At 44.6% G+C, this 143,546-nt stretch overlaps 4 protein-coding genes and 1 long non-coding RNA gene across 8 annotated transcripts; 2 read left to right on the top strand and 3 right to left on the bottom strand.

The window, feature by feature from the left end:
• Positions 1-40,178: 40,178 nt before the first annotated feature.
• Positions 40,179-48,945, bottom strand: LOC119806394. Its single transcript, XR_005284210.1, has 4 exons — positions 48,786-48,945; positions 48,397-48,471; positions 43,799-43,871; positions 40,179-40,487 (listed from the first exon to the last, which is right to left on the bottom strand). It is a non-coding gene; the product is annotated as an uncharacterized LOC119806394 (long non-coding RNA).
• Positions 47,852-48,183, bottom strand: LOC119806393 (40S ribosomal protein S21). The gene has a single exon (XM_038318106.1). The coding sequence runs from the start codon at positions 48,156-48,158 to the stop codon at positions 47,907-47,909; it is 252 nt and encodes an 83-aa protein (XP_038174034.1). The 5' UTR covers positions 48,159-48,183; the 3' UTR covers positions 47,852-47,906.
• A 3,210-nt stretch (positions 48,946-52,155) lies between the features above and the next one.
• On the top strand, positions 52,156-112,634 carry Galm (galactose mutarotase). The gene is made up of 7 exons (XM_038318105.2): positions 52,156-52,562; positions 60,075-60,229; positions 68,503-68,709; positions 74,406-74,487; positions 109,407-109,548; positions 111,141-111,315; positions 112,170-112,634. The coding sequence occupies exons 1-7, from the start codon at positions 52,373-52,375 to the stop codon at positions 112,245-112,247; spliced, it is 1,029 nt and encodes a 342-aa protein (XP_038174033.1). The 5' UTR covers positions 52,156-52,372; the 3' UTR covers positions 112,248-112,634.
• Positions 112,635-124,585: 11,951 nt separating this feature from the next.
• Srsf7 (serine and arginine rich splicing factor 7) lies at positions 124,586-131,149 on the bottom strand. Of its 4 annotated transcripts, none has more exons than XM_038320128.1 (8): positions 131,012-131,149; positions 129,722-129,902; positions 129,218-129,394; positions 128,269-128,343; positions 127,956-128,066; positions 126,362-126,415; positions 125,825-125,860; positions 124,586-124,881 (listed from the first exon to the last, which is right to left on the bottom strand). In XM_038320128.1, the coding sequence occupies exons 1-8, from the start codon at positions 131,037-131,039 to the stop codon at positions 124,827-124,829; spliced, it is 717 nt and encodes a 238-aa protein (XP_038176056.1). In that variant the 5' UTR covers positions 131,040-131,149; the 3' UTR covers positions 124,586-124,826. The 4 variants fall into 4 exon arrangements, with proteins under 4 accessions (XP_038176056.1, XP_038176057.1, XP_038176058.1 ...); XM_038320129.1 differs by having other exon boundaries at positions 127,965-128,066; XM_038320130.1 differs by lacking the exon at positions 125,825-125,860.
• Positions 131,150-136,412: 5,263 nt separating this feature from the next.
• On the top strand, positions 136,413-138,230 carry LOC119806220 (tetratricopeptide repeat protein 39B-like). The gene has a single exon (XM_038317819.1). It carries the CDS (start codon positions 136,413-136,415, stop codon positions 138,228-138,230), a length of 1,818 nt encoding a protein of 605 aa, XP_038173747.1.
• Positions 138,231-143,546: the final 5,316 nt, after the last annotated feature.

Here is a 143,546-nt window from a genome sequence, read left to right as displayed (position 1 = left end):
AAATAAAACAAGTGTACTGTGAAATCAAACACACATACTCACAGAGACATAAAGCAATCATACTATGGAAACACACCCCCATACTAACACAGTCATAAAACAAACATACTGTGAAAACACACCCCATACATAGAAATAAAACAAGCATACTGTGGCAACATTAGTCTAACAGACAGACAAATAGAACACTTTTATGAACCCATGTCAACTGACCAACTTAAAAATCCTGGCATAGGTAGGTGGCTGAAGCCAGAGGAGCAATAGGTGGTCCTATGAAGGACCAGATTAGCAGAATCTAAAAGAGGGAACAAGAATGAAAAGACTGAAAAACTATACGGTTTTAGAGTGGAAGGACAGGGGAAAACAACCACTGTAGAGAACAAACAGTGAGAGACGAGCAGTTAGAGAAGCAGGGAGAGGAGTGGGGAATGGGAGCAGGGGTGGGAGCACTGTATCCAGAAACCATGGGCTTTGGAGCCTTGTTTGTTTTTTTTTTTTTTAAGATTTATTTATTTATTATGTATACAGTGTTCTCTCTGCATGTGTGCCTACAGATCAGAAGAGGGCACCAGGTCTCATTGTGAGCCACCATGTGGTTGCTGAGATTTGAACTCAGGACCTCTGGAAGGAAAGTCAGTGCTCTTAACCTCTGAGCCATCTCTCCAGCCCCCACCTTGTTTGTTTTTACATTAGATGTTAGCCCCAATTTAAAAGGATTTTTGTAAAAGACAGCCCAAGGGCATTTGAGGATCCAGCTTCAAATCACAAGAGCCCATTTAGAAGTCTATGCTAAATCTTGGGACTCAAGCCTGTCGCAGTGCGTCCACGGGGACAGGGCTCTTAGGGAAAAAAGGGGACAGACTATTGGAAGAGGGCCCTGTTTGTTCTTTCCAGCTACCCGGCTAGCTTAACCCCCGAAATAATCACACAGAAACTACATTCATTTAAACACTGCCTGGCCCATAATCTCTAGCCTCTTATTAGCTAATTCTTTTTTTTTTTTTTTTTTGGTTTTTCGAGACAGGGTTTCTCTGCAGCTTTAGAGCCTGTCCTGGAGCTAGCTCTTGTAGACCAGGCTGGTCTCGAACTCACAGAGATCCGCCTACCTCTGCCTCCTGAGTGCTGGGATTAAAGGCGTGCGCCACCACCGCCCGGCTTATTAGCTAATTCTTACATCTTGATTTAACCCATTTCTGTTGATCTGTATATATCACCATGAGGTCGTGGCTTACCGGGAAAGATTTAGCATGTCTGACCTGGCGTCTCCATGGCGGTTCTCTGTCTCTGCTTTCTTCCTCCCAGAATTCAGTTCTGTCTTCTCCGCCTACCTAAATTCTGCCCTATCAGGCCAAGCAGCTTCTTTATTGATTAACCAATGAAAGCAACACATAGACAGAAGGACCTCCTACACCAGCAGACGTCTCTGTCCCTCAGTCCCACCTCAGTGAGGCCTGGCTCTTCACTTTAATCATGCATCCAGCACGATCTGACTCCTACAGGAAAGCCCAAAAATCAACAAAAATGAATGCAAATGGGTCCCTGAACTCTAGAGGCATATGTACTAAGAAAAGAAACTCACCGAGATGAAGCCAATCTTAGACTGGCAGAGAGCACTCCCAAAAAGGGCAGTTTCCAACATGGGGTCCTGGGCCTGTGGGAAAAACAGCCCCCCCATGGAACCTCCAAATATTAAGTATTTTCTCTTAGATAAGCCTCTCCACTGACACAAATAATCCCAATCAGACTGAATTAAAGATGCCCGTGTTTAATGAAGTGCTGTCCAGTATCACAACTTGTCATATTTGCTGTTTAAATAAATGCAAACAAAACTTGCTAGCCACAGTTGACGAGACCAAGAGCCACAAAAATGGAGCTAATAGAACTGAGCATAGCCCGAGAAAGCCTGATGTTCATCATCACCTGCTCCTCCACCTGGTACTTTTCTTAGACCAGAACAGAGGCCTTTCTATCTAAATTAGGCCTTTATCTGATCAGGAAGAAGTGTATGAGGGCTGGGGGTGTAATTTACTTGACAGAGTGCTAGTCTAGAATGCCCGAAGCCTGGATTAAATCCCCCTGCACCACAAAGGCCAGGCACTCAGGAGGTAGGGAAATGAATAGCAGGAATCTGAGGTAATCTTTTGTTATGGAGTTTGTGACCCTGAATTCAGTGACCCCAAAGGATCTTTGGGTATCTGCATTACAGAAGCAAACAAAAAGCAGTTAATCACATCTTAACAAGTAGATAGTCACAGCTGTATGTTTTTGGGTGGGAGGAGTCACTGAGTCAGTGACTGGGAATTTATCTGAAAGTTCAAAGACAAAGGGCTGGTAGATACCAAACCATAAAATGGAGTTTCTTTCCTTTCTTTCTTTCTTTCTTTCTTTCTTTCTTTCTTTCTTTCTTTCTTTTCTTCTTCTTTTTCTTTTTTCTTTCTTTTTTCTTTTTTTTTGGTTTTTCGAGACAGGGTTTCTCTGTGGCTTTGGAGCTTGGCTTCAAACTCACAGAGATCTGCCTGCCTCTGCCTCCCGAGTGCTGGGATTAAAGGTGTGCATTAAAATGGAGTTTCTTTAACCATCACACTTTGGCTACTCAGAGACAGCTAGGACTGTTACACAGAGAAACCCTGTCCCAAACACTCCCCCACCACAAAAAAAAAAAAAATACTGCCTAGAGATTGGGCGTGGTGGCACATGACTTTTGTTTTTTTGTTTTTCAAGACAGGGTTTCTCTGTAGCACCACCTGGTACATGAACTTTAACCCCAGCATTCGGGAGGCAGAATAGTCTACTTAGTGAGTTCCAGGACAGCCATTGTTATGTAGAGAGAAACTGTCTAAATAAATGAAACAAAACAAAAACATAAACAGAATAGAACACTGCCAGAATGGCGATTCAGCGCCTTTACTCCCAGCACTTAGAGGCAGAGGCAGGTAAATCTCTGTGAGTTCGAGGTTAGCCAGGTCTACTTAGTGAGTTCCAGGCTTGCAAGGGCTACACAGTAAGGCCTGTTGCAGAACAACAACAAAAGAATTAAGTACACTGATGAGTAGCTCTCAAAACCACACCTATGAACTGGAACAGCAGGGGTGTAAAGAAAGCAAAGCTACAGTCCCTAGAACACTCTGGCTGTAGTCATGGAAGACACCATGATCAGGGATCTGCAGCATCATACCATGAAGCTCAGCAAACACGATGGATACACTGTTCATGCTTCTGATAGTCACACAGCTAGAGACTATTATAGAGAATGAAAAAAGGCAGTCTGCAACCATGCCCATCAGCAGAAGCACAGAAGCACTGATTGTTCCATGAAGAAAATGGAAATCACCAAAGACAAATTTTACTTACATTTCAATTTGATTACTTCAGTCCAGTGTTGTAGTAAAACACAGATTGCCTAATGACATTCAGATTACTAACCTCAGTCTTTAAATTTCAACTTTAAAATAAAGAATATATTCAAGAAATATCTAGAAAATAAACAGACTGAATCCAGGTCTCCATTAACTGCTGTTTACTTACTTCCTGACATTGTGGAGATGCCAGGAACAACAGTTTGTTAGTGAGACAGATTTAATGATTCATAGACCAATTGATATCACTGATGCCTTGTGAAAGAATTATTTTATTTTATTTTAAGACAGGGTCTCATGTAGTCCATGCTGGCCTCCAACTCACAGCCAAGACTGTCTTTGAATCCCTAATCCTTCTGCTTCCCAAATGCTTGGATTATAGGCATGTGCCACTATGCCCCACTATGAATTGATTCTTATTCTTAGACAACCCCACCCCTCAACTGTGAAATCATGTCTCCCATTCTACTGTGGTGCTAGAGTCTTCTAAGGATATGACTTCCTAGCTAGAGACTACATCTGCCAGCCTCCCTTGCAGCTAGATATGTCATATGACAAAGTTCTGGACAATGGAATCTCTGTATTATTTGTTTCTTCTCTCTGCTAGAATACAGATCTGCTCTGAGTCAGCCTCTACTGTACACAGACAGCACTGTAAGAGCTGGATGCCTGAGTAGTAGGACTGAAAGTATCAGTACCTGGATGATTTTTATGAGTAGCCTTATATTTCACTTGGACCGCACACTTCGAGTGTTATATGGGAGCAACAAACTTTATTTTGCCTATGTAGCTTATTTTGAGATATCCTAGTCACAATTTGATTGGAGGCCAACTTTTAACAGCTGCAGCATCTCTCTAGCTGAGTTTTGATAATTTTATCCTCTACTTGATAGTGATCCTAAGGAAAGGGGAATTAAATTGCTTAGAACCATAAGCTGGTTTCTTTGTATACTGCTTGAATGTCTATTATTCGAAAATTTTTTTTTGACTTTTCAAGACAGGGTTTCTCTGTATAGTCCTGGCTGTACTGGAACTAGCTCTGTAGACCAGGCTGGCCTCAAACACATAGATCTACCTGCCTCTACCTTCTGAGCGCTGGGATTGAAGGCATGCACCACCACTGCCTGGCAGTGAATTATTAAAAATATATTAATCCCATTCATTAATTTGTTAGTGCTTTTGTGCCCCTGCAAAACAAAAATCATTTTTTCCAGGCATAATAGCACAGCAATTTTTAAATCCCAGAACCCAGGAGGCAGAGAATCCCTGTTTGTTCAAGACCAGTTTGGCCTACATAGGGAGTTACAGGCCAGCCAGTAGTTAAAACCATGTGTCAAAAAATTTCTTTCTGGCCGGGCGGTGGTGGCGCACGCCTTTAATCCCAGCACTTGGGAGGCAGAGACAGGCGGATCTCTGTGAGTTCGAGACCAGCCTGGTCTATAAGAGCTAGCTCCAGGACAGGCTCTAAAGCTGCAGAGAAACCCTGTCTCGAAAAACCAAAAAAAAAAATTCTTTCTGTTATCTTTATGATGATTTGAGTAGGAATGGCCCCCATAGACTCATGTATTTGAATGCTTGGTCATAAGGAGTAACACTGTTAGGAGCCACAGCCTTGTTGTGGTTGTGGCCTTGTTGGAGGAAGTGGTCACTGGTTCTGGCTTTGAGGTCTCAGATGCTCAAGTAGTCCCTTTCTGGTGCCTACAGATCCAGATGTAGAACTCTCAGCTCTTTCTTCAGCATCATGTCTGCCTGCATGCCACCATGCTTCTCTCCATGATGATAATGAACTAAACCTCTAAAATTGTAAGCCCTAAATAAATGTTTTTCTTTATGAGAGTTGCCATGGTCATGGTGTCTCTTCACAGCAATAGAAACCCTAACTAAGACAGTCTTTTAAAGGAAATGGTTGAAGTGGTTAAAAGCAGTTGTTTCTCTTATAGAGGACCTGATATCCACATGATAATTTTTGTTTATTGCTTTCTTTCTTTCTTTTTTTTTTTTTTTTTTGGTTTTTCGAGACAGGGTTTCTCTGTAGCTTTTTTAGAGCCTGTCCTGGAACTAGCTCTTGTAGACCAGGCTGGCCTCGAACTCACAGAGATCCGCCTGCCTCTGCCTCCCGAGTGCTGGGATTAAAGGCGTGCGCCACCACCGCCCGGCTTCTTTCTTTTTTTTTTTTTTTTTTGAGACAGGATTTCTCTGTGTAGCCCTGGCTGTCCTGGAACTAGCTCTGTAGATCAGGCTGGCCTCGAACTCACAGAGATCTGCCTGTCTCTGCCTCCCAAGTCCTGGGATTAAAGGCATGCACCTTTAATCTTGGCTATTCACATGGTAATTTAACAACTTTGTATAAATCAGGTCAAGGGGATCCTGTGTCCTTTTCTGACCTCTGTGAGCACCAGGTATGTGAGTGGTACACAGAAATACTTACAGGCAAAACACTAAAAATAAAATAAAATAAATAAATCTTGGTGGGTGGTGGTGGCACATACCTTTAATCCTAGCACTCCAGAGGCAGAGACAGGCAGATCCCTGAGTTCGAGGCTGCCTTGATCTACAGAACAAGTTCCAGGACAGCCAGAGCTACACAGAGAAACCCTGTCTTGAAAAACAAACAAAAACAAAGCAAAACAACAACAAAAATAAATATTTAAAAGTTTCTCCTAAGTAAAATTACTTTGATAAAGGATATTATTTTTATGTCTCTTATATTTTATATAGCAGAGACCTAATAAGCATTAACTTTGACAAAATCTGCATTTACTGTAAGTAGTTTCTAAAAGAAAATGTGCCTTTGACTACAGTTTCTAATGCTATGATTTTGTAAGTGGGAAATAATGGTGATGGGGGAAGATTGTGGCTGAGGCATTTGAACTTTTTGAGTAGACAATGGTATTTCAGGGAGATTCCTTTCACCCTCATTTCTGCGACCCACTATGTCTGAGCTATCACGTAAGTGGTGGGAGCACAAACGCATAACCATCGTCTAAGCCTTCTTTACTTAGGAACTGCTCAGCAGGGACAGAGAGGCTGTGTTTTATTCATCTTCACAGCAGTGTCTCCCACAGGCTGGTGCTGGCAGTGGATGACTTAAGCCAGGTAGAGTGGCTCATTCCCATAGTCCCTGCATGTGGGAGGGCGAGGTGAGAGGATTCCATGAATTTAGGGACAAAATGGGCTACATTTTTGCTTTAGAACACACACACACACACACAGAGGGGGGGGAAGAGGGAGAGGGAGGAGAGAGAGAGAGACAGAGAGAGAGAGAGAGAGAGAGAGAGAGAGAGAGGAAAGAGGGGGGGGGGGGGAGGGAGGGAGGGAAGGAGGGAAGGAGAGAGGGAAAGAGGGGAGAGAGAGAAAGAGAGAGAGAGGGAGAGGGAGGGAGGGAAGGAGGGAGGGAGGGATGGAAGGAGGGAGGGAGAGAGGGGAGAGAGAGAAAGAGAGGGAGAGGGAGGAAGGGAGGGAGGGCAGGAGGGAGGGAGAGAGAGGAGAGAGAGAGAGAGAGAGAGAGAGAGAGAGAGAGAGAGAGAGAGAGAGAGAGAGAGAGAGAGAGAGAGAGAGAGAGAGAGAGAGGACAGGGGAGTTCCAGCAGAAGAGCATGAAGTAACTAAAATGAGAGTAACTGACACTATGGTGGCAGATGATGAAATAGGAAGATTTGTGTTGTCATAAAATTATTATACTATAGTTAGGACTTATTTTACTTAGCTATTTAAAGATTTTTCTTTTTGTTATCAGACTGGGCTAAAAATATCTGCGAAAGGGGGTAAAATATCAGTTGCCTAAGGACTCTTAGCTAGAATGAAAAACACTCTTTAGGAAGATATTTTCTTTTAGATTTAGTTATTTTATGTGTATGAGCGTTTGCTGCTGCTGCTGTGTATATTCATTGCTTACATGCCTGGTGCCACAGAGGTCAGAAGAGAGCACTGGATCCCCTGGAACTAGAATTATGGATGCTTGTGAGTTACCATGTGGGTGCTAGGAATCGAACCTGTGTCTTCTGCAAGACCAACAAGTGTTACCAACTTTTGAGCCATCTCTCCATCCCCTACTCAGAAGAATTTAAATTTATGCAAACTGTTAGAAGAACCATAAACATAGGCGTATTCATATTATGGTGACATATAAATGTATAGAAGCCATTAGATCAATTGTCCATATATACAAAAAGGATAAATGTAAGAGCTTTGTGACAATAAAAATGTTATTTAATTAAAAAAATTTAAGTATAATTTAAAGCTAACTTTCTCCTCGTGTGTGTGTGTGTGTGTGTGTGTGTGTGTGTGTGTGTGTGTAGGAAGTGTGTACCAGGGTTTCTCAACCTTAGAACACTGACTTTGGGGGTGAGTTTATTCTTTGCTGTTATGGAGCAGAAATTGTAGAATATTTAGTGGTGTACTTGGTCTCTACCTCTTTCATGCCAGTTGCTTTCACTGCTTCAAAAATGTCTCCAGATATTGCCAACTCTGTCTTAGGGAGCAAAATCAATTACGGTTGAAAACTACAAGTATACATTCCATGATCATAGCTATATAAAATTTATACATAAACGAATAAAAGTGGAAATGATGGGATAGGAGATAGAACTTGGCCAGGTTGGGCAGGGACCCTGTGCTGGTTGGTTGTAGCAACTTGCCCCAGCTATGGATCCCTTCTTGGAAGAGGGGATCTTCATTGAGAAACGTCTCCATAGAATTGGTCTGTAGACAAGTCTGTGGGGCATTTTCTTGACTAATGATTGACGTGGGAGGAGCCAGCCCACTGGGAGCAGTGCCACTTTTGGGCAGATAGTCCTGGGTGGTATAAGAAAATAAACTGAGAGAGCCAGGAGGAGCAAGCCCATAATCAGCATTCCTCATGGTCTTTGTTTTGTTCTAGCTTCCAAAATGCTGCACTGAATTCCTGCCCTGACTTTCCTTGGTGATGGACGGCAAGCTAGAGGTGAATAAATCCTTCCTCCTCAAGTTGCTTTTGGTCATGGTGTTTGTTACAGCAACGGAAGCCCTAAGACTGACTCCAGAACAGTGATTCCAAGAGGCCAGGGACACCAGAAAAGTTCTGGTTCCTGGCTCCTTGTTATCTCTCAAGAAACAAGAAACTGTACTTGTTGCCTTGCCCAGAAACTGTATGTGACTGAAACTGAGAGGCAGCAACTGGAGATAACTCAGGGTTGGGCCAAGTAGACCTATCAGCTCAACCCCTTTCCTGTGCCACCCCCAGCTTCTGCCGTCAGTCCTACTGCCTAGTGCAGAGGAGGAAGTCTCCCTTCTCTCCCATGCTCCCACCTGTGAATTCATAACAAACTCTTGTATGTTGTTGTTTGCTTTGTTTGTTTGTTTTGTGAGACAGGGTTTCTCTACCTTACAGCCTTGGCTGTCCTGGAACTCCCTCTGTAGACCAGGCTGACCTTGAACTCAATGAGATCCCCCTGCCTCTGCCTCCTGCGTGCTACACTTAGAGGCATGCACCACCATCACCTGGCTTAGTATTATATATTTTCACTGCTGTGAGTAGTTTTGGTCTTTCCACCATAATACCAACAAAAGAAACTTGATTTAGAGGATTACAAAATTGTTTTTCCATAAAGCCCAAGTGGTGTGTAACTCAGCTAGAGAAGGGCAGACTGACTCATTTGTACTGAATTCCTCTCTCTGAGCAGCACTTCTTGGAGAATCCCCAAATTTAGAATTGCCAATGATTTCTAAGGAAATTTTGTATAAGAAAAAAAATGAGTCCTGGATTTTTAATCACTGATACCCAACACTGGATTTGAGTAAGTACATAACATATGTTTGGCATCAATTGGAAAGTTACTTAAAATATATTGACAATTTCTAATTTTATTTTTTAAAAAGCTTTAAGGATTGCAGCTTGTAACATTTGCAGAACATGGTGTTCATTTCTCATTTAATAGATGTGAGCCCAAGAAACAAAGCTTCAGTTATGAACAGGGACTGAGTAATATAAGTATATAACTCAGAAATAAGGAATATAGGCTTGGCCGGGCAGTGGTGGTGCATGTCTTTAATCCCAGCACGCAGGAGGCAGAAACAGGCAGGTCTGTGAGTTCAAGGTTCACTCAGTCTACAGAGTGAGTTATAGAACAGTCAAGACTACACAGAGAAAGCCTATCTTGAAAAACCAAAAAAGAAAGAAAGAAAGAACGAAAGAAAGAAAGAAAGAAAGAAAGAAAGAAAGAAAGAAAGAAAGAAAGAAAGAAAGAAAGATGTAGATTCTAATACTATAGGAATAAGAAAGTGCAAATGCACCATCAATATTCATATAGCCGCCGGGCGGTGGTGGCGCACGCCTTTAATCCCAGCACTCGGGAGGCAGAGGCAGGCGGATCTCTGTGAGTTCGAGACCAGCCTGGTCTACAAGAGCTAGTTCCAGGACAGGCTCCAAAGCCACAGAGAAACCCTGTCTCGAAAAACCAAAAAAAAAAAAAAATATTCATATAGCCATTATGTTCCTTGTTCCATTCAAACACATGATTAACCATTTTCCAAGTCTTCATAATGTTATTCTGAGAAGCAGGTACTAGCCTAAATCTTGATAGAGAAAAAGACTGACTAGTTGGCACACCCACTCTATTCTGGGGCATTTTTTGGAATCAATAAACAAGCATATGGCTGTGTGATTCTTGTCATGCCTTGAGGCTTAGGGATTTAGAAGCTGAGGATGAAGGGGTGAGAGAGGCTGTAAACAATCTGGAGGGCTGGGTAGAACATTTCCTTAACATACATAAGGTTTTAGCTTCAATCCTCAGCATTAATTAATCAAATAAACCTGATGAGGGCTAGGGATAAACCTCAGTTGGTATGCTTTTTGTCTAGCTTCAATGAAGCCCTAGGTTCAGCTCCCAGAATGATATAAACTGGATATGATGACACACACTTCATTCCAGCAAGAGGAATGTCAGAAGTTCAAGGTCATGCTCAGCTGCTCAGTGAGTTTGAAGCCAGCCTGTAGTTAGTCTTTCCTTAGTCTGGTGTGTCTGATAAATTCTGGTTCTCCTGATAAGACCATGTGCTCCTACAGTCACGTTTACCCATTTAACCTAAAGGATGGCTCCCTTTATATTCTCAGGGATAAGTCATGTGTCAGTCTGTGCCTGATTGATGGTTTCATTTAAGATGGAGCCTTCTAGGGCAATGAACAGTTTGAAAGACAAACAAAAACCAGCTTTACACGATGTAGAGCAACTGCCTGATCCTCAACAGAGGTTCTGGGAAAACTCCAGTGGGGTGGAGTGGGGTCTGTTTCAGGATTGTGACAGGCAAAGTGATGGGCACGGTGTCTCTGGCATATCTCCAGGAGATTGCTAGCTCAGGGATGTGGGCAGACTTGTTTCCTAGGAACAAGTTACCCGGGAGAGATCCAGGGACGGGACATTAATGAAGGTTTTCAGTAGACATTTCTCCTTATGGGACTCTTTAGGTTCTTATGTGTTGACTAAGTGTGGTAACAGACAGATCACACCTGCCTCACTAAAAAATATCTCACTTATCCTCAACTCTAGATCCCATATGGTTTGTATACTTGAAAAGAATTTTCAGAAAAATTAACTATAAATACAATGTTATTGTAAGTAAACTCTAAGTTGACTCCCTACTTTCTTTTACAATTCACATAGGAAAACATCATTAAATTATTTTCTAGTGGACAAAAGAGTTCCATGAATTGGATTCAAAGATTTTGATAGTGAAGGACATCCAGATGAAGACTGGTTACTACAAGCCAACAAGGACAACTTTTCCTCTTTTCAAATTATCTCTCCAGTAAGCATTGCCAACTCCGAGCTCCCAGAACGTTTGTCATCCCTGGGAACTGAACCAGGGTCTCGCACTTGCTAAGCCAGTGTTCTATCACTGAGCTACATCCATAGCCCTACAGCTATTATACTGTTAAGGTAACGTTTATGAAATATAAAGAGCAAGCCTGTCACAGCACCACCTCTCCAGGAATTATGATCATCACTCCTAATTAAAATTTACATAAAACTACATCGAGTAAATTCATATGTTCATTCTGTAAGTTCAGACTGTCTTGTACTAAATGACACAATCTGTCAGAGACTCCGCTAGCCAGTATTAAGATTTTAGTCCATCCTTGGTAAGTGAATTTATAATTGATAACCCTTTTTCTTTTATTTTTTCTGTTTTTTTTTTAAACAACCTGGTCCTTTTCCCCTAATGAAATCTTCTTTTCTATGAGGAACCCAAATCTCATATCCAATCTGAGGCCAAACTATCCCCTTGGGCCATAAGACAATCTTTACAAGAGTGGGCAAGTGCCCCAATCCATCCAACTACCCCCACTTTCCCTAGCTACATTGATTTCTTTTTTTTTTTTTTTTTTTTTTTTTTTCGAGACAGGGTTTCTCTGCAGCTTTTTTAGAGCCTGTCCTGGAACTAGCTCTTGTAGACCAGGCTGGCCTCGAACTCACAGAGATCCGCCTGCCTCTGCCTCCCGAGTGCTGGGATTAAAGGCGTGCACCACCACCGCCTGGCTCATTGATTTCTTCAGATACACATATGTGAGCTGGCAGAACATATCAGCATCTCCCAGCTGTTCCTTGTCAGCCATTGTGAAGCCTGCAATCTCAGGGCCTGCTAAACTGCAGAGGTAAGCCCCTGATGGAGCTGCAAGAGGCTCCCAGAGCTGCAAGATAAGAACTCCGAAGCTAGCTTCAGTCCCGAGACCCCTTATGTCTGAAACTTAATCCCTATTGATCTTCCAGCCATCGCCCACCCAACAACAGTGGGCTCAGTTGCTCCAGTCTGTACCAGTTTACACAGGTCAGCAGAATTTTTTGAAAGTTTAAAGCCAAAACAAAGCAAAACACCATTATTTCTCCATTTGGTGTTTCTACCAAGCCAGTAGTTGTGCCATTGAAATAATTAGTAAGATAACAAGAACAGGGAAACACATGACTCATTATTTTTGTCCATTTTGATCAAAGTTCAGAAGAACAGCAGCTTGGAGGTACCAACAATCACTCTTAAACCTGAAGCATTTAAACAAATAAAAATTATATATATATATATATATATATATATATATATGTAAATGCATGTTTGTCCACATATTTTACATACATAGGTGTATATGTATATATACATATAAGTATATGTATATCTTGATATAGACATATATTTACATATATATTTATATTGGTTTTTTGAGACAGGGTTTCTCTGTGTAACAGCTCTAGCTGTCCTGGAATTTGCTCTGTAGACCAGGCTGACCTTGAACTCATAGAGATCCACTTGCCTCTGCCTCCAGAGTGCTGAGTGGTGCAGAGGTATGCACCACCATCACCTGGCAATATTTTTATTTATTTTTTGAAAATTTGATACATATGTACAATATATTTTGTTCTTCTCTACCTCTCCTTTCTCTCTCCCTCTAATTCCCCCAAGACCGACTGACGCATCTCCCTCTAGATCTCATGTCCCTTTTATTGCCATCATCATCATCATTATTATTCATAGTACCCTGAGTCCAATTATACTGAATGTACTAATGGGTGTGAGAACATCCACAGGGGTATGAGCAACCTATTCACAGTTCCAGCCCCAAAGAAAAGTGACTTCCCTTCTTTCAGCAGCCATCAGCTGTCAATCAATCCTTAGCTAGGAGTGGAGATTCAGAAGCCCCTCTCCATCCATGCTGGGATTTTGAATGGTTTGATCTTGAATAAGTCATGTGCAGGCAACCCCAGCTGCTGTGCACTAATCTGTACATCAACCATGTCATAACCAGAAAATAGCACTTTGTACCTCTCTTCCCCATTGCTACCTTTCATATTTTTGCCATCCAGACTTCTGCTATGTTCCCTGAGCCTTGGATGGGGAGAAGTGAATACAGATGCCCCACCTATGACTAAACACTCACAGTCATTTATTCTCAGGACTGTGACCAGTTATGTCTCTACACTGACCACTACACACTGCCAAAAGAAACTTCTCTGACAAGGTTGAGAACATTGCAATCTATGGGTATAAAACTAAATGCTAAGAAGGTAATTTGACAACAAGACTGATCTAAATAGTATTTTCCTCATGATATTACATTTTCAGATAACTTTGCCCAATTGGGGGCTAACATGAGCATATATAGTAGAGGGTAGACTACACTATGAGGCTCAGTAGGTTGTTTATTCAATACAGTTGTGTGTGTGCGTGTGTGTGTGTCCATCCATGGAGGCCAGAAGAAGGCATCAAAATCTCTGAACCCGGTTACAGGCAGTTGTGAGCCACTTGATGTGGGTACTGTACAGAACTCGTGTTCTCTCCAAGAACAACAAGTGCTCTTAACTTCTGAGCCATCTCTCCAACCCCTACATTTCCTTTTTGATATTACTTTTTAACAAACTAATAATAAAAATAAGGCAAAATAAAGCTGGACGTAATGTGCACACCTTTAATTCAAGAACTTGGGAGGCAAAGGCAAGTGGATCTCTGTGAGTTTGAGGCCACCCTGGCTTATATAGTGAGTTACAGGTTAGCTTAGTAAACTATAGTGAGATCCTGTCTCAAAAAAATAAAAACTAATAAAAGATATTATTCTTTCAACTATGACACAAATCATTTGCAGAACCCCTCTCCGGGTAATCCCCAGACTGCTAGATAGACCATCTATCATTTTGTCTATAATTGCTGTTTATGTCACTATCTGTGATCTTTATCACTATCATAAAAGAGGAGTTAGTTGCCGGGCGGTGGTGGCGCACGCCTTTAATCCCAGCACTCGGGAGGCAGAGGCAGGCGGATCTCTGTGAGTTCAAGACCAGCCTGGTCTACAAGAGCTAGTTCCAGGACAGGCTCTAAAAAAGCCACAGAGAAACCCTGTCTCGAAAAACCAAAAAAAAAAAAAAAAAGAGGAGTTAGTTCCCTTGCCAGGACCAGAGGGAGAGTGAATCAGCACAGCACAGCTTGGACGAAGCTTAATACACACCTGCTTAAATTTCCACCACCGAAAATTTCCACCATGCTCTCGGTAGCTACTCCTGTTTCTTTCTTTGTTTTATCTCTTTTTCCAAAACTTTCAGATAACATGGTCACTTTGTCCTGGAGTTTTAAATTTCATTTGTTTTATTCCTAATAGCTAACCTAGATAGCTTTTCTTCCTCCTACAATATAGATGGTCTCCCCAAATTTCTCCTTATGACCCAAATTGTCAAAGCAACCCCATGAACCTCCCACTCATCTGGGCAAATAAATTCCCCTTTGGTTAAGTCTATTAGGGTAAGATTCCTTTCACTAAGAAGCTATTTGAGTTCTTGTCATAATCTGTTGAACTATTCAGCTCTTCTCAGGAGTTTTCATTCCCATGGTCAATTATTGGTAGGCTCGCTACCATCAATCCTGGGATTCAAAAATCACACACCAGCCTAACAGAGGTGGTACATACCTTTAAAACCACTAGGGAGGCAGAGGCACGCAGATCTCTGAGTTTAAGACCAGTCTGGTCTACAAAGAGTTCCAAGACAGGCAGAGCTACACACACACACACACACACACACACACACACACACACACACACAGACTCAGACTCACCTGACACATACTCCAGAAACATATCTCCCCACACACTACAGACACACACAAAAAAACAGACTGATGGATAGACACCACAGCACACAGACTTCATAGACATACTCCACTAGCACATACACCAGCAAAATATTCTATTTCCCTGTTATATAGAGAGTTATCAGAAAAAGGGAGGAAAACTGGGTATGATGGCACCAGCTTCTAAACTCAGGAGGCTGAGACAGAAGGATTCAAGATCCAGGATAGTCTGGGTACAAAATGAGATTCTGACTCCAAACAAACAGACAGAGGAGGAAAAGAAACACAGTAGAGGTGTGATATTGTGTGTTCCCTCCCAGTTGTTAGTAAAAACAGTAGGAAGGTGTAGGAGGAGACGCTTGTTCTTCCTGGACACCTGGCTAGCTTAGCCTCAAAATAACCACACAAAAACTGTATTAATTAAATCACTGCTTGGCCCATTAGCTCTAGCTTCTTACTGGCTAACTGTTACACATTAATTTTACCTATTTCTATTAATCTGTATATCACCACGTAGCAGTGGTTTACTTGCAAAGATTTGGCGTGTCAAACTCTGGTGGCTCCATGGCTTCTCTCTGACTCTGCCCTTCTTTCTCCCAGCATTCATCCTAGCTTTCTCTGACTACCTAAATTCTGCCTTGCTATAGGTTCAAAGCAGTTTCTTTATTCATTAATGGTAATTACAACACACAGAGGGGACTCCCACATCAGGAAGGGAACATAATTAAAATGTTTGTCAGAGGTGGTGCATGCCTTTAATCCCAGCACTCAGGAGGCAGAGGCAGGCTAATCTCTGTGAGTATGAGGCCAGCCTGATCTGCAGAGTAAATTCCAGGACAGTAGCCAAGGCTACACAGAGAAACTCTGTCTCAAAAAACAAGATGTGGGGGGGGGGTGTTTGAGGGCCAGCATGATGGCTGAGTAGGTAAAGGCAACATGGACCTGAGTTTGTCCCTGAAATTTACATAGTAGCAGAAAACTGACTTCTTTAACTTCCACATGTATACCATGTGTACCCCCACACACAAATAAACAAAAATAATTTTTGTTGTTGTTTTATTTATGTTTATGGATATTTTGTCTGCACATCAGAAGAGGGCATGGATTTCACGGAACTATAGTAGTAGGTGCTTGTGAGTCACTATGTGGGTGCTGGAAATCAAATTTAGGACCTCTGGAAGAACAGCCAGTGATCCCAACCTTTGAGCCATTTCTCCAGCCCCTGTAGTTTGTTTTTCTTTGAGACAGGGATCACCACAAAACTCTGACTGCCCTGGAACTCACTCTGTAGACCAGACTGGCTTTGAACTCATAGAGATCCTCCTGCTTCTGCCTCCCAAATTCTGGGATTAAAGACTAGCTCCACCACATCTAGTCAGCAAATGCCATTTTAAGAATGTTTTAGCTCTCAAAAAGAAATTATAGATGAAACAGAAACAAAGATCATGTGACAAATTTACAGAAGATATAAGTGAATGTAGAAGCAGTAACTGACTTGACAGAACAGGGAAAGTTGAAATTTAAGCATCACAGAGATTTCAATGGGCCATGAGCAAGGAACTAAAAGTTTCAGAGTTTGTAGAAAGCAAGAATCACAAAAGGGAGGCTGGAGATATGGTTTATTAGTTAAAAAGTACATATTGTTTTTGCAGAGGTTCCAAGTTCCATTTTGTTCCCAACATCCTCACTGGCTGACCCACAACTCTCTCTAACTCTAGTTCTAGGGGGATCTGATGCATCTGGCCTCCTAGGCACCTGAAGTTGTGTATATACTCCCAAATATACATATAATTAAAAATAAGTTAAAAATAAAGGTAGAAGTGAAGGTGTAACTCTAAAATTAAAAAGATGGGTTGATTATGTGTGTGTGTGTGTGTGCGCGCGCATATTCAAAGTATTGTACCTCAGTCTCAGGGCCCAACACCAACTCTGAAGCATCCAGCCAAATATTCTAATCTCTGTTTACCTTCACAAGATAACAGGGATTTGTACTCTGAAAAAAAACAAACATAAATTTCTGGACTTTGGCCTTGGACCACTGGCTGAAAACTGGACTCAGGTTGGGTCTAACTGTTGAATCAGTTAGGCTTAGTGATGTCCCTTTCTGGCTTCCAGAGTTTCAACAAGCAAGCACATCTCCTCCACTCATGTCCTCCTCACCCAATCAAATAGGGATTCCCTTTGATAGATTGTTTGGACAGGGTTTCTCTGTGTAGCCCTGGCTGTCCTGGAACTCGCTCTGTAGACCAGGCTGACCTTGAACTCAGAGATCCACCTGCTTCTGCCTCCCGAATGCTGGGATTAACAGCCACCACACCTGGCTAAAATAGTAATCTTTTTTTGGCGAAACTGGACAGTCTCAGAGACAAGACCCCCAGATTTTGACATCAGAGAATCCTCAATAAGACTGATTCACTGCTCAGTCATCTTACATAAAAGCCTTTTCAGCCACAGTCCTTGTACCCAGATCCGACAAACAGCTTTTACATGAGTCAGTCTTGAAAGTTAATGAAAATCAGATTCCTCGAGAAGAGTGATATTTTTAAATCCGAAAAGTCAAAACATTCTTGCTTCTGTTAAAAAAAAATAACACCTAGTTATAATGTAATTGCTTTGTGTGGTGGTGCTTGGCTTTAATCCCAGCATTGAGACACAGAGGCAGGTGGGTCTCTGAGTTCAAAACCAGGCGTGGTGACATATTAAGTTTCAAGCCAGCCAGGGCTACATAGTGAGATTAAAGACATGCATTGTCATGCTTGTTACTATGACTAGCAAAGATTTGTTGTCTCTCTCTGTGTGTGTGTTCCTGTGTGTTTTATGTGTGCTATGTACATGCAGATACCTTAGAGACAAGAAGGCATTGGACACCCCCCCCAAACTAGAATTATAGGAGTCAGTGAGCCCTGACACAGGTGCCGGGAACCCAGCCTATGCCCTATGCAATAACGGTTAAGTGCTCTTAGCAGCTGAGCATTTCTCCAGACCCCGCCTTATTAGAGTTTTAGAGAAACAAACAGGACAGGCAAGCTGTGGGAGGAAGGAAATGGCGAAGAGAGAGTCATGCCTTTTAAGTTGGGTAAGCAGCTGTAGGCGCAGGGAAGGTTCAGGTCTTGAGAGAAACAGGAAGAAAGCCCAGAATGTCAGGGAAAGCATGATCAGGAAAAGGAAAGAAAAAGAAGAAAAGGGAAACATGATGCTTTTTGAGTCAGAACCGAGAAAACCCAGCAGGCTTAGCACTGAAAAGCGGCAAGCAACTGTGTCAGGGGAGGGGCTTCTGGGAACTTGCACTTTTTGTCTCTTTTGTCCTCCCACCTCCGGAGGTTGTCTTCAGTAAATCAGTCTCCAGAGGGTGGTCTCCAGGTGCCCGAGAGACCCAGATAAAACGATAGTATGTAATGTTGTAACCTTTGGGGTAGGTCAAATGTCATATGTCTACCCAGGACCACAGGGGTAACTCAGATTTTTTCCTTTTTTTTTTTCTGTATATTTCTCTGTATTTTTCTGACTATCCTGGAGCTCACTCTATAGACCAGACTGGCCTCAAACTCAAAGAGAGCCTCCTGCCTCTGTCTCTGTCTCCTGAGTACTGGGATTTAAGAAGGGCATCGCCACATCTAACCCATATTATTATTTTTTTAACCAGAAGGTAAAGCTTCTCCCATAATGGGCTTCAACAAAGCCCTCCTGTCTCCACCTTTTCATATGGTGTCCAATGGTCTCCAAAGCTACTAATTCCGATCTCAAGCCCTAGCAATAACGTCTCGTGAAACTGCTCCGTAGAGCTAGTCCCGTGCTACCCACTACATCGTATCAGTTCAGGTGATGCCTAACTACAGGTAACAAGAATCTAGACTTCTGTGGTTGAAATACCCAGGGGTTTATTTTTGCTACACAGTAAGAGCATGGGAAAAGCAGCTGCAGGGTTCGGTTCGGCGTTCTAATTATGGCAGCACGGCATTCCTGTGAGTTTCTCACTTTCGCCCTCATGGCGCACGATGACTCCTGCATGTTCAGGAGTCACATCCTGTTGGCAGCCCCAGAGGGAAAGAGGAAGCCAGACTGAGAACAGCTATATATGTCCCCAGTGTGTCACTTTATAGCTGCAGACACGTTACACGGCCTGCCATTTGTCTGGGGATCTTTGCCAAGGAAAGCTGCTTTTCCAGTCACAAGGACAGATGCTCAGGAACATCAGGATGGCCCAGGGATAACACGGCACAGCTCTGGGGAAGCAGGGAAAAGATCCAGGTGCTGTTTGAGATTCTTGGCTGCTATCTTAAGAGCAAATGTTCCCTGCTTGCTGGCTCTTTAGAGTACTGTACCACCACTGACAGAGGTGACAGATTTGTCCACTCACTTTTAGTCATGGGGTTTCTATACACAATGCTGTGTCCCCGTGTAAATGTCTGACTGCCCTTTCCAAATCACTATCAAGCAAGTATCTCCAGAGCTTCCCTGAGCCCTGCCTGTCACTCTGATTGTGGCCCCTGTGAGTCCTCCTCAGTCTCTGAACATGCAATAGGCTAAGCCCTCAGATTTTACATCTATGTGCTTCATAGAATCCTTACAGCAACTGTATCCGAAATAGTCTGTCCTGTCCCTTTAAGAGACAAGCCTCGTCCACTCCCTCTCCCATCCACCCCTGAAGCAGGAGGGTCTTCCTTCTGCTGCAGTCTGAGTCTCTCTTTCCTTTTCTGTCTCTCTTCCAAAGAGGGAGCTGCTGCCATGGTTCCTCTCCCCAACCCCATCTGCTCTGCTTCTCCCTCTCTCCCTCTCCCCCACCTCTGCCTCTCTGCTCTTCTCCCTTCTCCCCTTCCCCCCCTTTTCCCCTCCATAACCCACTAAATAAATATCCAACCTCACTCTGCATGGCTTGCCTATCTGTCTTGGTTTCTCATCCACCATGTGGCTCCCTGCCTGGGACTTGCTACTCTTGGTCTCTTACCTACCATGTAGTTCCCTGCCTAGGACTCGCTGCCCCTCTTGGCCCGTGGGCCACTTGGGGAACAGCACCGTACTCGGGTGTTGGGGTCCAGTGCCATCCTGGAACCTAAATTATTTCTCTGGACCAGAGGGGAGGCATGAAATTAATTGAGACAACTCACATGGCTTTATTTGGAGGGAGATTCTCAGTGATCCCATATGAAATCCTGAGTTCACATCCTGAAAATTCCTCTGCATTTATTCTCCAAACAGCCTTTTTACCAAAATGTAAACTGAGGGGGAAATTCATTAGATTCTGTTTCCTAGGTAACAAGGTGAATGGTTGGGGTCATGTCCACATCTACCTATGCCTGCTCTGTCACGTAGGCTGAATTAACATCTCTTTTTAGGCATCCTCCAAATTACAAAGAAGGAGAAGAACAATATCCTGACCCTTTGTTAGGGATGGCGACAGGCTAGGTGACTAACCACCTCCTGTGTGGCAGGTACAAACTGTGGCCTGGGATTCTGGTCACCAAACCATGTTAACCACTCAGGGGTTCCCTACCTGGGACTGGCTGCCTTTGTGGCCACTCGGGGACCTGCAGCGCTTCTGCCACTGCACCCCTCGGGAAACGGCGTCATTTTACTTTTACTATTACATCGGTGCTTGTGTCTCGGCCAGGCGCTTCATGTTCCCTCCTGCCCACAGGCTGGCCTGCTGAGGACACATGGAACCCTGGGCTCGGGAACCTGGTTCCTTTACAACGGTTCTGCATTCTATCTGCCTGAATGCCGACCTCTACACACACCAGCAGCTTTGGTAATATTTCCCACTTTCTCTTCTATAAGGTTCATTGTAGCTGGCTTTATGTTGAGGTCTTTGATCCATTTGGACTTGAGGGTTTTTTTTTTTTTTTTTTGGTTTTTTGGTTTTTTGGTTTTTTGGTTTTTGCAGCTTTTAGAGCCTGTCTTGTAGACCAGGTTGGTCTCAAACTCACAGAGATCTGCCTGCCTCTGCCTCCCCAGTGCTGGGATTAAAGGCATGCGCCACCACCGCCCGGCTTGGACTTGAGTTTTGTGCATGGTGATAGATATGGGTCTATTTTCATTCTTCTACATGTTGATATCCAGTTATGCCAGCACCACTTGCTAAATATGCTTTCTTTCTTCCATTTGATATTTTTTTGCTTCTTTATCAAAGATCAAGTGTTCGAAGATGTGTGAATTGATATCCGGGTCTTCTATTTGGTTCCATTGGTCCTCCTGTCTGTTCTTATGCCAATACCAGGCTGTTTTCAGTACTGTAGCTCTGTAGTAGAATTTGAAGTCAGGAACTGTGATGCCTCCAGAAGTTCTTTTATTGCAAAGGATTGTTTTGGCTTTCCTGGGTTTTTTGCTTTTTCATATGAAGTTGAATACTGTTCTTTCGAGGTCTTTGAAGAATTTTGCTGGGATTTTGATGGGCATTGCGTTGAATAGTTCTACATACTTTAATTATTACATAATTTAAAAAGTGAAAGCATTAGCCGGGGAGACAGAAAAGCAGGGAACCCATGTAGACCCGAAACCACTTGTTTCTCCTCTAGGAGCCCAGTTAAATAGCCTGTGGGAGTGGTCCTGACTCTCCCAGGGAGGGATCAAGACCTGGCATGCTGGGATTTGGAGTCCAGACTAAAGCGACTCCCAGGCCAGGGAGACTGGGTTGGGTACCAGGGGCTGGAGACTATGCTCCTAACTTAATATTCCAGACTCTTTGGATATAGGGGTGACAGGAAATAGAAGTGATAATTATAACAAACAATTTAGACTCCCTTTGGAAAAAGGGCGTAGACTCAAGTCTGGCTACTTCCTGCGGGCATAAAGCGATATGGGGAGGGGAGAGCTGGGTGTTGGTGGATCCACGTCCAGCAGATGGTGTAGCTGGAGAGGCATCCTGTCTGCCGCCATTTTGGAGACACTAGGCATTTGTTTCTTGAGGGAGGTAAGAAGGCAGGTGTCTAGGAGAAAAAAATATTGTTATTACTGAACCTATGAAATGGGGGTAGCCATGGGATGAGACACAATAGCAGGTGAAACCAGATTTTAGTTGGCAGGTGTCCTTGATCCAAAGAGTTGGTGCCAATGGTGAGGTCCCAGGAACTGGTACAGGTGCTTTTGGTGTTGTTCTGGGAGCATTTTGTAGGTTGGTCTTGAGTAGGCAGCAGGAGTAACCTAAAAAATATGCTTAGTTTTATAATTTTTTTTTAAAAAAAATGCTGCAAGATCCCCAGTGGCAGTAGGCCGCAGAAATGCTGTAGGTCCCAAATGGTGGTAGCAGGCCATGTGGCAGCAGACAGTGGGCCCTGGGAGCAGCCAGTCCCAGGCAGAGATGGCTGCTGGTCCCGAGCAGTGGCTGGTCCCAAGCAGGGAGACACATGGCGGGCGGCAGGAGACAGAGACATGGATACACATGACATGCAGAGTGAGGTTGAATATTTATTCAGGGGGTTATGAAGGGGGAAAGGAGAAGAGGAAGAGAGGGGAGAGAGAGAGAGAGAGAGACAGAGAGGAGGAGAGATGGGGGTAAGCGGAGAAGTGGGGAGAGAGGCAGAAGCGAAGCTGCCTCCCCAAGAGGAAGATGGAAAAGAGAGCGAGCTCAGGCGGGAAGCTGAAGATCAGCCTGCCTCAGCAGATGGGGAAGGGTGTGGGCGTGGCTTGTCTCTTAAAGGGACCAGGGACCAAAACCATAACATTCCCAGGTCTTCCTTATAATAAAAAGCAGGAGATTAGACACCACAGTTTGAAGGAATTGGGGCGACAAATTCTCAAAACTGCTTCCTGCTGATTCCACTTAGAACTGGAATTAAAAACCTTGGATTTTACCAGACCTGTAGCAAAAGGCTATTACTTTAGGTTAGAATGCTTTTAGAGTAAATTGGGAACTCTGAATCTCTGAAGGTTGAAACCTGTTAGTGATGCATGCCTTTTATCTCACCATTCCGGAGGCAGAGGCAGGCATATCTCTGAGAGTTCAAGGCCAGCCTGGTCTACAAGAGCTAGTTCCAGGACAGGCTCCAAAGCTCCACAGAGAAATCAAGAGAGAGAGAGAGAGAGAGAGAGAGAGAGAGAGAGAGAGAGAGAGAGAGAGAGAGAGAGAGAGCGAGCTGATTGTTAAAAAATAAATACCATTTAGAAAACAATGAAAAGAATAGAGTGTCTAGAAATCAGGCCAAGGGACACTCTGTGCCAGCTGGAAGCAGAATAGATAAGGAATGATATTGTACTGTAATTATCACAGACTTGGCATTTCCCAGCAGCACAAGCCTATAGCCATGGCACAGTGGAGGTCAGAGTGTGAATGGAGGGTTTTATGGGCTAAAAGCAAATTGGTACAGATGCAGTCCTTCTCAAGACTCAAGAAAAATGCCCTCCCTCCCACTCCCCCTCCTTCCTTCCTCCCTTCCCTTTTTATGCTTTTTCTTTTGTTTGTTTACTTGTTTGTTTTTGAGACAAGGTCTTGATCCCTGGTTGGTCTGGAACTCACTGAACGGCCAGGTTGACCTTGAAGGTGTACTGCCTGCCTCTACCTCCAAAAATGGCTGAATTTGCACCAATCATGATGGATCCTCAGAAACAAAATTTTTGGTCTTTGCCCAAGGTTTTCTGAGTCTGCAGCTTAGAGTGGAAACAAATACATAGCCAGGTTTCTGTGCAAGACGTTGCCTGTTTTAAGGCATTCCTCATTTTATATAAATTGTAATAAACAGTAAATGATGCTTATGGAAAACCAAACACAGTACCCAGTTGTCCTCAAGGTGATCTTCAATTTGGAGAATCTCCTTGGGCACGAAATGATCCAACCAGACAGGAGATAATAGCGTCTTTTGTGGATGGTGAACTTGTGTGGACTAAAGAGCAGTTATGACTTCATTGAGAGGGCTCTGTGTTACTGAAATGTTCCGCTAGTCTCATTGAAGTTAGCAGTGTTTTCATGGTCCTGGACTGGAAGCCATCATATGTATTTCTAGCTGGTGACCCTCCATTTTGTGACCTTGTATTACTCTTGCTGGAGGTAACCTCCATGCAACTGTGCAAGTGTAGGTGATCTCATTTTCATTGCTGTTCCTGAAAGGACACAAACTGAGAAAAGATATGGAATCACAGAGACTGGTAAATCACCCCCTCAGACTCTAGGGAAACACCCTGGGCATACCTGGAGGAATCTAAGTCGACGTATCAGAGACACTTGTACCACCATGTTTATTGCAACATTATTCATAATATCCAAGACATGAGATCAACCCAGATGCTCATCAACAGGTGAACGAATAAAAAAAAAGATAAAGAGAGAGGGGATAGCTTCATTCAGCAATGAAGAAAAATTAAATTATGTCATTTGTAAGAAAATGGATGGTACTGGAGACCATCATGTTAAGTGAAATAAACAAAACTTGGACAAATGTTGAAGGACCTGGATAAATCCAGACCCCTCTAGCAGGAAGAGAAGAGCCAAAAATCTAGGATTAGCCAGTTCAGTGACTCTGTTTCAGGAACTAGCTGAAGATAAAGTTAGATTGTAATCTTGAGAATAATCTTGAGAAACGGGGAGTCACCCCCTTGTGATTATCACTGGTATTTTCAGAATTTCCAATGATCACTGATATTTTCAGAATTTTCCAATAATGCCCTCCCTACCCCCTTTGGATTACTGGGTTGTGGTTTCTTCCCTTAAATACCCCTTCTCCCAGCTACTCGGGGTCGAACTCCTCCCCTGCATGGGCTATGAGTTTCGGCCCAGTGCACTGGTGCCTGTCAATAAACCTCATGTGAATGCAGCAAGGACGGTCTCTCGTGAGTTACTGGAGGCGGGGGTTGTGTTATCCCGAGACTTGAGTGAGAGTCTCCCTACACTGGGGGTCTTTCAATATCTTGTTTTCTCTCATATAAATAACCTTAGATTTAAATATATTACATACATATTCATATATAACATGTATATGATATAAGAGTAGAAAGGGCTATGTAAGGGAATAAATGAGATTAAAATATGAAGTAAGAACAAGAGGGTAATAGAGTTTAAGAAAAATACTACATATTTTCTCTCATATGTGGCTTTAGATTTAAATACATTTTCATATGCATGCACACACACACACACACAGTGGTTTAAATAAGAATGGCCCCCATAGGCATCAGGGAAGCCAGGCCCAGTGGTTTTCTCTCTCTCTCTCTCTCTCTCTCTCTCTCTCCTGCCTGCAGATCTGGATGTAGAACTCTCAGCCACTTCTCCAGCATCCTATCTGCCTGCTTGCCATCTTGCTCCCTGCCGTGAGGATAATGGACTGACAGCTTTGAAACTCTAAGCAAGTCCTAATTAAATATTAAATGTTTTATTTTATAAAAGTTGACATAGTTAGTCATGGTGTCTCTTCACAACAATAGAACACTGACACTGAATTTTATATTCACACCCCACCCCTTCAGCTGACAGGCTCCTGCTGTGGAAGAGCTCACAGATATGGTGAGGAGGACCATGCTAGTGTTATAAATATGCTTATGGTCTTAAAGAGAGAGAGCACAACTCCATTTAAGTGTCTGAATCGAACTTTACTCTGGATCTTGAGGGTGTGCTAGGAGAGCAAACAGACAGGAAGGGCACTATTTTTATTCTTTTAAAAATATATTATTTATATTTCTTTGTTATTATAGTATAATTACATCAACTCCCCCTTTCCTCGCTTCAAACCCTTCCATATTACCTTCCTTGATCTCTTTCAGATTCATGGCCTCCTTTTTTTTTTAGTTGTTGTTTAGGAATATACAAGTATATTCCTAAATACATCAACACAACCTTATCAGTCTGTATATGTTATGTGTATATGTATGTTTTCAGAGCTGATCACTTGGTATTAGTGCCAGGGTCCAGTGCCAGATCTAACATAAACTATCTCTCTGGACCAGAGGGGAGGCGTGGGATAAAGATACAACTCATATGGCTTTATCGGGAGGGAGATTCTCAGTGATCCCTCATGAAATCCTAAGTTCACATCCTGAAAATTCTCCTGTTTATTCTTCAAACAGCCTTATATACCAAAACATAAGCTGAGGGGAAAATTCATTAGCATTCTGTTTCCTAGGCAACCAGGTGAATGTATCTGGTCACGTCCACATCTACGTATGCCTGCTCTGTCACATCTTCCTGCTCTGTATGCTAGCTCTGTCACGTAGGCTAAATTAACATCTCTTTTTAGGCATCCTCCAAATTACAAAGAAGGCACAGAACAACATCCTGACCCTTTGTTAGGGTAGCGACAGCCTGTCTGGAAGGCTATGTGAACACCTCAGGTGCAGCGGGTGCAAACTATGGCCTGAGATTCTGGCCACAATACCGTGTAGAAATATGGGCCTACATATTAGAAAAATCAATTGATATGCTCCTCCCTGGGTAAAAGACTATTTCTCCTGTTCTCGGCATTCCTTAGTTGCCTCTAGTTTTTGTGCAGAATTGAGGCCTCATAGGCTTTCCTTGGTCCTCTCTGTCATGTCTATTTAGGTCATCCTGTTGGTAAGACTTTATGGGTGCAGCTTCTGATATTCCTAAGAGAGACAGTCTCACAACAAACTCCCCAATCCTCTGGATCCTATAATCTTTCTGCCCACTCTTTCAAAATTACTCCTGAGCCATAGGTGCAGGATCTGTATTGTAGATGTTTCTCTTGGGACTGGGTTGGTTTTTGTTTTTTAGTACTATATCAGGTGGTGACTGTCTTTCCACCATTGTCTGGTGTTTGACCTCACGGTCTTAGTCCCTTGGCTAGTCTCAAAAGAAGTGGTATATAGGATATGAAGGAAGAAAGGGAAAAGGGCCACTGTTCCAAGGGGAAAAGGTCAGTATTGCAGGCCATCAAATTCCTGGAATGCAACAGATGGCTTTGTATGAACAAAGGTCACCTCATGTGGGGTAATTACAGTGTTTGCATAAAAGTTTTACAAGGCGGGGAAGAGAAAAAGGTATGAATTCCTTGTCATGAACACAAATGTTATAGTTGTGCCCAGTCCGTGAGGACCCCAAAAGACCACCAGGGAGACCAGTTCACCAAAATGCAAAAGCGAGGTTTATTGTGTGCACAATACCAACTGGCAGGGACCTCGTCAAAGCAACTGGCGCAGCAGTGGCAAGAGGAGGTGCCCGCCCTTCTGTAGGGCATTATTTAAAGGCAAAAGCCAGAAAAGTTACATTAGCGGGGTGTGGGGTGACAATTTCAATCCTGATTGGCTCGTATCTAGGAACTTTTCAGAAATTTTATTTTCGAACCTTGCCTGTTGCTTGTCAAGTTTTCTTATTGGCTTACTTTCAGGAGGGGATATTCTGCAGTTATCCGTACTTTCCAGATGGCTACCTTGGTACTTTTGCCCCTGGCCATTTTTGAGAACTAAAATGTTTTACAGGAAATAGCTTACACAAGACACAAAGTGGAGGCAGAGGACAAAATGGAGGAACCTTGGTTCTTCAGTAGTGGTGGTCTTAGTCAGGGTTCTATTCCTGTGACAAAACACCATGGCCAAAAAGCAAGCTGGGGTGGAAAGGGTTTGTGTGGTTTTTACTTCAGCATTACTTTTCATCATTGAAGGGAGACAGGACAGAAACTCAAACAGGACAGGAACCTGGAGGCAGGAGCTGGTACAGAAGCCATGGAGGGGCCCTGCTTACTGACTTCCTTCTCCTGGCTGGCTCAACCTGCCTTCTTATAGAACTGAGGACCACCAGCCCAGGGATGGCACCACCCACAATGGATTGAGCCCTCCTGCATTGGTCACTAATTAAAAAAAGGACTTACAGCTGGATCTCATGGAGGCATTTCCTCAACTGAGGCTCCTTCCTCTCTGATGACTGTAGCTTGTGTCAAGTTGACACAAAATGCTGGGTAGTGGCAGCACACACCTTCAATACCAGCACCCAGGAGGCAGAGGCAGGTGGATCTCTGTGAGTTCAAGGCCAACCTGGTCTACAGTGTGAGTTCCAGGACAAACTCCAAAAAAGGCTACACAGAGAAACCTTGTCTCGAAAAACCGAAAGAAAAAAAAAAGTTAACACAAAACCAGTCAGTACAGTATTTGATGAAAAAACTCATATTTGGCCGGGCGGTGGTGGCGCACGCTTTTAATCCCAGCACTTGGGAGGCAGAGGCAGGCAGATCTCTGTGAGTTCGAGACCAGCCTGGTCTACAAGAGCTAGCTCCAGGACAGGCTCTAAAGCTGCAGAGAAACCCTGTCTCGGAAAACCAAAAAAAAAAACAAAAAAAAAACAAAAAAAAAACAACTCATATTTAATAGTTCTTGCAGTAGCAAGGCTCTGGTACGCTCTCCTAATAAAGCTACTTGTTGGTCTCACCTGCATTTCCATTGAAACTGTCAGTTTCTCGCCATCTGTTTGTTATAGTCATTAATTAGTTTGGCTTTGGTTTTTTTTCTTTTTGAGAAAGGGTTTCTCTGTGTATCCCCTGGCTGTCCTGGAACTTACTTGTAGACCAGGTTGTCCTTGAACTCAGAGATTCATCTGCACCTGCCTCCTAAGTACTGGGACTAGAGGTATATGCCACCACTGCCTGACTTTGAGTAACTTTTAAAATGAGGCCACCATAATGTGGGAAGTCTTTCTGTTTCTGTGTGATTATTCAGATCTGGGCAGGAAACGAAAGTATGGTTTCAGTTTATACCACCATATCCCAATAAGCATGTCTCTGTGCCGGGCGGTGGTGGCACACGCCATTAATCCCAGCACTCGGGAGGCAGAGGCAGGCGGATCTCTGTGAGTTCGAGACCAGCCTGGTCTACAAGAGCTAGCTCCAGGACAGGCTCCAAAGCCACAGAGAAGCCCTGTCTCTAGAAAGCACTGAACATTGCCAGGCCTGTCCTGACTAAACTGAACACAGATGGGGTTGCCTGACCTCAGTCCTAGCACGTCTTCACTGCCCATGTTCAGAACTGATGTCTAACTGGTAAAATGAAAAACCTTGTTATAATGATCTGTCCTGTCCCTTTAAGAGACAAGCCACGCCCCTAACCCCCACTCCCCCCCCCATCTGCTGAGGCAGGCAGATAGATCTTCCTTCCTGCTTGCAGCCAGAGTCTCTTCCTTTTCCATCTCCCTTTCAAAGTTGCAGCTTCTGTCTCTCCCTTCTCCCCACTTTCCCCCTTCCCCCTCCTTCCCTCCCTCTCACTCTGCTCTTCCCCCTTCTCCCCTTCCCTTCCATAACCCACTAAATAAATGTCCAACCTCATTCTGCATGGCATGCCTATCCATCTGTCTCTTTCCCGTTGCGTGGCTCCCTGCCCAGAACCAGCCTCTTTTGGAGACCTGTGGCATGGTCTCATGGTGTACCCATCCCTCTGTCTCTCCTCATGGGACTCGCTGCCCCATCGAGGTCTCTCACCCACCATATGGCTCCCTGCCTGGGACTCGTGGCCCACTGCAGCCACTCGGGAAACTGTGCCATCCCTGCCTGGGACTGGCTGCTCTTGGGACTCGCTGCCTGCCGTAACTCAGGAACCTGGTGGCATGGTCTCGCAACCCACTGCCCACTGAAGCCACTTGGGGATCCACAGCATTTTATTTTTACCATAGCATTTGTCTTAAGGCTTTGTCTTGGCAAACTGTCCCAATCGTATAACCAACAACTCTAAAGCAATGAGTACAACAGAAATCTTCCAAGATAGAAAAGTCAGGAAAGACAGAAAGCAAGATGAGCAGGGACACATGGGCTTCTGGAACCCTATAAGGAAGCACAAAACTTCAAATTCTTCAAAGAAAAAAATTTAATTTCAGAATAATCAATATCTTTTCAAAGCAATATGATTTAGCATTAATTTATCATTAATAAAGCAGCATAAATATAGGAAAGGTGGGTCAGAGGATTAGACACTTGAAAATAATATTGTAAAGAGTCCAGAGATCGCAAATGACCCCTTTGATTTGCATGCTGCATCGTGTGACAACCTCATGAAAAACACCAAAAAAGCTGTGTCCTTGCTTTGAGTTTGACCTTTCTCAAAGCAGAGTGTGGTTCAGCTAAAATAAGAAAAGGATCTTCCAAGGTCATGCTGTAGCTTATGGCTTACAAAATCTGGAAGAGGTTTTGCCCTAAGCTTCTCAGCAATGCTGACAAATCCATGGAATAATTCACCTAAGGTGGTGCCACTGATGAGGAACAATCTCATTGTTTGGGGGTTGAAACACAGTTTAGAGACATGTCATTTAATTTTTATAACACAATTTGTTTCTGAAGGGAAAAGAAATCCAATACAGTGATTCACTAAATTAAATTTTTATTGAAAAAACATCCTGTTAGGGAAAACTTCTTTTCTTTTTTTTTTTCAGTTTATAAAATAAAGTTTATGGGCATTGGTGTTTTACCTGTTTGTATGTCTGTGTAAGTGTGTCAGAAACCCTGGACTTGGGGCTACAGACAGATGTGGGTGCTGGGAATTGGGGTCCCCAGATATGAGAAGCATTTTAAGCAATGAGTTATTACATGTTTAGTGGCTTCCCAGTTTGTGTGGTGGTCATCAAGAATCCTAAATATGTATCAATTGTTACATGCATATATCTTAATTTGCCAAACTCTGCAATATGATCAACATCCATTTGCCATAAATTATTAGAAAATAGTCCTTGGTGATTTACTCCCAGATGAGGTACAGGCAAATACTGTGGGCATAAATCACATTGCTTAAGAATTGGAGAGCAGCTTCTCTTGTTAATCCAAATTGTTTTCTTAAGCTTATACTATTGTGATGATGAAGAGCATGTGATCACTGAGCAAGCTCAATCTGAGATAAAGCAATTCTTTTTGTAAGCTAAAGCATTACCTTCAGTGAAAGGACTAGGAAGATTTGAATGTGCTCCGATATGCCCTACAAAGCATGGCAAGCTTTTTGTTGTATGGCATTTTTAATTTTCCGGAACATCTTAATTCACTTATTGCTGGTCCCAATACATGGGACAGTTTCTAGGGCTTGAAGAGCATTAAATATATATTGGCTGTCAGTATATAGACTAAATGCCTTATTTGCAAAAGGCTGAAACACTATAGCAACAACTCATAGTTCAGCTATTTGAGCAGAGGCCAGTTCTGTTTGCACTACATGTCCTTCACCATTAACCACATACACAGCTCTTCCATTGGGAAGAACCATCTGTAAAAATTAATATATCATCCTTTAAGGGATCTTTTACTACAACTTTAGGAAATAATAAAGGAATATAGTTGTGCAAATTGCAGCAATGGATCAGCTGGGAAAAATTATTAGTCTGGCCTTCAAATTTAGCAAACACAATTGCCCAAGAATCAGTATTTTGAAATAACAATCAATCTGTTGCTTAGTATAAGGAACATTGATCACAGCTGGTTCTCTGCCAAAATATCTCCTAGATTCCATTCTGCTCTTTCGTGCTAAGCAAGCTACTGCTTCAAAATAAGGGTTTAATATCCTAACTGGTGAAACAGGAAGGTGCAGCCATAAAAACAGACCATCTTGCCATAATACTGCTATAGGAGTAAGTTTTGTAGGTAATCTACATGCTTGCCAAGGCTGATTATAATCAATATACTTATGTTTCTGTATAGCATACTCTACCTGCCTGGCAGCTTCTGTAAGCTGTCTAGTGGAATTTGAATCACTGCTCCCTTTAAGAATTTCTCTTACTCCAGGACAGGCTCCAAAGCTACACAGAAACCCTGAACAACAACAACAAAAAAAAGTTTCAGCCATTGGATGTTTTCTTAAAAGTTTGTAATCTCTCTTTCTAATTCAAGTTGCAAATCTGCCTAGCCAACAGACTTAACACTCCTTTACATTTTCACAGACACCTGGCTGGGCCTGGAGCTGCAGTTCCCTGAGGCTCTTTTTTTTTTTTTGCAGCTTGGCTGTCAGGCTGGAAATCAGGATCTTGGCTTGCAGCTGAAGCTGGACCTCACAGTGGGGCGCAAGTCATGCTCTCTCTGCTGTTTGGCTGTCCCGCCTGGGTACTTGGGACCAGGAGGCTGATACCTTATTGCCTGCTCTGCCTGAGCTGGGTACAGGCCAGTTCAGTGGTCCTGCCACAGGCCAGCATTAGAGGCAGCTGACAAATTTTGCTCAGATTCTCAGGTGTCAGCCATTGCAGCGACTTTGAGATTGATGCATCTATAAGCTTAGTAAAAATCGGCATGGCAATACACAGATTAATAGAAATGGGTTAAATTAAGATGTAAGAGTTAGCCAATAAGAAGCTAGAGCTAATGGGCCAAGCAATTATTTAAATACTATGGTTTTTATGTGATTATTTCAGTTCTGGATGGCTGGGACAAACAAGTGGTCTCCCTACTACATTTGGGGTCTGGCGTATTTTAAGCAGTTGGAAATTAGACACTGGTGAATTTTCAGACTCATGGAAATTCCCTCCCAATACTATCCTATATGTTTCTCTATTTTATCATTTTCATTTGCGTCTTCATCTTCTTTACTATATTTCTAAATTCCCACACCCTGGCAGAGGTGTTTTTGTCGAGGCTGGTCCCCGACACCCTCTTCTGTTAAAAGTCATAGATTTATCATATAGGCTCCTTGGCTAGTCGGTCAATTAGTCTCTAGAAATTTCCATTGATGGACTCCAAGTGCTGACTGGGGGAGGTATAGCCCTTCAAACTTTCTTGTCTCCTGTGTTTCCTGGCTGCACTGCGCAGTGTGGGTCAGACTCAGCTGGCTACAGCACTTGTGCATGGAGTGCCACGATCTCAGCGGTAACCCAGGCCATAGCAAAACCAAACGCCACATTCCCTTCATTCTTCCCACCAGCTCAGTAGCAACAAAGGCTGCAACTAGGTGACCAGATCACTGCTGCTTGCAAGGGGGAAGGCGCACTTTGACCTCTCTGAGTCCTGGAGCAGCTGGACGCTGCCAGCGCAGGGACAGGAATATAATATTTACAAAAGCCCTTAAAATAGCCTAAAAATATCTTTGTTTCTGCTCCATGTCAGCTCCTCTGACTATCAAAATACATCCCAACAACTGTACAGACAGTTGAATACTATTTCCTTATCCCATATTTACAAATATTTACAGTTTTACTCCCCATTTTTGCCCCTCCTTTCTCTTTCCTTTTTTATTATCTAGTATTTATTTCTGAGCACTCATTAGTCACCTCTACATTTGCAGTGCAATTTCTTTATGCGAGGCCCCTCACGTACTTCCCTTTACACCTGGCCACACGTCTGTGCATTTCGGGGTTCACCAGTCACCCCACATTGTGGCACTATATGTTGGGGATCTGCCTCTACAAAAATACCACTAGTCAGAGTAGGGGCATGGGAATTAGAAATATAAGTACAGAGTTCAAAAATGTGGAAATAATAAAACAGAAAACATAGGATAGTACCGGAAGGGAGTTCCAGTGAATACTGAAATCACCCACATTTAATTTCCAATTGCTTAAAATGCTCTGACCCCAAGAGGTAGGAATAAAATTTTTAAAAAAGCTACATTAACATGATACAAGGAAATGAACAGACCAGTTGAAGGTTGCAGGCCACATCCATAGTTAAATATTCTGTTGCTAGAACAAAACAAGTCACACTCACACCCTAGACAAAACATTCTGTAGGCAAACCTCTCCCTGGGTGGAGTCCAAAGTTATCTCCTTAAGGGAACTGGAACCTTAGTTGGATCCTTAGACTTTTGTTTGAGGTAGAAACATATCTACTTCTCTATTCTTGAAATACAAGGTCTAGATATTAGCCACACCTGTTGACAATAACCGTGAGTAAGCAGAACTCTCTGATCTAAATCTAGATGGGACCTTTGAGGTAGGAATGCAATTACTTTGAAGGAATAAAGGTAAGTTCCAACTCTCTGACCTTTGGTCAATGTGGAAATGGGCTCAGATTTTTGGGCCTCCACAGGAATGGTGTAAATATGATTAAGAGGGGGACAGAATTGGGTGGGGACAAGATGGTTCAGCCAGTAAAAAGTTGCTTGCCACTAAGCCTGGTAGCCTGAATTCAATCTCTTGAACACATATGTCTTCGGGTTTCTATTGTTGAGATGAAACACCAGGACCAAAAGCAAGTTGAAGAGGAAGAGGTTTATTTGACTTTTATTTCCACATCAAAGGAAGTTAGGACAGGAACTTTAACTGGGTAGGAACCTGGGGGTGAGAGCTGCAGAGGCCATGGAGGAACAGTGCTTACTGGTTTGCTCCCCATGGCTTGCTCAGCCTGCTTTCTTATAGAATCAAGGACTACCAGCCCACATGAGTTACTAATTAAGACAACATCTTACAGGCTTGCCCACAGCCCAATCTTATGAACACACTTTCTCAACTAAGGCTCCCTCCTCTCAGATGACTATAGCTTGTGTCAAATTGACATAAAACTAGCCAGCACCCCACACAAATTTGGAGAAAATAAATCAAGTCCACAAAGTTGTCATCTGACCTCACAAATTCACACATCATACTTACACACATCTCTCTCTCATACACACACACATACAAATATTCAAAAATAAAATAAATTTAGCTGGGTGGTGGCGGCACACACCTTTAATGCCAGTACTCGGCAAGCAGAGACAGGTGGATCTCTGAAAGTCTGAGGCCAGCCTAGTCTACAAGAGCTAGTTCCAGGACAGGCTCCAAAGGCTACAGAGAAATAAAACCAAATAAATATGGTGTAGGAGGTTCTTCTGTTTGTGTGTTGCTTTCATTGGTTGAATAAAGAGACTGCCTTGGCCTTTGGATAGGGCAGAATTTGGGTGGGTGGAGTAGACAGAACAGAATGCTGGGAAGAAGGCAATGTTGCAGATGCCATGATTCTCCTGCCCGAGGCGGATGTAGGTTAGAATCTTGCCGGTAAGCCACAGTCACGTGGTGATACACAGATTTAATAGAAATGAGTTAATCAAGATGTGAGAGTTAGCCAATAAGAGGCAAGAGCTAATGGGCCAGGCAGAAATTCAATTAATACAGTTTTCTGTGTGTTTATTTCAGGGTTAAGCTAGCCCAGTGGCAGGACTCAGCCCGCTCCTTCTACTACATAAATAAATAAATAAAATAAATTTAAAAAAGACAGGAAAGCACTAGAAGGAGAAAGAGAAAGAATGAGAGGGAGGGCTGGGAAGATGTCTCAGTGGATTCTTATACTCTTGTACTGACTGTTCTTACAGAGGTCCTGAATTCGGTTCCCAGCATCAATATGACAGTTCACAACTGTCTATCACTGTAGCCCCATAGGAGTCAACACCTTCTTCTGGTTGTGCAAAATCTGCTTGTGCAAGTATATATACATATAAGCACCCATATACATATGTAAATATCTTTGGAGAAAAAGAGTATGGGAAAGAAAAGGGAAGGACGTATGTGAAGTGAGTGGGGGCAACCTTGGTAACAGGTACAACCATGCATTCTAGAAAAGGAAAAAACCCATGATCACCTTAGAAAATGTTGGGTTGTATATTTCTTATTACTTTAAATTAATTAACTAATTAATATTGGTTTTTGAGACAGGGTTTCTCTGTAGCTTTGGTGCTTGTCCTGGAACTAGCTCTATAGACCAGACTGGCCTTGAACACACAGAGATCTGCCTGTCTCTGCCTGTCTCTGCCTGTCTCTAGGATTAAAGGCGTGCGCTGGGTATTTTTACAAAGTTGTGGCTTGAGCACACTCAAGTTTGTCAGTGCAGATTGTATATCCTTACTTCTCAATGTTAGTTTTGTGTCAAAGTCTCTTTTCTTTTCAACGGTACTGTGGTGGTTTCAAAGAAAATGGCCTCCAAAGGGAGTGGCAGTATTAGGAGGTGTGGCCTTATTGGAGTAGGTGTGGTGTTGGAAGAAGTGTGTGACTGCAGAGGCAGGCTTTGAGGTCTCATATATGCTCAAAACAATGTTCATTTCCTGTTGCCTGCAAGATGTAGAAGTATAAGCTACCTCTCCAGCACCATGTCTGTCTACATGCCGACATGTTCTACTATGATGATAATGGACTGAACCTCTGAAACTATAAGTTGCCATCTCAATGAAATGTTTTCCTTCATAAGAGTTACCGTGGTCATGGTGTTTCTTCATAGCAACAGAAACCCTAACTAAGACAAGTCCTTAACTATCTTCGGACCTATGGCTATCACAAGTCCACAGGCAGCAGAACCAAAGATGCTTTTGCCACAGCTTCAGAACTCATTGTTGCTATAAAAACACATTTAATTTTTGTCATGTATTCAAGAAAGACAGTGCATTTGGGAGGTGGAGGCAGAAAAATCAGAACTTTCAGACTAGACTAACTCTGTTTCAAAAACAAAGAAACAATAATAATGATAAATAATTTTTATCTTTTAGCGTTTGCCTGACAGATGATTCTAATAGAAAATTACTGACTACAGATGTAATGGGACCATTTACAAAGACTCCCTGCATAACACCCCCCCCCTTTCCAGATGAACTCCGAAGACTGAGGTCTCTCACCTGCTTTAAAAACGGCCTTTGACGTGAGATCACAGTCAGCTGCTTTTAGGATGCGCAGGCCAAAATATAAAATTACAGTAACTATTTTCTTTGAGGAGAAAAATGCACATGATTTCACCATCACTGCTGAATCCCATTCTGCAATGAGGCACATTTTCCCCAGAGATTAAAAAGGTAAAAAATAGAAACTCTGAAGCTGATAAAATGTTTAAATGGAAGAAGGAAATAAAAGCATTCATGTCCTTCTAAAATGAAATAAATAGCAAATTATAACAGCTCTCAATAGTTACTTTGCTCTGAGGAAAAGGATTTACCATGGCAACTAATGTATCACTTTGTTCTTCAACAGTCTCCAAGCCACACATACACATGCATGCGCGCGCGCGCACACACAAACACACACACACACACACACGGGTGAGAGAGAAAAATGCACCTCTTAGACCTATATTTGTTCAAACTGTGGTCAAAAAGCTAGCTAGTGGCAGTGTGATAACACAAATACAGGTATCACATATGCTGCATGCTAGTACAGTTCTTTCTTTAAAAGAAAACATATTATCCTTTGTCTTTGCTTTATGTGTGTGACCATTTGGCATTCCCACATCTATGCACCACATGTGTACAGTGCCTGCAAAGGTCAGACTCCTGGGAGTGGACTTAGAAATGGTTGTGAAATAACATGTGTGTGCTGGGAATTGAACCCTGGTACTCTGAAGAATAGTCAGTGCTCTTCTTAACCGCTGAGTCATCTCTCCGTCTCCTTTTAAAAAGAAGATACATACATACATACATATATACATATATATGTGTATATATATGCATGTGTGCATATGTGTGCATTTGTATTTGTGTGTCTGTACCCTCAGAGACCAGAAGAGGTCAGATTCTCTGGAGCTAGAGTCGCAGGCATTGCGACTTTCAGTGTCAGTACTGGGAACTGTACTTAGGTGGTTGGAAGAATAGTCCATCTCACTGGACGGTGGTGGCGCACGCCTTTAATCCCAGTACTCAGGAGGCAGAGGCAAGCAGATCGCTGTGAGTTCGAGGACAGCCTGGACTACAAGAGCTACTGCCAAGGCAGGCTCCAAAAGTACAGTGTAACCTTGTCTTGAGAAAACAAAAACCAACCCCCCGCCTCCAAAAAAAAAAAAAAAAGAGTAGTCCATCTTTTGACCACAGAATCATTTCTGCAGCCCTAATGACTTACTTTCTAGACAACGCCGTCCACCATGTGTTTTTAGATATGTTCTCGATGGAAGAATTAGCTTAAGTATCTTGGTCTCCTTCCTAACAGTTCAGAACTTCTGGTTATTTAAGTATGGAAAAGACCTTTGGTAAATAGTGTGACAAGTCTGTCCTTTCATGGGATTTCTGAACTTTGAACTAGTGCTGTATTCTTGTTTTGCTTTGTTTTTTGAGACAGGGTTTCTCTGTGGAACAGTCCTGGCTGTCCTGGAACATGCTTTGTAAACCAGACTGGCCTCAAACTCACAAAGATCCCCCTGCCTCTGCCTTCTGAGTGCTGGGATTAAAGACGTGTGCCACCACCTCCCGGCCTATTGAGTTCGGCTTAGAAAATCCACAGATTTTTCTGGCCCACATCATTATTAAACCTTAAAATCTCAACTAAAGCAGGATTTTTGACAGAGGTAAGTCATTTGCTAACTATAATCTTTTAATTTTTTTTGTAATTTGTAAATCACTCCTAAGATAATTTCAGATAATATCCCCATCCAGGAATTTAAAAACATTTTTGTTTCTATTAAATGGAATTCTAAGAGAGGTATATGATCTACCTAAGACATATACATTCTTAGCCCTGGCTACTATCATTTTGATAATTTATATTATATCTTTAAATAAATGGTTAGATAACAGAGTCAAGAATGAGAAACTTTAAGAAATGATACAGTCTTTACAAACTGGTAATGAGAAGTTAGCAGAAAGGATTCATACCATTGAAAATAATAGCCTTAATTTGACAGGCAAAATTCAATCCATGCCAATGGGTTATAAAACCTTACAAAATGGTACTGAGAGATTATCTAAAAAGATTCATACTGTTGAAATTGGCACTCAAAATCTGTTAAAATGTTATGATGAGCTAGCAGATAGAACATCACTCCTGGAGGGCAATCTACACACCATCCAAATAATCTTTAAGGATGAGAAGGTATATTTATGGAAAAAATTAAAAACTTAGAATCACATGTGCAGAATGAGAACCAGAAATTAACTGATTTGATGATATGATTAGAAATATTCACAGGTCAAGAGATTCAGATTTTATATAAGACAGTGATAGAAAGATTTGGATCAATTGAGGAACTTGTCAGAACTGATAAGCAAGGAGAGGAGGTGCAAGCAAAGGACAATAGTAAAGATTTAGCATCGCCAGTACCAGTACATGGTCAGAGATGACTTACCGTGTTTTAGTTATTTATCCTGATATTTCCTCTGAAAAGCCAGAAAATGTTCAATACCCAAAAGGATATACCAAATATAAATGGGAGCCTATATGTATGAAAAATTTTAAAGATATTAAGCAAGCAGTGGTATCTTATGACAGCAGTATCCTTTTTATCTTTTAAAAATATTTTATTTATTTATTTATTTATTATGTATACAATATTCTGTCTGTGTGTATGTCTGCAGGCCAGAAGAGGGCACCAGACCCCATTACAGATGGTTGGGAGCCACCATGTGGTTGCTGTGAACTGAACTCAGGACCTTTGGAAGAGCAGGCAATGCTCTTAACCTCTGAGCCATCTCTCCAGCCCCATGGCAGTAGTATCTTATGTGAGGGAGTTGGTAAAGACATGGGCTTCAAGAAATAAGGTTGCTCCACACTATTGGCTTCACTAGTTTCAGCTCTGATAGACCATGGTCCAGCACTTCAGCAGGAGAATTATTAGAGAAAGTTAAGGCCCTTGAACATCAAGGTAGAGTCAGAAGTTTTAAAGCCTCCCAGTGGGTGAGGGCTGTTATGCTGATCCAGATAGTCAAGCTATATGCAATGAACACATCTTGTCCCTATGCCATAGTGCAGCCTTGAATGCTGGGGCAAGATTCAAGAACTAAGAGAAAGGTTATATAATGCCCAAGCTAACCCTTTAGTGAATTTTTAGCAAAGATTAACTAAAGCTGCACAAAGAGGGTAGGAGATCCAGAAGCTAGAGAGTACTCAGTGAATCTCTGGCTTTGGAAAATGTTAATTTAGAATGCAAAAAGATACTTGGGCCCTTAAAAGTTAGATCAGCACGAATGAACAAATGGATATGGTACAGAAGAAAAGCACACATCTTAATCCCAGTATCCACACTAGTTTGCCATAGAAACTAGGCAGTAGTGGTGCACACCCTTAATCCCAGTCCTAGAGAGGAATGAATAGGAGGAGACAGCACTCAGGCACAGTCTCATTCTGAGATTCTTGGAGGCAGGGTCATCATTTCGGACTGAGGCAGAGGTAAGAGCCAGTGGCTGGCTGTTTTTTTTTTTTTCCGACCTTCAGGTTGAACCCAATTTCTGTCTCTGAGTTTTTATTAACTGTGCTTCAACACTCTGTGGCTGTGAGAAGAGAGGTTAGAGGAAGCCACAGCCAAGAGGGTATGGAGAGGCCACTACAGCATATACACCTAAGGAGAAAGGATAAGGGTCCCCACAGAACGGCCCCACAGCAGAGGCTGTGGTGGACCAATAGGGAACAGTGGAGAACAAAGCACAAACTCAGGGTCCACAGTCATAGATGAGGACAAAGTAAGTGACAGGAATCCATGTCCCAAGAAAATACAAGAGATGCTGAAGGCAGCACTACACTCAGAAACAGAACTGATGGAACAATGAGTCTCTGTGTATGTGTAATTTATTAGAGTGGATTACAAGTTATGGTCCAATTATTCCAACAATGCTGTCTCCCATTGGAAAGTCCAAGAACCCAGTAGCTGTTCGGTCTACAGTGCTGGATGTCTCAGCCAGTCTTCCATCTATGCTGGAATGCTGAAGAAGTAGACGCTACTACCAGTGGAGGGTGGACCTGCCAACGAGAGGAAGGGCAAGCAGGCAAGAGCGAAATTTCTCCTTCCAGGTCCATTATATAAGCCGCCACCAGAAGGTAAGGCCCAGATTGAAGATGGATCTTCCCACCTCAAAAGATCTGGAATTAAGGTGAGTTTTCATGCTTCAAATGACTTAACTTTTTTTTTTTTATTTAAACACTACCTAGCCCATTAGCTCTAGCCTCTTACTGACTAACTCTCACATCTTGCTTAACCCACTTCTAATAATCTGTGTAGCACCACAAGGTGGTGGTTACCGGGAAAGATTCAGCATGTCTGACCTGGTGGCTGGCTTCATGGCGACTGCCTGAGGCATCTGCCTCACTGCCTTCTTCCCAGCATTCTGTTCTGTCTTCCCCACCTACCTATTTCTGACTTATCAGGCCAAGCAGTTTTCTTTATTAATTAACCAATGAAATCAACACAAAACAGAAGACCCACCTACATCATTTTCCCTTTTTCTGTTTAAATAAAACAAAAAATTACATATAACAAAACAGTTATAACAAAAGCAAGAATTACAGTTACAATTTTTATATCTACTTTATCTTTTATCATAACTAAGGAAAACTATAACTATCTATCCATTAATCTTTAAAAAAAATATTTATTTATTTATTTATTATGTATACAATATTCTATCTGCATGTTTGCCTGCAGGCCAGAAGAAGACACCAGATCTCATTACAGATGGTTGTGAGCCACCATGCGGTTCCTGGGAATTGAACTCAGGACCTTTGGAAGAGCAGGCAATGCTCTTAACTGCTGAGCCATCTCTCCAGCCCTCAAATGGTTTAATTAATAATAATTAAAAAAAATCCTCCACAGGTGTAACCATTCACTTGGGTTTTAGTTAACTCCAGATGTAGTCAAGTTGTCAGCCAAGAATAATCATCAGGGCTGGGCGGTGGTGGCACATGCCTTTAATCCCAGCACTAGTGGATCTTGGTGAGTTCAAGGCCAGCGTGGTCTACAAGACCTAGTTTAGCTAGTTTCAGGACAGGGTCCAAAGCTACAGAGAAATTCTGTCTCGAAAAACCAAAAAAAAAAAAAAAAAAAAAAAAAAAAAAAGTCATCAGGGGTAGGCAGGGGAACCTTTCCTTTCTTTCGTTCATTTCCCCACTGTTCATGTAGCAGATCACAGATGGTCGTGGCCTGCATGTGTGTGGGTGCTGGAAACTGAACCCAGGTAAAGATGTAAAGATGTTTGTGCTGAGCTCCCCTCGCCCCCCGCAGGAGCCTGAGGCCAGCACTCTGAGCCAAAGACACTGGGAAGGACTTGCTATCCTGGGGGAGGCTCTGGGGAAGCAGCTGCTTAGGGCAGTAGACTTTGGGAGAAGGTGCTTCTCCTGCTTAGCAGCGCACAGTGGCCCCATCAGCGCCACCACTTCTGTCCCAGAGATTCTGGGAGGATTCACACTGCATGGTGGCTGTAGAGACACAGCTCAAAAGCAAGCCATCCCAGCTAGATGTGTTTCCTTCTCATAGTACTGTTTGGAGGACCATATTGGAGCCATGCCTTTGACCCCAGTCTTCTCTGTCTGTTTTCTTAGTCACAAAATAACAACATTGCCTTCAGAGAAAAGCCAATGTAAACTCTGATTGTTTTTCTGAATGTCAGAATCCTGAGACAGAATCTTTAGGTTCTAAAGGTGTGCTTCTAGCAACTTCAGTTTTCTGCCATGATTCTGCCCACTTTTTAATAAGGAAAAGATCAGAACCTGCAGTCAGAGTTGGGGCTTCCCCTGCAGATATGGCTGGGAGGCTTCTAGGAAGAAATGATTCTTTGGGGTGAGGAAAAGGTGGGGACTCAGAGCTGTGTTTCCTCTGTCCTCAGGCTTCAGTGGCGATGGGACTTAGTTGGCAAAGTTATTAAAGATAAATGCTCCAGCACATCCCGGCCTTACTGCTAAGAATCACCGAGTTAGATCCAATAATCTATACTTTGAATAAGCTTCCTGGAAGATTCTAAATGCACCAAAGTGTGGGAACCCGTGCCTTTCCTGGAAGTCCCTCCCTTTCCCCTGTAACCTGATCACCTCTGGAAGGACTGCCTGCTCACAATTAGCTGGGGGTTGTCCCTCCCTTTTCCCCTGTAACCTGATCTCCTCTGGAAGGAGCTACCCTGCTCTCAGGGTAGCTGGGGGCTGCAGGACAGTAACACACATTGGGTCTTTGTCCCTTGTTCCTAGCACAGATCCTAAAGCCTTTGGGATCTCCTGAGTGATGAGTCTTTTTTTGTGATAATAAAGATGGGGGTGTGCTCAAAAGGTTCAGGATGAGGCCTGATTACCAGAACAATCAGTCAAGAGTTTAAAGGACTAGAAATCTCAGTCCCTGTCTTAGTCAGTGTTCCACCGCTGTGAAAAGCACAATAACCATGGCATCTCTTATAGAAGAAAGCATTTAACTGGGGCTCCCTTATAGTTCTGCAGTTTAGTTCCCTTTTGTCCTGTGGGAAGCATGGTGGCATGCAGCAGACATGGTGCTGGAGAGGTAGCTGGGAAGTCTGCCTTTGGATTCACAGGTAGCAGGAGAACACTAGGTCTGGCTTGAGCATCTGAAACTCCAAAGCCTACCCCAGTGACACACTTCCTCTAGCAAGGCTACACCTCCTAATCCTTCTCCAGTAATGCCACTCCTTAAGGGTCAAGCATTCAAATATGTGAGCCTGTGGGGGCCATTCTTTTTCTTTTTCTTTTTCTTTCTGGTTTTTTGAGACAGGGTTTCAAGACAGAGTTTCCTAGTAGCTAAAGAGTCAGTCCTAAGCCGGGCAGTGGTGGTGCACGCCTTTAATCCCAGCATTTGGGAGGCAGAGGCAGGCGGATCTCTGTGAGTTTGAGACCAGCCTGGTCTACAAGAGCTAGTTCCAGGACAGGCTCCGAAGCTACAGAGAAACCCTGTCTCAGAGAGAGAAAGAGAGAGAGAGAGAGAGAGAGAGAGAGAGAGAGAGAGAGAGAGAGAGAGAGAGAGAGAGTCCTAGAACTCACTCTGTAGACCAGGCTGGTCTCAAAACTCACAGAAATCCACCTGCCTTTGCCTCCTGAGTGCTGGAATTAAAGGCAGGCCCACCAATGCCCGGGAGTGGGGGGCATTCTTATTCAAAGTTGAGTCCAGTCATCAGTGGCCAATGATTTAATGAATCTTACCTAATGACACTTTGTCAAGACCTTGAAGAAATGAGGCTTTGGTATGTTTCAATACTGGTGAACACTGGTGTTTTCAGAAAGTGGCTGTGGTGGTAGATGTTCATTGTCAGTTTGGCAGCACTAAGAATCACCTAGGAGACAGGGGCATGTTTCCAGAGAGGAAAATCTATTCTGAATGTGGGCAGCACCATCCCACAGGTTGGGGCTCTGGGTTGGGCGAAAAGGAAGAAAGGAGGAAGGGAGCTAACACCAGCACTTACCTCTTGGTGCTTCTTGACTTGTTGCCTTAGGCAGGTTTCTATCGCTGCGCTGAAACACCGTGACCACAGAAACCTGGGGAGGAAAAGGTTTGCTTCCTTACACTTCCACATCACTGTCCGTCTTTGAAGGAGGTGAGGGCAGGAAGCTGGAGGCAGGAGTTGATGCAGAGGCCCTGAAGGAGTGTTGTTTACCACTTTGTTCCTCATGGCTCACTCAGGCTGCTTTCTTATAGAACTCAGGACCACCAGCCCAGGGATGGTCCACACCAATCAATAATTAAGAAAACGCCCCCATGGGCTTGCCTATATCCTGATCTTTTTTAGGCCAGAAGAGAGTGCTAGATCTCATTACAGATGGTTGTGAGCCACCTTGTAGTTGCTGGGAATTGAACTCAGGACCTTTGGAAGAGCAGCCAGGGCTCTTAACCTCTGGATCATCTCTCCAGCCCCTATCCTAATCTTATGTGGAGACATTTTCTCAATTGAGGCTCCCTCCTCTATGATAACTCTAACTTGTGTCAAATGACATAAAACTAAACAGAAAAACTGTGTATCTTAGTCGTTGCCCCCACCCCCAGGTGACTGTCTGTGTCTTCTGAACTGTGAGCCAAAACAGATCCTCCTTCCTTAAATTGCCTTTGTCGGGTGTTTGTCACAGCCTTGAGAAAAGTAACCAATGAACTGGCATTCCCAGAGAGAGCCTGAATTCTTTAACCTGTAGACCTAACTTGAACTCCAGGTAAAGAGGGTCAGAATTTAACTGAATTCACAGGGGAAGGTAAGAGAGGCATCTGTTTAAGATGGAGAGATGGCTCATCAGACAAGAGCACTCGTTGCTCTGGCAGAGAATCACGCTTCAGCTGGTTTCTAGGACCACATGGCAGATCACAACCATCTGTAACTCTAGTTCCAGGGGATTTGACACCCTCTTCTGACCTCCATGGGTAGACATACATGCAAGCAAGATACTCATGCCCATAAAATAAAATCATTAAATCTATAAAAGAGTGATACAATCCTATTGACCATAGGGTCACACCTGTGGTATTCTGAAATGAGAATATGCCCCATAGACTCATTGATTTGAACACTTGTTCCCCAGTCAGTGGTACTGTTTGGGGAAGCTTAGATGGAGTGCCTAGCTGGGGGAAATCTGCCACTGCAGGTCAGGCTACAGTTTGTTCTTTCTGCTTCTTGCTGGAGGCTGGAATAGGAGCTCTCAGCTCCCTGCTCTGTTTACCATACTGCTTGCTGCCATGCCTCCGTGCCACAACGGACGCTTACCTCTCTGGACCCAGAAACCCAAATAAATGCTTTCTTCTATAGTTGCCTTGGTCATAATATTTTATCAAGATAAAAGAAAAGTAATTAGTACATGGCCCATCTCTAACAAAAGACAGGTAGGTTAGAAAAAAGAGAAAAGACTAAAAAATTATTTAATCAAAGTTTATGTGCAGCGGATATGGTGGCATACATTAGTAATCCCAGCTCTCAGAAGATGGAGGCAGGAGGACCAGGAGTTCGAGCTCAACCTTGAGTAAGATCAAGTTTGAGAGGCCAGACTGGGTCATGTGAGACATTTGGAATGAAGTTCCAGTTATGCAGAGAAGGCTCCCAATTTTTTATTTTATTTATTTATTTATTTATTTGGTTTTTCGAGACAGGGTTTCTCTGTAGCTTTGGAGACTGTCCTGGAACTTACTCTGTAGACTAGGTTGGCCTCAAACTCACTGTCTTTGCCTCCCAAATTCTGGGATTAAAGGCGTGCACCACCACCACCTGTCAAGGCTCCCAATTTTTTCAAAAGATTTTTATGGTTTATTTAACTTTATTTTATGTGCATTGGTGCAAAGGTGTCAGATCCCCTGCAACTGAATCTCCAGATAGTTGTGAGTTGCCATGTGGGTGCTGGGAATTGAACCTGGGTCCTCTGGAAGAGCTGTCAGTGCTCTTAACCACTGAACCATCTCTCCAGCCCCAAGGCTCCCGAATTTTTTTTATACTTAGACTCAGGGAAGCATGACTGTGTTTGGACAGAGAAGTTGTGGTAGTTTGAATGTAATTGGCTCCTATAATCTGGCCTTGTTGGAGGAACTGTGTTTCTGTGGAAGTGGGCTTTGAGGTTTCCTATACTCAGAATACCGCCCAGTGACTCAGTTGACTTCCTGTTACTTGCAAGATGTAGGACTCTCAGCTACTTCTCCAGCTCCACATCTGCCCACATGCCGCCTATCTCCCTGGCATGATGATAACAGACTGAACCTCTGAAACTGTAAGTGAGCCACCGCAATTACATGTTTTCCTTATAAGAGTTGCCATGGCCATAGTGTCTTCTCACAGCAGAAATCCTAAGGCAGAAGGTGTGAGCCGAGTGGAACCCAGTAAGGCCTGAGTGTCTGTAGATCCCTCCCGACTTTTCGATACAGCATTAGTTCTTCCCAGGAATAGGCAGAACCCGTTATGAAATAAGGGTTATATGGTCTGGTATCACACAAGGGAGATGAATGACAAAGAAGCAAGGGGAAATTCAGGCAATATTCTCAGGTATTGTGGCTTACTTTTGGAAAAAGGAATCTAGTTTCTATGAACCTCCCTTATAAAAAAGTAGCTCTGCTATTTCTGTATCTATGTTTGTGTAAGTGTGTTCCACATGTGTGCCAGTGCCCAAGGAGGACAGAAGAGAGCTTCGCACACCCTGTAGCTGGAGTCACAGGCAGTTGGGAGCAGAATGCAGAGGTGCCAGTGCTCCTGACCACTGAGCCACCTCTCCAATTTCATCTATGAATATCCTTAGCAGAAGAGATTCTAATTTCTGGTTCTAACTTCGGAAGGAAAAGGGAGAGCAAGACACAAAAGGACAGAGGTAAGTGAGAGAGAGTTTGCTTTTTGAAGCCTCGCTTCTGAGGCCCCGAGTGTCATACCCTGCGTTATTCTCTTCGGAGACCCAACCATCCTAGGGCACATAGCTGGTGCCACAGAAGTGGTTGTTCTGTGGAGAAATGATATGCAGTTGGTGTCAAAACAGCAACAACACGCTACACAGGGATTCTGTCCTAGTTCACTCCTCCTTACCTCAGGTGACCTTTGAAGCACATTTCTTGTGGTTAAGCCAGAAGTGGCAGCCACTCTGGTGCAATTCTCTGACCTACATTCAGAGGAAGAGCAGTGGGGCTTACATTGCTCTCGTAAAGCCTGCACCAGGGAGGGCCTGATTCCCTGCAGGCCTCTGTGCCAGGCTTCTGTTAGACTTTACACCACACTCTGTGGGCATTCAGCCGGTGAGGAGCACTGGAATTAGGTTCGGCCCTACCCGATGGTATCAGTCGTCTAAGAGACAGAATATCCTGCTTATCACTGAACTTCGAGCTGCTGGTTGACCTTTGAGTTTATGGAGATGTTAGGTCTCTCAGACTCCTCCTCCTTACTTAGCTAGACCTTTTACACTAGCTATGCTTGGCTGTCTATGGACAATCAAGCTTTTCCTAGGACTCTAGAGTTGCCACAAGCAGCTGGCCCAGCTGCTTCCCCTCCAGTCCGACTCAGGAACCCAGACAAAGGTCCTGGGGAAAACTTCCTATTCTCATCCTGCGCCTGATGCCCAGATATATGGCTATCCCAGTGTTTGCTGCTTAATTCTAGCTTTCTCCGTCTTTTCCTTCCCTCTCTGTCCTAAAGAGATTTCCAGTTTCATCTCAGTGCCACCTGTTTTTGTCATTAGAGATGCTACAACAAGACTGCAACAAAAACCATACCCAGGAGTGATGACGCACGCCCTTAATCCCAGCGCACAGCAGGCGGAGGCAGGTGGATCTCTGAATTCAAGGCTAGCCTGGTCTACAGAGTGGGTTCCACGATAGCCGGGAGACATAAAGATGCCTTGTTTCAATTTTTTTTTCATTTTGCTTTTAAGACACGGTTTTTGTGTGCTCACCTTGTAGACCGGGCTGGCTTTGTCTGGCTAGACTTGGAGATCCACCTGACTCTGCCTCCTGAGTGCTGGGATTAAAGGTATAAACTACCATGTCTGGGTCTCAAAACACTTTTTTTTTTTTTTTTTTTTACTTTTTCTCACTTTTATTTATGACAGATTTTCCCCCATCTCTTCTGGTCAAAAATTCTTGGAGACAATCCCATCAGCTTTAGCCAATCGGAGAATAGAATCATCTGACTCGCCCATCCTGCGAATGGCCCCGCAGATAGCGTAGGTTTTAAACTGGCCATTAAACCGACCTGTGACCCTGTCAACCTCGGCCACGTTCATCTGAATGGACGCGTGGTCCTTGGCACCAATGATGCGGTTGCTCGCGGAGCATTTCCGCGGCACATACAGGTCCACGAACTCGCCGGCGTCGTTCTGCATGTTGAGGTCCTGCCTGCTCGCTAGGCCGAGGGAGCGCAGAAAGGCTCAAAACACTTTTTTAAAAAAATCATAACACTTAGTTTTCACAGTTTTAGAGACTAGAGCGTCCAAGATCAAGATATCCATAGGAGTGATGTCTGGTGAGAACCCGGTCTCTATAGTCAGCAGGCTATTCTGCTAAACTCTACTGACTGGTGAGAAGCACCCTAGGGACTTTAGATAAAACTTAAGACAGTACCTCAGGTAGCTTCGGTCAAAGAACATTTCTTTTCGTAGTTGTGCTGACACTTGGAAATTCTTCCTTCCCGTCTTCCTGGAGGGGTGGGAATAACATAAATATAATACTCAAAACAAGTTAAAAAATTGACTCTTAGAACCAATAATTGAGTGGAACAACTACAAAAACCATTTTTTATTTCTTAGAAAGAAAGGAATAATCTCAGATAGTGCCGCCCGAGTGCCGGGAAGAGTACTGACGATAAACAGCACAGGAGGTCAGACGATGAGAAAGGACAGGATGCAGAACCAGGTGAACCTGATGGAAAAGAGCCTCCTCCAGGCCTTGCCAAACAGGCTGAGAGTTTCCTATTGCAGCAGCCTGTCAATAGCTTAAGGTTTCAGAGTCACCTTTATGAATCCTGGAGCTGAGTCCTGGAAGCAGCTCATAGCCTGCAGTTTCTGTGTGGCATGTGGAGCACAGGGTCTATGGCCTCACATCTCTCAGGCCACGGGTCCGTTTGAGGACTGAGAAACAAGCCTTCTCCTATTGTCTAGTCTGGCACCTCTGCCTCTGGTTGAAGAAGAAGATAAGTAATTCTTACAAAAATGTTGTCACAATCTCTACTCCTCTACCATATAACTTAACCCCCAGGCTTTCTCTGAAAAGTAAAAGCAAATGCCTCATAGAATTTAACAATGGTTCATTCTCCATTACTGCTTTGATGCTGACCTCCCTACGGACAGTGCACATTGCTGGAGACTTAGACTTTGAATGTAGGGTAGTACTGCAAGATTAAGAAAACTGGGTATTTGAATAAAGAAAGTTAAGGTTTGTAGCTCACATAAGGTAGTCCGGCTTAATGCACTGAACACTTCAAAGCCACAGGAAAAGGAAATGAAGACATGTACCCTTCACATCTTAGGGAAATGCAATGTTTCATACCAAGCCAAGCAATAAGAACTTCCCTGGTGACTGAAAAGTTTCTGCACCCCATAAGCCTCTCCGCCGACGCAGCAAGCCAATCAGACCAAAATCAAACCGAATTAGAAAGAGTCCGGGTTTAAATTTAATTTAATTAATAAATCCCGGATGATTTTCCAGGCTCCCAGAGAGGAGATGGGAAAGGAAGACTGGAAAGCCACGTGTCTGTTTTGGGGGGGCAGTTTAGTACCCTGAGGAAGTGGTCTTGAGGATCTCTGGGGGAGGGGTCATCAGTTGGCAGGCTTTCTGAGATGCAGCAGGCTTTGGAGAGAGATGGAAGAGAGGGCTTGGAATGGAGCTTCCCCCGAACATTCCAGACTCTTTGGGTATGTGGATGCCGGGGGCTGGAGTGAAGTTTGGTGCTAGCCACCCAGGGTGCATTTCCTTTTGTTCTGTGGAAGCATGAGCTTGGCAGAACACTGAGAACTGGAGGCCGAGAAATGAAAACTGTCGTCTTCCTGCTCACAGAAGAGGCTCTCAGGCATCTTTGCGAACACGGCATCGCTGAAAGGGCTTCTGTATGAGTCAGACACACATGTTAAGTGGGCTGATGAGACTTGCAGATTCTGTAAGGGTTTCTGATGAAGCAGCCTACAGAGTGCCTGTGGGTTATTGTGTGAGTGTGTCACAGTCTATAATTTTACTTGTTTGGATCTTTTTGTTATTATATGTCCGTACTTCACCGAAGCCTGCTGCAGGCTCTTCTTCTTTTGCTGACAGAATTCCCCTAATTTCTTGATAGAGAATGCAGGCTTTGTAGCAAGAATGCTAACTACTCTTTCAAATTCCACAGACAGAAACGAGTGAGACAGTTATAGTGTTTATTAGCATTTGATTACAGGAACATGAGCTCCGTTCACCTAATTTCCTAATCACAGATGCGCGTCTGCACTCACCAAGGCTAAGTAAAGAGCAGGAATGGAGATGTACTGTGGGACAATGGACTTGTATTGGTTTAATAAAACACTGATTGGCCAGTAGCCAGGCAGGAAGTAGAGGTGGGGCGAGGAGAACAGGAGAATTTGGGGAAGAGGAAAGACTCAGTCTGCAGTTGTCATCCAAACATCTCACTGATAAAGGTACCACGTCATATGGCTAACACAGACAAGGATTATGGGCTAATGTATGTCAGATGGAGTGGGTTCTAGGCTACCAGACCTCTCCTCCTTGGGGAACCAGCCACCTTCTAGAGACGCAGATTCATCACTGAAAGACAGAGGTGTCTGTATTTTATCTCATGGTTCTGTTGAGGCTCCTAATAGCATGCTAGGCTATCAAAGCCTAATTTGGGAAAAGCGAGTTAGTCACCGAAAGTTCAAACAGTATGTCTTTAAATTTAGTCCCAGATAATCGACATCAGAACGACCTGAGAGGTGAGGAAAAGTGAAGATTCCAAGTGGAGAGATGGCTCGGTATCTAAGAGCTAACCAGTAACGCTCCTGCAGAGTGCATAGTTTGATCTCCAGCACTCTGTCAAGCACTTCAACGGCAGTGCCAAGGGATGAGATGCCCTCTTCTGGTCTCCATGGACACTTCATGCACGAGCATAAACCCACACTCAGACACACATCTACACATAACAAAAAAATTAAAATTAAAAATTTTAGGGGACTAAGGAGATGGCCCAGCAAAGAAGAGCATTTCTCACTCTTGCAAAGCATCGGGGTCCAGTTCCTAGCATCCACATGGCGGCTCAAAACCATTTAAACTCCAATTCCAGGGCATTCAGCGCCCACTTCTGACCTCTCTTGGCACCCAGCACAAATGAGTTGCACATACATACATACACGCAGGCAAAACACTCAACACATCATAAATAAATGTAAAAATTGAAGATTGTGATTATTACCTTAGGTTCCCAGAGTCAGAAATTGCAGGCAAGTAATTATGAGGCACACTAAAGCAAGATAATAATTTAAGGACCTCAGAGTCTTCAAACTATACACACCGAAGTATGTCTTCTTACTTGCAAAGAAAAAAAAAAACAGTACCCTACATTTACCTGGTAGCTGAACTTCAATAAATACATGCTTCCTTAATTCCTTTTTAAAAAATATATGTTCTTCTGAAACAAGCACCATTAATCCCTTCTTGAAGGAGCTTTGAACATTGGGAGCAAAAGGGGGTAGATATCTACACAATCTGAGACTATCGGATTACATGTATAAGGAGGGCCTTGCCTCAATTGGAGAATGAAAGTCAGGTGACCCAATCTCATGAGCTCTTAATCCTTTGAGACAAAGAAAAAAAGAAAGAAAGAAAGAAAGAAAGAAAGAAAGAAAGAAAGAAAGAAAGAAAGAAAGAAAGAAAGAAAGAAAAGGAAAACCAAGACAGATTATCAGCCAGCAGAGGAGTCTGCAACGACTTTCTCCATCTCTGAATCACTACTGCACCACGCTACTTCGTGCACCCCGAACAACGAGTTACCAGAATTCCCTCGGTATCTGTCTTATTGTCCCAATATTAATAAACAGCATTAACAGTCAACCAGCTCAGCTCAGAGCATCTTATAAAGGTGTGCAGATGTACAGGGATATTGGGGTTTAGAAAGACTACGTGCGGATGGGCAGCATGGCTTAGTGAGTAAAGGAGCGGCCCCCGAGCCTGCCCACCTGAGGTGATTCGTCGGAGCCTTCTAGGGAAAGAAGAGACCGCGAGCCTACGCAAAATAAATAGTTGCTTTAGTGTAAACTACACGCCCCAAGATGCAATTGCAAATTTCTTAAAGACTACCTTTCCCGACATGCACTGCAGCTAGGATTAGCGAAGGAAAAGACCTGCAAGCGTGACTGGAAAAGTTTACTTCTCAGGTACCTCAGGCAAAGGAAAGTTTTTAAAAGTCTTCAGGCATTTCCCCTCCCACCCCCGAGGGGTGCTCGGCTAAAATCCAGGCAATAAGGGGTGGAGTTAAACTGGATCCCTCCCCTTCTCCTGGGAAGTTTTTATCATCCCAAACGCGTTCAAGGCTAGAGTTTGAACAGCAGGGAGTAGCTGCGCGCCCCGAACTTTCCCCATGGTTTCGGTGACCAGAGCCGTGTTTGGAGAGCTGCCCTCGGGGGGAGGGACAGTGGAGAAGTTCCAGCTTCGGTCAGACCAGCTGAGTGTGGACATCATCTCCTGGGGCTGCACGATCACAGCTCTGCATGTCAAAGACAGGCAGGGGAAAGCCTCAGACGTGGTGCTCGGCTTTGCCGAGTTGGAAGGTGGGTCGCGTCTTGCCCAGGGCTGCCAAACGGCCCCAAGCCCGCACACGCTCCTAATTGTGTGCCCCGGGTCCGGGACTTGAGGTCCCCAAGCTTGGGGCAGTCTAAGTTGGAAGCGCGTGAATGGACTAATGGTAGCGGCTAACAGGATTGTGTGGTTGGAAAAAAATCGGATCGAATTCAAATAACTGTAGGACTTGGCCTCCCCTAGACAGTCGGACTAGTCCCGGTTCTCGAGGAAGTCAGCTGAAGGAGACCGAGCTCCTTAGAGCGATCTTCGAACTATGGGCCACAGGGTGTGTGCAGCCTTTAACTTCCTTGTGTTTTTTTTGAGGAAGCAAAATCCAAGCGTCTGCTACTACTACACCCCCCTCACCCATCGGATTTTCTTTGAGACCTGCTTGGGCAGAAATGCCTCAGAATACAGATTTTCTGTACATTCATCCGAGCGCTTGGCTACTGTGGTCAGTCCTCCATTTGCTCAGGAACATATTCTTAATGGAAGGGATAAAGCCAATAGTCTAAGGCCTTCTAAGACATGGACATAATCATTCGGATCTGTTGGGCAATTCGAATCATGTCTTTTTATGTTTTGGACAGGGTCTCATGCTGCCCTAGCTGGCCCCTAACTCACTATGTAGCCAAGGCTTCCACTTCTCAAGTGTTGGGATCACAGGCAAGAGCCAGCAGTTTTATCTTAATCCATGCACGAGTTTTAATTTAACTCATGCAGTTAAAACTGTTAATGCAATGGACGCACCCAACAAGATAGACAAGGGTCACCCTCAACTTGCAGTTTAGCTGGGAGTAGATTTTAGCCCAACGATTACGATGTGAAGTCAGGTTGATTGCAGCAGGCAAGTGTACATCTTGCCCTGCCTTAGCATTGCACATAACCAGACAGAAAACAAAGTAAAATTGGCAGATGCAAAGAGAATGAATCTACTCTGCTAGGTGGTGGGTGTAGACAGAGTTTGTACCGCAAGAGGAGGTCTGAGGTTTTCCTTTCGGCTCGTCTTTCTACCCACTTGGTTCTTCAGATGTTTAATTTGGCTCTTGGTTTGGGGTCAACAGGAAAACCCTGTTTTATTTATGTATTTTTTATTTGCCCCTTAAGCAAAATTAGATGTGTTCCCCATCTTTCTGCTAAAATGCCTTGTCAGAGTATTGCTGGGGCTCCTGTTGGATCACCTCTGGCTGTCTTTATGTCTTTATTGCCCTGGAACCTCCATAACAGGTTTTTGTTTGGTTGTTTCCCCAACCAGAATTTCCTTGATAATTTAGTTGAGGCTGTTGCAAGGGACAGACTGGTGGGAAGGGTGCGGAGACTTGGAGAAGGTGGGCCCCGATTCCTCATTCTGTGTCCAGACAGACATCTTCAAAGTAGGAAGGCCAGAGGTCCAGCGATGGATGGGAGGAGGCCTTAGAGCCGGTTTGCTGAGTCACTCCTTTCTGTGGTAGCACAGCCTTTTCCTGAGCTGAAATAAAATCACAGAGATCACAGGAGAGTGAAGGGCGGATCTGATATGTAGAATTCCAGAGCCAGTCTGAGCATTAGAGGTGGAGGGAGGTACCTACTGGTATATCTGTCTCTGCCACATCACCATGTGGGGGGGGGCACCCACCACCCCATAGAGACACACAACCACCCTCGCTCCTTACTTCTGAGGTGACAGTCTTTGGACCCAAAATAAGACCACAAGATTTCTTGGGAATCCATGTGAAATGTGAGCCGAGATGACATCCCACCCAGGGGCACCAGTCTCTTTACAGGCCTGGAAGTACCAGTCGTGAGGCTATTCATCTTAGTTTGGGGTGCCTATTGGAGGCTCAGTGAAAGAATTATCCTCACCTATTCAGAAAAGCTCTAGACAAAGGGCATTAGAGTTACCCAGTCTCTTGTTGGGCTCTGCGGTGCTTGAGAAAGCTCTAAAGCGGTGGTTCTCAGCATGAGGCTCACCACCCCTTTGGGTCGAATATCAGATATTTGCATTAGGATTTATAACAGTAGCAAAATTACAGTTATGAAGTAGCAACGAAATAATTTTTTTGCTTGGGGGTCACCATAACATGAGGAACTGTATTAAAGGGCCAGGAAGGCTGAGCACCGTGGTCTATAGCACTTTCTTATCAAAATGCATCACAGCTTCAGCAAACCAGAACTTTTAAAATATTCTTGGCGCTGTATCTGTCAAGATGGACACTTTCATTCCTGTGCTATAAAATACTGAATTATTTTAAAAATGAAAGGAAAGCTATTTTCAAAAGAGAAATTGAAAGGAAAACATTTGTAGATTATTAAGCAATGCTTTCTGAGATGTTAGCCGTCTTCAAGATTATGGCAAAGGAAACCTAGTTCCCCTTGTAAAGTCCTGTTGTTCAGGTTTTCATAGAATCTTTTTTTGTGTTGTTGAAGATGGGCATTAGCTCATGTCACAATAGGAAGTGTATTATCTCAATTGTGAAAGTATAAAATGCCTCAAGAGGCAGAGTCAGGTGGGTCTCTGTGAGTTTGAGACTAGCCTGGTCAGCGAGTCCCAGGACAACTACGGCTGTTACACGGAGAAACCATATGTCAAAACAAAACAAAACAAAGAACATTTAGAGTGGGTTTGGTGGCATCTGATCTACATAGCAAATTCTAGGAGAGCCAGTGCTACCTAGTAAGACCCTGATAATGGGACCAATGGCTCATTGGGTAAAGGTGCTTGCTGCCAAGCCTGACAATCTGAAACTGATTCCCAGGACCCACATGGTAGAAGGAGAGAACTGACTTGGCCTCTGACCTTCACAGGTGTACATGCAGTCCCTGAAAACACACACACAAATAAGTAAATGAATAATTGTAATTTAATTTTCTAAATTTGAGTGTATAAATTTACATGAACAAGCTGAGCAAGTAATCTGAAGTGAAAGAATTTGCCTTGTCTCAGAACTGTTTTGAGCTATGAGGAAGGCCAAACATTGGTAATTCTGTGAACCATGTCCCTTTTGTAACTGCCTGTCTCCCAGATAGATTGTTACATAAACTGCTTGGCTGGCAGCTATGACCAGAGGTCAGAATGGCTCAATTTCTCTCTGGGAAAATGAGACATTTCTTCTGTAGAATTCTAAAGAGGGAAATTGTATATGATCTTTTAGTTGTAGCCTGAAAAATAAAATCAGGAATGTCTCCTGTGGGTTTTTGCTCCGCTTTCTTATCATCTTGTGTGACCCACCATAGTCATTATGACTTCTGTCGAAGCCTGTGATAAGAATATTTGCTGATAAGCCACGGGTATAAACATCCTACCCATACATGCAATCAGTGAGACGCCTTCCCTCTCGTTGCCCCCCCACCTCAGTTACTACCAAATAACCAGCTGTTACTGCTGTGAGAGCCACTATGAAAGAATAAAAAAAAAAAAATACCCTTGATGCTTTGAAGTCTGGGGATGTAGTTCAATAGCAGAGCACGTGACTGGCAATAAACAGACAGTGCCGGGGTCCAAGGGCTGGGAATGTAGCCCAGTTGCTAAAATGCTTGCCCAACATGCATGTAGCTTTAAAGACTTGAATTCCATGGTGGCACACGACTTTAATCCCAGCATTTGGGAGGCAGAAGCAGGCAAATAACTGATTTTTGAGGCAAACCTGTTCTACAGAGAGCTAGTTCCGGGACAGCCAAGTTACACAGAGGAACCCCGACTTAAACATAACAAAACCAACTTGAACGTCATCTCTGCTGCTGCATAAAAACAGGCATGGTGGTGTTTGCCAGGTCATCGTCATCGAGGTTAATTTGGGATACCTGAGACCCTTTTTCAAGACGGAAACAGCAAAAACCTAGGTTTTGAATAGGGAGTGGAGACAAAAGAGTCCTGGTTAAAGATAGATACTGCAAGTGCCCGAGGCTGCCCTTGTTGGAACACTGAGGACTCCTGATTTAAATCAATGCTTTGTTAAAGCTGTGTGATCTTTGGCAAGTTGTTTAACGTCTCCAGATCTGTAGTGTATGTATCTGCCTGTGTCCAACCATGTGAGCAAAGTCTCTAACTAGAGAACTGTTAGTCATTGTCATCTCTTGTCCTTCTTTTGTCCCTAAGTAGCTTCTTTCACTCTGCTAGACTTTTTATTTATTTAATTTTCATTATCCTGATAATATGTCATGGAGATATCTGTCATCTTTTTTTTTTTTTTTTTTTGAATCTCTATTTCGAGACAGGGTTTCTCTGTTTAACAGCGCTAGCTGTCCTGGAACTCCCATGTAGACCAGGCTGGCCTCGAACTCACAGATCCACCTCCCTCTGCCTCCCAAGTGCTGAGATAAAAGGCGTGCGCCGCCACCACCACAGGGCAGTGTGTGGCATAATTAAAGTGACTGTCAATTCAAGTTGTTTTCTTACAGCCTAAAGACAGGAGTTCAGTAGGGGGAGCTTTTGGGAGGAAGCAGGGAGTAATTTTCCTTCTGACTGGCAAAGTCGTAGGCTGTCTGATTGGGTAGCATGGGGGTAGAAAGGCTGTGTCCCACCGTTATAACTGGAGGTCTCTTGTTCCTCCGGGTCCCACAGCCGGTTTTAAAACAACCACTCAGAGGCTTAATAATAATTACATACTGTTAGGCCTATTAGCTCATGCTTATTATGAATTAGTTCTTATAACTTAAATTAATCCATTTCTATTAGTTTATATTTTACCATGAGGCTTGTGGCTGTTACCTTACATCTTGCTTCTCCAGTGGCTGCTTGCATCTCCCTCGACTCCACCTTCTTTCTCCCTATATTCAGTTTGGCTTTTTCATCTGGCTGTATTCTGCCATCATAGGCCAGAGCAGTTTCTTTGTTAACCAATAGTAATAAAACATATTCACAGCATACAGAAGGGTGTCCCACACCACACCATTAAGTATTTAGTAATTTATTCTGATTCCAGAACCAGGACAAACTTGCAACCTGGCAGTTGGGTTCCCTAAGCATTCTTAGCTATACCGCAGAACTTTGACCTTTTGATGATAAACAATATTTTCTGCAATTCAAAACCCTTTCAGTCATGCCCTCTTCAGGATCTGAGCTTGTCATTTTTCACGGTCCTGATTTGATGGGAAGGCTTCATGGCACTTGATGTGTTTGTTCTATAAAAGGTTTCCCAGAGACAGCCCAGGAAGAATGTTTTCTTGGTCCTTATGCTTTAGTCCTTAGAAACTACAGATTCATCCAAACTAAGGAACTGGTAAGTGTGTCTCTTTTCAGGGCCCGAGCCACTGTTGTCAGAAGAGGCCCCAGTGCAGGGACTCTTAAAAACTCACGAGCAGGGCCTTGCTTTCTCACACATGGCTCTAACACCTGGCACAGCGTGGAGTGGGACTCCATGTGCGTATGTTAGGTTTCTCTGAAAAACAGATACAGCCAAACAATTTCAGACCAAGAAAAGGTCTTCCAAATATAGTCTTCCCTTGGTACCTATTGATTCCACCAACCATGTATTAAAAACATTTGGGAGAGATAGTCCCAGTGTCCCATCTCTATAATGCCAGCACTTGGGAGCCTAGTGCAGGACTTGTACCATGTACAGAGTAAGGTCCTGCCAAGGAAGGGAGGGAGGAAAGAAGGAAGGAAGGAAGGAGGGAAGGAAGGAAGGAAGGAAGAAGAAAGGAAGGAAGAAGGAAGGAAGGGCAGGATTGAGAGATGGCTCAGCAGCTGGGAACATTTGTTTTTCTTCAAAGGACGCAAGTTCAATTTCCAGAGCAACATTGATGGCTCATAATTGCCTGTGACTAGCTCCAGGCAGTTGTAAGGTCCTCTTTTGGCTTCCTTGGACACACACACACACACACACACACACACACACACACACACACACACACGTAAAATAATAATAATAATAAAGCAAGAAAAGAAAGACTATTGGGGGAGGGGATTGCATTTGTACTAAAGGTGTTTAGACTTTTCTAGTTGTTGCCTAGTAATTGTTCATGTAATATTTACAAGTTTAAGTATTATATGTAATTTGTGAATTAAAGTATGTGGGAGAGGAGCTGGACAGATGGCTCACAGTGGTTAAGAGTACTGGCTGCTCTTCCAGAGAACCCGGGTTCAATTCCCAGCACCCCCCCAAAAAAAAGTATTCAGGAGAATATGCATAGATTATATGCAAATGCCTCACTGTTCTCGATGAGGATGTGAACATCTGTGGATTCTGATGTCTTACGAGGGTGTGTCCTGAGTGGAGCTGCCTCCGCTGGGATACTGGTCGGCAATGCTATGCTTAAGAGTAGGGAGCCTGTGGTGGCCCATACAATAATCCCAGCAATTGGGAGGTAGAAAAAGAAGAATCACAAGGCCCAATTAGGCTGTATAACATGATCCTGCCTGAAAAAGAGAGAAACAGAAACACAAACTCTGGAACCAGACTTTCAAGATCAAGTCTGGGTTTTATTGCTCTGTGGTGTTGGGGGCAAATCCTTTAACTTCTCTGTAAAATGGGGTTAGTAAGCATATCTCCACCTGCACAACATTCTGAGGATGACAGAGTGAGACACAGGGCACCCAGCAGGTGTCCAGGACTTAGAAATTGCTAGGTGACTGTTAACAGAATCTTTGGGGTGGAACTCAGAAGCATCATGAGTTAGCAAGGAAGGAAACAGGACAGTGAGCTTGCAAAATGGTTAATGTTTAGCTCGTGCCAGGCCAGGTGAGCAGTGGGAACCTGGAACTGGCCTAATCTGCTCAGGGTCTGTACCCTGAGAGTCTCCTACAGCTGTGGAAAAAGAATGTACAAGATTGAACCCCATCTCTCTTGATCAGAAGTGGTGGTGGTGGTTGTATAAAGCCTTGGGGAAGGAGACCAGTATTCTTCTTGTTAAAACGAAAAACAAAAAATTGTCAGCAAAAAATCCGTAATATTTTCTGTTGTAAACCAAGAACAGAGGAACATAAAGAAGTGGAAAACGCTACAATATACTTATGTTCAAAGTCATAATTGCAACAATGCTACTTTGCTTTTGATAGTACTTGCCCAAAAGTCAATAATAGTTTATTCTCATCAGGATACCTTATAGCTATCAAGAGAAATATGGTAGATAGCTATGTTAGGGATGGGCAGATCTCAAAACTTAGGATAAGCAGTTGGTGGTGACGTATACCTTTAATCCCAGCATCCAGGATTCTGAGTTTGAGATTAGCCAGGGCTACACAGAAAAACCCTGTCTCAAAAAAAAAAAAAAAAATCAAAACTCTCTTTTTTTAAAAAAAAATCACTTTGAATTCATTTGTATAAAATCTTCTTCTATTTGCTAATTGTGTGGTATTCTTGAGGTAAAAAAAAAAAAAATGTGTATGTAGCCGGGCGGTGGTGGCGCTTGCCTTTAATCCCAGCACTTGGGAGGCAGAGGCAGGTGGATCTCTGTGAGTTCGAGGCCAGCCTGGTCTACAAGAGCTAGTTCCAGAACAGCTATGGCTGTTATACAAAGAAACCCTATCTCAAAAACCAAACAAAAACAAAAATGATGGTTTTATGCACTGTCTGTCTGTACAGGTTACCTGCAGAAGCAGCCCTACTTTGGAGCAGTGGTTGGGAGGGTAGCCAACCGAATTGCCAAAGGAAGGTTCACGGTGGATGGGAAGGAGTACCACCTGCCCATCAACAGAGAGCCCAACAGTCTCCATGGAGGATTCAGAGGGTTTGACAAGGTGAGTTGAGCATGTGACAGGGCCCCCTCATGGCACACTTCAAAGTCCCTGCAAGCCTATATTTGACAGACATAATCCCAGGCTCTGGAACACTCATGTGGTAGAGGGATCCAGGAAGAGGTTGTGGGTTCCAGCCTTTGACAGCCTGGGACGAAAGGAGTGTGGCTTACACAGTGTTAGCCTCAGGGAGCTGGGTTTCAGAAACATAAGGGTTAATGATTATTCCTATGACTTATTGCACAGGCATTTGCACCTATTTTCTCTAGTACTGTAAAAACCATGTATGATTACCAAATGTGACCTCTGAGGCCCCAAAAAGTTACACATCTCTTAGTAGGATACCCAGGCCTGCCTTTCTAAATCAGGACTCCCAAATCCCTGGGAAACACGGTCAGGAAGGCAAGTGGATCAAGCAGCTTCCCGGTGATAGAGAAATCCTTGCCTTGTGCTTCCCAGCGCCTCTGTGGCCAGTGACTCTAGCCAGTCTTGTTCTGGGCTGTGAGGGAGAAAGCCTCCGAGGTAACTTTCCTTTGGGTCACACAGCTTAGGTTACTTTCTAGACGTTAGCGGGAGAAGATGAGAACGTGGGTGGCGGTTCAAAGCCGCCGTTCCTTCTCTGCTGGAGGAAGTTGGTTGCCCTCTGTTTCCCCCACTTCTGTCAGCAGCTTCCTGTCCTAGAACCAGACTACCTCGTTGGTTCCCTTTCCTTGGCGAGGTGCTGCTCACACTGGGAAGAGCAGACCATAGAGGGAAGTGTCAGTTCCCCCACTGTTAGGGCTGAGGATTGCCAGAAGATGCCAGGTCTGTGAGCAAACCTCAACCCAGAGGAAGCTGGACCCAGCCTTGGTTGGGACAGGGATCTTCAGAGGGGCCTCAAAACAGCAACTTGTTCTAGCTTATTCCTCCTTCTATTCCTTTGTATTTTCTGTGTTATTCATTGACACAAACACATATTCCCTTTACAAACACAAATAGTAAGTGCATATCTGTCTGCCTCCCTACATTTTCATTTCTTTCTTTCTTTTCTTTTTTTTTCCTGACAGGATCTCATGTATCCCATGCTGGCCTTGAACTGGCTGTGTGGCTGAGAATAATCTTGAATTCATGATCCTCCTTTCTCTAGTTCCCATTTCTGGAATCGCTAATTTGTTTTTTTTTTAAAGATTTATTTTATTATCTATTTTTGTGCAAATGTGCATGTGTGTGTGAATGTGCATTTGAGAGTGTGCATGTGTGTGTGAGTGTGCATGTGCATGTGTGAGTGTACATGTACGTGTGTGTGTGTGTGTGTGCATGCGCATGTGTGTGCGTGCTTGTGCCTAAGGGCTACAGTTACTGGCAGTTGTGAGCTGCAAGATGCGGGACCTAGGAAACAAACTTGGGTACGGTGCAAGAGCACCCAACAGTCTTAGCTTCTGAGCTGTCTCTGCAGCCCAGGAATCACCAGTTTTATGTGGTGATGGGGACTGAACCCAGAGCCTCATGCATGCCAGGTAGTCACTCTGCCAGCTGAAATACATCCCCTTAATCCTGCCTCTGAACATTTATATGGGTACAACTGAGTATACCAACCAGGAAGTTTGTTAAGAGAGGTCTAAATTAGCTCATGTTCCTGGCAACTGGGAGTTCAAGAGAATGGCAGCAGCCTTTGGTTTTTGTCTCAGATGCCGGCTCTCGGGAGCATGGCACCAGCCTTTGGCTTTGTCTCAGATGCCGGCTCTCGGGAGCATGGCACCAGCCTTTGGCTTTGTCTCAGATGCCGGCTCTCGGGAGCATGGCAGCAGCCTTTGGCTTTGTTTCAGATGTCGGCTCTTTCTCCCTTTGCTTCGTCCTGACATGGAAGAGGCCTCTCAGAATAATCGTGACAGCTCAGGTCTTTCTTCCTCTTATTCTAAAGCCACTGAAACCAGCCTGGGGCGGGGGCTGTGCTCACTATCATGACGTCACCTCGTCCTAACCACCCATCAGGTGCTCTACCTCAAATACCAAGTCTCCAACAGACAAAACTTCTGAGCGACACATTCCAATAACAGCAATGTCCTTTAGTGGAGGAGGGAGTCCCTTTTGGGCACCAGGGAACCTAAGGGGCTTAGATTCCTGAGGTTTCAAGGACGGCCCGCCCCTTCCGGATCTGTTATAGGATCCTGCAGTGCAGCAGGTAGAGCAGAATGCCGGAAGTGAACAGGTGCATAGGATGGGGGTGGTGGGATTTGAACTGCCCTCGAGGAGCAGATAGCATCCATCCATCTGTGGATGTCTAGAGAGTGATTGTGAAGGGAGAAAAGGCTTTTTGGAGCCACTGAAGTTTGGGGCGGGAAGTTTTAATACAGTAGTAACATGAGCAGCGCTGTTGAACTTGATGCTTTATTCTTTATTTGATCTCAACAGTAAATGAATAATTTAGTTCGGAGATAATGTGCTTTTTCTATTTATATCTCACTTTTCTTTTAATGAATGTTGCGTCCTGACAGGACTAGAAATAGTACAAGAAATACTAAGGATGTGAGGTTTCTAGACTGTGGAAACTCAGGGTCAGGAAGCCCTTCCCTGGACAGGAATCGCACTTAGCTGCGGATAATAAAAATATTTCCATTGTGCACTTTCTCTAAAGGTCAAAAATCTAGGTGGCCAGGCAAAAACATTCTATTTCAAACATTTAATTCCTAAAACTTTCCATTTGGGGATTTTTTTTTTCTTACAGTTTTTTTTTTTTTTTTTTTTTGAGACAGGGTTTCTCAGAAGCTATGGAGCCTGTCCTAGAACTCACTCTGTAGCTCAGGCTAGCCTCAAATTCACAGAGATCCGCCTCCCAAGTGCTGAGACTAAAGGCATGTGCCACACACCACCACCGGACCTTTTTTTTTTGTATACAGTTTTCTGTCTGCATGTATGCCTGCAGGCCAGAAGAGGGCACCAGATCTCATTACAGATAGTTGTGAACCTCCGTGTGCTTGCTGGGAATTGAACTCAGGACCTCTGGAGGAGCAGTCAGCGCTTTTAACCTCTGAGCCCTCTCTCCAGCCCTTTTTTCTTAAAGTTACACATGTATAGGCTTCCTTAATTTTTTTAAAATTTTCATTTGCTTTGTGTGCTTATGTGTGTGTATATATCTTTGTGTGTGTGTCTTTGTGTGTGTCTGTCTGTGCTCATGGATGCTTGAGTGTATGTACGTGTGTGTGTGTGTGTGTGTGTGTGTGTGTGTGTGCGTGCGTGCTGTGCATGTGAAGGTCATAGGACAACTTTTAGAAATCCATTCTCACCAGGCAGTGGTGGCCATGACTTTGATTCCAGCACTCGGGAGGCAGAGGCAGGCGGATCTCTGTGAGTTCGAGGCCAGCCTTGTCTACAAGCGCTAGTTCCAGGACAGACTCCAAAAAGCTACAGAGAAACCCTGCCTCGAAAAACCAAAAAAAAAAAAAAAAGAAAAAGAAAAAGAGAAAGAAAGAAAGAAAGAACGAACAAAGAAATCCATTCTTCCCTTACACTGTGGGTTCTAGGAGTGGAGCTCAGGTTGTCAGGCTTACATGCAAGTGCTATTGCTCACAGTGCCACCTTGCCATGCAAATGCTGTTGCCCACAGATCTGTCTTATCACCCCTAGGATTCCTTGTTTAGTTTTATGCCTGTGCCCTGAATGCCTGGAAAGGGGTATCGGGTCCTCTGGGACTTGAATTATGGATGGTTGTGAGCCATAATGTGGGTGCTGGGAATTGAACTTGGGTTCTCTGCAGGAGCAACAACTGCTCTTAACTACTGAGCCAACTCTCCAGCCCCTAGGCGGTCTATTTAGAATACCTTGAAAGTTCTCCATTTCTGGGAGTTAGGGTGTCATCCGATCTCAGTGAATTTGTTCTCAATGTTGCTGCTTTCACTGTGGGGAATACAGAGGCCTTCACCCCTGCTGGGCTCCCGGTCCTGTCAAATGCACATTGGATAAGAGCAGACCCTGCTGGAAGCTGAACAGACAAGACCTGGCCTCGTGGGCTATTCCTCTGGTCTACAGGTTATTAACTTTGAACTCTATTTGGAATGACAGGTTTCATTTAACTGTTCTGTTAAAAATGGAGATATGGCCAGTTATGTATGCCAGTAGGAAATGATGAAGAGGGAGAGGCAAGAGGTCACATGTTCAAGGCCATTCTAAACCTAAACCTACTACACCTGTTCCTTCAAAGAAAGTCGTTCCTCAGCAGTCGGGCTGCTGAGGTGGCTCAGTGGTTAAGAGCACTTGCTGCAGCTGGCGGGGCATAGTGACGCACGCCTTTAATCCAAGCACTCAGGAGGCAGAGGCAGGCGGATCTCTGTGTGTTTGAGGCCAGCCTGAGTTCCAAGGTAGCCAGAACTGCATAGAAAGACCCTGTTTTAAAAGAGAGAGAGAGAGAGAGAGAGAGAGACAGAGAGAGAGAGAGAGAGAAAGAGAGAGAGAGAAAGAGAGAGAGAAAAGAGAGTACTTGTTGCTCTTCAAGAGAATCCAAGTTTAGTTCCCATACTACGTCAGGTGGCTCAACTGCCTTTGACTCCAGCTCCAGGAGGTCTGACACCCTCTTCTGGGTTCCACAGGCATATTATTCATATACCACACAGAAACACGTACATTTTTAAAAATTAAATTTGTTTGCGGTTTTTTGTTTTGTTTTGTTTTTGTTTTTTGAGACAGGGTTTCTCTGTGTAGCCCCTATCCATCCTGGAACTCACTCTATAGGCCAGGCTGGCCTCTAACTCAGATTTGCCTGCCTCTGCCTCCCAAGTGCTGGGATTAAAAGCATGCACCACCACTGCCTGGCAATAAATATTTCTTAAATGTAAATTTAAACAGCACATTTACTGAAACCAAAATGTGGACTCGCATAGGCAGCTAGACTGGCGTTTGAAGCCCAGCTCTAGCACTCATGACATGTTGGATTTTAAGCAAGATTGCACCCTCACCTCCTTTAAATCATGAAGTATTCTAGGGCTCTTCTCTGTCCTGCAATGTGGGAGGTAGAAACAGGCAACCTGACTCCACTGAACTCAATACTGAGATAACAAAATTAGTTGGGACTATAAGAAATGGCCAGGGCTCATGGTTGACTTCCACCTGGTGAAACTAAATCCTTTACTTAGGGTGGCTTATGCAAAACAGATGAGCAGCCAGGAGCACTCAGCACACTTCAGCCCTTTAGGAGCCACCCCAAACTCCATAGGAATGACTCTGGCCAGTTAATTCTGATATTTGTAGGACAGGGAGCAGGCACACGTTCTGGATCCAGTTCACTGTTGCTGTCCAGGTAACCTGCAGGGAACAGTTTATCAATTTGGGGAATTTCTTTTTCTTTTTAAAAAAATGACACATGTAACAGGCTTCCTTTTTTTTGTTCTGAACTTTAGTTCTCTGGCTGTTGGATGACAGTGTCTCCTGCAAGTCTCCTTTGAGATGGTGAGACAGCCCCTGTGAAGTAGCTAGCCAGGGGGGCTCATAATGGGCACATGGTAAATGTTGGGTTTCCCTTTACTAGATGTGTGAGCTTAGGACTCCTGGACAAAGCTGAGAGGCTCCACTGTGAACCCAGGATTCCTGTTTCTGTTTGCAAAAGCAAACTTTCAGGGAACTTCTCCGTAGTTATTACTGCTCTTAGAATCGTGGTTGCTAGAATAAGAAGACCTCTTCAAGATAACTTTTTCAGTACCTCTGTTTTAAGGAAAGGTTGTTGTCCAAAGCCATACACTGAGTAAGGGACACACTGGTTCCTAAATTGGGACCCCTGTCTTGTGGATTGTAACTCTTCAAAACAGAATAAGCACGCTAGCTATTTGCTTTAAACTCTTCTCAGGGAGCATAGCCAACCTCAGAGTATTTAGAATAAATATTGATGGAGCTGTTGAGGGTGTCACTCAGTAGGAGAGCATTTGCCTAGCATGTGCAAGGCCCCGGGTTCCAACACCAAAATAATAATAATAATAATAATAATAATAATAATAATATAATAATAATAATAATAATAGCCGGGCGGTGGTGACGCATGCCTTTAATCCCAGCACTCGGGAGGCAGAGGCAGGCGGATCTCTGTGAGTTCAAGACCAGCCTGGTCTACAAGAGCTAGCTCCAGGACAGGCTCTAAAAAAGCTGCAGAGAAACCCTGTCTCGAAAAAAATCAAAATAATAATAATAATAATAATAATAATAAAAACAACCTTAGTAGAAAAGGGTTAAGTTCTTGTTTTTGAACATAGTATCTCATACAGCCCAGGCTGGTCACAAACTTTCTAAGAGCTGAGGATTACATTGAACTCTTGATCCTCTTGCTTCTGCCTACCAAATGTTGAGATCATAGTCATGCATTATCATGTCAGGATTTGTGTGGGTCTAGAAATTGAACCCAGGGTTTTATGCATGCTAGGCAAGCACTCTGCCAACTGAGCTATATTCCTGGTCCCAAGATTATCTTTATCTAGTTAGTTAGTTATTTTATAAAGAAAAACATTTAATTGGGGCTGGCTTACAGTTTCAGAGGCGTGGTCCATTATCACCATGGCAGGTGTCGTGCAGGCAGACATGGTGCTGGAGAAGGAGCTGAGAGTTTTACATCTTGGTTCACAGGCAGCAGAAGCAACTCTGTGTCACACTGAGTATAGCCTGAGCAATGGAGACCTCAAAGAACACTCCCACAGTGACACACTTCACCCAACAATGCGACAGCTACTCAAACAAAGCCAAACACCATAATGCCACTTCCTACGGTGGCCACTGCTTTCAAACTACCACATCCACTCCCTGAGCCCCACAGACTTGTAGCCATATCATAACGCAAAAATGAATTCAGCCCGAATCAAAAGTCCCCTCCCCATAGTCTATAACAGTTTCATACTTATTTAAAAGTCTTAAATTCAAAGTCTCTTCTGAGATTTGTGCAATCTCTTAACTCTAATCCCCTATAAAGTCAAAATTGAAAAAAAGATAACATAAAATGGCACAGTAAATCCATTACCATTCCAAAACGGAGGGAAGGGAGAATAGTGAGGAAATACTGGACAAAAGCAAGACCAAAAACTAGCTGGGCAAACTCCAAATTCTGCATCTCCATGTCTGATATCAAAATGCTCTTCAGATCTTCAATTCCTTTCATCTTTGCTGACTTCAACACACTTCCGTCTCTTGAGCTGGTTCCATGCCCTGGTAGCAACTTTCCTTGGCAGGTATACCACGACTCTAGCATCTTCAGCATCTTGGAGTCTCCAAGGCAATCCAGGCATCACCATCACAGCTTCGAACAATGATGGCCTCTCTAGGCCTCCATTGTGGAGGACACATTCTGGGACACACCCCTCACACTTTCCTGGCATCTGTGGCTTTCCTTATTTGAGGAGAAAGATTCCATAACTCCTTTCTTCCATCCTTGACTCCAAAGCCAGAGCCATGTGGCCGAAGCTTCAAAGTTCCGCTACATACTGGGGCTGGAACCTGGCCCCTCCTCAGCTCCATCTTCACCAGCTTCCAGTTCTCCACTATTTCCTTTACCTCCTAAGCTGGACCTGTAGACCTAGTGACTCAAACTTAGAGATCCTCTATCTTTAAATATTATAAGTAGGTTTTAATGTCTTCTGTTTGTCAGATTAAAATACTTGTCAAACCAGGCGATGGTGGAACACACCTTTAATCGCAGCAGTCAGGAGGCAGAGGCAGGCGAGTGTCTGAGTTTGAGGCCAGCCCGGTCTACAGAGTGAGTTCCATGACAGCCAGGACTTGGGGATGGGGGCTGTGAATCTAAAGAAGAGCAGAGAATGTGAGGGTGATCTGGCTGCAACATCTGTCACCCCGTTGATCTCCAGGGTTGATTTGGCTGATCTGGCTGGCTAGGCGGGTGTCCCCTTCCTCCCTCACCGCTCCATGTGCGTCCCTCCCAAACCTGTGCGCTCAGTCGAAGAGGACGACCTTCCCCCAATAGAGGAGGACCGGTCTTCGGTCAAGGGTATACGAGTAGCTTCGCGCCCCTGCTAGAACCTCCAAACAAGCTCTCAAAAGAAGAACAAAGAAAAACAGACACATAAATACATAATATACAGTTAGGAGAAGAACATATAGGAAATGCAAGTGGATAAAGGAGAAAATGTTCTCTCCCAAAAGCCACCTTCTTCCTGTTTAAAGCAGTGTTAGGTGGGCAAAGCTCCAGACTATTATCCAAAAGCCTTTATCTCTGCCTAACAGGCTCCCTTTCTAGACTCTGCTCTTTAAATATTGAAATGTGGCATTTCGGCGGGGACTGGAGTGACTAAGCAGCTTTAAACACTTCTTCCTAGGTCCTGTGGACCCCTCAGGTGTTGTCCAATGGTGTCCAGTTCTCTCGAGTCAGTCCAGATGGTGAGGAAGGCTACCCTGGAGAGCTGAAAGTCTGGGTGACATACACCCTGAATGGTGGGGAGCTTGAAATCAACTACAGAGCACAGGCCAGCCAGACCACACCGGTTAATCTGACCAACCATTCTTACTTCAACCTAGCAGGCCAGGTAAGTGAACTTACTTCTTTCTCTCCTGCTGTACCAGAGTGCTGGAGGGATGACCAAGGGATGTGGCTGGAGAGACTAGCCCATCATGGAGATGAATTCACGCCCTTGTTGATGAAAGTGGCCCTACCAGAGTATCTGGCTTTAAATAGATGCTCAGTAAAATAGAAATCACAGAAGAAGAGCAAGTGACTATGTCATTCTGCCAATGGAAGTAGCCATTTCCCTGTGGTGCAGACAAGTAACTGGTTATGTCAGGAATTCCCTTTCATCTGGTTTCATAAATGTACGTGTGCTTCCTTGTACTTCTCCCCCCCCCCCCGCCCCCACCACTCCCATCTAAGACGCCTTCCTTAAACGCTGGAAGTGGGCGTGTTTACCCCAGCTCCTTTAAATGTGCCACAGGCAGTGTGTGCTCCAGCCGTGTGGTCCTACAGCTCTCCCCGGCTGCTGGTGGTCATTCTTGCCCTGTAGAGTCCCGTGATGGGGCACTGGACTTGAATTTAGAAGACCTGGCTTTTCGGATTACTAAACATGTTCTCAGTTTCATAACAGTAGCTAACCTTGTTTTATCAGCCACCTTCGAAGCACTTTATGAAGTGATTGGTGAAAAGATTGAAACCAACCTAATAGTAGGACACTTAATCACCTGGCAGAAGGCAGGCGGATCTCTGTGAGGGCGGGGCCAGCCTGGTTGACAAAGCGAGTTCCAGGATAGCCAGGACTAAGCAGAGAAACCTTATCTCAGAAAGCAAAACAAACAAATAAAGAAGATGATTTGAGTAGGAGAATTGTGTAGAATTGCTGACGGCCCCTTCCCTCATTAGCAGTCCCCTGTAAACCAAGTCACCCTCCCCCAGATAATAATTTAAACCTGTTGAAGAGGCTGTCCCGGATCGAGTGAGGCAGCAAACTGTAGATTCTGTCTCTATGACTTCCTCTTCTGAAGAACACAGCTTATCTAACCATCGGGATCTCTTTGGCGTGGTCTACAAGCTGGGAGCCCTGACCAACTGGCGACGTCGTCCATGTTTACCCTTTATTAGATTTTGCTGCTGATTTTGCTGGTGGTCACTTCCTGCAATAGCAGCTAGCTGGTTCTTACAGAGACCCCAACGTTCAGAATAGTGAAGGTGATTCTTCCTCGCTTGTTCTTGTTTTGATTTCAGGAAGAGTTTCATTCTTTATTCCAGGCTGGTCTGGAACTCACAGCCATCTTCCTGCCTCAGTCTCTCCAGTGCTGGGGGCGAAGGTGTGAGCTGCCACCCCCATCTTCTACATTTGGTAAACAGAATTTTCTAGTTTGGGGCCCGAGCTTCAGGTTACCAGCTTTAAGTTTCAATGTTGGGGTCCTCAGGTGAGAGTGTGGAATCGTGTTTTTTCAAAGAATGGGAAAGGTATGTAGGTTACAGGTGTCTTTTGCTTTTTATCTTTCTGTCCTAGCCTGTGCTTTCTGCAAAACTTGGGGAACATGGTTTTTTGTTATTGTTGTTGTTGGTTTGTTTTTCTTTTTCTGAGACAGGGTTTCTCTGTATAGCCCTGGCTGTCCTGGAACTCACTCTGTAGACCAGGCTGGCCTTGAACTTCAAGAGATCCGCCTGCCTCTGCCTCCCGAGTGCTGGGGTTAAAGGGGAGCCCCACGGCCTGGCTAGGAACATGCTTTTTATTGAAACTTTATCTGTGGAACTGTGAAAGCACACTGGGGAGGTTTGAGGTGGAAAGGAAGCAGTGTGCTTCTGGCTGTGCCTAGACACTTGTGCCTTCAGGGATCCATCTTCTTCCATTTATCCATTTTCCTTCTGTCTTAGTTACTTTTTTAAAAAATATTTATTTTTTTATTTATTATGTATACAATATTCTGTCTGCATGTATGCCGGCAGGCCAGAAGAGGGCACCAGACCTCATTACAGATGGTTGTGAGCCACCATGTGGTTGCTGGGATTTGAACTCAGGACCTTTGGAAGAGCAGGCAATGCTCTTAACCACTGAGCCATCTCTCCAGCCCCAAATTTTTATTGCTGTGATAAGACCCATGACCAAGGCAACTTCTAGAAGAGTTTATTTGGGGTGCCAGTTTCAGAAGGTTAGTCCATGACCATCATGACTGGGAACACGGGAACAGACGGACATGGTGCTGACCCATCTTCATGAAGCAGAGAGAGAGAACTACCTGGGAATGGCTTGGGCTTTGGAAACCTCAGAGCCCACCCCTAGTGATATGCCTCCTCTAACAATGCCACACCTCCTAATCCTTCCCAAACAGTTCCACCAATTGGGGACCAAGTTGAGCCTAGGGGGACCATTGTCATTCAAACCACACCTTCCTTGGTCTTGGGGCTTTTGTCTTCAAACTTGTCCCCCTCATAGTCATGGAATGGCTTCTATTGCTCTGAGTCTCGTTCTCATACACTCGTCTCCAGAGAGAAAACAGGACTTCTTCCTTTCCTAAGAACAATGAGGACAGCGTTCAGAAACAGCTTTGTCTCATGTTTCATCAGCCAAAAGTATGAGCCATGCTCTACCTAACCTAATCCAAGGAGATTATAACAGAATTATTGCCTTTGGAGGCTGCAGCGGGGTTCTCTTCCCTCTACATCAGCCAGCAAGTCTAATTCCTTCCAGGGGAAAGGGAGCTAATGGCAGCGGAGTTGCTGCAGCTTTTGAGTAGACCTGTCCTTCACCTCCTGCAAGGCAGTAGTCATGGCAACGCACAAGCAGGTCTTTACGACCTGTGCTGCTCATAACCGACTGTGCGTCAAAACAGTGTGGTTACAACAAGCAGCAGTCAAGGGAAATTATCAGAAGAAAACACTGAACTCGGAGAGGGGCCTCAAGGTCTGTGTGGGAACCAGTGTTTCGTGCCAAGTTTTCATCGGTCTGGAAAGGAAGTGCATCTGACAGTAATCTTCCACCAATGTAGCCCACTGCATTTTCCAGACCAGAAGATACGGAAAATACATTTGCTTCTTCATTACAGAAATGCCTGAGCTGTTCAGAGCACGGGCTCCCAATACACATTGCTTCTCCTCGTCCTTCCTAATACCTCATACACTTCCATGTATTTGTCGTTTGGTTTTCATGTTTTATTTTCTTCCTGCCTTAGTGCTTAAAACATTTTTGTTTGTTTTTTGAGACAGGGTTTCTCTGTGTAACAGTCCTAGCTGTTGTGGAACAAGCTCTTGTAGACCAGGCTGGCCTCAAAGATTCACCTGCCTCTGCCTCCTGAGTGCTAGGAGTAAAGGTGTGTTGCCACCACCACCCAGCTCCTTTAAAAAAAAAAAAAGAAATAAAGAAAAGAAAAAGAAAAAGAAAAAGAAAAAACAGCCAAGGAAATTCCTTAGCAGCCTTGTTCCTATTGTGAAAGCACTGAAGCAAGCCACGTGTTTATCTCCAGGAGGGTTGTATAAAGTCCAACAATACTAGACCAGCAGTACAATGGACCAAATCTCTGGTCCAATGACTTGGACACATCCAAGAGCATTGTGTGGTGAAGCAGATGGGAGACACTGAATGATACTGTGGGGTCATGTATGTAAAATTCCAGAACAGAAGAAATCAGTCAGTAGCCATAGAAACCAGAACAGCACTCTGGTTCTAAGTAGGTATTTATCCTTTACAGAGGAAGGGCAGCAAGAAGGCAGACTCCTGGGGAAGGAGAGTGAGACCTGGACGCAGGCTGGGCCTGGAGGGTAGGGAATGGTCGTCGCCACCAGGCTTCCCTCTCTGGATGATGGTAGCAGAGTTGTGTCTTTCAAGACTTCTGTGCAGAGGAAAGTGGAGTAGGCATGGGCCTGGCTCTTGAGCCTTAGGACTCTGCTGCTCTCAAGATAGACCGTCGCTCCTGACCAAGGGCCACTCAGGCTTCCGTCCAACCTCCCACACTAATTCAGAGCAGAGCCTCCAGGCTGTGAAATGAGCCCTTTCCTGCTGTATTTAGACGTGGATTCACATGTCTCTAACTTTGACCTCTTCTCAGAATGACTCCTTTGATCATGTAGCCTGAGTCTTTCTAACTATAAAGACCAATGTCCAAGCTGGGCGGCGGTGGTGGCACACGCCTTTAATCCCAGCACTCGAGAGACAAGGGCAGGCAATCTCTCTGAGTTCGAGGCCAGCCTGGTCTACAAAGCAAGTTCCAGGACAGCCAGGGCTACACAGAGAAACCCTGTCTTGGAAAACAAAAAAGATCAGTGTTCACCCAGCTCCTACTCCTCCCCGGAGCCTGGCTTCTGTGCAGCTTCACCAGGGTTTCTCAAAACTGGCACTGACGTTTTGGGTGAGGCAATTCTCGGTGGCAGTGGGGGCTTCTCTGCAGTTAGGATGTTTGGCAGTGTCCTTGACCCCTTCCAGTTTAGAAGGCAGCAGCTCTACATGTCCAGACATTGCAGATGTCCCTCTGAGGGCAAAAATCACCCCTAGCTAAGCAACCTCACTTCGGTTGATTTCTGAGCAACCATAGGCAGAAGCCCCACCACCACCTCTCTTCCCCATTTTCTGTGGTGTGGCTTTAAGATACTGAAAATAAGAAACAGTGCTTAAATGTTTCCATACGAATAAAAATGACTTCCAATCCTCAAGCAGCATATCCCCTAACTAGCCTGTACTTCACAAGGGCCCTGGGAAAAGTGTATCCCAGTTTTCTCCTAAAACAAATAATGTTCCAGAAGACTTTGCAACTTCCCTGAGGACACCGAGCGAGAGGCAGAACTGGGTGAACCTGGGACTTCTGACCACTGACGGGGCTTCCTAGACCAGCCTTTGTCTCTCCCCCAGAGAACTTATTCTCAGAAGCAGGGGCTGTGGTTCTGACTTCTGTTGCGTGACAGGGAACATGTCCTGTGGGTAGGAGCTAAGCCAGAGAAGAGTGACAGGTGACCTTCTCTGGGAACCTGAAAGTGGTCCCCGGCTATCAAGACGTATGTGTTATAGGTCAGCCCCACCCGCTTCTTTTTATCTTATATGTCAGAGAGTTGCATGCTAGGGCCATTTTTTTTTTAAAATTGTATTTATGCATGCACATATACACACATGCTTACTGTGAATTATTTATGGAAGTCCAAGGACAGCTTATAGGAGTTATCTTCTCTACCCTGTGGGGACTTGTATAAACAAGTGCCTTTACACACTGAGCCACCTTGCCCACCCTGCAATCACATTTGATAGTTTCTTCCAAACTTTCGGTGACTATATGGTAGACCATCTACCTATTCTTAAGTGATCTTATTAATCATAGTCATCAGTTAACTGTCAATGCTGGTAGACATTTTTTAATAATTTATTTATTTGTATTTTATGTTCATTGGTGTTTTGCCTACATAGCTATCTGTGTGAGTGTGTCAGATCCCCTGGAATGGGAGTTTTAGACAGCCGTGAGCTACCAGTGGGTGCTGGGACTTGAACCTGGGTCCATCCTTTGGAAGAGTCAGTGCTCTTAACCACTGAGCTATCTCTCTAGGCCCACTTGTAGACATTTTTGCAGACATTAAAAAGTGAATACCTAAAATAAAACCCTGTAGCCGGATGTGGTATCTAAAACTTTTAATCCCAGCACTCGGGAGGCAGAGGCAGGTGGATCTCTGTGAGTTTGAGGCCACTGTAGTCTACATAGCAAGTTCCCGGACTACACAGAGACACCCTGTCTCAACCCCCACTCTCCCCCAAAAGACCCAGACAGTACATTTCTCTCTCTTCCTTCCCAGGGCTCCCCAGACATATATGACCACGAAGTCACCATCGCAGCAGAGGCGTATTTGCCCGTGGATGAAACGCTGATTCCTACAGGTCAGTGACTATAAACTATGATGTCATTTAGACCACGGTTCACAGCCAGAGGAAGGTCGTTACCGTGTGAACCGTTACCGTGTGAACCATTACCGTGTGAACTGTTACTGTGCTCACCTTACCAGGTGAGCCGCAGCAGAAGTGCTGGCGGAGTTAACTAGCGTACTGATGTCAGACTTTTCATCTGGATGTGTGCATAGCGCTCATACAAGACGGCAACACTGAGGGAAGTGGGTGAAAAGGATAGCACAGATGTCCTGCTTTTACCCACAGTTCTGTAAATCTGAAATTACCTCAAAAATTCAAAGTGAAAAAATTATATGAGCAATGACTTCATTTTTCCCCAGCACCTGTCTTAGTGTTTGGTCTCTTTAACACAGAGGGTTTGTGTTTACTGCTGAAAATTTAAAGTTTTTACAGAGTACTGGGTTTGATCCAGGCTGTCTTAGTTACCATTCTGTTGCTATGAGGAGGCACCATGACCAAGGCAACTTATAAAAGAAAGCATTTAGGGCTGGAGAGATGGCTCAGAGGTTAGGAGCACTGGCTGCTCTTCTAGAGGTTGGAAGTTCAATTCCCACATGGTGACTCACAACCACCTGTAATGAGATCTGGTGCTTTTTGCTATCCTGTAGGTATACATGCAGGCAGAACACTGTACAAAGTAAATAAATAAGTCTTAAAACAAAAATGCAAAGATAACCACAGAATGATCCAAAATATGAAAAAATTATAACCAAAATATATTATGAACCCATTAAGAAAAAGGCAAATCATTTTTTTTAAAGCATTTAATTGGGAACTTGTTTACAGTTCAGAGGGTTAATCCATGATCACCATGATGGGGTGGTGGGGAGTATGGCAGCAGGTAGGCATGGTGCCAGAGCAGTAGCTGAGAGCTTACACGTGATCACCCAGAGCAGGTGTCCACACACATACATATATATGAAGCATAAATCTCATTAATCTTATCAATAAAAATCAGGAGTCAGATGTCGGGATAAAATCCTGAAGGATCAGAGTAGCAGTGGAGCAGCCGCCATTGCCTTCCTACCTCTCCCGTTCCTCCATCCAGAAGGGCAGACTCCTGTCTCAGCCCCGCCTTGCCACTTCCTGTCCTCTTTCTACAGTCCTCCAAACCTCTATGGTTAACTAGTGGCTAGCTCTGCCCTCTGACTCCAAGCAAACTTTGTCAGAACACAAAATAGAGGGGAGAGAGAGAGAGAGAGAGAGAGAGAGAGAGAGAGAGAGAGAGAGAGAGAGAGAGAGAGAGAGAGAGAGAGAGAGAGAGAGAGAGAGAGAGAGAGATTGGATCTGGCATGGGCTTTTGGAACCTCAAAGCCCACCCCTTGTGACACACCTTCTCCAATAAAGCCACACCTACTCCAACAAGGCCACAGCTCCTAATCCTTCCTAACCAGTTCTACTGACTGGGAATCAAGGCTTCAGAAATATGAACTTATGGGGACCGTTCTTGTTCAACCCATTACAGGGAGGGGAGAGACCAGTGAGATGGCTTGGTGGGTAAAGGCACCTACTGTGCAGGCTTGACCTGCGGGGACTCATATAAACATAGAAGGAGAGATCTGATTCCACGAAGTTATTCTCTGCCCTTCACACACAGGCTCATCTGTACAAATGTCATACACACATAAACAATAGTAAAGTCAAACTACTTCACAAAGAAAAACAGGAAAGTATCTGGGCCTGCACACTGAACAGCATTAACAGCAGGAATTAGAAACTTTCATAAATGTAGTGGCTATGAAATTCATTGGAGATGGTATATGGGGCACACACATTTGATCTCAGCACTCAGAAGGCAGAGGCAGATAGATAGATCTCTGTGTGTTGCAGGCCAGCTAGGAGTCTATTTGTTTGTCTCTCTGTCTGTCTGTCTGTCTCTCCCTCTCTGTCTCCCCAGATACTGGTCAAAGCCTATACATGATTTCTTTGGCACTCCGGGCATTCTCACACTTTTCCTAAAGCTGCATGTGCTGCCATGCAGCTGTGTGCCATGCAGCTATGTGCCATGCAGCTGTGCACCATGCAGCTGTGTGCCATGCAGCTATGTGCCATGCAGCTGTGCACCGTGCAGCTGTGCACCGTGCAGCTGTGCACCGTGCAGCTGTGCGCTACGCAGCTGTGCGCCGTGCAGGTGTGCGCCGTGCAGCTGTGTGCCGTGCAGCTGTGCGCCATGCAGCTGTGTGCCATGCAGCTGTGCTAGCCTCCATGGAGAAGGATATGGCTTTCTCTAACCCTTTCCTCCATCTCCCTCTTCCTGGCAGCTGCCAAGAGTTACAGCTTGCCTGCCCTGTTTTTCTCTCAAACTTGAATAAAACAGTCCCCAAGTTTTTTTTAATAGAATAATAATGAGAAGTTGAAATAAATGGACTAAAAATTTCATTACCTCAGCTTTGAATATTTTCCTGGTTGCTGAGCTGGATTTAAAGGCTTTTCTGTCTCACTAACATGTGTCGACTCCTGATATTTATGTGACTCAACAGATGAGCAGGAATAAGCCGGCCCATCTTGCTCTAGATGCAGAATTATTGCATTACAACATTATAGTAGTGGCTTCTGCCTGTGGCTGATAAGGGAGAAGGTAAGCTTATAAATGAAATAACGTGTTTACCTGTATGCATTTATGAATCATCTTACACCGTGCCGTTGGGTTTTAATCTAATGAAAATCACGAGGGTGCACACCTGGCATTTGAAGTGTGTCATTTGAAGTGAAGTGTGTCATGTAAGGGCCGAGCACAGTGGAGCCTAATCTGGGGTGTAGTGAAATACAGAAAAGGCTCCTTCGCCTCAGTTCTGCACCACAAATGCCTTTAGGGTGAGGGTCTGCACCTTGTTAATATTGAGAACTTGGTGAAAGAGAGCTAAGAGTTTCGAACTCTGGTAGCAGGAGACCTGTCCTAGTCTTCACATGGTTCTGTTTGCTTCATTGTGTAACCTGGACTGGCCTGGGACTGAGTGCTGGCATCTGGGATCACAGGTGTGCACACCACCACGCCCAGCTCTCGCTTGTTCTTACTCAGGATAAAGGCCATTCGTGTTTGAGTATGCTCTAACATTTAACTGCACAGGTTCCCATTTCCTCTTTTACAAATAGACAAGAAATAGGAAGTTTAATAAGCTTGGCCTACTTCAAGACAGTATCTCAAAAAAGAGGGCGGGGTGGGGGTGGGCTGGAGAGATGGTTCAGCAGCTAAGAGTCCATACTGTTATTCCAGAGGACTGGAGTTCAATTCCCAGCACTCACACTGGGTGGCTCACAACTGCTAAAACACCAGCTCCAGAGAATTCGAAACCTCTGGCCTCCACTGGCACCCACACTCATGTGCACTTACCCCCAACCCACGCACATAAGTAACAATAAGATAAAAATATTTTTAAGAAAATTAGTAGCCAGGTGGTGGTGGCACACACCTTTAATTCCAGCACTTGGGAGGCAGAAGCAGGTGGATCTCTGAGTTCGAGCTCAGCCTGACCTACAGAGTTCCAGGATAGCCGGGGCTACACAGAGAAGCCCTGTCTTGATACCCCCCAAAAAATGAATTGGGGATGTATATGTTAAGCAGTTGTCCGTGTGTGACCTTGGGGCTCTCTTCTGGAACCCTCTATGGATATTAAAATCCTCATCTACTTAAATCCCTTATATAAAATGGCATAGTATTTGCAAATACATACCTACATCCTCCCTTATATCTTGTTTTTATTTGTTTGGTTTGAGATAGAATATTACATTTTAGTCCTGGCTGGGCTGGAACTCACAATGTTGCTCACACTAGCCTTGAATTCACAATCCTCCTGCATCAGCTTCCTGGGTACTGGGACCAGGTGTTTATCAGTATGTCGAGCCTCCCTTCCTGGTTGTGGACATCATCTCTAGATTATGAGATACACATAGGTGTATTCCTAGCTTATTTCAGGTGCTGTGTGAACAGCTGTTGTACTGTGCTCTTTAAGAAGAATTAAAAGAGAAGTCGGTACAAAATGTCCAGGACAGATCAATCCACAACTGTGGTGTTTATAGATATAAGGACCAACTGTATCTTAATGAAAACATTTTTAAAAACTAATTTGAATAATAATGAACAGAGATAAATACATTTTTCAAAACAAGAAAATACCTAGCTACTATTTATAATCACCATTCCTTCATATAAGATTGTATGTGTGTGTGTGTATTCAAAAGACCTCATGCAAACTCAGCCAACATAATCTCCTACTGACCTACATCTCCAAACAAAGAAAAAAAATATTTTAATACCACAGAAGTGGGAAATCTTTAATTTCAAAATGAAGAACATTTAGCTTTAAATTTTTTTATTGTGTTTTATTTACTTATTGTGGAGTGCATGGAGGGGTGCACGGGTGCCGTGGTGGGAGTGTGGAGGTCAGAGGATAATTTTCAGGTTTGTCCTTCCACCATGTCAGTCCTGGGGATTGAACTCAGGTTGTCAGGCATGGCGAGAGGTTCTTGTACCGGCGAGCTAACTCACTAGCCCAACAGTTCACTTTGTAAAGAACTGTGATAGCAGATTATCCCAGCAAATCTCAGTTTTCTGTGTACCAAGGAGACAGCCATTGTAAGCTAGTAACAGGTCATCAGTAACGGGTCTGGAAGGCCACTTGAAGCCCTTCCTTCCTGTGGCTCTGTGAAGATGCAAGCGTGCAACCACTGTCCACACTCGTGAGATCTATTAGGACACCAGCAGAACTCATAAGAAATTCATGATTCTCTTCCATCTGCCCATTTGTTCACCAGTCCTAGATGCTGCCACTGTTCTACATAACGTTCAAGCAAAAGCTGTATCATTCTTTTGGAAGTTAGTTTTTCCAAAAGCGGGTGCTAACCACTGCTGCTTTGTATCTCAGAGGTAGAAAAATCCATTTGCCTAGCCCAGCTTCTATCAAGAACATCTGTAGGAGCCCTGGACTTCCTCTGACTTTTATAGACTTGTTTATGTGTACCTGTGTTTACCTATATCTGTGTTTGTGCACCATGAGTGTGCCTGGTGCCGGAGGAGGTCAGAAGAGGGCATTGGATTTTGAGCCACCATGTGGACGCTGGGAACTGAACCGGGGTCCTTTGTAAGAGCAGTAAGTGCTCTTAACTGCTAAGCCATCTCTCCAGTCTCCATGGCTCTTAACATTACCAAGGCTCCATAGCAGATGACTTAATTCTAAAACCAGCCCAGAGGGCCCAACCATCATTCCATCATCTAGAAATGCCCCACATCCCCAGTATTGCAAGGCATTCCAGGAGTTAGTTAGCCATCTCAAAGAAGAGGCAGCAAAACAATTTGTTCACGAATATGGACAACGTCAGGATGGCACACACATGTGGAGGGAGAGAGAGAACTAGGACCAGGAGAGTTGATACAGAGAGAAAGCACAGCCTGGAGGTTCTCAAGTAAAGGAAATGAGGTTAAATGGAACTGCAAAGACAAGCGAAAGTTTGTTAGGTGGAAGGGTAGGTGGATGAAACCGGGCATCCTGAATAGAACCTGAAGCATCAGGACCAGCCCCAGGGAAGTGCTGTGTTCTAGAAGCTCCAAGATTGTGGCCTGGAGAAGTTAGATGGGTCGTGTCAGATTTGCGCTGAGCTCAGTGTAATGTCAAGCCCTGGATTCGCCCTGGAGGAGCTCAAGGCAAATCCAACCAGAGCAGACTCACAGGTGCACCTGAGTCCAGCTTCAAATTGCTAGCTATTCCACTGTAACTGGAGGTTTTTCTCCCACCCACCAGTTCCCAATATCCACTCCAAGGCTTAATATTAATTACAAACTGTTTGGCCTGTTAGCTCAGGCTTATTACTAACTGGCTTTCACATCTTAAATTAACCCATTTCTATCATTCTATATTTTACCATAGGCTCATGGCTTGTTACCTCATATCTTGCATCCCCGGTGGCTGGTGGTGTCTCTCTGATTCTGCCTTCTTTTCCTGTCTCTCTACTTAAATTTCCCACCTAGCTATATTCTGCCTGGCTATTTGCCAAATCAACTTCTTTATTAATCAATGATAGTAAAATATATTCACATCATTCAGCTAGAAGTGGCCTGAACCACTTCCCTTCATCATGTTCTAAGAAACTTGTAGACGGGCCACAATCCATTGAGACCTGGGGGGATTGATGTGCAGTAACTAGAGATTGTAGTGTTGTTGTTTGATCAAGCTGTAAGATGAGGTGAAAGTTTATAACAGAAATAGTCTTTCAAAGGAAACTATGGATAATCCACACTGTAACCACCGGAAGGTAGATTCTCTTAATAGTTTCTTATTTAACAGACGTAGAAACCATACACAAGTTTGAGGAACTTGTTTGGATATGATTTGTGTCCCCTGGACACATATGTTGGAAACTTGGTTACCGGGTGGCAGGATTTAAGAGGTGGGGCCTAGTACAAGACCATGGTACATTACACTTAGAAGGAATTTATGCCAGTCTCAGGGTAAGTTCCCATGGAAATGGGCTGTCCAGGGGCTGGAGAGATGGCTCAGTGGTTAAGAGCACTGACTGCTCTTCCAGAGGACCCGGGTTCAATTCCCAGCACCCACATGGCAGCTCACAACTGTCTGAAGATCCAGTTGCAGGGGATCTGACACCTTCACACCAGTGCACATAAAATAAGGTTAAGTAAACCATAAAAATATTTTTTTTAAAAAAAGAAATGGGCTGTCCAAAGGGGGACCACCTCATGTGTGTGGTCTCTTGCACATGTGACCCTTCCGTTTCTTCTCTTTGCTGTGATACAGCTGAGGATCACTCACCAGGAGCCAACCAAACATGGCCACATCATTGGACTTCCTTTTTTTCAATTTTTAAATATTTTGCATATGGGTGTTTTACCTGTGTGTTTGTGCACTATTTGCATGAAGTGCCCATAGAAGCCAGAAGAGGGTATTAGATCCCCTGGTATAAATGGTTGTGAGCTACCATTTGGGTGCTAGAAACCAAATCCTGATCCTCTGGAGGAGCAGCTGGTGCTCTAATGGCCGAGTCATGTCTCCAGCCTAAGAAAAATTTGAATGTATGTGTCCTAGTTAGGGTTTCTGTTGCTGTGAAGAGACACCATGACCATAGCAATTCTCACAAAGGAAAAAGTTTAATTGAGTGTCTTACAGTTCAGAGGATAACACCATTATCTTCATGGTGGCACATGGCAGCATGCAGGCAGACATGGTGCTGGAGAAGGAGCTGAGAATTCTACATCTTGATTCCCTGGCAACAGGAAGTAAACTGAGATACTGGGTGTGGCTTGAGCATATATGATACCTCAAAGCCTGCCTCCACAGGGACACTTCCAACAAGACCACACCTATGCCAAGGTTACACATCCTAATAGTGCCACTCCCTTTGGGGACCATTTTCTTTCAAACCACCACATCTAGGGAGAGCTCTATTTCCATCATTGTAGAGGAAATAAGCCAAGCACCAGGAGCCTTTTAGCTGATAACCAAGCATGTCTGAAAAAGTGGCTCATGCAGAAGAATCTGTAAGTGGACTAGGCATTGGGGAGATGCTAAGGCAACATTTTAACCAAGTTTTTATCTGATCATATGCATTCCTTGAATTTTGTGGGTTTGTCCGAGGTGTTTAGTTATAATTTCCTTTTTTTAAAAAAAAGACTTTTAAGTGTGTGTGTGTGTGTGTGTGTGTGTGTGTGTGTGTGTGTATGCACACGTGTGCTCTCAGAAGCCAGAAGAATATGTTAGATCCCCTGGAGCTAGAGTCACAGGTGGTTGGAGTTGCCTGATGTTGGTGCTGGGAATCAACTGTGGGTCTTCTGGAAGGGCAAGCAAGTTCTCTTAACCTGGAGCCATCTCTGCAGCCTCTAATTATGTCTACAGTCTCAACAGTTTCAATTGCTCAACCTCAGGCCGACTCTCGGTGGGTTCTAGGGTCCTGTCTAACGTGCAGTATTTCCGAGGCAGTCCCACCACAGTCCTTCCCTTTTGTGGCTAGTAGTTTATTTACGTTTGAACTTCTGACCTGTAATCTGAGCTGTTTTAATTAGGGAGATGCTGAGGGTGATGCAGATCTAAAGTTGGGGTATCTTTCACTTTGGTTAGACATAGTAAACAGCTTTTCAGGTGATGGGAAAACTTACACCTGAGACAGTAGCTGTATTTTACTGTAGGTGTATTTTACTGTAAGTACAACATAGTGACTGGCTATGCCGTTTCCCTGTGTGTTCGGGGCGGAGCCACGTCCTGTCCTCCATTTGCTTGTCTTCTGTTTCTTCACTGACTGCCCTTGGATACCAAGGGGCTGGTGCACAGGGCATCAGATGAAATGACTCCCGTTAGACGTCAAGCTCCCGTGATCTTTACCCCAGGCACCCTTGGGACATTTTACACTTGGGCTATTTCACTCCCTCTGGTAATTATAGGGGACATAAAAAAATGTCTTCAGCCCTTTGGTCCAGTGAAGAATAGACGACAACAGCCTATGGGATCTGGCTTCTCCATTTCCTCCTTTGTCCTTTGAAGAGGCGGTTCTTCTTCCCAAGTCTCTGCACAGTAGGGGCACATGCAGCCTTCACAGGGGCCCAATCAAATGGGCATGTCACCTTGCTCTCTCCATAGAAATTCCTTCTTACCAGCCTGGAGGTTTATAACACAACCAAGCAATATCCCTTCTGGTTCACTGTTCAGTTCGAAGACTGCCATCTATGCCTTTCCACCTGAAAACAAACAAAAAGCCAGGTACAGTGGTGTACCCTGGAGTTCCAGCTTCTTGAGGCTGAAGCAGGAGAATCACTTGAACCCAAGAGTTCAAGATCAACCAAGGGAAACCTAGACCCCATGTCAAAAGGAAATAAGACAAAAGAAGGAAAAGAACATACATTAAATAAGACAAATATTTTGTATAAAATCCATTGCTTAGCTGCCAAAGCTACTCCTCGGGATGACGTTTTTGGCACTTCTGAGGTCACTGGGACCTCTCTTGCACCTTGGCAGGCTGCCCTTGCAGAAGGCCTCTGTGAGGCTGAGAGCTCCCTGTGAACCTACGGCTCAGGTTTGAGCTGAGCCTTGAGCTGCGATCGATCGCATGTTGGCAGTGAGCTTTGTTTCTCCAGAGCCATCGTTTCTAGCTACTTAAACCAGCCCCAAGCCCTTGCTGCTCATGAAACATTTACTCTCAGTACGATGTAGGGAGCCTGCTTTCATCTCGCGTCTTGGGTCCCCTTGAGTGAGTGCGCTTCCTTCCTGTATTGGAGTCAGGTCGAGCCCTGAAATGAAACTCCTAGAGGCCATTTACAAAAAGGGCAGATAGTATAACAATGTCAGGAATAGAGAGAACTCCAGCTTTCTTTTTCTTTTTCCATGTTTATGTGTGTGTGATGTGTGTATTGGTGTCTGTGTTTGTGTGTCTATGCATGGGGAAGCCTTAAATGGGTGCCTGGAATCTTCCTCAATCTCTCTTCTACCTTATTCTTTGAGGCACAGTTGCTCAGTCAAAGCCAGAGCTCACAGATTAGGCCAGTCTCCCTAGCCACCTCTCTCAGAGGCACTTCTAGCTCCTCCTTCCAAGGCTTACAGAGAAGCCACCTCCTCTGCCCAGCATTTTCATGGGCCTGAGGGTCCAAACCTGGGTCCTCACGCTTGTCTACAAGCACTTTGACTACTGAGCCACCTCCCTGACTCCAGTATCGTCAGAATCTTGTTAGCAGGTTGACTTCAGGGCCTGACTTTAGTGCCCCGTCCTCCAACAGTAGGAGAAAGCTGGGACCCTACTCAGGTAGCACAAGAGAGTCTGACCCAGCGATAATTCACCCCCAGACTTGTAACCCTAAATTCTACCTCTGCCCAGAATGGAGGGACTAGGAGGCAAGCTACCCAGCCAAGACGTCACCATGTGCAGCTGCGTTTGTCTGTGCTGTGCTGTATCTGTTTGTTTGTGCTGTGCTGTATCTGTGGTAGTGTATAAGGAATAAGAAACCAGAAAGGGATGCTCTCGCCCACTCACCTGCTTCTTACAGTAACATTAGCTTCAAAAAAATGTTTAAAAAAAAAAACTCTAATTTTTAAAAAGTTTTACTCAGCCTGCTCTGTCCCCCACCCCATATGCATTCACTTGCTGTTCTTGCTGCCCTTTGTTTTTGAAAACTCTTTGTAAAATCACATGATAGCAGCCCCATTTTGATCAAATTAACGTTCTGGTCGGAAAGGCTTACCACAAGGCTGTCCAGGGAGGCCCAGCAAGACGTTTCTATTTTCTTTCCACCTCTCTCTGTTCAACCTACAATCCCGTGGATGATCTAATTACTTCTCTAGGGCGGATCTGCTTATCCTCCAAAGAAATAACAAGTTCCAAGGTTGCCTGTTGTTTCCAAGCCGCTGCAGGTGACAATTGACGTTCGAGTGCAGGCACATGGGTGTTGGAGTGCCAATGTGTGGGCGTTGGAGTGCCAATGCGTGGGCGTTGGAGTGCCAATGCGTGGGCGTTGGAGTGCCAATGTGTGGGCGGTCGAATGCTGGCACGTGGGCTTTAATCTTTCTAGAGCTTCTCACAGAAAGTTCCTCAGGTCTCCACATATTCCTAAAATAATGCCTGAGGTATTTATTTCCATCATCCACAGAGATGTGTCTCTTTCCTGCCTCCCCCATGTCCCTAGTCACTGGGTCCTGCTGAATTTTAGCTGCTGGTGTGCCTCGAGTCTGTCCCTTTAGTCTTTCACATTAGTTCACAGCTCTATCTTCGTCAGTGCTCTCCTGGTTTAGGAGACTTCTCTTTCCATCTAATCAGTTCCTGCCTTACATTATGGGCAAATAAATTTTGATCAATAAATGAATGGACAAATGAATCTAGATGATTACTCTCTAACTGAAAATAAAACCTTAATTTTTTTTCTCCATCGGTTCCTAAATGCACCTAAAATACAAATCTTCTCTAATTCCTTCTTTGTAATACCTTTGTAAGGTCTCGGCATGTAGCTCAGTTGGCAGATTACTTGGCTAGGATGTGTGAAAGTTCTGAGTTCTTCCCCAGCACTGTATGAACTGGGTACACGCCTCTCATCCTAGCACTCAGGAGATGTAGGTAGGGTAATTATAAGTTCTAGGTCACACTTGACTACATAGGAAATCTGAGGTTAGCCTGGGCTACATGACACTTCATCTCAAAACAAAAAACACCCCCACACCCTTTTTACAGTGCTACCCAGCCAGATGCTGGCTGCTTCCCAGGATGCTCTTGCCATGCCTCGCACACACCTTGCGGGTCTCTGAACATCCCCCACCCCCGTCCTTCGGGGCCTGTAAATGCTCGCTTTGCCTCACAGACCCTTTCTCACCCTTCAAGGTTCTCATTTTCTTCTTGCCTGTCCTTCCTGATCTTCTCCAAAGCAACTTTGTTTCCTGTACATGGTTTTGGTAAAACCTCCTGAAGAGTTTATCTGTCCAAACCCTTCTCTCTGTCCGTCCACAGCCGAGGGTGTTACACAGACATCTATCTTTCAGGATAGTTGTAAAGCCTCAGAAGGGCTTGATGTCTGTGGTTTAAAGCTGGAAGACTAATGTAGGGCTGGTGGGATGGTGCTGTAGGACACCCACCACCTGAGTCCAGTCCCTGGGTTTCACGTGGTGAAAGGAGAAAACCAGCTCTCACAATTGTCCTCTGACCTCCACATGTAGGCTGTGGCACGTGTGTGCACATGTGCACTCACATATGTGCATGAATATACAAAGGCACATACAAAATAAAATGTTAAATCAATGTAATAAAATTGATATATACATTTAATATAGGGGCTCACTATGCAGCCCTCACTATTATAGATCCAGCTGGCCTCAAACTTTGAGAGATCTTCCTGCTTCTGCCTCCTGAGTGCTGGGATCAAAGGTGTGTGTGCCACCATCCCCAGTATTGAAAAAAAGAATCTAGGGCTGGAGACATGGCTCAGAGGTTAAGAGCACTGGCTACTCTTCCAGAGGTTTGAAGTTCAATTCCCAGCAACCATGGTGGCTCAGAACCATCTGTAATAAGATCTGGTGCCCTCTTCTGATGTGTAGGCATACATGTAGGCAGAATAATGTAAATGTAATAAATAAATAAATCTTAAGGAAAAACCTAAAAAATCTAATCAATGCTAAATACAAAAAAATGAAACCAACTAAGAAATTATCTGTATGTAATAGGAACAGCTGCTTTTCCCCCCCACGACTCTCCACTGTAACCTCCCTAAAAACCCGTGTTTGTCTGTTTGCTTGTTTGCTGGCTGGCTGGCTTGTTTTGAGCCAGGGTCTCACTATGTAGCCCTGGCTGTCCTAGTACTCACCATATAGACCAGGCTGACATTGAACTCACAGAGATCTCCCTGCTTCTGCCTCCCAAGTGCTGGAATTAAAGGCATGCGCCACTACACCCCAATCCTTGCAGTGTTGTAAACAGTTTTTTAAGCAGTATGGTGTGAGAACTGGGATTCAGAAAACCAGGTTCTAGCCCCACGAGCCACGCCCTCAAGTCAGCCAAGAGAACTCTGGTCTTTACGAACCAAATATGGAAAATCTGAAGCGTTGAACTCTGACATCCTGTCCCAGGTCTAAAACTCTGCTCCAAAGACCACGTGTTAGCCGAGATGTTCCTGACTGATGACCTTGTGTCTAGAAATCTGATGAAAGAACTCATGGGGATCCGGAAGCACCTGAGAGCCTGTGGCAGATCTCGCGTGAGCAGGCCAAGCAATCTGGGTCTGCACAGGGCTCTTTTTAACCTTCTCCTCTCTCGGTAATAACAGTCTATGGCTGCCTTACTGGGTAGCTGGGCACCACCACGTCAGAGAAGAAGAGCAGTGTTTTCCTGCTGAGGAGTTTCAGGCAGGGTTGGTGTTTTGTTTCCCCTTGCCCAGTTCATCACGGCTGCACTTCCTGAAGGGAACCAGAAGGTGAGCTAAAGGAGGGAGGTGGCACACCAAGCAAAGCCATGACCCCAAGTTCCACCAGAGAAGCAACCGCAGCGAAGGGCTTGAAACAGCCGGCTGCTGTTTCTGCTTGAGCTGATGCCCATCAGCTCATGTCAGGATTCAGGCCTGGACCCTCGGGCACAAAGGATAGAGCCGGAAAACACACTGCATGGAGAAACAGAACCATGTGTCAGGCCTGTGGGTCTAGAGGCAAAGCCCCTCCAGTCCCGCGTCTCCCTCCCACTCCTTCTTTCCCCAGTTTCTCTCTCCAGTGTCGACTGTGTGCCAGGCACCGTGTCAGTCCCGGTGGGGTAATACTGGGTAAGCTCTGCCTACGCTAGGAGCATACAGCAGTGCCCACAGCACAGGTTCTGTCCGCAGTGAAGGAAGGCTGTAGTTAAAGAAGTACAGGAGATGCTGGGGAGATGGTTCAGAGGCTAAGAGTTCTGCCTGTTCTTCCAAAGGACTCGGGTTCGATCCTCAACACCAAGCAGCAGCTAACAACCAGCAGTAACTCCAGTCTCAGGGGATTGATTGCCCCTTTGTGGGCCCTGAAGACACTGCACAGATATGGTTCACAGACATGCAAGCAGGCAAAAAACAAAACAAAACAAAACAAAACAAAAAACCATACACACAAAATAAAAAAATAAAGTACGCGGGCTGGAGAGTTGGCTCAGTGGTTAAGAGCACTGCTTGCTCTTCCAGAGGTCCTGAGCTCAATTCCCAGCAGCCACATGGTCACTTACAACCATCTGTAATAAGATTTGGCACCCTCTCCTGACCAGCAGGCATACATGTAGACAGAACACTATATACATAATAAATAAATATTTTTAAAAAATAAATAAAGTACAGGTGAAACTGGCACTAAAGCCAGGCTTGGTGGTACACATCTATAACCTCAGCACTCTGAAGGCTGAGGCAGGAGGATTGTTGCAAGTTTGATATATAATGAGTTCAAGGGCAGCTCCAGATACATGGCAAAACCCTGTATCTAAGATAGATAGATAGATAGATAGATAGATAGATAGATGATAGATAGATAGATAGATAGATAGATAGATAGATAGATAGATAGAGGCGGCTAGCAAGATGGGTAAAGACACTCATTGCCAAGCCTGATGACCTGAGTTCAAGCCCTGGAACCCACATGGTAGGAGAGACTTGACTCTTGAAAGTTATCCTCTGAATTCCACATGCTCACTGTGCCACACGTGTCCACACTTATACACACACATCATACACACACGTGCAAAAGGAAGGAAGGAAGGAAGGAAGGAAGGAAGGAAGGAAGGAAGGAAGGAAGAAGTAGCACTAAAAGATTAGGCCTGTGGCATTAAGCTGCTTGTTCTAGAAGAGGTCCTGCCTAAACAGCATACAAGATCACTGCTGGCTCCCCAGGGACTCTCCTGATGGCACTGATGCTTCCCAAGGGACACATTTCTGAGGACCTCTCCACCAAATGATCCCAAGAGCAGCTTTGCAAGCCTCCAGAACTACTTTGTGAGCTTCCCTGAGCTGCTTGTGTTTCCTGCTAGGAAACACATCACCCACTGCTACAAGAATGACAAACATGAGCCTTCCTGCTGGAGATTTAGCAGGAAGATAGCTCAGGAGTGAGCACTCGGCCAGGCTCCGTGGAATGCCTGTGAAAACTGTGGGCTCACGTCAAGTGAATTTGTCATAGTGGAAGTCATTTGCCAGCGTTCTGATCACTGCCCTTAGAGATCTGATTTATCGCTCATACCTTCCCCCTCCTGCAGGTCCAACAAGGGTGCGTAGAACTTCTTAGGGCCCTTCTATCCCAAAGAGGCTGAAGGTTAATGGGGCTTTGAATAATGCATCAGAGGCTGACTTGAGTGAGTTCCCAGAGCAACATCCATACAGAGTCCACTGACTTCCACACTATGTAAAGCTTGACCATACCTAGAGAGAGAGTAGAACACTAGAAAAGCCATGGAGAAGCTCCCAGGGATGGGGAGAATCTGACATAGCTTGAGTAGTCATAGAGATATTTAGGAGATAAAATCAGGAGGCTGGAGCTGGGGAAGACAGCTCAGTGAGTGCTTGCAAACTTGAGTTCCAGCCCCAGAACCCATATAAAAAAAGCTAAGTGTCTTAGAACATGCCTATAATCCCAGATCTGACAAAGAGGTAGAGACAAGAGGATCCCTGGCGCTCTCTGGCCAGCCATCCTCTCCAAATCTGTAAGTTCCAGGCCAGGGAGAGACCCTGTCTTAAAAACCAAGATGGGTGACTCCCGAGGAACGACCCCCCGGGACTGTTTCTCCAGTGGCCCCTAGGCAGCAGAAATGAAGATATTAAACAGTGATGAGGGGCGGGGCTTACAGTGCAGAGGGCAACCTTTGCGAGCAGCTAAAAGCCTGATGGATTTTAGCCTTGGAAGCTGTGAGATGCAGGTGCCTGCAGGGATCCAGGCAGAGCAAGTCCTGTCGTGTGCAGGACTGAGCAGATGAGTGTGCTATTAGAGAGAAAGAAGGCTTGGAGACAGTATTTGCACATGCACTTTGTAGAGCAAACCTTGTGCGGTCCCAGGAGGAAACAAACTGAGGAGAGCAGCTTTGTGAGACCCAAACCCAAGGGGGCCCAAGGAAACCACCACTAAGATTTTAGGTATGAGAAAGACCCATGCAAAGGGTGCCGGGAAGGTGGCCAGGTAGAGAGCAGAGGGAACAAAGGGTGTCCCTGCTAACCCCACAGAACAGCATGATGGGGCTGGTTTGTGATATGGAGGAAAGACAGGAAGTGAAGAGTCAGAGACTGGGGGCCTGTGAGTAGCTCTCAACTAAGGTGACTTGAAAGCAGAGCCCTGGGCCTCCTCCCCGAATTTTTGCTTTGTTCTGCTGCAAGCCTAGGGGGTCTGTCTGTCCTCAACAGCCTGCGTGAGAAATGGAAGAGGCAAGGAAGAGTGAGGGCAACTCCAAGAGGCATGGGTACCAGTGAAGTTAGGGGTTTTTTTGTTTTGTTTTTGTTTTTAAATATTTATTATTTATTATGTGTACAATATTCTGTCTGTGTGTGTGTGCCTGCAGGCCAGAAGAGGGCACCAGACCCCATTACAGATGGTTGTGAGCCACTATGCTATGTGGTTGCTGGGAATTGAACTCAGGACCTTTGGAAGAGCAGGCAATGCTCTTAACCTCTGAGCCATCTCTCCAGCCCCTGAAGTTAGGTTTTAATCAAGTAAAATGGTTGTGAGAGAACTCGGGGAATCCAGCTACTGAAGACTGAGACCCCATATTTGTGTAGCCTCAGTCAGGACTTCTGTGAATTTTCTCCTGGTTCTTTTAGAAGTCAGGCCAGAGAGGGTGGATTGGCCCACAGATGGGCCTTCGTCAGATGAAAGGGCTGGAGGTCAGCGTGCAAGACAGGTCCATGAATGTCACTGAGCCCTTAGTTCAGGCCGTAGACAAAGGCTGTTTCAAAAGGATTGAAGCGTGCGAAGGATGGAGGATGCACAGTCAGAAAACATGGTGACGCCAGGGACCTGGCAGTCCCTGGAGAAGATCAGACCTGTCAGGAACCTCATGCTTGTGGCAGAGCCGGAAGGCCTGGACGGCACAGCTGGGCAGAGGGCGCCTGCAGGATAAACATTTTACTTAAGGCAAATCCACGTGTGCAGAGTCAACATGGACCTAAGATGGGAAAAGACTGTCATGTAAATGCCTCATGTGAGCTTAACCATGAGAAATTGCCTTCTCACCCGCAGTTCAGCTTGGCTTTTCCTGCTGTGGATGTCACGTCATATCTGGAAGCCGTACCCTCCCCCACTGCAAGTCATAGATAATTCAGAAAGTACTCAGGGGAATGGAAAGGGGTGGGAGAGGGTGGGAGGGGAGGGCGGGAGGGGTGGGCCCCACCCACACAGTGGCAGAATGAAGCCACAGACACAACTAGACAGCACAGTGCAGGCAGGCTTTGAGGTTACTTGACCTGTAAAGATGTATCCAAATGCTGGTAGAGGAAAAGCCCAAGGTGTTTTATTTGCCAAGTGCTGGAACAAAGTAAAAATTCCCACCCAGGGTGTTACTTTTCATTATCATTCTCTTTATGTTGTTACCTAAAATAACAACTGCCTTTCTGGAGATGATTTACCAAGATAGCTTAATTAGGTAACAGACCAGTACCTGTGCCCACGAGCCCGCCCGTTACTGCAGGCCTCCTCATGCAAATCTCTCTGACTGTCCCCAGCCTGTAGCTAAAGAGATAAACATAATTGGAGCAGCCGGGCTGCAGGCACAGCTGGGCCGTCCCCATGGCGACCATACTCCAGCGCGGAGCGCTTCCTGTTGCTCCAGCTTTCTTCCTCGCTCTTTTTTCAAAGATCGTGCAGCAGCCCATCTGAGCCCAGACCTGTGCTTTTCAGCTTCAGCGTGCGTACCAGTCGCTGGGGGAGTGACCTAAAAACTACAGGTCCTGCCTCCGTGGTCTCCAGTTGAGCGAGTGGGTCCATGATTTCCACAAGCCCCTAGGGGATGCAGTACTGGTGTTGGTTGTCCTTGTGTCTCACTCCAAGCAGGGCCTCTACAAAGCTCCAGCAAGCCTGCGGGAGCCCGTGTTGCTTTTCTCATATCGGCACCATTTCTCCGCTTTCGTTGCCCTACCTAGCTCCGTGATGGTCTCCAGCGACCCTTATCCCTCTATCCTCCTCTCCTTCCTCTGGCCCTCCATTCCTGGACTCTGGGCTCTCTGTCATAAAATTTGCATTTTTCAGCTCGCTCTTCAGCAAGTTGCATTCAGCCAGTGGTCTCCTTGGATAAGACAAGGTGAAGAGTTTATTTAAGAAAAAATAAATGACTGAGAGGCAGGTGGATATCTGTGAGTTCGAAGCCAACCTGGTCCACAGAGTAGGTTCCAGGACAGCCGGGGCTACACAAACCCTGTCTCAGAAAAACCAAAAAAGAAAAAAAAAATGACTGGGGATGAGGCCCACTTGCCAGAGTGCCTGTCTTGCGTGTATGAGGTCTGGGGTTCGTTCTCAGTATAAAACTGTGTGGGAGCCACGCCTGTAATCTCGGCACTGGAGCCGTAGTGGCAGGAAAATCAGAAGTCCAAAGTCATCTCAGCTGCGCAAGTTCAAGACCCCTGGGCTGTGGGAGGCTCTGTCTCAAGTGTCATGGAGTGTTCCCACAATTAACAACCACCTTCGCTGCTTTTGTCTCATGAGTGTGACAAAAATCTTGTGGTGTTGTAACCGGAAATCATCAATGTGTCCCGCATCTGGGTCCCAGAGCTAGACAGCAGCAGGGTGCCTCTGGGTTAGAATGCTGTTCATTACCCACTGGGGTCACACATTGGAAAGGCTTTTCTTTCCTTTCTCTCCTTCCTTCCTTTCTTTTTTTCTTTTTCTTTTCTCTCTCTCTCTTTTTTTTTTTTTTTTGAGATGCGATTTCTCTGTGTAGCCTTGGCTGTCTTGGAACTCTCTTTGTAAACCAGGCTGGCCTCAAACTCACAGAGATCCATCTGCCTCTGCCTCCCAATGTTGGGAATAAAGGCGTGCGCCGCCACCACCCAGCTGGTGGTCATATTGTTAAAGATGAACGCCTTTAATAACTGGAGAGGCATACATGTGATGACAGACAAACACACAGACAAAATATCTGTACACATAAAAATAAAATTGAAGCTGGGCGGTGGTGGCGCATGCCTTTAATCCCAGCACTCGGGAGGCAGAGGCAGGTGGATCTCTGTGAGTTCGAGGCCAGCCTGGTCTACAAGAGCTAGTTCCAGGGCAGGCTCTAAAACTACAGCAAAACCCTGTCTCGAAAAACCAAAACCAACCAAACAACAACAACAAAAATCAAGGTTGTAGTGAGATGGCCCAGTGATTAAGAGTACTTGTTGCTCTTGCGGAAGACCCGGGTTTGATTTTCAGTACCCACATGATGGTTTAGAGCTATCTATAACTCCAATCCCTCTTTTTACCTCCATTGGTACCAGGCACACATGTGGTACACACATATTTGTACAAGGAAAGCACTCATAAAATAAAGTAAATAAAAATGTTTTTTTTTTTAATTTGTAAACCAATCATTCTATGGAGTCGATTGCCAAACAGGTGAGCAGGATGCTCCAGGGAAGTGACATAATGCATATTGGTGGTCATGACTTTTGATACCCACCGAAATCCTGGGTAGACACTTGATCTCTGCAGCTGCATTTTGGAGGTTGCCATAGGAACGAGTCCTGCCTTCTTCAATGCTTCCTTTCCCTACTATTTCTGAAAGCTCTTGATTTGCTCACACTGAGTCACGCATCTCTGCCTTCCTGGGTTTGTTGTATGTGCTGCAAGGAAATAGAGGGAAGCCGGGTGATGGTGACGGTGACGCACGCCTTTAATCCCAGCACTGAGGAGGCAGAGGCAGGCGGATCTCTGTGCGTTCGAGGCCAGTCTGGTCTACAAAGCAAGTTCCAGGACAGCTAGGACTATTTCACAGAGAAACCCTGTCTCGAAAAACCAGAGAGAGAGAGAGAGAGAGAGAGAGAGAGAGAGGGAGGGAGGGAGGGAGGGAGGGAGGGAGGGAGGGAGGGAGGGAGGGAGAGAGAGAGAGAGAGAGAGAGAGAGAGAGGAAAGGGAAGAGATTATAAAAGCTGCAGGGGAGGCCCTTTGTGTTACCTGGAGTCTGTGCTCATTGCTGTAAGTGGCTATCAGCCAGTAGATGCCTGACTGACTCACTGACTAAACGCCTGGAGATGTCACTGCAGCATTGCACCTGTGGATTTTGGCATGCAGGCAGGGAAGACAGCATGCTCTGTAATTCTTACAGTATAGGCATGACTGAACTAGGAAGTTCTAGGAACCTTCTGTGTGTACATATGTACTTTTCCTCGAGAGAGGGAGAGAAAGTCTATAACTTTCAGGATTCTCGAGGGAACTCATGGCTCCACACAAAGTTTTAAACCCATTGTTCTAAATCTTTAAATAATTAACAGTGGAAAGTGAAACACAAAACAGAAATATCCTGTTCTTAAATGGAACTGGCCGCGCTCCAACGCTTTCTTACCACACACACGTGTGTGTGCATGTGTGTAACAATCAAAACAAGCTAATTGTGTGCCAAGCAGATGTCAGTATTAGTATTAAAAAGCAGGGAAATTAAATCCTACAAAGACACAGAACTTATCCAAGATTGGTTAGGAAATTCATCTGAATCTGAAGATATTTTACATAGTTTTACAAAGCAAAATACAAACAAAACAGAACCTTTTTTCTTTTTTTAATATTTATTTTTTTATTATGTATACAATATTCTGTCTGCGTATATGCCTGCAGGCCAGAAGTGGGCACCGGACCTCATCACAGATGGTTGTGAGCACCATGTGGTTGCTGGGAATTGGACCTTTGGAATAGTAGGCAATGCTCTTGAGCCATCTCTCCAGCCCAACAGAACCTTTTTTTCTAAAAAAGCCTGTAATCCCAGATGCTTAAGAGGCCGAGGAAGGAGAATTTCAAATCAAGGTGTGTTTGGGCAACTTCGTGAAACCCTACCTTAAAATAAAAAGCAGAAAGAATCCTTGGTATATGGTTTAGTGGTAGAATGGTTGCCTAAGGCCCCAGGTTTAATCCCTGGGACCACACACACACACGCACACACGAAACAGGACCTTGTGTTTTCTAGACTGTCCTGAGACTCTAGTCAAAGGATAACCTTTAATTTCTGGCTGTCCTGCTTCCACTGAGCAAGTGCCGGGGTTGTAGATGAGCAGCATCCAGTTTATGCAGTTGCTGTGTGTGTGCACGGTGCTGGGGATTGAACCCAGGGCCTTGTGTATGCTAGGAGAGTGCCTTCCACTGTGGCACATCCCCAGCAGGCCAGGCTGGCCTCAAACTCACAGAAATCTGCCTGCCCCTACTCCTGATCCTTTTGTTTTTTAAATTTTATTATTAAATTAAAATACAGTGTTCTGCCTGCATATATGCCTGCATGGTCAGAAGAGGGCACCAGATCTCATTATAGATGGTTGTGAACTGCCTAGTGGTTGCTGGGAATTGAACTCAGGAACTACCTCTGGAAGGTCAAACAGTGCTCTTCACCCCTGAGCCCTCTCTCCAGCCCTGGTCCTCTCCTTGTGTAGGTCCTAAGGATCAAACTTAGGTCATAGGCTTTTTGACAAGTGCCATCTTGCTGGCCCTATTTTTTCTCCTCCTTTAAAAAATGTTAATATTTAGTATTATTCATGTGTGCCGCAGTATCTGTATGGAAGGGGGTGTTGGAGGTGTTAAATGCCACAGCACATATGTAGAGGACAATGCTATTTTTAAAAAGCAGCACACGGCTGAACTGTGGTGGTACACACCTTTAGTCCCAGCACTTGGGAGGCAGAAGCAGGCAGATCTCCGTGAGTTCGAGGCCAGCTTGATCTACAAAGGGAGCTCCAGGACAGCCAGCCAGGACTGTTACACCAAGAAACCTGTCTCGAAAATAAAAAAAAAAGCAACACATACACTATACATATATATATGTATATATATGTGTGTGTGTGTGTGTGTGTGTGTGTGTGTGTGTGTATATATATATTGGTTTTTTGAGACAGGGTTTCTCTGTGTTGCTTTGGAGCCTTGTCCTGGAACTAACTCTTGTAGACCTGGCTGGTCTCAAACTCACAGAGATCCGGCTGCCTATGGCTCCCGATTGCCGGGATTAAAGGTGTGCCCCACCACCGCCTGGCTCACACACTATTTTTGATCAAGGGTTCATAAGCAGCAGCTCACTGAGCTCACCATCTACCCCGTTTCTTACATCTTTTAGCCACATGCCCTAACTGTCAGAGCTCAGAACCCATAGTATCTGTGTAATGTTGTACAACTGTGTGCAGCTTGTGTCCCAAGCAAAAGTTCACCGGAAGCAGAAGTCTATTTCCGTGTTGCCATCTCCCACCCCCTCATCACATTAGCCAATCCTGACTCATAAAACTAGGCTCTGGTCATTGAAAAACCGCTGCCGGCCCACCTGCATCCCCCAGCCGTGGCGTTTTCACAACCCTGTAGAAGTTTCTGTTCTAAGTCTGTGTCTGCCATGTTGTTTTTGGCTTCCTGGGGTCAGTTTAACCATTGACATAGATAATACTTTTTAAAAAATTGAACTCACAAACTCCTGTTTGTGTGTGCACAGGACAACCTCAGTTGTGGTTCCCTGGGCGCCGTCCAGCCTGTCCTTTGAGATCTCTCGCTGGCCTAGAGCTTAACAAGTAGGCTCGGCTTGCTGGCCAGTGAGCCCCAAGCAGCTGCCTTCTGCAGCTGCCTGGAGCTGGGATTACATGCCATTATGTCTGGCCTTTTAAAGTTTAAAATCATTTTTTAATGTAGGTTTTGTGGAATAAACTCAGCTCTTCGAGAACTCCCCAATACCTATGTTTGGTTTTCTCCCCATCCAAAAGTAATTTAAGGGTCTGTGCTCTTGATGTAGGCTCTCCTGAAGGCAGTTAAAAACTGCGTGCAAAGGGGAGGAGGATGGAGAGTGGCCTCCCGTAGCGACTTGTCAGTAAGTTCTGAGAGGCAGAAACATCCTGAGCTGCTACCTTGGAGCTGTTGCTACAAACCCCTCGAGCCCAGTGGTTCAGGGTCTCTCATTGTTTTCATCAGGGCAAATCATCCTCCAGGGCCTCCAGCAAAGACCAGAGCAACTGCTGGGACATCTGCAGAGTCCTCTTCCATGTTTAGCTGTCAACTCTAACTGCACACACTCCTCCTTGTAACATAGGCTTCCTGGTGGTATGGGGGCCAGGCGTGCAGCGCACATGTCCTGATAGAGCAGCCCAGGCTGAAGCCACTTTATATTTCCTAACTTCATCTCAGGAATCACACCTAGCACCCCTGTTGTCTGAGGCAGTTGTTGAGGTGCATCTAAGTTCAAGGGGGAAAGGAAGATGTCAGCTGCCAGTGAGGGAGTGTCTGTACCAGGTCAGAAAGGGGACATGGGGCATGGATGTAGACTAGGGTGCAGTCTGCCACAGGCCTGAAGAAAAGCCACAGTCCTCGTGATAAAATGTGGCAGTAAGACCCTCGGCGAGAGAAGAGAAGTCAAGGCAGGGGGGTTGCTAAAGGCAGGGGCTGGGAGTTCTCACTTTCAGAGCGTAAGTACCACTCTGTCAAGGACAGAGAACGACACAGACTCACCCCTGGTGACAGAGGTCTGGTGTTAGAAAGTTCTGTCTTCAGGGACCAGATCCACTTCATCTGGCAGATGAAGGGATGCAGCTGTTACAGCTAGCACGACGTGCTTGTGCACCTCTGTTGTCCTGTGCACGCACCCTTCTCCTGCCGTTCCCTCTCTTCCAGGCCACTGTCCCTCCAGCACCGCTCCTGTCCTAATGCTTAGCCTTCTTGGTGGTGCCCTGACCTCCTAGTCCCTTAGTCGCGCTGTCTTCGGATGCCTGTCCTTCTTGTGTCCTTACCTGCTCAGGGCTACTGTCTCGGGTTTGGCTGTTTCCCTCCATTGCAGCCTGCCGTGAGCACGCCTCGGGATGTCTGTCTTTGAGATCCCATCCCTCTTCAGGACCACAGGAACCTGTAACTGCTCTCCCCACCCACCCGTGACCTCACTTTCCACTCTACCCCACCCCAGCTTAGGTCAGGAGCCCATCACGGAAAAAACGCCTCTGCGAATCTTAACTTTCTTGCCTCTCTCCCTCCTCTTGGAGTCTGCAAGCAAGCCCCACGCTGTTAACTCCAGCCCACGCTCACCACAGCTGCTTCCCAGATGCTTCCCCGCGGCTTTAGGTCATGGCTGTGGCCGTGTGAACAGCATGCAAAGGATCGTTACTGCTGTGTGTCCCTAGGCTTTGCTGGAATGAGGAAGCAGGCTCAGTCAAGTCACTCCTGAGCCCTTGAGCTGTTCGGCCACATCTTCATCTTCCGGTCAGAGGTTACCAACTGCAGGCTTTACGTTTTGCTGCACACGTGAGGGATGGATGGATGGACAGGTGGATAGACGGACAGGGAGGGAAGTAGGGAGGGATGCCGTGGCTTCTAAACTAGAACCATGATGTGGCACCCTCTCTGTGGACACACTTTCCATTTCCTTCTCATTGTCTGTACACTCAGCCTTCAAAGCATGATTGACGTCTCTTTTCTATTCTTAGCACAAAGCAGAAACTCGTATATGCAGATTAGCAAGTTAAAAGAACTCGTTCATTTTCCAGAGTCTCAGAAAAGCCAAGAGGACTTGGGGGCTTAGGGTGGAAGGTGCTGCCACCAAAGCAGACATATCATAGCGAGTCAGAGAGAGCCTTCAAGGACTTTTGGAGCCCCTGAGGCTCTGGAGATGTCCCTTTGCACCTGGGACAGTGTCTCTCTCTGCAAAGTGAGGGACCTGGATGAAGCAGCTCACACGGGCCTTTCTGGACTCGTGTTCTGACTGTCACTGAACGCTGCCACCTCCATAAGGGCTCCTGTTTTCCTGCATTGGTTCAGGCATCCTTAGCTTTGCCATGAAGCAAAGACTCTAGTTCGTGCCGGCAGCTATGGAGGACAGGGCTCTTTCAGAACCGACCTTCGTCAGAGGTGGACAGCTCGCCATACTGCACTAGTTAGGCCAGTGTGGTGAGCGGTTGAAAGTCTGTTCCTCGTCTGATGGCAACAAAGTAGAGAAGGAATTAGTCCAACCGTGAAAGTTCTCCCCAGGAAAAAGCTACTAGACAGGCTAGAGAATACTCTGACTTTGGGTTTTATTTATTTATTTATTTTTATTAGTTTCTGCTTTTTTGAGACAGGCTCTCTCTGTTATGTAGCTCTAATTGTCCTGGCCTCGAACTCACAGAGACCCACTACTCAGCTTTTCATTTTTCATAGGGTTTCACTATGTCTCTCAGGCTGATCTCAAACTTGAGATATTTCTGCCCAGCATTACATGCAGCACCATGCTTGGCTATAGGTTACACTTTTTTCTGTTGTGTATATGGGCATTTATTTTTCCTGCGTGTATTCTGTGCACTGTATGCAAGCCTCGTGCCTGCAGAGGCCAGAAGAGGACATCAGATCCCCTGGAATTCACATTAGCAAGCACATTTGTGAGCTACCGTATGGGTGCTGGGATTGAACCTGGGCCCTCTAGATGAGCAGCCAGTTTGCTCCTAACTGCTGAGCCATTCCTCTAGCCCTTAGAGACTATTCTTAAGTAATCAGTTGGACTTTCCCAGAGTGTTGCGGGAGTCACAGAAAAGGACATTCCACTTATTAGAAAAAGCCCAGACATGGTAAATCTGGGGTGCAGATTTCATAGTTTCCACATACCTGCCTGTGAAGCACATGAGGGCATACGAATTAAAAAAAAAAGAAAGAAACAAAGGAAGGGAGGGAGGGAGGGAAGGAGGGAGGGAGGGAGGGAGGGAGGGAAAGAAAGAGAAAAGAAAGAAAGAAAAAGAAAGATGAAAGAAAGAAAGAAAGAAAGAAAGAAAGAAAGAAAGAAAGAAAGAAAAGAAAAAAGAGAAAAGAAAAGAAAAGAAAAACTTACTTTGGAACTATACTGAATTCCTTTGTTTGTTTGGTTGGTTGGTTTGGTTGGTTGTTTGGCTATTTGGTTGGTTTGTTTGTGGCACGGTATCTCTATTTAGTGCTGGCTGTCCTGGAAATCACTATGTTACTAGGCTGGCCCTCAACTCACAGATCCTATGGCCTCCACCTTTTTTGTTTTTGTTTTTTTAAAAAGATTTATTTATTATGTATACAACATTCTGCCTCTATGTATGCCCGCATGCCAGAGGAGGGCGCCAGATCTCATTACAGATGGTTGTGAGCCACCATGTGGTTGCTGGGAATTGAACTCAGGACCTCTGGAAGAGCAGCCAGTGCTCTTAACCACTGAGCCATCTCTCCAGCCCCCTTTTGGTTTGTTTTTTAAGGCAGGGTTTCTCTATAGTTTGGAAACCTGTCCTGGAACTCGCTCTGTAGACCAGGCTGGTCTCAAACTCACAGAGATCTGCCTGCCTTTGCCTTCTGAGTACTGGGATTAAAGGTGTTTTAATTCTTCATCAAGGCATAATTTTTAAGAATTAACCCTCTGGAGGAGGGGCATGGTTGGAGAGATGATTCAGTGATTAAAAGCACTCGACTTCTCTTGCAGAGGTACTGAGTTCAAATCCCAGCAACCACATGGTAGCTCACAGCCATCTGTAATGGGATCTGATGCCCTCTTCTGGTGTGCATGAAGACAGAAACTCATACCTAAAATACACAAATAAATATAGCTTGAAATTTTAAAAAAAAATAATTAACCCTTTTCAACCTCGCTTGATGCCGCATGTATTATGCGTATGTATTATGATGCATGCATGTGTGCTATGCTCAAGCATATCATCTGTCAAACATGTGCATGTAGTATGTGAAGCAGCCCACAGCAGCAGCTTACTACAGGAAGGGATAAGCAGGCGCTGACTCACAGTTTACTCATTATGGACGAAACAGGCCTACAGTGTGCCCTATGCCATCATGATGAAATTTCATAGTTCTTTTATTTCTAATAGTCTTCTGTGTGTACCTTGTGGGGAAGTATTCATAACCCTTAGGACAGTCACAAAGTTTAGGCAGTGAGCCAAGTGTGACTTTAAGAAAGATCTAAGTGGCCAGACCATGGTGGCGCACGCCTTTTATCCGAGCACTCGGGAGGGAGAGGCAGGTGAATATCTGCAAGTTCGAGGCCAGTCCGGTCCACAAAGTGAGTTCTGTGATAGTCAGAGCAACACAGAGAAACCCTGTCTGGAAAAAAAAAAAAAACAAATCAAAACAAATATGTGTATGTCTGTACATATATGCATTTATAATAAAGGACTTCCAAAACCAAAATTACATTTGAAAAATTGTATAGTGGACAACTTTGATAACCATTTTGCAAGAGGAACGAAATACAGAAACTTTAGATTGACCACATGTGTCTCCTATTTTTTTTTTTTTTTTTTTTTTTTTTTTTTTTTTGGTTTTTCGAGACAGGGTTTCCCTGTAGTTTCTAGAGCCTGTCCTGGAACTAGCTCTTGTAGACCAGGCTCCTATTTTTATGTATCTTTGTCAGCTTCTCCACAAACAGACTTTATTATATTTATTAAAGTCTACAGTTTTAATTGTTAAAAACAAAATGTACCCAGGAGATTCCCCACCATCTAGGATTTGCCTTCGAGAGCCAAAATTAGCTACTAATTCTCCCAGATAACAGTATAGTGGTATATTATTTGTGTTTTAATAAAGCTTGCCTGAAGGTCAGTGCAAAAGAGCCTCACTAGTCAGCCATAGGCCAGGCAGTGTTGGCTCACACCTTTAATCCCAGGAGCCACACTAGGTAGCCACAGAGCCTGGGCGGGGGTGGTGAGGCATGTCTCTTGTCCCAGCACTAGAGAGGAATATAAGGCAGAATGAGACAGGAACTTTCTCTTTTTCAGTCTGAAGATTTCAAAGAGGTAAGAGTCTCTCTAGTGGCTGACTGCTTTTGCTTTTCTGATCTTCAAGTTGAACCCGATATCTGTCTCTGGGTTTTTATTATTTGTGCTACGTAACAGTGCAGTGGGCTGACTGGCGCAGACAGTGCCTGCTCTTGCGCACGTGTTTATAGCGCCACCTCCTGGGGAGTAGTGTCTCTGCAGGGGAAATAACAGTCTTTGTACAGTGTGTGCGCTACAACCATAAGGATCTGAGTTCAATCCCCACAACATACAGAAAAAAGCCAGACATGGTAGCACAGACTGGGGAGGCAGAGACGGGTAGAACCTTGGGGCTCACTGGGCTAGCCAGCCTAGAGTAATAAAGTTCCAGGCCAGTGAGAGACATTGCTTCAAAAAAATAATGTGGTTGGGGAGGGCATGGTGGTCACACCTTTAGTCCCAGCATGAGAAGCAGAGGCAGAGGCCAGCCTGGTGTGGTGAGGCCGTCTCAAAAACAAAAAACAAAACAAGCCAAAAATTTTACCATGAAAAGGCCTCAGGAGTTTCCTAAGATAGAAGAAACATAGCCAGCATGGATCAGGAAGTGTTTGTAGGTCTCTTAATACCTCTACTGTCTACTAAATTGCTTCGCATTATAATCACACATAACAAAATCTTACAGTACATTGGAGCATAAAACAATGTAAATGTATTGCAGTTTTTTTTTTTTTTACAATGAGAAATCTTCACATCTGCCATAGCTGAAGTGCTGCTCAGAAGGAAAACGGGCCCTACTTATTTATACGATCCAAGGAAGCACAAAAGAGGAGTGACTTAGGGTCTGGTACGAGCAGTAGAGACGGCTCCGTGGATAGAGTGCATACTGTTTGTGCAGAGGACGTGAGTTTGCTCACCAGCACCCTTGGCCATGTGGTTTGTATCCACCTGTATCCCAGAGGTGGCCCCAGGGAATCTGCCTTCTGATGTCCTTGGGCCTCTGCACTCACGTGCACATACCCCAACCAACACAGGCACAGACAAACACACAGAGGGGGAAAAAGAGAGAGAGAGAGAGAGAGAGAGAGAGAGAGAGAGAGAGAGAGAATAAAATTTTTTTAAAGAGTAAAAATAACAAAATGAGCATATAGCCAGGCAGCGGTAATGCACACCTTTAATCCCAGCACTCTAGAGGCAGAGGTAGTTAGAGGTCAGCCTGGTCTTCAAAGTGAGTTCCAGGACAGCTAGGACTGTTACACAGAAAAACCTCGTCTTGGGGAGTAGGGGAAGCGTGGGAAATAAAAAATAATAATAAAGACCCAGACACAGTGATGCACATCTGTAATCACAACACTCGTTAAGCTTAGGCGGGAAAATGGTGAATTTGAAACCAGTATTGACTACATAACCAGTTCCAGACCTTCTGGGGCTAAACAGACGGCTGTCTCTAAACAGAAAGAAGACTGTCTCTAAACAGCAACAATGGCAGCAGATATTGTGGTTTTTTAAAAGAGGAGCTACGTCATTGGAGAGAAGGATAAATAGTAGACAAACCAGGGCTAGGAGTGTAGTTCAGTGTTAGATTGCCTGGTATTTGTGAGGTTCCCACTTCAATCTCTGGCCCTGGGGGGGTGGGGGGAATAAAGCATTAACAGCTCCTTGTATTCTTGTTCAATACACAAAACAAGAAACAAATACTGAGAAATCACAGAAAGATAAAATCAAAAGGATTATAACGATCCCTTTGAACATGTGTGTCTGTGTATGCATGCAGCCATGTGCACATTCAGAAGCCAGAGGAGGATGTCGGATATCAGTCTCTGCTCTATTCCCGATTTCACCCCTGCAGTGCCTTAGGCTCTTGTGTGCACAGCCACACCTGGCTTTTTATGTGGCTGCTGAGGATTTGAACTCAGGTCCCCACGCTTGCTCAGCAAGTTGCCTTACCGACTGGGCCATCTCCCCAGCGCAAGAAATCTTAAATAGACCAATTACCATAGAGAAAAAAAAAAAACGAATCCAGTGCAGAGAGTTATCTTTTAAAATGCCTAGGGATGAATTTAGAAACATCCACTAAGACACATTGAGTGCAAAGATGGTACAGAAGACTCCCCATCTGAGGGTGCCGCGTGCACGCCCCGCCTCGTGAAGAGCTTGTGATGGCTCCTGAAGGGAGCGTGAGCGACAGAGACTGCTGTGGAAGGAAATGGCTGTGTGAGGAATCATGACGTTCTTTCATCACACGGTGTTTTGTGCCATCTACATCCATCACCGCGGAGGTTCATCACGTGGGCAGTTACCTTGTCAGAGTTCTTTTTTAAAGAAAGACGTAGGTGGTTTTGCAGTTCCCCAGCCGCTGCCTTTCTAAGACTGACTGTGGTAGCTCTTCGTGCTTCCCTGATTCCCAGGTGGAGAACCCAGTACCAGGCTGGTCTTGCCTGGGTGACAGTATCTTGCTCCAGCATCAGGAACAACAATTCTAGAATTTAAAAAGGGACGCTCTCTTTTATCCAAAGGTTCCATTTTCTCTCAGCATGTCGGAACCCACAAAAGCAGAACTAAAGACGTTAATAACCAAGCTGGTTCTCTTTTTTTTTTTCTTTCTTTTTTTTTTGGTTTTTCAAGACAGGGTTTCCCTGTATTTTCTAGAGGCTGTCCTGGAACTAGCTCTTGTAGACCAGGCTGGCCTCGAACTCAGAGATCCGCCTGCCTCTGCCTCCCGAGTGCTGGGATTAAAGGCATGCGCCACCACCGCCCGGTTTGGTTCTCTTTTCTCAATGGTTATGTTTTATATTTGTTTTGTTTTTGAAATAGTATCATGAAGCCCTGACTGGCCTGGATCTTGCCATGGAGACCAACCTGGCCTTGAACCCACAGGAATCCTCCTACTTCTGAGTGTTGAAATTAAAGGTGTATACCACCTGCCCAGCTTTAATTATTTTAATACTCTCCTGACTTCTATAAGGCTGAGCTTGGGATGTTCTGGACTTGGCGTTGGTTGTATGATGACCACCATATCTCTTCTCTGCTTTGCTCTTGGTCCCCACACAGTGGTGTCCCTGGTTGGGACTGGCTGCTCATCTGTGGCTTTGTGATGAGGCTGAGGGAGCTGGCTTGCATACAGGGAAGCTATGCTCACCAGAGCCTAACTCCCTGAGCGGCAGACCTTAGAATGGCCATATTTCCCAGCTTTCTCTCGACTAAACCAGTCAGCTCATTTGTTCCAGTGACATTAACTGTTTTCAACATCACTTGGAAAGTGTCTACAGGCTGATGGGGATGTACCCGGAACAGGGTGATTGCTGGTGTTCTTTTATCTAATACTGGCCCACAGTGGTTTAAGAATCTCATCCAAGAGGTAGTGGCACATGTCTTTAATGCCCAGAACTCAGGAGGCAGAGGCAGGAGGATTTCTGTGAGTTTGAGGCCAGCCTGGTCTACAGTGAGCTCCAGGACTCTCAGGGCTGCACAGAGAAACCCTGTCTGGGGCAGAGGGTGGGGGATCACTACTCTCAGAATTTATATTAGTGTCTGGTCATCGTTATGAGCTCTAGCAGAGAACAACAGTCACCCTTTATCCTACTGAACCCTTCCAGCCATTGTTCTCCTCTTCACTGTAACAAATCCTGGCAGAAAACAGCCTAAGGGGAGAGGCTCTGTTTGGGCTCATGGTTTAAGAGGATAGGTTAATTACCGTGGGGCTCCAGGTTGTGGCAGCTGGAGCCTGAGGCAGTGTTCCTCACATCCAGATGATTACAGTGCTCAGCACCTGCCTCCCTTCCCCCTTTTTATTCAGTCTGAGACTCCTGCCAGTGAGATGGGCACCCATATGCAGGGGCTTTCCTCTTTGAACTCTCTGGAAAGGGCTTGACAGACGTGCCAGGTGTCTCCTAGAGGATTCTAAATCCTATGGTGTTGGCAAGATGGGCTAACCATCACAATTTTTTTTATTTGCTTGTTTTTTTTCGTGTGTGTGTGTGTGTGTGTGTATTGTTGTTGTTGTTGTTGTTGTGTTTTTCAAGATAGGCTTTCTCTGTGTAACACCCCTGACTGTCCTGGAACTTACTTTGTAGACCAGACTAGCCTTGAACTCATAGAGATCTGCCAGCCTCTGCTTCCCAGTGCTGGGATTAAAGGTGTGGGTCACCACCACCCAGCGACCATCACAATTATTAATGAAAAGTGTGTGTTTCCTTGATATTTTTTCTTTTCTTGCACTTAAAAAAAAATTCAGGTTGGGCGGTGGTGGCGCACGCCTTTAATCCTAGCACTAAGGGAGGCAGAGGCCGGCGGATCTCCATGAGTTTGAGGGGAGCTAGTTTCAGGAAAGGCACCAAAAACTACAGAGAAACCCTGTCTCAAAAAAAAAAAAAAAAAAAATCAGGGGCTGCAGGATGGCTCAGCAGAGGACTTAATAAGTTTGGTTCCCAGCATCTGTGTCAGGTGGCTCCTAACCACCTGTAACTCGAGCTCCAGGAGATCTAACACTGTCTGACACCTTCTTCTGAACTTCAGACATCTGCACTCATGTGCACATACAAGCTCTCCAAAAAATATGTGTGTATATATAAACAGGTGTGCATTTATGTGTGTAAGTGCAGTGCATGCCTGCCACAGTATATGCGTGTGTGGAATGTGTGGACATGTGACATGACTTCGTATGTCAGCCCTCACCTGTTTACTCCTCTGGAGTTGGTGGGACCTGGGAGAATGGAGCCAATAAATGCGGCATAAAGTCTCAACCAATCACCAACTTTATTCAGAAGTACTGCTGTGTGGGGGGCAAGCCTCCAGCAGCGCAGGGCTTTGAAAGGAATCCAACAGAGGCGGCGTAAACTAGACTCTTCTATCTGAAGGCGTTATAAGAAAATAAACACACACTCTCTTGATGGCTTCCTTCTTTATCCTCTTGTCTCTCGTGTATTTTTCTACAGCTTTTATTCCCCAACAGAGTCTTCCAGGCAGTACAAGAGTCAGAAATATTGCATCCCATTTCTCCAGTGAATGATTACAGGTAAAAGCATGGTTTTCATCCCCCTTAGATGATGAAAAACAGAGCTGTCCCAGTGACCCCCGCACAGCATATCTAGATCATGAGTGAGCAAGAGGCTTTGTTCTCAGTCCGCTCTTGCATTGCCGGCTGCAAACTGCGGTTACAAAGAAAGTCACTCACTTCAAGATGAAAGGGAGTCACAAACCTAAACTTTTATACATCAAGAAACAGTCAGTCAGCGGAAGTTTTAGTCCTCAGGATGCACACCCATTCATCAACAACAAAAAATTGAGGTCAGGCATTGGTGAAAGAAATTAATCATCTTGCAGGCAAATGGATGGAGCTAGAAAATATCATGAGGGAGGTGATCCAGACCTAGAAAGACAATTATCACATGTACTCACTTATAAGTGGTTTTTAAACATAAAGCAAAGAAAACCAGCCCACAAGTCACAATCCCAGAGAACTTAGACAACAATGAGGACCCTAAGAGAGACTTACCACTCGGGAGGCAGAGGCAGGCGGATCTCTGTGAGTTCGAGACCAGCCTGGTCTACAAGAGCTAGTTCCAGAACAGGCTCCAAAGCCACAGAGAAACCCTGTCTCGAAAAGCCAAAAAGAAAAAAAAAAAAAAAAAAAAGAGAGAGACTTACATGGATCTAATCTACATGGGAAGTAGAAAAAGACAAGATCTCCTGAGCAAATTGGGAGCATGGGGACCTTGGGAGAGGGTTGAAGAGGAGGGGAGAGGAAGGGAGGGGAACAGAGAAAACTGTATAGCTCAATAAAATCGATTAAAAAAACTGAAAATAAAAAGAAATTAATCATCACCTTTGATTATTAACCAGACCTCGCAAGGGCAGCTAGCAACAATCAGGCCATTTTGTATTTTCGACCCTAGCCTAATGAGTCAAACAGCTCAGCTATGTGTCCTTGTGAACTCTAGCTTGTTTTCTGGGGTTATTTATCTTAAAACTATTAGCAAGGCATCTGCTCTAACCTGAAGTTATTTGGAGCTTTGTTTTAGCTAATGGTACACGACTTCCTATTTTCAGCATTAAGAGAGTTAGAGCCAGCCTGGCTCCTGGACTCGGGTGCTGTCCTTTTAATCATTAACCTGAGCTGCTCCTAAGGTGGAACTCATAGGCCTTAGCTGTGAATCATATCCTTATACTTCTTTTTTAGTCATCAAAACTCTGAATAGGCTGTCATTATTATCAAATTAATACTGCTTAGGGAGGGGTCATCTTGAGAATCCACAGGTAAAAATGCCCAGTAGAATGGGCTGTTTCCAAGAGATAAACACACTGGATTACAGCAGTGGAGATCTCCCCACGTCCACTTGCACCATGCTAGATACCAGAGGAAGAGAGCTGCAGCAAACACAGAAAGGCACAGCAGAAACAAAAGACACTCGGGGACTTGTAGTCCCTCCCGTGGCCTTGCCTAAACGGGATCGGCCCTTCAGAGGATTCCCTTCTGCTGTGCTGACACCTGGAACTTCAGTTACCCCCCCCCCCCCCCCCCGCTGCTCCTCTGGCACCAACAGCAAGAGCATCGGGCAGTTTACACACTGAGGGTTAAGAGGAGTCACAGGGGTAAAGGTACAATCACAAAGGCACATGGCAGTCAGACTGCACATGGCAAATCATGTTTTCCATAGAGGCACATAAATACACAACAATAGCCGGTTGTGAGTAAATTTGCTCCTATCTGCTACACCTGGGAGGGGCGTAAAAACACATTCCAAACACAGTTTTGTGTTTTTGAAGAACGGAGGTCCCAAGACTCTTATTTTCTTGGAGTTTTCTCACGCGTACTCGGAGTTTCTTCTTAGATGCACTCCTCATCCAACTGGGTTCTTGGACCGTGTTCTGCCCCTCGCTTTTCCCCTTGTTTGAGTTTTAGTCTCTCTTGTCCCCTTGTCCCCACTGCATATACTAGGAGAGCTGGCCCACAAGCTTCCCAGAATTCTCCCGTCTCTGTGTCCCATCCTGTCACAGGAAAGATTGGTTTACAAACGAGTGCTGTTAGTCCAGCTTTTACACGGGTTCTGAGCATCTGGACGCGGGTCCTCAAGCTTGCAGGGCAAATGCTTTACCCACTGTTCCATCTCCCGAACCAAAATTTTTTGTGTATGTACTTTTTATTTGGGTTTTTGCTTGTTTGTTTGTTTTGTTTTTTATTTTATTTGTTTGTTTGTTTGTTTGTTTATTGGTTTTCCAAGACAAGGTTTCTCTGTAGCTTTTGGAGCCTGTCCTGGAACTAGCTCTTGTAGACCAGGCTGGCCTCGAACTCACAGAGATCCGCCTGCCTCTGCCTCCCGAGTGCTGGGATTAAAGGCATGCACGCCACCACTGCCCGGCTGAATGCAGGATTTCTTGCACGCTCTGGAAGCCCTCTACAGCTGCACCCCACCTTTGTCCCCTTTACATTGTTTTAGACTCTGCATTTGGCAATCAGTTGCATATTCTGATGCCGGGAACCCAGCAACTCATTCTCCTCCTTGGGATCCAGGTTCCCTTCTCCTCCACACATTGACATGAAGGCTGAGAGACTAGAAGCCGTAGGTCTTTAGGACTGTGTCTGTAAGCTTTGTCTTAATCACCTCTGTTGTCTCCTCTCTCTTCCCAGGAGTCATTGCTCCGGTGGAAGGAACTGCATTCGACCTGAGAAAGCCAGTGGAGCTTGGAAAACACCTGCAGGATTTTCACATCCCTGGTTTCGACCACAACTTCTGTCTGAAGGGATCCAAAGAAAAGCATTTTTGTGCCAGGTTTGTCCTTTTCGCCTCTGCAGAGAAGAAACAGCAGGTTCTTATGAGGAGCATTCCCTATGACACTTTTGACAGCACCTCATAGGAGCAGGGGTCAAACGCCACCTGCCATAGCTTTGTAAAGTCCTCTACCACGAGTGAATTCTCTAGAATGTAGCCTCCCCAACTGCAAATCCTCCCTGACCCCCTACCCAGCATCCTCTCTGGCCCTCCACCCCTGCCTGTCTATAAGCCCCTTTTCTCTCTGATGCCCTGATTCTCCTGTTTTGGTCACCCGTGCCTTCACTAACCGTCCTAGTCTGTGGACAGAGCTGGAGGCCCGGCTTCTCTTGCAGCTCCCGCCTTGCCCACCTCCAGTTTGATAGACAAGTGAGGGCACATGCTCTGTCAACGTAAATCCTGTTCCTAGGGTCATTTTGCTTGGGAATCCTGATCTAATACCTAATAATATGCTTGGCACAAACAACTAGTCAGCTCATGATTGTGGACTCAAAGGAGTCTAGGGGGGAAGGTGACTCAGACCCCAGATAGAGACAAAAAGGACTTCCCAAATCTCTAGGAACCAGGGCCTCTTGGGTTCCGCCTGCTCAGGACACCTTCCTACTACATACCTATTATGTTCCTCTCCTCAGTGCCTTTACCCAAAGAGCCCCTCCTGCCTTCTCCCCATTGATTCAAATCCTGGACCCTTCTTGCCAAACATTTTTCCAGCCTCTTGGTTGACATATTTGTTTTTTGCATTTAAATTATTTTTTGACCAACTTTGTCCTGATGCATTTAAATTTTGGGGCAGGGGACGGGGGAAGGAGGGAGTATCTTTCTGAAGTTGACTCTCAGGGTCAAGCTTGTACAACAAGCACCAGCACACCAGCATTCTTTGTTTGAGTGAGTTCTTATATGATTTGCCTCCTGGCAAGTCTGTGTGACACAGGCCTTTCCTTGTTTCCCCTTGGCAAGAAGTACAGACCCAGGCCAGGTGGTGGGAGGCAGAGACAAGCAGGTCCGTGTGAGTTCGAAGCCAGCCTGGTCTACAGAGTGAGTTCCAGGACAGCCAGGGCATTTACACTGAAAAACTCTGTCTCAAAAAAATAAATAAATAATAAACAAACAAACAAATCTTTCAGAGCCCCATGGCCGGACATGGGAGCACATACCTTTAATCCCAGCACTCCAGAAGGAGAGGCAGGTGGAGTTCATGAGTTCCGTGCACCCCTGGCAACACCCTTGGGAGTATATCTCAGAAGTGTGGCAGAGTGCTCACCAGCAAGGTCCTGGGTGCTGTCTCCGGCATCACAACAGACTCTCAGGACCCTAGAATTACCTCTCTCCAGCCTCATTGCTCCTCCCTGACTCCCATGATGCTGCCGTCATCCTGTTACTATGCCCCAGAGAGGCCAAGATCATCTGAGAAGCTGTTTCTGAAGGTCCTTAAAGCCAACAGCTCATGCCTCCCCTGTGACGCTTCCAGAATCTTCGCTCTTCTCTCCCACATCCTCCTTGCTCCCGTTGTGTAGCCATGTCTGATTCCCATCCCAAAGCTAGTTCTTGGCCTTTTCCTTCCCCACTGAAATATGGCCTGTCTTTATCCCCAGGGTGCGTCATGCCAGAAGCGGGCGGATCCTGGAAGTATACACCACCCAGCCTGGCGTCCAGTTTTACACTGCCAACTTCCTGGATGGCACTCTGAGGGGCAAGAATGGAGCGGTCTACCCCAAGCACTCTGGCTTCTGCCTGGAGACCCAGAACTGGCCTGATGCGGTCAATCAGGTAAAGCCGCAGGCTGGTTTGTCAGGGTTGTGCTGATCTGGTGTCACACAGTGTGGCAGATCCCAGCTGTCAAGTCCGTGTTTCTGATTTTCATTTTATACAACCACAAAAAAAAAAACAAAAAAACAAAACAAACAAACAAAAAAAAACCCACAGCCAAGGAACTGTTGTTAAAAGCTCAATTTTTAGCTGGGCAGTGATGGTGTTCACCTTTAATCCCAGCACTAGGGGAGGCAGAGGCAGATGAATCTCTGTGAGTTTAAGGCCAGCCTGGTCTATAGATCTAGTTCCTGGACAGAGAAACCCTGTCTCGAAAAACTAAAAACAAAAACAAACAAACAAACAAACAAAAATCTGCACTTTCTGTGGGACGAGTATTTGGACAGGGACGTGCCATGGTGGTCAGAGGACGACTTTTAGGGGTCAGTTCTCTTCCTCCGTGTGGGTTCCAGGGGTAAGACTCAGGCTGTCAGCCTTGGCCTCAAGCTCCTCTACCCGCTGAACCATCTTGCCAACCCCACACTATCTACGAGACCTCCAAAGCCTTTCTTCTCATTTCCCCTCTACTTGCTACTTAGAGCATTGCTGCTCAAACTGTCAGCCATGGGAAGGAGCTTGTGTCTTACTCCAGAATATGTCAAGGCATTGCTTCCTGTAGCCACATCTTGCTTTGACAGAGTAGACGTGGTGCTGTGGTAGATCTTCGTTCATTTCACTGCAGATCAGCAACACTCTGTCCCCGCTGGCACCAGTCCGCAAACGTGGCTTCAGAGCTTAGTGCAGGGGCACACCCCATGTGACTGTTGGTGCAGCCCTGATGGCTGGCCAGGTCTAAGCGCTGATTTCCTCCACAGCCCCAGTTCCCGCCTGTGCTGCTGCGGCCTGGGGAGGAGTACAACCACACCACCTGCTTCAAGTTCTCTGTTGCTTAAAGAAGGCTGAAGATGCAACCCGGTCCCTCCCATCCCGGTGAAGATAGAGAAGCATTAAAAGTGATCCTGCGTGTGAAGTCGCTACCATAATAGTCAGCTTGAATACTGATTTCCTTTCCCAACAGCTGGCTTCAGGCCATGTCTCGTGACCAGCTGTGTTCTCTGTCTAGGTCAGAGGGCAAATTAACTCTGCTGCCAGTGTCTTCCTCTAAGGCCTGAGCCTAGTGGACAAGTGGCCTCTACACTCTAATGCTAGTATAGGCTCCATCTCTCCACCCTGACTCCGTCTTGTCTCTTTTCTTTAAGCCTTCCTTTCTTTGATGGAACTCTTTGTTTTTCTGTCTCCTCTTTTACCTCCAGAAGTTAGTAAACCAGTTTTAACCCCAACTTGAGTTCAAGCTATGAGAATTCATCTCCTATGTGCCTCTCTCTACCTCAGTCTGCCTAAACATGCCTAGGGTCACCGAAAGGCAAGGAGGGGTTTGGAGCCTGCTCTGTCACAGCCTTTCGTCTCAGACTTACTTTAGGGGCGGTAGGGGTGACTCAGCAGTGAAGAACAAACACTGCTCCTGCAGAGGACCAGGTTAGCCCCCAGCACCCAGATCAGGCTCACAACTGCCTCAAATTCTAGCTCCAGGGGATCGGGTGCCCTCTTCCAGCCTGCACGAGTACCCACACTCATGTGTACACACACCCCCCCACACACACACACAATTCAAAGTGAGTTTTTTTTTTCTTCTTAAGTGAGTAGGGTAAAGGGGAGGGAAGAGAGAAAGAAATGCAGAGAGGAAGAGGAGGAAGGGCCAGCCTGCCTCTTCAGAAGATCCTGGAGAAAAGAGTAAAAGTCCATCTCAGAGATTAAAAAAGATTCACTTTAGAACCACTAGAGCGAGTTGAGCTATCTTTTTATGGTGTGACTGAAATCGTAAGATCCAAATATCCGGAAGGATTTAGATTTTCTGCCTTTGAGGTTAACTAGAAGCCCAGCTAGTGTGTGAGAAGATACACAGGCCTAGAGGGCAGCAGATGAGGGAGAACACCTCACACTAACAGTGCCTGGAGGATTAAACTTAGCACGAGGAACAGAGGCCACGTAGAGATGAAATGGCTGGAGGCTCCCCTTTTCCTCAATGATTGCATCATTGGTGATGGGCTTAGGAGCGCTGATTCTGAAAAAACATATAGTTTATGTTATTATCTGCTACAGGCAGTTGAAATAAAACCAGAATTTCACCTTCAGGAGACTCTTATTCATTTGTGTGTGTGTGTGTGTGTGTGTGCGCGCGCGCGCGCGCACGCGTGCGTATGCACATGTTTGTACACTCCAGTGTGGAGGCTAAGGAGGATTTGGAACATCTTCGTGTTTCTTCTCCATCCATTCCCTTGAGTCAGTCCTCTCCCTGACCCTGAGCTCACTGTTTTTCAGCTAGGCTGGCTGCCAGGAAGCCTTGTCTGTCCTTACAGGGTTACAGGTGTGCACGACCGCGCCCAGCCTCGTTATGTGGGTGCTTGTGGTCCACTCGGGTGCCCATGCAGGCACCGCAAGCACGGTTACTCGCTGAGCCATGTTCCCAGCCTTCATCCTCTTACCTGCGGTACAAAGGGACAAGATGAATACATGTCTGCAGGGAAGACCTAAAGTCGAGAGAGGAATCAAGTTCTTTTTCTTCCGGCCTGGGACCCTCCAATGATGGTGGAGCATGAGGAAAGGGTGGACAGCAACTGCTCAAGCTGACCAGAGCCCTAAGGAACAAAAACTTGGAGCCCAGAGCTGTGGCCTTGTTCCTCTTCTGCACTGCACTTGAGCATACACAAGCCCAGCACATCATTGCTCAGAGCTCCTACTCCAGATTAAGCAAAACTGCCTCCCAGGTGTGCCCCCATATTCCACGTAGAGTTGTGTTGCCAGCTGAGGGCAGCCATCACAGGCAGTAAAGAATCCCTGGAGAGAGGAGACTCCTGCCGGTTGAGCTGCCCGAGAGATGCCTTGCATCTGCAATTTGAATATATTTTGATCACCAGAATAAGGGTGGGTATGGGGCTCCATTGGTAGAGTGCTTGCTCAACACACACGAGGACCGGAGTGGGGCTTTAATAGCTTTGCTGAGCCCCACAGTGGGACATAAGCTTTAAAAGGTAGGAGGTTCTTGTGAACCTAGGTGACTCAGAGTGGCATATAGATCAGATTCATACAGTGCTAGAGCAATCACAAGGAGAGCAGGGGAGAAAAGAAGCAAGCCATGTCAAGGTCACCTGAACTCAAAATGTGGCAAAATTTGTGTAGGGCAACAGAAGAAAAAAGATTGCCAGAAAGCTCAGTTCAATGAAAGCCTGAGAACCGTTCATGCAGGAGACAAATCACAAATGAAAAAGGCAAAGTTTATCCCAGGGATGGGATGGGCGGTTACCCATCCCTCCAGAGTAACCTGTGCACTTTTCTCTCCGGCAAGAGCGTGTACCGAAGATGGAAATAATTATACATTGAGGCCAAGGCATGTCTGATAGAGGCAGCAGACCTAGCCACCAGCTAAGAGCCCATCAGTGCTGGGGAGCCACATTGAACAGCAAACAGGGCTTGCGTCTGTGCCAGCCCCCACTGAGTCTTCTGGAGGCGAGAAGCTGCGTGACGGCCCCATGGCAGTTCCCAGGATGAGGCAGGCAGCTCATGGAGCATGAATAGATAGTATAGTGCCAAACAAGGTGGGGCTTCCCATTTTTACCCCTGTACCCCACATTCACCTCTTGAGGAAAAAACTGCTACATCCATAAAATCTTTTCGTGAAGTATTGGGCCTCGCTAGCACTTTTTAAAGTATCGACTTAGCTACTTAGTCTCAAGACCAGTTGTCGCTTGCTTGGATTGGCCAAGTGTAGACCTTTGGAAATCTAGCCCACTCTTTGTAGGCTCTCATGCATTAACTTCCAAGTATTTTACAGTCTTAGGAAAGCACCTGGGAGGCATGTAAGTATGTCTAAAGGAACGCAGGTGGTCAACCAGGCCACATCGGATACAAGGACCAAGCAAAACTGGAAATCCTGGGACTCCTGTTGGTGACACCCAGTAAAGTGGACAAGAAAAATCTTAGAAAGCAAAGAAGGATCAGATACACCACAGAGTATTGTTGCAGCTGACTTTGTTCAGTGAGGGTCTTTTTTTTTTTTCTTTCCTTGGTTTTTCAAGACAGGGTTTCTCTGTGTTGCTTGGGAGCCTGTCCTGGAACTAGCTCTTGTAGACCAGGCTGGCCTCAAACTCACAGAGATCTGTCTGCTTCTACCTCCTGAGTGCTGGGATTAAAGGTGTGCGCCACCACCGCCTGGCCAGTGAGGTTCTTTCTGCTGTGTTAAAGGTGATGATGGCAGTTCCCATGGCTCGATGACTGCTCAAAGTGCTGAGTGCTCATAAATGGGTCATCTCTTGTTGGTCCATCCATATCTCAGAAGAGAAGGCCAGAGGATGGAAGGAATAGAATGTGTCATACATAATACTGTCCTCCAGCCAGGAGGCTGAGGCACAAGGCTGGATGGGAGAGAAAGTGGGTGAGGTCCCATTCCTCTTAATAATACAAAAGTAAGCCAGCTGGTGATGGCACCGGTGATGGATCTCTGTGAGTTTGAGGCCAGCCTGGTCTACAGAGCAAGTTCCAGGACAGGCTCCAAAGCTACACAGAGAAACCATGTCTTGAAAAACCAAATAAATAAATGAATGAATGAATAAATAAATAAATGAATAAATAAATTTCTGGCAGTGATGACTCACACCTTTAATCCCTGCCTTCAGGAGGGGAGATAGAGGCAGGTGGATCTCTGTGAGTTGGAGGCCAGCCTAGTCTCAGAACAGTCAAGGTTACATAGTGAAATCCTGTATCAAACCCCATTCACCCTTCCAAAAAATGCAAAAGTAGTTAACAGTTGCTTGGGGTGGGAGATGACACATTTTCCTTGGTAATATAGTCACCCATAAGCTGTCCACGATCTTACAGGTAGCCCTTCACCCACGCTCCCATAAGTAGCTCTGACTAAATTTTCTGACTCACTGCATTACTCTGATAGAGTAAGTCCTTTGATCTGTCACTGATGCCCAGTCTGGGGTCAACAGACATTAGTCCACATCTTCCCAGGAGCAGTCCATAAAACACACACCATTTTCCAAAGGGCCTGCTTCACTCCATGCTGTAGGCAGTAAGTGACAAAATGTTAGTTACGGTGACATGATGCTCATGATCTCAGCAACCTGAGAGGACTGTGAACTGGAGCATGCCTGATCTACCATAGTGCGTCCTTGTCTATAAATAAACAAAGCAAACAAGATCCAACAGATGTCGTTCATGGAGTTTTCCCCTTAGATCCTCAGACAATTCAAAATAAATGGATGAAAGATATACCATACAAAAAAATGCTCCTAAGATTGTCTCAAACAAGGCCAAAGGAGAGCTGCCCTGGGATCCCCACGTGTGCTTGTACACACACACACACACACACACACACATTAGCATAACAATCATAAAAATCTGTGGTACCTAGCAACAAAGCCTTTGGATGCTTTGATTCAATAATCATGGCTAGAGGCGTGAGTACTGGGTCTAACTTAACAGGTTTCCTGTGATACACTGCTTCAGAGTTCCTGAAAGAGAACCGTTAGATTTTTTCCAGTTTGCTATTTCTTTTAGCATAGTGACCTCTACTGGTCCAGATGTAAATTAACACATAGTTTCTGCTGTTTCATAGACTGGTGCTTGGGCTAGAAGAATCTAAGTCAGCCCCTTAGCTTCTCTGTGTTCCACCAGGCTAATCTGGGCTCCCAGTTAGGATATAGAGGAGAGGCCCAGTGCAGTAGTTCTCGGTTATTAATATAACTGACAGACTTTTGCACTAACCCATTGGGTTTTAAGGAAGAATCTTTGCAAGGTCCCTAAATGATCCTATTACAAACAGGGTTAAGAGCAATTTTGCCCTACTAGTTTTCCTTAGGCGTCTCAGTGTGGTCACCAGTATTGCAGATACCAAGTAAGCAATGTGTTTACTCCCTAATTCACAAGCACTTTCTTCATGAGTAAGCGGCAGAGAAGAGTCTCCCAGTCCAGAAGCATTACCTTGGTGTTCTGGTCAGGGCCACTACTGCTGTCATGAAACACCGTGACCTAAAGCAACTCCAGGAGGAAAAGGTTTGTTTGGCTCATGCTTCATCACCACTGTTCATCATGGGAGAAGACAGGACAGGGACTCAAGCACGGCAGGAACCTGGGGACAGGAGCTGGTGGAGGCGCCATGGAGGATGCTGCTTACCCTTGCTCTCCATGGCTTGTTCAGCCTGCTTTCTTTCTTTAATTAAAATGTGTATTTTACACCCTGACTGCAGTTCCTCCTCCCATTCTTTCCCTTTACCTTTCCTCTGCCCTGCCTCCTCAGCCCACTCCTCCTCCACCTCTGTTCAGAAAGGGGCAGGCCTCCCATGGGTGCCAACAAAGCATGGCATATCAAGTTAAGATAGGACTAAGTTTCTCCCTTCGTTTTAAGGCTGGGCAAGGCAACCCCGCATTAGGAACAGGTTTCCAAGAGTCAGCTGAAGCTCTGGGTACAGGGCCCACTCCCACTGCCAGGATTCCCACAGGTAGAACAAGCCACACAACCATCACACACATGCAGAGGGCCTAGGCCCATCCCACACAGGCTCCCTAGATGTTGGTCCATAGTCTGTGAGTGCTCATGAGCAGGTCAGTTCTGTGGGTTCCATTATGATGACCCTTCCTCCCTCTCCTCAACAAAGTTCCCTGGGCTGGTCCCAGTGCTTGGTTGTAGATCTCTACATCTGTGTCCATCAGTTACTGGATGAAAGGTCTCTGAGGACTATTGGGGTAGTCCAATCTGACTACAGGAAACGGCCTGTTTACAGCCACTTTCTTACAGAACCCAGGGATGGCACTACCCACAATGTGCTGGGCCTTCCCACATCTGTCACTCACTAAGAAAATGCCCTATAGGCTTCACTGCAGCCAAACCTTGAGGCACTTTCTCAGTGGAGGCTCCCTTCTCTCTTATGGCCCTAGCTTGTGTCAGATTGACATGAAACCGGCCAGTACACAGGTAAACTGGCAGTGGCAACTCTACCAATAATCCTGGCACTCTACATCTTCATGAATACTTGTTTTAAAATCTGGAAAGTTATACATGTCTAAAGCAGGGGTTGACAAATATTTTGTTAAATCAACATGAGTAAACTAAACATTTATGTGGTGATGATCCAGCCCTGCCACTTCAGCACAAAGTCACGGGCAGACATGACAGTGACCTCATGTAACTGGATCATTGTTTAAGTCGTAGACAGTTGGTAAATGAGATCATGAGTATATTCCAATAGACCTTTAAGGATTTTACAGTTTGAATTTCACTAATCTGTCACAAACGTTGACACTTCTGAGTGTTCAACCAGTTCAAACTGTTAGACTTTCTACAAAACGGAAGCAGGCCGAATTTGACTTACAGGTAACCCAGGTTGTCACTATTTCCTCGAGGTGTGAATGAGAATGCCAAGGTGCACATGGGGATCAGGAGACAGCGGAAGAGCCTGGCGCTCTTCTTCCACCTCCTGGATTCTGGGGGATTGAACACTGGTCATTTGGCGTGGCAGCAGGTGTGGATCCCTCTCCCCAGCTGGGAAGAAACTTTGTTTTACCCACACCAGTTGTGTTAGTACAATGTCGAGGGGGGCTGACTTTGGTTTAGTTGGAGGGTACAGTCCTTCACACTGGGGATGGATATGGTGACAGGAAACAGGTAAATTCTGGGGCGTCATTTACTTATCCTTTGTATTCAGCCTGGCCCCAACCTACAGAATGGTTGCCTATTTGGTGTGAGTCTTCTCAAGTCAAAACCATTCTAGAAAGTCCCTCAGATATGCCAGGTCTGTCACCGTGGAGTCCTAGGATCAAACTCTGGTGTGTCAATCCTTTGAGCAAGCATCTCTACCCAAGGAGCCATCTTCCTGGCCTCCTTTTGGGCCTATTGGGGGGGGGTCTCATTAACATAGGTCATGACTAAATTCATTGGCCATTGGTGGTGATCAATACAATCTTCTGCTCCTTCTCCTTCCCTGGACTGTGGGAGGATGGTAAGGAAATCCCAACCGTGTAATTATTTATTCATCTTTCAGGTGACCAGCATTCATCTTGAAGCCTATCTAAGGGTCTCTAGTCATAAGTCAACTTATTATGCATTAAAAGATACAGAACAAAAGCATCATTTTTTGGAGATTTCAAGGGGTTTGGAAAGGTTTTAGATTTGTGCCAGGATAAGAACGACAGTGACCTAAACTGTATCTTAGTTGGAAAAGGAAGAGTGAGCTATCAATGGTCTCTGGGACGGTGCTGATGGTCCTTCCCACACACGAGGTAAATGACCATTTTCCTTTCACTCAGCTGTACAGTTTTATCCCTGAAGATAGATTGATTGAGACCGGGTCTCACCGTGTAGCCCTGGCTGGCCTGGAACTCACTATGTAGATCAAGCTGGTCTTGAATTCAGAGATCTGCCTCCTTCTGCCTCCCAAATGCTGGGATGTGCAGTTTTTGTGTTTTTTTTTTTTTTTTTTTTTGCTTTTAATGTCTTGAAACCTTATTGTTGTCTAAAATTCTTTTTTTGTTGTTTTTTGTTTCAATTCTCAGCAACCACATGGTGGCTCATAACCATGTGTAATGAGATCTGGTACCTCCTTCTGGCCTGCAGGCATACATGTCTACATAATAAATCTTTAAAAATGTTTTTAACAGGGGGCTGGAGAGATGGCTCAGAGGTTAAGAGCACTGCCTGCTCTTCCAAAGGTCCTGAGTTCAATTCCCAGCAACCTCATGGTGGCTCACAACCATCTGTAATGGGGTCTGGTGCCCTCTTCTGGCCTGCAGGTATACACACAGACAGAATATTGTATACATAATAAATAAATAAATATTAAAAAATGTTTTTAACAGAGTCCTTGATCTGTTGAAGAAACGGTGGAGCTACGTCCCGCCACCCGGCTATAGCTTTACACCCGAAATAATTACACGGAAACTGTATTAATTTAAACACTGCCTGGCCCATTAGTTTCAGCCTCTTATTGGCTAATTCTCATATCTTGCTTTAACCCATATTTAGTAATCTGTGTAGCACCACAAGGTGGTGGCTTACCAGGAAAGAGCTTAACCTGCGTTTGTCTCAGAGAGGCATGGTGTCTCATTGCCTTCTTCCCAGCATTCTGTTCTGTCTACTCCACCTATATTCTGACCTATATTCTGACCTATCAGGCCAAGCAGTTTATTAACCAATGAAAGCAACTCAATTCTCAGCAACCACATGGTGGCTCATAACCATGTGTAATGAGATCTGGTGCCTCCTTCTGGCATGCAGGCATGCATGTCTACATAATAAAATAAATCTTTAAAAATGTTTTTAACAGAGTCCTTGATCTTGATAGGACTTGATCCAGATACTTTCAAACCTTGGTTTAGTGAAGCACAACCAAGGGCCTCCTGCAGGATATGAGGCAGCTCACAGTTGAAATGGGAACTCTCAGGCCAGCCACTTAACTTTTCTTTTTTGAAGAGGGCACCGGACCCCATTACAGATGGTTGTGATCCACCATGTGGTTGCTGGGAGTTGAACTCAGGACCTCTGGAAGAGTAGCCAGTGCTCTTAACCTGTGAGCCATCTCTCCAACCCCCAGTTACTTAACTTTAGGCCAGGCTCTCAGGCTCACCTGGCACACCAGCTCTATAGACTTTCTGCACATACCTTCTGTTAACAATTTCCCAGACCCTTTCTGAGCAGAACCTTTAAGACAAGAATTCAGGGTTAGCCCTGATGAGAATCTTTTATGTGGGGTGAGCATGAACTGCCCACAAAGGCCATCAGATCTCCTGAGACTAGAGTTACATATGGTTATGAGCCACTATTTGGGTGTTAGTCAAACCTGGGCTCTCTACAAGAGTAGCCAGTACTCTTAACTGCTGAGCTATCTCTCCAGGCCCCCAAATGAGAAGAATCCATGCTAGAGTTACAAAATAGACATTAAATACAGCCTAAAAAGACAAAGTCAGTCTCATAGATACCTAAAACAAAAGCTTTTAATTGATATAGGGATTTTCAACTTCATATGCTTAGCTTATAAAAATTAGAATCCAGCCGGGCGGTGGTGGCGCACGCCTTTAATCCCAGCACTCAGGAGGCAGAGGCAGGTGGATCTCTGAGTTCAAGGCCAGCCTGGTCTACAAGAGCTAGTTCCAGGACAGGCTCTAGAAACTACAGGGAAACCCTGTCTCGAAAAACCAAAAAAAAAAAAAAAAAAAAACATTGCTGGGGGCTGGAGAGATGGTTTAGTGGTTAAGAGCACTGGCTGCTCTTCCAGAGGACCTGGGTTCAATTCCCAGCACCCAAAGTTACAGGCCGCATACAACTGTAACTTCAGTTCCTGGGTACTCAACACCCTCACAGACATACCAATAAATAAAAAAAAAATAAAATAAAAATTGCTGGTATTTGATACATCTATAGTCCCAGCCACTCAAGTTGTAGGCAGCAGCAGGATCATTTGAGCCCAGCCTGCAATTTAAGAGGGTTCGAATCCACAGGAATAAATTCTTATCTCCTACCAAATAAATAAACCAGAATAAAGAACTTCTAAACCCAGAGAAATGGGGGTAACAGTAATTTTGGGAAGACCTATTTCAGATTTCCTTCAATAATCACAGTAAACTGACCCAAGTGTAAAACCTTCCATTTTGCTGAGTTAAAGTAACTTTCTCCAAGTGTTCAGCCTACCTGTTGCTTCTTCCCTTCATTAAAAGCTGCCTGGTGGCATCAAGTCTTTAGTTCCAGCACTGAGGCAGAGGCAGGGAGATCTCTTGAATTCAAAGTCAGCCTGGTCTACAAAGTTCCAGGACAGTCAGAGCATGTGCACTTTTAATCCAGAATCAGGAGGCAGGAGTGGATCTCTGAGTTCAAGGCCAGCCTGATCTCAAGAGCTAGTTCCAGGACAGGCTCCAAAGCTAGAGAAAAACCCTGTCTCAAAAACAAAATTCTGTATTTAGATCTCTATTAATACTAAAACTAGTCATTAAGCCATTTTATCTTTGGTTTTTCCCATCTTCATCCTCCAAATAACTCCACAGCCAGGTCTAGTATTTATTAATCCTTGTCCTTCCAGCTAAATATATTCATACGTCTTTTTTCCCTTCATTTTGACTTTGTGCCAACTGCCAATCTGACATTTTGGACCTTCCTTCTCAACTTGAAAAATCAAAGGGGCTCATTATTGCTCAGAGGATACATGCTGAGTTCCCAGCATTATTGGATGGCTTACAATCAGTTTCAAGGAATCCATTAATACTCTCTTCTCTGGACATCTGTACTGCACCTTAAAAAAAAAATCTGTAAGAAAAAGAAAAATCTGATAGTTCAAAGCCTGATGGGGGAGCTCTGTGCATCCCTTTTTCTTCTACATCCAAGGATAAAAAGTCCATGTTTAAGTCTCAGGCCAAGTCAGCAGTGGTAAAAAGTGGCACACACCTTTTATCTCAGCAGAGGCAGGTGATCTCTAAGGTCAAGACCAGCCTGGTCTACAGAGAGTTCCAGCACAACCAGGACTACTACATAGTGAAACCATCTGGTGGAGGTAAAAAAAAAAAAAAAACAAAAAAAAAAAAAAAAAAAAAAAAAAAAAAAAAAAAAAAACTCAGTAGTCCAGGTCTGACTCTAAAGATTCTCCAAAAATGCCAATACAGATTATCACTATGCCTTATCTCAAATTTACTATATAGCCTACTATAATGACCCTGGGGCTCCTTCTTGGCACCATTATTCCCCATAGTAAACTTTCAAAACAGAGCCTGAACTCAGGGCCTGAACTACTGTTAAATCAGTGTTATGCTGAAAAGTGAATGGGATTGGATCAGCACTTTTCCTATCTAGTAGTGGTAGAATTGCAGAAGAGAAGCCTACTGGCCTACACAGCCAGTGCTCTTCTAAAGGCAGCATGACTTTTATGGGATAATTTTTTTATTCCATCCCATCCCATCAGGCTCTAGAATGCTACTAGTTAATCTTAAAAAGCTACAGGGTTGAGTGTTAACTTTTGACTCAGATACCATACTTTCAAAAATCGAGTATCAAGATTATTTGTTCAATCTCTGCATATTTATTGTTGAACAAACTTAAATTTTCAAATACAGAATTAAAGCTAACCAAGTGCAACAGGTAAGTCTGCCGTTACTCACATAGCTTCATACCATGTATTCAACCAGTCAAATTTGAAAAACAAAGACTCCAAATGACTTCCACTCAGCCAAATAAACTTGAGGCAGACCAGTACAGTATTCAAGTTGCAATACCAGACAACTTTGTTGAAAAAGCCTAAAATGGACAAGGACAGACTCCTGTGCTACTTTTTTTTACACTCAAGGCTAAGAAATATAGTAAAAAGTTTGTTCAAAAAGCACTCAAAAATGACTGTTACTGCCCTTGTGTTTAGTATACTTAGTCTGAATAAGAATCTACTGGTTATACCATTCTAAGGTCTACCAGATACTATTAAAAAACAAAAACAAAAATACAAAAAAAAAAGCTACATGAAATGCTGCTAAATATGTAAGGTTTACAAAACTGCTGTCTCATTAACATTTTTCTTAACAACTCTTTATACCAGCTTGGCAAAATAGAACAATGTTGTCAGACTGCAAAAATCTAGCTCAGATATTAACAGGGTTTTTGCACAGGATAAGGCAATCCATTCAAAGGAAGAGTATTGAGGCTGAATAATTTTGCAAAGCTGGTTTACAGGGTTTTGTTCCAAATTCAGATAATTCTTTAAACATGCATTTTTTGGTATTAAATTGGCTGTTTGAAAGAAAAAGTACATTGAGCAGAAATCATCTCAACTTAATAGTCTGAAAAAAAGCACACAGCTACTAAAATCTCAGCCTCTAGAAATCATTTTCTTCCTACTTCTTATGACATTTACACTAAGTTCCTGTCATGCACCCATTTATAGGCTAAATCAGTGGTCCCTCTAGCTTGACAATTTGAGATTGTTAGCTTGACTTCTAGTTAACACCAATTCTCATTAGTTAGGGATCTGTCATGATGCTTTCATGCTATTAACAGGACAGATCATTTAACCCAAAGGTACAAGGGTAAAATGGAATTTTCCAAGTCCTTTAAAATCCTGGACAGTGTTATGTATAGAACAGTTAATGGTGTTTTTAATACTCCAACACTATTTAACTTCACAGGCGGATGTAGTCCAATTAACAATTGTCTTGACACCTGATGTTACCAAATTGAAAAGTATTAATATTGAACACGAATCAAAAATCTAGTTAGAAACATTTTATTTAAATGTGCCAAATAAAAACCCACATCTTCAGACCAAAAGATGTTAATACATTCAACAAAAACAATTACTTAACTGCTATGAATTTTACAGAGCAATAACCCAGATCCATTTTGATTAGATGGTTGATGATCCTTCCTAGGTTACATTTTACAGACATAACAAATCCCTTATAATAATGTAAACAAAATAACTTTTCCCTAAAGGGTGAACTTGAGAACTTCAGTCCATTCTTTCAGGACTTGCACTTCTTCGTGGACTTCCTGATGGGGAACGACTGAAAAGAAAAACATTAAGTATGGAACCAATTAGTGTAATAAAGCTTCCTCTTCTTGTGCACAAGTCAGAGTAATTCAGTATTTCAATACATTTTATTTATAGGGATCAAATTCCTATGGCCAAAGGCCTAACAAATTTATATATCCCTCTTTTACCTCACTTGGCATTAACTCTTTATTTATTAATTATGCATGATGTTCTTCTGCATGCCAGAAGAGGGCACCAGATCTCATTACAGATGGCTGTGAGCCACCATGTAGTTACTGGGAACCGAACCAAAAACCTCTGGATAAGGTTAAGAGCAGGAGGTGCTCTTAACCTCTGAGCCATTTCTCCAGCCCCTGATATTCTTAAAGATTCTTAATTACCTGTGTGGGTTGTGTGCACTGAATACAAATGCCTGGAAAGGTCAGAAGTATCAGACTTCTGATATGGATGTTAGGAATTGTACTACATCTTCTGGAAAGAACTGTAGTGGTCTTAACCACTGGGCCATCTCTCCAGCCCCAGTATTAGGCATTTAAGAACCAGTCAAAATTGTAAGGTTACATTAAACAATAAGAACTATTTGAAGTTTTAGGGGTGGTCATTAAGGGTTATTGGACAGGAATGGAGAGCAACTATTAAGATTTATGTTTTTATGTGAACATTTCCTTTTTAGCTATTCTACACACAGGAGGAAAAAACATGTTAATCTTAAATATAACATTCCAACAACTTGGACAAAAGACTAAAAACACCTTAAATTTCTCCAACACTTAATGGTTACTTCCAACTAAAGTTATAATACAGAATAAAGTCATCATTTAAAAATGTTAAAACCCAATCTATACAGCACCAATTCTCCAAAGAGTTCAAAGACCACTAAGCAGGAAGTTAAGTTCTCCCAAGAGGCCATAACTTTGACAAGATTTGGCAACAAAACATTTTATTTTGCTTACCTTCTTTTAGGTGACGGAGATCTGGATTTTGATCGGCTGTCAAAATATGAAAAATTCTAGTAAGAAAAGGCACTAACGAATCTCTTCCTTACAGCCCTACTACAAAAACAAACCCCAAAACTATCTTACAATTAAAATGTCATTGCAGCTAAAATTTCAGTGCCTATCACATTTCCTTAAAAAGGAATCTTAAAATGGCCTATACTGACATAAAATTGAACTGCAGCATTATCACAGTTCATCTTTTATATTCTGCATAAAGTACATTTCTCAGAACGTTTATGCACCTATAACTTAAGGCCTCTTAGTCTCCCAAAGTAATGTTAAGTCACATAACATTAACTTCTCTATGAATTCAGCCAAGTAACAGGCCATGTATAAAGTTCTCATTTGGGCTACCAATATGGTAGTTATTTCTACCTAACATTCAAGTTTTGGGCTAACACCCAAGTTTCAATAATTTACAAGACTTTGAACTCTTTGGATATTGGTGCTATATAATTAAGAGCACTAAAAATCAGATTTTTAGTATCCTACCTGCTTCTTGGCCGTGAAATAGACCTGGATCTTGATCTCGACCTTGAACGGGATCTTAATAAAAAGAAAAAGGGACACAATCACACAGGAATTCCTTTATAACTGAGCACCCTTCCAGGTAGAAGAGACAGGACAGAAGAGCTAAGACACTGGCTGCATGACTCTGACTTACATACATTGATCCAATGTAGTACAAATGATCAAACAGGGAAATTTCAAATACAACGAAACCCACTATTTCAAATTCCCACGTGTCATACACAATTGGTCACTACTCCTTTCTGGTACAGGCGCAACAATCCCATTTTCTTTCTTTTTTTTTTAAAAAAAAATATTTATTTAGTTACTATGTATACAATATTCTGTCTCTCTGTGTGTATGCTTGCAGGCCAGAAGAGGGCACCAGACCCCATTACAGATGGTTGTGAGCCACCATGTGGTTGCTGGGAATTGAACTCAGGACCTTTGGAAGAGCAGGCAATGCTCTTAACCTCTGAGCCATCACTCCAGCCCAACAATCCCATTTTCAAACACTAATAACCAAGTTAATTGGGGGTTCCATCTGAGAAAATTGCTATAATTTGACTTTTTATTCTTGTTATAATGGTTAAAGGACCTTAATTTGTTAAACCAATTTAGGCTGACTATGTATCTTTTTAAAAAAATATTTATTTATTACGTATACAATATTCTGTCAGCATATATGCGTGCAGGCCAGAAGAGGGCACCAGATCTCATTACAGATGGTTGTGAGCCACCATGTGGTTGCTGGGAATTGAACTCAGAACCTTAGGAAGAGCAGGCAATGCTCTTAGCCACTGAGCCATCTCACCAGCCCCTGACTATGTATGTTTTAAAAACCTTGAAATATTGTATCTAGAAATGGTACAATAATTTTCTCAAATTGTTAACTCATAAATTACCGTATCTAATTTTGTGTATACAACAGCAGTAAAGGCCAGTGGCTTTTATATACAAATGCTTCTTCATCTGTAATGTAAAACTTTTTATGAAATTTGCATCCAAATGTAAGGTTTCCCCCCTATTCAGCTGGTATGACAGCCTACACCTTTAATCCCAGCACTCAAAGAGGCAGACAGAGATCCTGTCTATCTTCCAGGGTCTCAAATGCACTCATTCCCAAACTGTTTTAAATCTTACATTTCATTTACTGAGAGTGTATGTTTTGAGTAGGTGAATGCCATAACCTTCCAGAACTCAGAGAGCAACTTGTGGGAATTGGTTCTCTCCTCCCTTTATGTGAGTTCTAGGATCAAAGTCATGTCTACAGGCCTGATGGCAGCAAGCTCTATAGCCATTTTCTTCAGCCAACTAGCATCATGCCCACCCAGATTATTCACTGTTCTGAGGTGGGTTGTAAACCTCACTATGCTCCCCTTCTGTCCTCAAATTCCCAGGCCCAAGAAACCTTCCTGGTCTCAGTCTAAGTTCTACGACTACAAGTGTACATCACTACACTTAATAAAAACCTTTACACCTCAAATATTCTGAAGCATCTCACTTAATAAGATACTTCACTGTCACTAAGATGTGACAATCCATCTACAAGTAAGCAGGAAAATGTGTTACATACTGGAAATACCTCGATCCTTTTATAGAACCAGACCTAGATCTTCTGAGTGAAGCTGATCTTGATCTACGAAGAGACACAGACCTTGATCTTCGAGGAGATGCTGATCTTGACCTAAAAATTAAAGAAGTTCTAAGTCCATCTCTTTTCTCCCCCTACTTGCTAAAACTTAAATTTATTTAATCCCAGGACTCAGGAGGCAAAGAGTTCGAAGCCAGCCTGGTCTACAGAGTTCCAGGATAGCCAGAGCTCTTACAGAGAAACCCTGTCTCTCAAAAACCCAAAACAAACCCTTGAATTTTTCAAGATTTCTCACCTCCTTCCCCGACTCCTGCTGCGTGAGCGAGAGTATCGCCTTCCCCTGGAACGGGAATGTGATCTAGACCGTGACCTATTTTTCAAGTTAGAAAAATATAAAATATTAGACGATAACTCAGTTTTAGTGTTTGTGTACCTCTGCTGAAATCAAATCTCAAAACTATTTACAATTTAGTATCTCATTTGGAAAAATTCTGGGCCTATGTAAGTTTTTTTTTTTTACTACCTAAAAAAAGATTTGTTAAAAGCTGAATTACAACTTAGAATTACAAAATATAAAACACCATAATGCGTATTTAAAATAAACCTTGCAAGTTTGCAGGTCGACCCTCTTTGGCCCATGGTCTAGTAGTAGGTCTAGTAGATCTAGACGATCTAGAAGTATCTATAGCCGATCGCTGCATCTAGATGTTTTCTTCAATCTAACGACGATCAAACTGACAGCCAAAAGAGCCAGGTGAGGCTTGATTGACGCAAGAAGATTTTTCTAGTTGGGAATGTGGTCAATCTGGTGTTCCTCTTTCTAAAGCGGAGGGGGGCCCCAATTGTAAGCCAAATTTACTGTTACGGCGATCACCGACTCAAATTTTCTGCCCTTTAAAGAATAAGGTGAAGCTAGGTGTAGATGGCTCGAGGGGATCTGGCCTCTTATGCTGATCACCTCAAGGTCTAGGAGGATCTTAATTGTCGGATTTGCAAGGCGCCTCAGCATGATATCATAAGGCTCGTGACATTCTGAATCAAGGCGACTGACTCAAACGAAGAAACCTGAAAGGTTTTGACCAGGTTGATTATTAATATATTAACATTTTAATTAAACAAAAACTGTAAAATACACCTGTACAATTAACATTCAAGTTTATAGAAAAACACTAGTTTCTGCCTTGCTAATAAAAGAATTACTTTGATTAACTAGAATACCAACCATTCCTTTATTAATTAAATACCTGCTTCTTCTTCGACGGCTATAGCGATGACAGTCATAAGCATAATGTCCCTTTTCACCACACTCATAGCATCTATCATTAGGATCAAAGGGACGTCTTGCAGGTGGCCTATCAAAACGAGATCTCCGAGGCATGCCTGTTGATAATTCAACCCTCACTCTTGAACCACAAATCACCCTACAAAACAGTAAGAAAGCACTGAAGTTAAAATATTCAGGTGACTTCTAAGTTTAAAAGAACTCTTATCAATCAACTACTCATTCTCCCTATAAGCTTTGTCATGATTATCAGGTGCCTGTAACTGCAGTACTAGAGTAGCTGATGCAGGATGCCATGCTCCAGACCAGCACAGGCTGGGAGACACACACTATCAAAACACAAGCCTCCAAGCCCCCACCGCAGGTGCAGGTCTCCAGACCAGAGAAATCTAGGATTAGCACCAAGATTACTTACGATCTAGCCCACAGGAATATTTTAAAGAAAATGTTATAACAACCCACTTACTTCCCATCCAATCCTCGAACTGCATCTTCTGCATCTCTAGGATCTTCAAATTCCACAAAGGCAAATCCTGGAGGATTTCTGGCAATCCACACGGTTCTTAAGGGCCCATAGTAACTGAATGCCCTTTCTAACTCGCCTTTACCAGCACCAGTTCCCAGGTTGCCAACATACACCTTGGTTTCTGTTTAAAAACGCAGATAGAACAAACGTTATTCCAAGTGTATTTTAAGCTGGAATTCCTTCCTTTGCAACAGACCATCCTTAAGCTGCGCAACGGCATGTTTTGTTTTGGAGTGCTCAAGGAGACTGAGCCAGTCAGTGATCTACAACAGAGCCACACTCCAAATATTTATCTATACATCGCTCTCAAGCGTAGCTGGGACTAAAAGGCGTGCGCCACCATGCCCCTCACTCCTTTTTGGGGGGCTCTCCACCAATGCCTAAATTGTAGCCTTAACCCCGTGAAATAATAAAGCCCGACTCGTGAACAAATTCTGGCGTCCTTATAGACTGGAAACCTTGGAAAAACTCTGCAAAGGAGCGTGGTGGATGTAAGGCGTGGGGTGGCTGGGCCCCGCCCCTCCTCGGTCCCGGCAGCCCCGGGCGAGCTGGAGCGCGCGGGCTCCCGCGGCCCGTCCCAGCCAGAGGTCTACCGGGGGCAGGGCCGCACCGGTTCCCGTCTTCCACAGCAGGCGCAGGCTCACCCAAATCCCCTCCCCTGAGGCCGAAGCAGCCACGCTCCAAACGGCAAAAAAAACAACAAAAAAAGCCGTCGCCGGTCGCAACGATCGCTCTTTCCCCTCACGCTCCTTCCTTAATTCAACCAGTTGCTGGGGCGACGCGCAGCTCGCAGCTACCGCCTTCGCCCCGTCTCCAATCCAGCCCCGGATCTCCCCGCTCCAGTGGCGGGAAAGCGCTGAGGAAATGCGCCACCACGGTCGTCAATGTGCTCAAAATGGCAGCCGCGGCGGCCGAGGGCGGGGGGTGGGGGAGCGGAGGCGGGCGGCAGTGCGGAGAAGGGGGACACCGCAGCGGCGACCGTCCCACCGGCTTTCGGCCCGGCCCAGAGGCCGAAACGCCCCGGCGCCCGAGCCCCACGGCGCACACGGGCCCTCCGGCCCCGCTCGCCCTCCCACACCCCGCCCCCGCGGCCTCCGGCTTCGGACGGCGTGCGCCTAAGCCGCCATTACGCACGCGGAATAACCGTCTCCAACTGCCGCGCCGACCCCACGGCCTCGCTCCGCTCGGACCGCGACCAGCAGCGTCCTCCCCTGGGCCCCAGACGCTCACCTCCTCCATATCGCCCGTAGCGTGACATGATGGCCGGTCCGCGTACTCGGCTCTCGCTCGCAGTGCCCGCAGCTCGAGTAGCACGGACGCGGCTGCACAGCTTCCCTCGTCGACACTCCCGGCGGCGCTACAAGGAAGAGGCCGGATTCGCGCTTATATACGCGGCGGGCGGGGATTTTTTTTTTTTTATCTGCCGGCGCATGCGCCGTGTCAACGTTCTGCGCGGCACAAAGGAGCTGGGCGGAAACAGCCTAGAGGCGGGGCGGAGGGGGAATGAGGGGCCGACTCGAATCGCGGGCGGAGGGATACGTTTCCATGGGAACGTCAAGATCTCGCCCGTAAACCCGCGGCCTTCGGGGCGGCATCCTCCTCCCTCCCCTCCCCTTCCCCTTTCCTTTACCCTACCGGCCCTCTTTACCTTCTCCCAACCCTTCTACCTCTTCATTTTAACCTAGGAACTGACAGCGTTAGTGACCGTAGTACAGGTGCATTAGACCGTTCTGTGGAAGTCTGTAATGTTTAACCGCTGACATCGCTGTCGCCACCTTTCGGGCTGGGTTACCTGGCTTAGTCTTCTGCTCGGTGATCTTTGAGGCTCTTGAGAGGTAATTAGACTGACCAGAGTGAAAACGCCCCTTACCCCGCCATTCTGCTAATGATCATTATGGAGTCCCAGGCCTCAAAAGGGGTGACTTCCCTCAGGGACTCCCGTTTGCGCCGACTGGCAGTCCCTTAACCAAGTCAGTCACTAATTTGTCGCCAAGTTTGTTCTGCATCCTGAACAAAGGGTTAGAGCTGGGGGGTAGGAGTTCTGGTAATGTTAAAATTGCGACAAAACTAAAAGTTTGCAAGCATACTGACCCGCAACAATTCTTAAATTCCGTGCATCTGAAGCACAAAGTATTTTTCTTTTCTAGTGCTTTTGGGTTTTTTGGAGTTGTCTTTGAGCTTTTACTTAAAACCTTAGAGCTCGGCCAGGCGGTGGTGGCGCACACCTTTAATCCCAGCACTCGGGAGGCTGAGGTAGGTGAATCCCTGTGAGTTTGAGGCCAGCCTGGTCTACAAGAGCTAGTTCCAGGACTGTTACACAGGGAAACCCTGCCTCGAAAAACAAAAACAAAAACAACAACAAAAAACCTTAGCGCTCAGACTCTCAATATATATATATAAATTTGTGAAATTCTTATCTCTATATTACTTAAATCTGCCTCTAATTTTACACAATGTGTTTGACAGAAGCCAACTCTAAAAACAGTTAAGTTCTTTTTATCAACCATCAAAAAATACAGACTTTGCATCATAAGTACTTGAAATACTCAAGAGTTGGGAATTTTATACATAAAAGGAAAATTTTAGGTATGTGTATTTCGTCTTCATTTGGTATGTATAGATGCAGGTGCAGAGTACAGATAAAAGAAACCTACTTGGCCAAAAAGCCTGAGGAAATTTTTTTTGTTGTTGTTTTTTGTTTTTTGAGACAGGGTTTCACTGTGTAACAGCCCTGGCTGTCCTGGAACTTGTTCTGTAGACCAGGCTAGCCTCAAACTCAGAGATCCACCTACCTCTGCCTCCCAAGTGCTGAAATTAGAGGAATGTACCACCAGGGTCCGGCTAAAGCATGAGACTCTTACTAATTTATATATATGTTGATATGTTGATTTTCAAATATTTCACATCAGCATGTCACAACAAAATGGAAACTATAGAAACTATACAGTATATTTTATTTGTTCCACCTCAGTCTTGACTTGTGCTTGCTTGCTTGTCACAGTGTCTCCTGCAGCCTCAGATTCACTAGAAATAGAACCCAGAGCCCGTATGCATGCTAGAGAAACACTCTTCTTTTTTTTAATTTGTTTTTATTCAGCTCTACATTTCTCTCTGCTCCCCTCCCTACCTCTCCACTCTCCTCCCCTCCAACCCTCTCCCAAGGTCCCCATGTTCCCAATTCACTCAGGAGATCTTGTCTTTTTCTACTTCCCATGTAGATTAGATCCATGTATGTCTCTCTTAGGGTCTTCATTGTTGTCTAGGTTCTCTGGGATTGTGATTTGTAGGCTGGTTTTCTTTGCCTTATGTTTAAAAATCACTTATGAGCACTTATGAGTGAATACATAAGATATTTGTCTTTCTGTATCTGGGTTACCTCACTCAAAATGATCGTTTCTAGCTCCATCCATGTGCCTGCAAATTTCAAGATGTCATTATTTTTTTCTGCTGTGTAGTACCACATTTTTCTTTTTTTTTTTGTTTTTTTTGTTTTTTTTGTTTTTCAAGACAGGGTTTCTCTGTAGCTTTGGAGCCTGTCCTGGAGCTAGCTCTTGTAGACCAGGTTGGCCTCGAACTCATAGAGAGTCACCTACCTCTGCCTCCCAAGTGCTGGGATTAAAGGCATGAACCACCACTGCCTGGCCACATTTTCCTTATTCATTCTTCAGTCGAGGGGCATTTAGGTTGTTTCCAGATTCTGGCTATGACAAACAATGCTGCTGTGAACATAGCTGAGTGCATATCCTTGTGGCATGATTGAGCATCCTTTGGATATATACCCAAAAGTGGTATTGCTGGGTCTTGAGGAAGGTTGTTTCCTAATTTTCTGAGAAATCGCCACACTGACATCCAAAGGGGTTGGACCAGTTTGCATTCCCACCAGCAGTCTTGTTGACTGTGTCCTTTGCTTTACAGAAGCTTTTAAATTTCAGGAGGTCCCATTTATTAATTGAGAAACACTCTTCTAACCTGAACGACATCCCCAGTCCCTGGTTTTTGTTTTTAATCTGCTTCTCTTCTGAAAGCATTAAACAATAATTATAAGATTTTTATACTCGTCGAAGGAATAGCAATTCCATAAAGCCTCATTAATTTCACTCTTTTGTTTGTTTGTTTTTGTTTTTCAAGCCAGGGTTTCTCTGGAGCTTTGGAGCCTGTCCTGGAACTCTCTCTGTAGACCAGGCTGGCCTCGAATTCACAGAGATCCGACTGTCTCTGTCTCCCTAGTGCTGGGATTAAAGGTGTCATCACCACTGCCCAGCTCAAGCTATTTTAGATTTAGGATTCAATAATTTATTTTGCACCATTTTTGAAGAAGAGAACCATGTAGCTAGGGATAACCCAAGAGTGAATGTGTATCGTTTAAAATAGGGCAGTTCATAACCGGGTGGTGGTGGCGCACGCCTTTAATCCCAGAACTCGGGAGGCAGAGGCAGGTGAGTTCAAGACCAGCCTGCTCTACAAGAGCTAGTTCCAGGACGGCTAGGACTGCTACGCAGGGAAACCCTGTCTTGAAAAACCAATAATAATAATAAAAAAGTCCCCCCTTCCCCTTTGGAACCTTCATTTGTAATTGGTTGTTGACTGCACTTAGAGAAACACTGCTTAACACCATTGACTTTCCTTTGATACCAATGTAGTTCCTAGAAATGATTGAATTCCACCATAAATTAATAAATAGCCAAGTGTGGCAGCATGTGTCTATATCCCAGCATATGGTAGGTAAATACAGAAGGATCATTGCATGTTCACACACCACATACAGAGAGGGAGACAGAGATAGGGAAGGAGGAAGGGAGGAAGGGAGAGAGAGAGAGAGAGAGAGAGAGAGAGAGAGAGAGAGAGAATAAATGAATGTATTTTTAAATTTTAAATGTATTTTAGCTAAAAAAAAAACTAAGGAAAATCCCAGCATTCAGGAGGCAGAGGCAAGCAGATTTCTATGAGTTTAGAGGCAGCCTGAAAATTCAAGATCATCCAGGGCTACATAATGACATAATGATAGTGAAATCCTGTCTCAAAAAAAAAAAAAAAAAAAAAAAAAAAAAAGAGTGGGCCTGGTATGATGGCAAACACCCATAATCACAGAATTTGGGAGACAGAGGCAGGAGGGTCAGGAGTTCAAGGTTACCCTTTACTACATAATTTGGGGCTAGTGTGGACATCTTCATTCACATTAACAAACAAAAAATAATGCCTACTTTGTGGGAGTGTGCTAGCACAGAGATAAAAAAACTGAATAAAACAAATCATGTTCTTCTCAATGCACTGGATGGCTTTCCCATGAACAGCACATCTTCCAGGGCTGTGTGTGGTTCTTTGCTTTTCAAAGGTTATTGATTATATCTGCTATTCCTTGAACCATAAGTTGTAAAAACAAGCATTTCTCTAAAATAAAACCTCTGAGATGGCACTCCTCAACATTTTTCCTTTTTTCCCTCCTTGCATTTCTTTGCTGGGCATGGGGTCCCATTTCTTTTTCCTTCTTCCTTCCTTCCTTCCTTCCTTCCTTCCTTCCTTCCTTCTTTCCTTCCTTCTTTCCTTCCTTCCTTCCTTCCTCCCTTCCTCCCTTCCTCCTTCTCATCCTTCCTTTCTTTATTATGCATGCAATGTTCTGCTAGCATGTATGCTTGCAGGCCAGAAGAAGACACCAGATTTCATTGCAGATGGTTGTGAGCCACCATGTGGTTGTTGGGAATTGAACTCAGGACCTTAGGAGGAGCACATAGAACTTTTAACCTCTGAGCCATCTCTCCAGCCCCAAGGGGAGCGTTTCTTTAATCAGCGCTTGGGAGGCAGAGATAGGTGCATTTCTGTGAGTTCAGGCCAGCCTGGTCTAATGGGTTCTAGGACTGACAGGGCTAAGTAGAAAGACCCTGTTTCAACACCCCTCACGAACAAACAAACAAACAAACAAAAAACCTAGTGCCGGTGACAGTATGCACACAGTACTAAAAATAGTGTGGGGGATTTTTCATCCCCATAATCTTTGTCCTTTGGACTAGACAATACACAACTTCCTTCATCCGAATGAGAGAAATATATAGGTATCCTTTCTTACCAGAGTCTTGACTCCTAATGAGCGATTTTGTAGTCATCACAACAGAATACACAGAAGCATGAGTTTATGGAATTTGTACAGTGGCTAACTGGGGACAGAAGAACTCCACTGCTTACTAAGGGTTTACTTTGTTCTTGTTTGGTTTTGGTTTTTGGTTTTTAGAGACAGGGTTTCTCTGTGTAACCCTGGCTATTCTGGAACTAGCTCTGTAGACCAGGCTGACCTTAAACTCATAGATCTGCCTGCTTCTGCCTCCCGAGGGATGGGATTAATGGTGTGTGCACCACCGCCCAGCTGTTTACTTTTTAGTGGTTAGTTTTCTTTAGTAGATTCTAGATGAACTTTTCAGAAATGCATCTTCTGGGTACATAAAGTGATCCTCTCCTTGTCTGACTTAGATAGAGAATGCCCTAATGCTGCATCTCACAGCTAGTCTTACATTTGCCTCCATTTTAACAGCAACTTGAGACTGAGCTTTGTGTGGAAGAGGAGCCCCTGGTCAGGAGTGCAGCAGCTACTATCATTGCAAGTTCACTTCAGATATTCCTGCCTCTAATCGAGGAAGCAAATATGTCACGGTTCCTAAGAAATGAGGACAATGATGAGAACATGCTAAACATGTCCCTTAGTCTAAGCGAAAGGGACAGTGACAGGATGGCCAGAGTAGCTAAGTCACTCAGTCTAAGAGAGAGTGAGACAGAGGACAAGTTTGAGGATGCCCATGAAATTATCCCTGTGGCAACAACAATGAATCTCCTATCATCCGTGGAAGAATGTACAACTGGGTTGTATTTGTTTCTAAATAACAGATTCTCCGACGCAATCAATCTTATTCACCCATGGTCAAAAAACAGCCCATACCACGCCCTGATCTACAGCATGCTTATGATTGTCAAGGCCATCCTGACTTTCGAGCCACAGGATATTCAGATTGGAATGAATGCTGCAAAGGAAGCTTTGAAAACCTGCAACAATTTCCGAAAAAAACCCAGGATAATGACTTTATCTCGCCTCGTGAGTAGACAGGGAATAAAGTCCATCAAAGAGGAGGAACTGCATGCAGAAGTCTGTTATGCCGAGTGTCTGATCTTGAAGTCTGCCATAACATTTATACAAGATGACAGTTTGCTGAATTTCCTTAAAAGCGGCATCAGCGTTGGGTCAAGCTACCAAATATACAAAGACTGCCAGCAGGTCTTAGAACTTATGCCAGATAACCAAAGTAAAACCCACAGACACCTGGATGGAGGGGTAAAGTTTGGACTTGGAGTGTTCAATCTGATGTTCTCACTTGTGCCACCAAGATCACTTAAGCTTCTCAATATTGTCGGCTATTCTGGTGATAGGGAAGTCGGTCTGGCCCTGCTTCACGAGAGTGCATCTGAACCGCACATAAACAACATCTTAAGTGTTTTCACTCTCCTCTTTTATTACAATTATGTGCGTGTAGTTGTTGGTGTCGAAAAGGCTTCCACTTCTGCTACAGAGAGTCTCTTCCTAATCTACCTGCAGAAATTCCCCAACTGTGTTGTACTTAAATTTTTTCGTGCACGTTTTAGCATGCTAAATGGAAATTTTGAAACTGCGCAGTTAAAGTTACAAGAGTGCATTATTACTCAGAATGAATGGAAGCAGGTTCATCACCTTTGTTACTGGGAACTTATGTGGTGCCATATTTTCCTGCAGAACTGGAAGCAGGCATACAACTATGCCAATCTACTGTCTCAGCACAGCAGGTGGTCTAAGGCAATATACACATACAGCAAGGCTATAATAATGGCCTTGCTTCCTCCTAATTCTGTGAACTCAGACAACGAGAGCATAAGCACTGTCTTCTTACATGTGGATAGCCTGAGAATCAAATTTTTAGGCTCCTCTGTGCCAATAGAAAAGTTCATTGCTGAGAAAAGTCAGCGCTATGGCACTACAACAGGCTGGTTTACAGCACAGCCCCTTCTGGAATTCATGTATGCCTGGAGTGGCTTCCGAGTCATGAGCAAGAAAATAGAGCTCATTTCAAGTTGGCTCTCAATAATTGACAAAGGAAAAGACCTTCTGAATGAAAATCCAAATGAGGAGTATGGCATAGATGACATGAGCTTGTTAAATCTGCTGAAAGGTCTCTGTCTGAAACACCTGGGCAAACATTTAAAGGCTGAGCACTACTTTATTCGTGTTATTAAGAAGGAGAAAATGTTAAAATATGACCGATATTTGGTGCCATATAGCTACTATGAACTGGGAATGCTCCATTATCTGAAAGGAGATTATGCCAATGCAACAAAAAACCTAGACTACATAAAGAACTATAAAGACTATTCCATGGAAGCCCGGCTACAGTTTAGGGCTCATATTGCCCTGGAACAAATAGCTAAATTAGAAAAGTGATTTTTGACCCAGTGTGCTTCTCTTTAGTATGGGTAGAATATCTACAATCGATCAAGCAATTAGTGGGTAGAAAAGTAATTCCCTTGTGAAAAACAAAAGTCCAAGAGGCAGCTGCTAAGGATCTGATTAGTCAATAAGAAAGGAATATGACATCTCTTTGCCCTCTCTCCTTCTCCTTCATAAAATGCAATGCTTAGACTGAAAACTGGAGTGAAGCACATTCTTGAAAAGAAAAGGCAAATGCTGTACACTGCAAACATATTCATCAATGTACTCCATTAACAGCTTCAAAACTTCCAAAGGTTTAGCCTCCCACTAGATAATGAATATGTCCTGCACAGAACATAGAGAATGCTTAACTGGTTAAAAAAAATGACCTCAGTATCTGCCTGTTTCAAAAATAACAGCACACCGAGTGGTGGTGGTGCACACCCTTAATCAAGAAGCAGAGACAGGTGGATTTCTATGAGTTCGAGGGCAGCCTGGTGTACAGAGTGAGTTCCAGGACAGCCAGGGCTGTATAGAGAAACCTGTCTTGAAAAAAAATCAAAAACAAAAATAACAGCATAATGAGTAATATAAACTCTGAAAGGTTTTCTCTTATAAACAATCACTTTCATTGCCTTTTATATCAAAGATGATTTCCCCTGTGTGATAAGGACTATCTTTTACACTTAGATGAAGAATACTATGAAGTTCTATTGTGAATTTATAATTGGCCAGAGAATAGAGAAGAAGTCTCCACCCATATATAAACCCTATGATAATAAGTGGAGGAGATCAAGAGGATGATAGGCTATTGGGTTTTTAAAAAAGGGGGGGGTGGACATGACTTAGCAAATAAATCATTTGCCACAAAAACACAAAAACCAGAGTTTGGCTCCTCCAAACCCAGGTAAATTCTTCTGGGTGTTGGCAGCCTCACCTGTAAGAGGTGGGAGGAGGTGGGGGTCCCAGGAAGCAGCTGGCTAGTTAGATGAGCCAGTGTCTGGGAGCTCTAGGTTCAGCTGAGAGACCTCAAACAAAGCCTGCTAATATCAAACCCAGGCCACCACATGCATAGGCACATACATACACTCCCACACGTGTTCAGACACATGAGAAGAAGCAAACACAGGCACACCACACACAACTGACAAAAATTAGTAAACATTTTTGGGGGGAATAAAAGGTGAGGCTCTTGGGAGGTACAATTAGTGACTGATGAACCCTTGCTTTCATCATCCTCTCTAAACTGTAATTTCTACTTTAAGACCAGCCAGCTTTTCAACGTTACTAATCCATTCGATAGGCCACTCTGTGAGCAAGTGGTAGTTACAGGTTTGGAACTCAGTATTGTTTTACCTGCCTTAGGGCTAAAAAAGTTTTCAGACCAGTAAATTGGGCTGAGTTCATCCTCCATTCTTAAAGTTACCCCTTGAAACAAATCTTGGGAAAGAGCCAGGCAAGATGGTCCAGACGTATAACCCTAGCACACACAGGCTGAGGCAGGAGGATTCAAATTCTAAACAAGCCTGGGCTACATAGAGAGACTCCAGATAAATGAAACAAAACAAAAAGTTGATACTGGGAACGTTGTTATAAAAGTGCTTGCCTAACACGTGCAAGGTCCTGAGTCTCAGCCCTAGCAGTCACAAAATAAATGTATTTTTCCATTTCCTAAGTTTGAATTGCTAAAACACATTCTCTTAATGCTTAATGGGTGTTGTGTCCAAAGAATTAAATGGAGCACAATGAGGTGTCAAGTTATTTCAGAATTAGAAATGCCTGGTTTTTTAGATTTATTTTATTTTTAATTAGTGTATAAATGGGGGTAGGGATGCAGGAAAGAGGAGCTACAGGCAGTTGTGAGATGCCCGAAGTGGGTGCTGGGAACCCAACTCCAGTCCATCTGGAAAAGCTGTACATACCTTTTTTTTTTTCTGAGACAGGGTTTCTCTGTGTAACAGCCCTGACTGTCCTGGAACTCCATCTATAGACCAGGCTGGCCTCGAACTCACAGAGATCTACCTGCCTCTGCCTCCTGAGTGCTGGCTGGGATTAAAAGCATGTGCCACCACCATCCTGTTCTTTGCATTGATATTTGATCATAGTCAAAAATAAATATCTGCAACCATACTTATTCATACATTAAAAAGAAGCAAACGGGTTGAAGAGATGGCTCAGCAGTTAAGAGCACTGACTGCTCTTCCAGAGGATACATATTCAAGTCCCAGCACCCACAGAGCAGCTCACAATTGTTTAACTCTTGTTCTAGGGAATCCAGTGCCCTCATACAGACATATCTGTAGGAAAAACACCAATGTACATAAAACAAAAATAAATTATTAAAAAAAGATACAAACCTACAATACCCACTTCTCAAGGGACTAAAGGCTAGAAGGTTGCTAGACAAAAAAAAAAAAAGAGAGAGAGAAAAAAATCTCAATTTTTAACAATGCGTAGTGTTGGATGCTTGTAATCCCAGTACTTGGGAAATGGAAGCTAGAGAATCAAGGTCAGCCTCAGCTGCACAGCAAGTTAAAGGCCAGACTGGGCTAAATGAGACCCCCACCTAGAAAATAATTCTAGAAAACATAGCAGCAAACTAAAGCTATATATATATATATATATATATATATATATATATATATATATATATATATATCTACATAAATTTATTATATTAGCTGGGCAGTGGTGGCCCACGCCTTTAATCCCAGCACTCGGAAGGCAGAGGCAGGCGGATCTCTTGAGTTCAAGGCCAGCTTGGTCTACAGAGCAAGTTCCAGGAAAGTTGTTACACAGAGAAACCCTGCATCAAAAACAAAACAACAACAAAGATTTATTATTTTATGTGCATTGGTGTTTTGCCTGCATGTATGTCTTATGAGGATTTCAGATCTGTGTGAGGACCTGGAGTTACATACAGTAGAGAGCTGTCATGTGGATGCTGGGAATTGAACCTGGGTCTTCTGCTCTTAACTGTGGAGCAATCTCTCCAACCCCTATAGCAATATTTTGTGTGTGTGTGTGTGTTTACTATGTGAGGACATGTATGTGGGTGTGTAGTGTGGGTACATACATGTAGAGGCCAGGGGTCAATGTAAGTTATCTTCCTCAACCCCTTCTCCACCTTTGTGTGTGTTATATGCAGGTATGCAAGTGTGCTGGCCTGGCAGGTACATATATCATACAGACATTAAAATGTCTTCCTCAATCACTTCATTATTATTATTATTATTATTATTATTATTATTATTTATTGATAGGGTCTCACATGTAGCTCTGGCTATCCTGGAACTTAATAATGTAGACCAGACTGGCTTCAAACACACAGAACTCCATCTGCCCCTGCCTCTCAAGAGCTGGGAATTAAGGATGAGCTATTACACCTAGTTTCTACTTTATTTTTTGAGATAGAACTCACAGAACTAGGACCTTACTGCTTTGGCTAAAATGGCCAGCTAGCAGGCCTGGAATCTGCCAGTCAAGGTCCCCAACCCCTGAGGTTACAGAAGCACACTGCCATGCCAGGCTTGTGTGTGGATGCAGAGCATCCAAAATTAGGGCCTCCTCATGCTCGCAAAACGACTTTACACACTGAACCATCTCACAAGCCCCCTCTCTACCTTGGTTTTTGAGACAGGGTCATACTATGTGACATTGGCTGGCCTGGAACTCATTAGGCAGACCAGGCTGGCCTCTGCCTCCCTACTGCTGAGATTAAAGGTGTGTACCACCACACCCAACATAAAACAGTTGTGTGTGTGTATTCTTGAGAGTGTACTTCTGGAAGTCACAAAACTTGTAGTTCGTTCCTTCCACAAATGTCCCAGAGGTCAAACTCAGGTCATTAGGGACAGTGTAGCAAGTTCCTTTAACCACTGAGCAGTCTCACCGAACCACAGGGCCTCATCTGGCTTCTCATGCTTTCGGTGCAAGCAAGCACTTTACTAACAGCCGTCACCCCAGTCCACTGTATCCTTCAATGCTAACAGCCGTCACCCCAGTCCACTGTATCCTTCAATGCTAACAGCCACCATCCCAGTCCACTATATCCTTTAAAAATAAAAATTTTACATGTATGAGTGTTTTGCTTGCATGTATGTCTGAGCACCACGTAGGTGCCTGTTGTCCCTGGTTGCCAAGAATGTCAGCTCCTGGGAGTTAAAATTGTGAGCTGCCATGTGGATGCTGAGGATTGAATCCTGGTCCTCTGAAGAACAGCCAATGTCCCTAACCACTGAGCAATCTCTCCAGCCTCTTAATGTATTCTTTTCCTAAATTTCCTAAATTTGTTTTCTCTCTTTGTCTCTCCCTTTCTCTTTCTGTATGTATGTGGGGGTGGGGACAATCTCAGGCGTCATCCTCAGGAAATCCACCCACCTCCTTTGAGACAGGATCTCATTGGTCCAGAATTTGACAAAGGGAGCCCAGGGATCCTTGTTTCCCCTTCCCAGCCCTGGGACTACAAATGAACACCACCACCACCATGCTGGGCTTATTTTTAGGCAAATACTTTATCCGTGCAGCCATTCTTAGGCCCTCATCAATGTATTCTTGATGACTAAGCATATAGAGAGAGACTGAGGAGTTCTACCAAGCCTCAGCATAGCAAATATGGCACCCAACAAGGTTTGCCTTTTATCCTCCTCCCCGTTGCTAAAACCGTTAGTTTATAGTCATAAAGCTAACTTCCAAAATTCATTCCCTTATTTGACCACTAACTCATTCCTGAGACAAAACATCAAAATCCAGCAATCAATCAAGCTGGGCGGTTGTGGAGCACACCTTGAATCCCAGCACTCCAGAGGAAGAGGCATGCAGATCTCTGTGAGTTCCTGGTTTACAGAGCTAGTTCCAGGATAAGCTCCACAGTTACACAGAGAAACCCTGTTTTAGAGAACAAAACAACAACAAAACAAAAACAAAAAACCAAGCAAACAACAACAACAACAAAAGGATCTAGCAATCAAAATTCAATATGTCTAATCAGGACTTACCAACTCACCCTAGCACAGACTCTCCCAGCCCCCCACTTCCCTTTAAAAACCAACTCCTGGGCCAGGCAGTGATGGCGCACACCTTTAATCCCAGGAAGGCAGAGGCAGAGGCAGAGGCAGGCGGATCTTTATGAATTCGAGGCCAACCTGGTTTACAAGAGCTAGTTCCAGGATAGGAACCCCTGTTCTGGGGTTACACAGAAAAACCCTATTTTGACAAACAAACAAAACAAAACAAAACAAAAAACCCGACTCTTGGAAAAAAACACCTGCTTGTTGGTTGCTTTCTGCTGCTACTGCTGCCTTTGCAGCCTCCCCACCCCACTGGCCC

The sequence above is a fragment of the Arvicola amphibius genome, chromosome 2 (genome assembly GCF_903992535.2).
Source record: "Arvicola amphibius chromosome 2, mArvAmp1.2, whole genome shotgun sequence".
Taxonomy (NCBI): Eukaryota; Metazoa; Chordata; class Mammalia; order Rodentia; family Cricetidae; genus Arvicola; species Arvicola amphibius.
Note: the sequence above shows the minus strand (reverse complement) of the source record. Positions and strands in the feature narration are given on the sequence as shown.

Coding starts and splice junctions, on each gene's coding strand:
- LOC119806393 (XM_038318106.1), bottom strand. CDS start 48,158: ATGCAGAACGACGCCGGCGAGTTCGTGGACCTGTATGTGCCGCGGAAA.
- Galm (XM_038318105.2), top strand. CDS start 52,373: ATGGTTTCGGTGACCAGAGCCGTGTTTGGAGAGCTGCCCTCGGGGGGA. Junction 52,563..60,074: donor CGGCTTTGCCGAGTTGGAAG/GTGGGTCGCGTC, acceptor CTGTCTGTACAG/GTTACCTGCAGAAGCAGCCC. Junction 109,549..111,140: donor GAAAAGCATTTTTGTGCCAG/GTTTGTCCTTTT, acceptor CTTTATCCCCAG/GGTGCGTCATGCCAGAAGCG.
- Srsf7 (XM_038320128.1), bottom strand. CDS start 131,039: ATGTCACGCTACGGGCGATATGGAGGAG. Junction 125,861..126,361: donor ATTTCACGGCCAAGAAGCAG/GTAGGATACTAA, acceptor ATATTTTGACAG/CCGATCAAAATCCAGATCTC. Junction 124,882..125,824: donor TCTCCGTCACCTAAAAGAAG/GTAAGCAAAATA, acceptor TTTTCTTTTCAG/TCGTTCCCCATCAGGAAGTC.
- LOC119806220 (XM_038317819.1), top strand. CDS start 136,413: ATGTCACGGTTCCTAAGAAATGAGGACAATGATGAGAACATGCTAAAC.